This window comes from Myxocyprinus asiaticus, chromosome 20, assembly GCF_019703515.2.
Source record: "Myxocyprinus asiaticus isolate MX2 ecotype Aquarium Trade chromosome 20, UBuf_Myxa_2, whole genome shotgun sequence".
Classification (NCBI taxonomy): Eukaryota; Metazoa; Chordata; class Actinopteri; order Cypriniformes; family Catostomidae; genus Myxocyprinus; species Myxocyprinus asiaticus.
In genome coordinates, this window is record NC_059363.1 from 7381629 (window position 1) to 7525807 (window position 144179).

The following is a 144179-nucleotide window of genomic DNA, read 5'->3' on the forward strand; positions in this document are numbered from 1 at the left end:
GGGCCCTTCACAGCTCCTGTAACTGCAGGGCTCACGAGAGCTTGATATGATTCAGCCTGATCCGAGAAATGATGGCAAGGCTGCCGTTTGGAAAATCCGTTTGCCATCTCTCAGAAAAGGAAGAGGGCCTCGGCAAAGCAAATAGAATTACATCTATGCAAATATAATATCTAGAGGGGATTCTTTAGTGAGAGTTTAGGAAATGTAATTTGCATCTTAAGAGAGCGTGAGAAAACCAGACAGGTGCTTTTTCGAATCGTTAATCATAGGCGAAGAAAACTAAGAGGCACAAGGAGTCTTCCTGATTTCTTACTGTAAAATACAATCTATTTACTATCTGTGAATGAGAAATATTTTAAAAAGCATGAAATAGTTTCAGGCAGCAACATATTTCCTCAAAAAGATGGAAGTCTGCAGTGCAATATGGCGACACAAAATATTTTAAAACAGTTTAAAAAAAGCTTATGGAGTCCATGCCATCTTAAGCGCATGCTGTCATTCAAGCAAAAGGTGGACATATCAAATATAAAAGAAATTCATATTCATTTTTCAATTTAATTTACACTCAAAGTGTTAGGCTGATGATATCATTTTAATAAAAAATTATATTAAATTAGATAAAAATGCAAAATAGCAGCATTTTCACTTTCGGCCTCAGACCTTTGGACCCCAATGTACCAAAACAAGAATCACGAGCACAGTTTTCCAAAAAATGCTTTTTTTTTATTGTACTGTTGCAAGAAAAAGAAGCTAAATAAACAGCAAAAAAGATCAATTGACCTGAATATTGAGGACATATGGTAGTAATTCACAAATGTTTTTGTCACAGGATACGGACTCGTGCAGATATTCTCAATCCCGCTCAGTGAGGGCCACAAGATGGGCGTCAATTTCAGACTCTGACAAAATTCTGAAAAAAATATTTTCAGTTTCAAACAACACGCTCATGGCGAAATCGTCAGGATTCATACGACTTTTCTAAATTTGGCTAATTCGTATGATATCGTGCGACTGCACTTGTTTGAATTCGTACGACTTTCACTACAGCCACTGACGTCGCTGCACATCGTTTCCAGCTAATACGCGACAATTACATGCTTCTGTCACACAAAACAGCTTCCTATCATGTTCACACACTCTACTGATTGGTTAAGTTTAGATAAGGGGTGTGGGTAAGGGCATAATAAGTATGTCCATAATGCCTCGTGCGCGGAACTCACGCTTACTTCCTCATTAGACATCCGGGAATTTGCACGTGATGAAGTCGTACGAGTTTATGCGAACAACATCGTGTGAGACCATACGAAATAGCCAACTCGTAAATTATGTACGAATTTCATGAGATCTGGTTGGTTTCAAAAGGTGTATTTAAAGGAATGTTCCATGTTCAATACAAGTCCTGCTCAGTCGACAGCATCTGTGGCATAATGTTGATTATCCGAAAAAATTATTTAGAAATACTGGTTTATAAAAAATAAAAAAAAAAAAAACATAAAAGCGGTTAGTAAGGAACATACAAAGGAAGTGAATCGGGTCAATCTATAAACGTTAACGTTTCAACAGTATAGCCACATTATACGTTAACATGGTTTTAGTGCGATTTAATTGCTTACTAACCTAATCTGTGTAAAGTTAAATCCTATGAAACCTTTGCTGTCATGACGACGTAATGCTGGTAAACCCTGTAATCTGGTAAATGCTGTAACACCAGTAAATATCTCATGTTAACATTTATAATTAGGGCTGGTTAATTAAAAAAATTAACGCAATTAATGAAGTATCCGTTTTTGTTTTTACTTCCTGAAGCTTCACGTGTGTGTTCAGGTGTGCCGAGTTGTTCCTGTCAGGCTACTCAGCCTTACAGGTTCCAAATAGGGTGGGGTGGGGTTAAGACATCAGCTGCCTACCAGGAACAAACACAGGCACTTTTGTACAATGGCCGAAACTTCAATGTTTTTCCCCACTTTCTGTGGCTAACACTGGCATATATATATTTTCAGGAGGTACTCGCTTGACCAACTGCACATCCTTGCACAGAAACTGATTGTGTGAAGCAGTGCATGCTTATTCATTACGAGCGACGCAAGTCCCGGACATAATAAACACGGGAGCGCATTTACCGTACGGAGAATGAAGTTTCTTCATCCGCAAGCGGGTGAGTGATGCGGGCAAGCTGCTGCATCGTGTGAAAATGCTCACTGACTTTCACCTGAACCCATTTCAAAAGCTGAAATGCCCAAGAGAGACCCAGCGTTTGTGTGAAAGAGAAGGAAGGACCTGTCCGTTCAGCAAGCTTCAGCCAGGTATACTTGTAGATACTGAACGGCAGTCAGGGGAAATAATAGTTTTAAGATTTTAAATTTTGGCAAATTAAACTTCAGCTTTCAATATGTTTTATATCTGTGTGTATAGTGTCTAATAATGCAATGGCTATGTACACTTAAGTTTCCCTTACCAATTAAATTTGATATGAATTGAATCTGCCCATTTGATCCTATTCTTAAAAAAAGTCCACTGGAAAACGGCAGAAGATTTTTGCCCAAATTGTAATTACAGCATGTCCACTGATTTTATGCCATGTATACATATACTTGTATAAAAGATGAATACCTGTAAAAGTGTGTCAAATTAACTTTATCTGCCAAAAAAAAAAAAAAAAGTAACATTTTAACGTGTACATACAGGTATTTAAACAATTACAATAAATGATGACTGATCAATTTCTTGCAAGTTTTCTGAGACAAAATATAAAGTAAATATACATATTTTTTTTTTTAATGTTTGTTGTAATGTGTCATGTACCATCATTTAATTGCAATTAATCGAGATTAATTACAGAAAAATGTGCGATTAATTAGTTTTTTGTTTTTACGATTCACAGCCCAATTTATAATGTTTACGTCCTGTAATTATACTTCTGAAAAATAATATTTTACATTTATGGACTAGCCCCATTCACTTCCATTGTAAGTACCTTACTGTAACACAGTTTTGCCCTTTAAAATAAATAAATAAATAAAATAAACAGATACAAGTCATGATTATATTGTGTGGTAAATCAACATTATGCCAAAAACTTGTACTGAACCTGGAAAATTCCTTTAATAACACAGGCCAACAAAATGTTAAATAACCATGTGGTTTGTACTGTCTAAAATCACTAAATGGTAATACCTAGTGGGGACTTTACTCAATTTGTAGAGTATGGTTTGGTGGTATGCAAATGCTATATCCTGTTCTATTTGCAGTGCATACACCCACCTGAATCTGGGATCTTCTGTAGTAACAACACCAATCTCCAACTCTGAAGGTTTAAAGTCGATGGCTAAAACCGTAGACAAGCAACTAATTGCAGTCTATGAGGGTACAAAATTCAGAAGTTAAATTTAACAGTAAGAGAAGCATTGAAAAGTTAAGGGCATTAATTTCACCTGTCAAGATGAAGTCCATCGTACCTCTACAGTTTGGTCAAAGGTCCAATCCAATTTCTTCTTCACCTTTTTCTCCAGGAAGCTTGTGGCTTCTGTTTGCTTCACTCCAGCAGCAGTGGCCTTGAAACCACAGTAGTAGCCGGCAGGGTCGCATTTGTAGACCTGCGGGCCAAGCTCTTCATCCAAGCCAACCACAATCATAGCTGACACAGAATATTATAATAAAGAATATTGACAAGCACACCTTTATCCCAATGCATTTAAATTAGGCCATTCATAAAAGAGTAACATTCCTTATAATGAAATTTTTCTGCAATTTTAACACAATGCTGGAATGGCACTACTACCATACTGCACCTTTTAGTGTGCAGTATGACTACTGTGCATAGTATGGCAAGTTTCTGTATACATTGGTGTCGATAGTTGCTTTTTTTGAACAATCGTTTATCTGCAAAAATCAATGCCGATAGTTGCAGACAGACAACAATCTACAAATTAATTTGAAAAACTGTTGGCCGATTAATCCGATTTCTGCCTTTTCAACCACCTTAGTTATCGGTCGACCTCTACATTGACTCCCCAAATGACCAACTACATCTCCCAAAATGTGCAGTATACAACCCCAGCACACTGCGTAGGATACTATACACCACAATGCAATGCACTCGACTTGACCTACTGTACCAATTCTGAGAGTTATGAATGAACTGGAAGTGACTTCAAGCAATTTTCACAGCTAATTAATTATCAATAATTTGACTGAACTACCAAAACAGAACATGTTTACACTAGGGATGGGACGATATATTGAATTTCGATATATCACGAACAAAAAAAAATGGCAAGCCATATAGAGGCAAAACGCGGTATTTCGAAATTTGAAACATTGTTTTCTGTACATGTGATCATAAATTAAATGACCTGTCAAAACGCTTGATTTTACCCCTACTGCGCTTTTTTCTACACTGTTTACAGAGTTCACACAAGGTCCTTGATGTGCTTAAAGTGCCTGAATTTAGCTCTTAATAATGTAGTTACTGGAATACCTGGAAAAATCGCCTTGTTTTGTTGAAAAGTGCTTGAGATTAAAACGGACCATTTCTTCCGTGTAATGTGTGTCAATCAAAGATGAGATCCAGCACTCCACTTTCAAGAAATAATATTAATTAGCAGAAAGTAGACTTTTTATATTTTTAAAAGGTTAAACTTTGATTATAATAATCAAGACAAACAAATGATTAAAAATAAATAAATATACACTTTCACATACTTTTTCAGGAGAGGTTCTGTTCAGTTCTATTGCTTGTTCTGCCCCTGATCAGCCTAAATGTAGTCCACTATTTTTGAAGGCTTATTTGTTGGTGAACTTTTCTTAAAGTGAAAAGTATATGATAAACTTTTATTATTTAAACTTTGAGCATTTCTATTCTAAACTTAGAGCTTTATTTTGATGAGAAATTATAATGTGCATTTTGCGCAAACATTAAAAAATAAACAAAATTTTCTGCCATGCTTTGTCATTTAAGTGTTATCATATCGAATCGAGAAAATATCGAATCGTAAACCTCATATCGTATATAGAACCGTATCGTGAGATAACCATATCATTCCATCCCTAGTTTACACAGATTGGATTTATATATATATATATATATATTTTTTTTTTTACCATATTTATTTCCGCAAAAATTATGCAAAACTATGTATATAACCAAAACCACCTTCATTCACTCTATGATGAAACTAAACGAACGCCTTTTGCCATTTTGTATTCATGCAATGTAGTAAGGTCATGCGACAGTGATGTGTAATGAAGTGTAAAAAGTTTATTATTGCACATAGCAAACTGTTTTACGTCATTTTTTTTATTGCATGCAGTGTACAGTAGGTGTAGTATGCAGTACATTAGTGTTCCATTCAGAACATACACTGCATCACCTTAATTGGTCCATATGTAAACCGTATACTTACAGCAGCCCAGTGGCCTCATCTCTGCATTCTGTGTATACACTTGCGAGATATCAGCAATGCGCTTACATAGCATGTCCACTGGGATCTCATAGCCGTATTTATACTTCCAGTTTGCTGCTTCATACCGTGCCCTCTGCACCTGCGACCTGCTGTCAGCTTCAGAGAGAAACATAATACATCACATAAGGTGTAAACTAATACTTAGTTTTACATTTCACCGAACAAAAGAGCTAACACTGGAAATTTAAACCTCAACTTAAAGTGGACAAAAGCTGTGTGCGGAGTCGAGGTTACCTGTCATCCCAGACATCACGCAGCCAATATTTTCTGTTATTCTGAATAAATGAGTGACAGTGGATGCATCAAGCAGCTTATCCTGGAGAGGAAAGAAAAACAAGTGATTAAAAGAGAACATTTTATTTATGTTTTATACCATAAATGATAAAATAACAAAATACATTAATACTGACAGCATTTGAAATAGTCAAATTTATACTTCATACACCTGCCATTAAAGTCACTGATATGGACATTCCAACTTTTGCATAGCAGTATGTTACATGGAGATATAATTACGCTAAACTTTCTTTCTTAAATTAAGTGTAAACTCAGCCACTGCAAAAAGTGATATTATACTATATAGTACAGGTAAAACAGACTTACTGGAACTTTTCTTTGAGTAATAACAACTGCACAGTCTTTCCCACGAACAGCTACTGATGTAAGACCTCCTTGATTAATGGCTTTGAATGCATATTCTGTAGAAAAAGAAAAAAACGCATCATCATTTATCATAATTTGATCAGAAACCAATCAATATCTCTCCTCCCATTTTGACAACATGAATTGCCAAAAAGAGAAATGCTTGAAACGTAGTATTATATATTTAAAAAGAATGCAGTACCTAAATGCATAACATTGATTATGTACAAAAACATATGTGTGCATATATAACATATAAACATACATTCGTTTAAATTCTAAAGATTGATTGGCTCTGTTGTTTGCATGTAAACGGACGGAACCTAGATTTTCCGATGATAATCTAAAACCAGTCACGTGTGCATATAAACTAATTCATGAATCCCTGTATGCACAGACACAATTCTAAACATGAAACAGAAACTGAGTTCATGCATTTATTTGTAAACACTGAACTAAGCTGAATCGATCACATAAGTGCTTGTAAACCTCGACGATACACTAATATTACAAAGTGAATACATTTTAATGTAGGGTATTCCATTCTCGAGTCATTTATGGGTGTTTTATTTAAATTAATTGATGTGTTTACCCTAAATATAGGTGCATCAAACAAACTACAGAATGATCCTGCTGCAAAATGACAAGAGCAATTTTTTCGAATACTTAAAGAAACACTTTCATCGATACCCACCGACTTGATAGAGCCTCCCCTCTGGAGAAAAGATTGTGATGTGTCGATCAAACCCCGCACTCGAGCCTCGGGACATACTGTGGCAGATATAATGTTTAATACAGAAGTTTGTAAACAGATCTAAACACGCTGTTGTTTTACGCCGGAAATGATAGATTCATATCCGGGTGAGGTGACGCCTCGTGCAAGCCATGTTTTTTCACAGCAACAACGAAATTTTATTTTAAGTGTAGAGGCTAAAAGTTATATTAATATTCTTTAAAGCGTGCAGTTTGCCCTGCTGAAACGCCAGCTAAAACCTTAGTCTTAGCTGATTGGCTGGTCTTAGTTGGTTTATTTTATTTTGAGTATCAGTTGTTTTCAGATATCAGAGCTAATGGCACTTGGTACAAAATAGGGCCTGAAACATATTTATTACAAGTTAAGCTCAGTTGACTGCATCTGTGGCATAATATTGATAACCACAAAATACATTTTGATTTGCACCTTTCTTAAGACAAAAGAAAGAAAAAATAGGTGTTACAGTGAGGCACTTACAATGGAAGTCAATGGCGCCAATCTGTAAACATTAAAATACTCACTGTTTCAGCAGTATAGCCGCAAGATGCAAACAATATGCAAAACAAAGAATGAATGTAAGCTATCTTATCAAATTAAAAGCTTCATATTTCTGCCTTTAAACCCTCCAAAAAAAAATGGCTCCATTCACTTCCATTGTAAGTGCATCACTGTAACCTCTATTTTTTTTTTTTTAAAGAAAAGGAGGGACGATATGAAATACATTTTTGTGGCAATCAACATTATGCCACAAACACTGTCGATTGAGCTTAACTTGTATTGAACCTGGAATATTCCTGTAACATACTGTAGTTAGTCGCCATAACTTAATTGAAATAAATGTTGTAAGGCCACAGTTAACGGGTAAAATCATGGATGGCTCCTCACTACCATTGTTAAATTAATGTTATTGGGTCGTACTTGGGATTTGGTAATATTTCAACTTGGAATTATAATTTTTTTATTACTACATTTGATTAAATGTCTGAATACTCCACAACACTAGGCACATTTTGAACCTACAACAAATCATATTTTCCACTTCAGGCATCAAAGTCCTTTTATTATTTTAAGTTTGTTTCTGATTTGGACACTTTTTGTGCTCAACTCTTTCACAGATATACTGGAAGTGGTTTGAAAATGATTCTACACAATACTGGTTATAAAATAAACATCTAGCTTCTCCTCATGTGTCCAATTTAATGACTACAAATATATCTTTAATGACAGTTTTCTCATATTTGTGATGAAGCAACAAATACGCAAGTGTGTCTGTGGTCTCATTATTTTTGTTTTAAAACATTTTTTAAATTCCAATTTTAACTAAAACCCCAACTTTTTTGTGCAGCCCTTATCATGACAGGCTGTGCTCAGCAAACAATACATTGGTGTTTAATTGTATTCCCATTTTAAATATCCAATATTTTAACTCTCATCTCAACCCCGACACAGCTCTCCCACTACAAGGCTACTTGCTCCCATTTATTTTTAACACCATGTTTCATTCAAGTAAATATATAAAATTTGTAATAAATGTAGGCTAAAGACATTTCGAAACTACAACGGCCATGGTACATTAAAAAAATGAAGATTTCCTCAATTCCCTATTAGATTATTTAGTATGTATCCACTAAAATACCATAGGTACTAAAGTGTTACTATAGCACACCTATGGTGCATTTTCATAAGGGAGTGTATATCTAATCCCAGATACAGAACTAGTTACGAGTCAATCTCCCATTTGTTATGCAAAGTTGTTTAGAACTTAATGAAACTTTGCACTGGAGTGTTTTAGGTCAAGTGAAGAATGGAAGACCAGCTGTTTTGTTGTTGTTGTTTACTCCAGTGAATATTTCTCAGGGTGGGGTTACTTTTGAAAGTCAGTTGCTGTATAGACAAAAGGCAACAAAGAAAACGAAAATGTGCTTTACCATTTAACCACGCAGAGATACCTGAGGCTGAATAATTTGCAAACAATGCGACAATTTGTCCTACAATGACTGTTGTGACAAATACCCTCGCCCTGAGAACACAGTTCAACCTTTCCGTTAAAGTAAACCTTCATAAAATAGTTGACCTTTGCCTTGATGTATCCCAGTGTTGTTATTGTATGTTAATTAGAAACCAACATAGATAATCACTGCTTCTAAAAACATACATTTATGCAATTGGACTTCAGACTCGAAACCTTATACAGTAGTTACTGAGATATAGCCCTTGTGACCCTGAGATAAAGCACTCAGAAAAATATTTTGATGTAATTATACAATATAAGCAATAAACATTACAATTTGTGTTTTGCAAACATACTTGCTCTGAACTGACATAGAAGTAAGGGGAAAAAACAGAATTGGAAATTTCATGGAGTCCAGTTGTTTATATTACAGTCAGCACTCTTATAGGTAACTCAAGCCTTAATATTGAGTTAGACAGAGCCAATTCTAGGGCACTTCATATGTGGCTCTATCTCTTCCGTTCTCATCGTATGGAATGTGCCAGGAGCTGCCAGTGCTCTGTACGATGGTGTCGTAATTTGCAGTCCTCTGAAAAACACATAGTAAAGCCAACAGTTATTAAAGTCAGAATATAGTCTAATTTAAGTTTCTCATAAAAGCATTCATGATTAAGATTTACACCAGTCAAAAGCTCAGGACACGCTAGGTTTCTCATGATCTTAAAAACCTTAAGATTAGTTTTATAGATAATATAAACTGTGATTGCGTATACATTTCTTTACAAAACTAGAATTTTATCTGCCCAGCATACATCCCTACCTGAAATTGTATTATTTTCCCCTGGTGTGTAGTGACTGATTACCAACTGATGACCACGTTGCCACTTATAGAAGAGGCGTCTGGTGGCGCTGTCTGGGAAGCAGGCCTTGTGATCTCTCATCAGATCACGACTAAGAAAGTTACAGTGATTACCAGAGTACAAAGCAGCATACAGTAGAAATGGGTCATCCTCAGATCTGTGGCAGTCATCCAAGAAAAAAACAACAACACACTATTAAATTCCTTTTATGCCCAGTGAATGAAATCATTATCTATTATTTTGACTTGTGGTTGACTGATCTGGTTTTTTTATTGTAGATGTCGATACCGATATCTTGTGAGCTGGATGGCTGATAGCCAATATAAATGCTAATAACGATAATACAATTTAACAATAGCAAATCAAATGTGCACAAAATTTCTAAAGTTAAAACAAACACGTTTTATTAAATATATACTCAAAATCAATAAAAAATCTATTGGTAGATTCTGGAACTGACACAAGAGAAAGTTAAACTTCAGTTGATCATCCAAGTAAACACGGTTATCAGCCAATGTGATAATCGTGAAGTTGCCAAATATCAGCCGATTAATCGGCCTGGCCAATATATCGGTCTATCACTTATATTGAAAGACGCAGAGAAGGGAACTGATCGGTCCATGCATCAGTAAAACATGTGACATTAGCCTTATTTCAAAATGAGTGAGCTGCCTTGTGGCCTACTACCTATATGGTTGCCACCTGTCCCGTAAAATAAAGGATCGTCCCATATTTAAAGATGAAATGATGCGTCCCGTGTCAAAATCAATACGGGACGTGATTTGTCCCTATTAAGCTGGTCAGATGGCGTCACGGTAAAATCATTCCAGATCGTCAATTTAACATTTATACAAGTTAGAAATTTTGCCTACGGTGGGCTTAAACATTGAGCTAAAACGTGCTAATACTGTGGAGGGTGTGGAAAGGGACCGTCTGACAACTTTACAGAGAGTGTCCCTTATTTTACAACTTCAAAAGTGGCAACCCTATGCCTATATAGACAGCTGCCTTCTAATGCAGCATCCTAAATGTAATGGAAATGACCAATTTGGAACAACCTACGTGCCATAATAGCGCTCGTCAGGAGAAGCACACAGGAGACTCAACTTAAATGAATTTTAATAGAGCTTGACATTAGCATGTCACTAAGCTAATGACGCAATACTGTATAAAGCATTAATATACAGTACATAGCACACTTAAAGATTGGGAAAAATAGTCTTTTTTAGTCATTTTTAATATATTGAACTATTTTTATTTATACTTTTCATTACTGAATGATTTATATTTATTACTGAATTGAATTTCTCTCGCTTCATCCATCTTCTTGGATCAATTTTTTTCACAGAGCTTGTTGCAATGAATTTTAAGATTGCCTTTTCCATGAACGATAAGTGTGATGCAGACTTGCAAATTATCCAAAGAAAGGTATCTTGGGCCATTTCCACACTAATTTCTCTTACATTTGCCAACTCAGTTTTGTTTTCTTCGTTTTCCACATTATGTGGTAATGGAGAGTGTTTCCGAAACCGGTGGAGGAAAACGCTGTTATAGTGTGTATGAGAGGCATAAACGTAGTGAAATTAATGCATTTTCCAAAGAAAATGTTTTAGTTTGGATGTAGTCTTAGAAGGCAAGTTAATCATGCTACATTTTTTAACAACCTTTACGTTGTGAGCGTGTATGTCTTTACAGATACAGTTTACCCAAATTCTGTCATAATTTACTCACCCTTGTGCTGTTTCGAACCTGTATGACTTTGTTTCTTTCGTGGAACACAAAAGGAAAGGTTAGGAAGAATGTTAGCCTACATCGCATTTCACTTCCATTGTATGGAACAAAAAGAGCAGCATCAGCAATATTCAAAGTTTTTCCTCTCGTGTTCCACAGAAGAATGAAAATCAGAGTAAATGATGAAAGAATTTTATTTTTTGCGATAGTGGTGAACTAACCTTTTAAATGACACCTTCATACATTTTGGAAAAGAGTGCGTGTGTATGTGCTGGGGTTATACTAACATGTTTTCAGTGAAGAACCAGTGGGCTTTTTGCTTGATCATGTTCATGTTTTGTCTATCCCAGTTCCGGGAAGGTCGTAGCATGTGCTTCCTGCCAAGAACCAGGATGTTCAGCCCCTGCTGATCCAGCTCGGAGACAACTGCCAGCAACTGCGGAGATAATTCACACTCTCAGTGACCTCTTATCATTTCCACTCTAAAGATGTTAGAGATAAAGAGGTCATTCATAAAAATGAGAGACATTCAGTTCATTCATAATTTATTCTCTGAACTGAACTTGTGTCTCTCTTTACTTTTTTGCAGGAATTTCCCTTGGCATTACAGATGAATTTGAGACCTCGATCAGCTGTAGGGAAATTATTTTTGCTCACATTGTTTTAACCTACTTTTGTGTCACCCACTCATGCACTTACCATGAGGGGGGAGTTTCCTGATTACACAGGAAGTTGTTTTTCCTGTACCATGCTTACACAAAGTGCACAGGCAGGAAAGCATTTGCTAAAATTTGTTAAAGGTTAAAACCGTGTGCTTAAAATATCCAAGTAAATATTCAGTTGTAACCATGCAATGACTATTCATGAGATAGACCTAATTATTTCTAATATTAAAGCATGTAACCTTTTTTCAGGAGCTACAAAAAACCTTCCTGGTCTGTGCAGAAGTGACTAAGTAGGGGTCCAAGTGCCAAAAGTGTATTTGTACTGATTATCTTCTTTCTCTTTTAGTTTTTTGGTGCTAAAAGCATATGGGCAGCAAAAACCGTAAGTCCTAGAGACACCTAATTTTTTAGGAAGGTCCAAACCCTTGGAATTGTTGGTCCGATCCGCTCAAAATTGTGTTCAATTTTGTATCATCTACAGACTCTCGTGACAAAAACCTATCAGAAGAATTTTGATTTGTCAAATCATTCAGAAGATATGCATTGAAAAGTGAATTTAGGCCAACAGCAATATTTTTTAACTGTTATTATTTTTTATTTTTATTTTTTAAATGTTGTGCAAATTGGATAAATGTCTAGGAGTTTGTAAAATATATATATATATTTATCTTTTCAAAAAACTCAAAATGAAGGTCAGAAATTAAATAAAAGAGATGCGTCTGCAAACACCATACCTACAAAGTAACTAAAGTACTTAGTAAATAAATTAATTTGCTCCTGACAGATCTGTTCTTTCAAATTTGGCAATTCTGGTTATTCTCTCCTCTTTTTCAAACCGCTTGGACCCCGATAAACGCCGCTTGCAACTATATTTTAAATGCAATTTTTACATGGAATTCTTTTTTTTAATTTTTTTTTTTTATGATTATCCCATGTGAAATCCACCTTGCAAGGGAAAAACATTGCAGTTCAAATTAAATGTGACAGTGTGTAAACAATTTAACAATTATAGCAATTAATTCTATTTATTATATGAATAACTCTTGGGAATACTTGATTCATATAGGTCAATTGTGGCATTCTGCAGTCAAATGTTTTGTATAATGACTGCTAAACCGAATAATTGTCTCCTTTCCTAGGCATCGAGTTCCAAACATACCTAATTTCAAGTCTCTGGTATCGCACCATGGTTCTTCTCATACAATAAAATAACTGCAAATCAAATCAATATATTATGTCAATTTATTTCTTTATTTATTTGCTGAATTGTGGTATGATTAGCGGAATAATATACATAATTCCTCACTTGACCTAAGTATACTGTACATCTAACTTAAGTGTAGATTACCGTAATGTCAAACCTACAGTTTGAATATGCAAAGTCAGTCCCAGTGAATTCCAGTCTATCTTCTATCCCTCATTTAGTTATTTCAGACATGAGGAAGTGCTGACAGGGTAAATCGTAGGTATCATTTTCTGCTTATTCATGATAAGGAAGTGGACAGTGAGCCACAGATGTGCTATTTTACTCTGGAAAGCACCGTAAAGAGTAGTGTCCTTTTTCACAATCAAATTTCAACCCCTCCTGGAAGCAACCTTTACCTAAGCAGTTCTAGATAAAAGATGTACCTTCCCCTTCAACCTGTTGGTCTTGCAAATTTAGACTATTTTTCATTTTCCTGAGTATCTTGCACACATTCCAGGCATTGGGTCTATAAACAAAACGTATACTGTACTTTGGCCAAAAGTGAATTTAAAGGGGTAGTTCACCAAACATTTAACATCTCTTTTTATGTTGCACTTATGCGGGTGGAGCAAATGATAATAGAATTTTCACATTTGGATGAACTAATCCTTTAAGTCTTAATTTTCACAACCTGCAGCCCGTGCTCAGACAGATAAGAGCCTCATCGTGTGCAGAGAGAAGAGGTTAAGGCTAGCATGTCATTGAATGTGCCAGATAGAGAGTGGGGTAAATGTTACCACCAAAAATAAACTTGACCACAAAAGGCACATGTCTGACTTAAAATACTAGGGTTAGTCATAAATAAATGAGTGTAAAATCCCCTGCCCCTGTTCATTCGCTGTGGGTGCATCTGTGTTAATAATCTGTGACAGCGTGACGTTTGTCTGCTGGAGGTAAAATAGTACAGACAGAAGCAATGGATGAGTGGGCAGAGAAACAAAGGGATTTGGGTAAAACAATTTACACTTGTTACATCACAATGCATAGCTTAATGTCAAGTAAACTGTTGTTTGCTGTTGCTTTCATCTGTTAATGTAACTAAAATGATCATCTATGGCATTTATTATTGATATGCCTGTTGATTTTTGGACAAAGGGATTTGCAGGGTGAGTTGGGCGGGTGTAGATAGCCAACTTATCTAGATACTTTTGCTCTGTTCCAAAAGCTAGTGAGCTGCCTGTGGAGGCTGCATTTAAAAAGGATAGTTCACCCAAAAATAAAAAATTCTGTCCTTCTTTACTCAACTTCATGATGGACCTTCAGATATGTATAATTTTCTTTCTTCTGTTGAACAAAAAGGGAGATGTTAGGCAGAGTGTTAGCCTCAGTCATCATTTACTTTCATTGTCTGGAAACAAGATGCAATGAAAGTGAATGGTGACTAAGGCTAATGTTCTGCCTAACATCTAACAAACATCTCCTTTTGTGTTCAACAGAAGAAAGAAAGTTATGCAGGTGTGGAACACCCAGAATTTTCATTTCTGGGTGAATTACTTAATATTTCCCCCCAGTTTTCAGATTAGGGGTCAATCAGTATGAGTTTTCACAGACTGATTGTTACAATTTCATAATTTAAAATGGATTATTTTACCCAATATATGTGTGTGTGATGTATGCTTCTTTAATATCGCATTGTTAGATTATTGTCATGCTAACGTTAAACACAATTGCAAGTCGAGTCTCCTGTGCTGAGCATTATTTGTGTGGTGTGAGGAGTAGCTTCCTCTGCAGAGCTTTCCATATCGGTCACTTATGAGATTACATGATGGTTAGTATGCTGTCTTATAAGGCAGCTGCCTATGTAGGCAGTTGGCAGTGAGGCAACATCCTAGGTTTCGGCACAGAGCTTTAATCAAAAATACCACTTTATTTGTTGCCAAAAATCCCTTAGATAATGAATCAAATTAAGCATAGCCAAATGCAAGCAAGGTAGACAGATACCACTATGTAGGAGGGCAAATGTGTAACACATGGGTATCAAACTTTCTGTGTAATATTAACATGGACATTAAACTTTCCCCATTTTCATATGAGTAAGTGTGGGTTTTATGGGTTTGGGGGTCTTCACTAGCTGGTTGGAAACTATGAGAGTTTGGGGCTGTTCCCTCAACTTGTTCATCTGCATTGAAACCAATTACAACCATGCTCAACATCCCCCTTGATGATACCCATAGCACCAGCAACAGTCCTCGCTTGACAACTTTCCACCCTGCTGGTTTTCTGATGTATTTGATTTACTACTGAATCTTTACTGTCTGGTTTAACATTTTATCACAAAGGTAAACAAAACTATTTTGGGGCATCTATAGTTTTTTTTTTCCACCTTTCAACTCATTTTACTATGTAGCTATGTGGAGGTTTAAATCAGAGTAGTTTGCCTGTTAACTGATTGAAAAGGTCACCTCAAACCCACAGACAAACCAGTACTTGCCTTGGAATGTCCAACCTGTTGAATACTACCCATCACTCACCGTTTCAGAGTGGGCGACTTTGGGTGTAGTGTTAGCACACAAGTTGATGACAATATCAAAGGGAGGCCTCTGCTTCACAAAACTCTTAAAGCTTTCAAGCTCTATCACAGAACACAAACATTTGGTTATTCTTGGAAACATGACAATAAAAACGAAGATATCTTATTATAGTAATTTTTTTTTTTTTGTAATCAACATTACAACACAAATGCTGTTGATTGAGCTTAACTTACATTGAATCTGGAAAATTCCTTTAAGACATAAAGCTTTGCAAAAATGTACAGAACACCACTATATTATATAACCTCTGCAAATACTTTTTAGCTCAAAAACACTGCAAAGAAGCAATTGAAAATGCAAAATCATGCACTCTGGTAAGCATCCATAAGTTGGATGCTAAATGTTAGTAAATGTACAATGAGAGTCCTCCATGCAACATATTTACAGAACATTACAAAAGACAGCAGCAAAGGATGTAAGTTAATCTATCTTTGCAGAGATTGTTGAAATACTTTTGGGGGTGATTGGAGATTTGGTATTTTTCAAGATCAAAAATCAGCAAGCAGATTGCACCTTCAATGCATCTTCAACAAGAGAAAGGGATAGTTGCCTGGGTGGATGGGGTCTCAAGTGATCTTCTTTGCATATTTCCTCACATTGGTGTTATGTAGAACATTGCACAAGAGAAAACCAACTAGTGTTACACAAAAATAAATGCATGTTCCTGTTTAGTTGACATCTCCTTTGTGTCTACTCTATTATGGAATAGATTGCAATGATCTCAACAATTGACTTGCGGAGCCTGGGTAGCTCAACATGTAAAGACGCTGACAACCACACCTGGAGTTGCACATTTTAATCCAGAGCGTGCTGAGTGACTCCAGTCAGGCTTCCTAAGCAACCAATTGGCCTGGTTGCTAGGGTGGGTAGAGTCACACTGGGTTAACCTACTCATGGTCGCTATAATGTGGTTCTCGCTCTCAGTGGAGCGCATAGTGAGTTGTGCTGCGGAGAATAGCGTGAAGTCTCCACACGTGCTAGGTCTCCGCGGTAACGCACTGAACAAGCCACGTGATAAGATGCGCAAACTGACGGTCTCAGACGTGGAGGCAACTGAGATTTGTCCTCCGCCACCCAGATTGAGGCGAGTCACTACGCCACCCCGAAGACTTAGAGCACATTGGGAATTGGGCATTCTAAATTGGGGAGAAAAAATAATAATAAATAAATAAATAAATAAAATGGATTTGCAGGGCCAACTGGATGAAGGAACTGCAGAGGAACATTCACTATTGGTCCTTCTAATTATGTTGTTGCATATTCCCAGCTAAAAGTTAAATAAAGGGAATAGATAGTGATAGTAGTGATTCAGTCACACTCCAACTACCACCAGCAGGAAACAGAAGAAAGAGTATGTCTGGATGTGTAGATCAATTGGACATTCAAGTTTGTTTCTGGTAAACTATGGCCAGGAAGTTGACATTTGGACTCCTCCTTGTTAGATGTCATCTGCAACTTGTATCAGATTGAGTGAGGGACTGAGATATGTGCAGGCGTTGATGTACAGGAAGTACAAGGAAACATGCCACCCTTAGATACTGGTGTGCTATATGTATGAGATAGCTTTAATCAAATGTCACCTTGTTATGTTGCATACTGTTAGGACATCAGGTTTGTGTAATACTGAAGACTTTTGCTCAATATACACGGCCAAAACAAAGTTGCCATTTTAGGCAGTGTTATGATCTGGGGTTGCTTCAGTTGGTCAGGTCTAGGCTCAGCGGACTACCTGAATGTACTGAATGACCAGGTTATTCCATCAATGAATATGCACGGGCATATTCCAGGATGGCAATGCCAAGATTTATAGGGCTCAAATTGTGAAAGAGTGGTTCAGGGAGCATGAGGAATCCTTTTTACACATGAATTGGCCACCACAGAGTCCTGACCTTAACCCCATTGAAAGTCTTTGGGATGTGCTGGAGAAGACTTTACAGAGTGGTTCAACTCTCCCGCCATCAATACAAGATCTCGGCAAAATTAATGCAAATCTGGACGGAAATAAATGCTGTGATGTTGCATAAGTTTGTCGAAACAATGGCATGATAAATGTGCGCTGTAATCAAAGCTAAAGTCGGTCCAACGAAACATTAGAGTATGCATTTTTTTGGGTGGTGGAGGGGACAGGCAGTGTACTGTATATGAACCTGATTTGTCTTAGGGCAGGCAATGCATGCTTAACTCTTCAAGGAATATTCAAGCAATTGTCACAGGTGGTAAATAGACCTTTTTCTGCTATTAGGTTTTATCAATAAATAGAGCTTGAGAATGCCTGGCTCACGTTCATAACCGTGATCAGGTTTTGTTTAGCTAAATAACACAAAAGTATGAGGGCCCCTTGCAATGCAGATCCGAAAAAACCTGCATTGCAGGTCCTTTGTTGTTGTTTTAAAAAAAGCCTAGAATATCTCCAGAATTGTCCTAGGCAGAACAACTTGTAAACATCTGAGGGAATTTCCAGCTGGATCTGAACCAAGCCACTCCCTCACCTGTCTGTCTTCAGGGCTTTAATTAGATAGACACAAAGCGCCAAAGGTTGTTTTACTAAACTGGCTGACTATTGAGGAGTGATAAACAAGGCCGTGTACATTGTGTCTAGAATGCTTTGCTTTGAGGGAACTGCAAACATGACAAGCACTTCCTCAATGTTATCACACTGAAATCATGTTAACATGTATAATATTTAAGTCTTGTGGCTATACTTTTGAAACAGTGTGTATTTTAGTGTTTTTGGACTGGTCTTTTTTTAATGCTTTTAGGGCTATGCTTATTAAAACCACAAGTATTCATGGACTGTCAGGTGGCTGGAGCCCAGCGCTTTCAGTTCTGCCTGCAGCTTGAGAATATTTCTTTCTAAAAAAATTTAATTCCCTACCCTCCGAAGCACCTATATGCAAAAACCCAAGATTCTTAGCCTGTTATATTGTATAAAAGCATGAAAAAAGGATTGTGTTTTATTGCAGCTACTTTGCATGTTAGAAATCCTGTTCATTTAAAAGTACAAGTCTATGCAAGCGGGCGAGAGAGAGCAAGATTGGGGGAGGGTCAAAAGCCAGGGCCAGTGAGAAGGGGGGAAGGGAGGCTGAATATTTGCGGAATTTCTCTTTCTCATTGGTTTTGGTGGGGGTTAGCGGATGGTGAATAGACGTAGGGTTAGTGCTCCCAGCATGAGACGAAATTAATAAACACAAGCTGCTTCATGATACCTGGCTTTTACAATGTGCATTGAACATGTGCATGGTGTAGTCAGTGAATGTATTTTTACTGTGTTTTTGTTAAGTTGCCTCCACTTATGGCCATGGAGAAGTTAAGCTGAATGTGAACACTGGGGATTCCCCAATGGTTTCAAAGGGTCACGTGCATGTGGTACCATTTGGTTGTGCAGAACTTTGTGTACCTACAATGGATGTGCCGGGGGAATATGCATTTTCAAAACAAGTTTAATCCAGACCTGATAGTGATCGCTATGTTCTTTTTCCTTCTCAGTCCATTCACAACGGCCCATTTAGGAGACAATCGGCACAACCTTGTCTAGCCAAATGGTTCTTAATGCACAAATGTACGCCTCAATGCAAACGTTTATTTGATTTAAAACTAAAACAAATAAAAGGATTTTTTTTTTTAAAATGCTCCAAAGTACCCACTCTGTTTTGTTCAAAGCATGCATGACATTCCGATTAAATGAAAGGCAGCCAAACATAAATAGGTGGAGAACAAAAAGATTAATAGCACAGGAGTTTGTGGAAACCACATGGTGCCCCATGGCACAAATTAATGAAAAGTAATCTGCATGTCCTGTACTTTTGCATATTACAAGCTTAATCATATAGAAACAGGAAAAACAGGCTTCCCTCAGCTTACGCTCAACCTGTAAAGTTGGGTATCTGACTGTAAGGAAACCAAAAGGGACTTTTTATCAATAACTAATGCAAATGGTTGAAATTCTAATTTGCATGTTTCACTTGGATTTGTGAATCAATGTGTTAAAATAGACATCTTGCATAAATAAAGAACATATTGAGCACGGTAAAGTCCCCCTTACCATCTAAAGTGTAAAAAGCGTAACAGGTTGTTGACGTAATTTTTTTTTTGTTTTAATCAAAATCAAGATTTGAGGCCATTTTTATTATTATTAATGTACAAGTGTTCATTTTAGTTGCTGTACACAGATGAGGTCGACTGATAGTGGATTTTGCTGATACCGATACCTAAGGTGGTGGAAAAGGCTGATAACTGATTAACTGATAACTACTATGACGGGCACAGACATAGACGCTAATTACGCTACGAGAGTCCAATTGAATAAAATCGCAGATGCAGTGTAATGTGCAACCAAAATACCAATAATAACGTAAAAATAATGGTAAAAAATGACTTGGCTTCATTATAATGCTCTATATGTAAGTATTTACCAAATACAAAGCTGTTTATAGCCTATATATTCATCAAATGAAGGGCTTTGTATATTTCAACAGAAGCGGTTTAATGAGGATTAAAGTTTTTATTTTCCACATGAATTTATTTATGTCCATACAATGTATGTGCTGACTGGACACTTTTCCATATAGTCGCAGTTTTCTTTGCATGCCCTCGTTTTTTCAATTTAGAACACATGATTATCTAATAAAAATACAAATATATGCATTCAAGTGAGGATAAAAATGTGGATGAATATTGTCAATGATGACAAATTTAAATACAGCAAATTCCCAAATTGAGTGGTTGATTTTTTTTATTTTTTTATTTTTTTTTTTATCAACTTTCAGCTATTTCTCCCCACTTAAATAGTCCTATCACGTCAAAGGAGAGCTTCTAAGGTACAAATATTTAAATCAGTCTTTAAATTAATATGAGGTACAAAAAATGCATGTGGGTTCCAAAAGCTTTTTATAATTATTATGCATACAGCTTTAATGATCTCATATTAAGAGACAACATGGAATATTTGTATTTAAGAATGAAAAATTCACACTGCAGTAAATGAACTAGTAAAGATAAAAAGGTGTTTAAAAATTGTGAAAAACAGGATATATAAATATAAATTTTAACCTAAAATCTTGATTTAAAAAAAGTCCATGAACATGTCCATGTCAACCACCCATGAATAATTATACAAGAAAGCAAAAAATTTTGTTTAAAATAGTTTTAGATTCAGTATAGCACTGTATTGTTTTGCATTACATGTCAACTACCCAAAAGCAAAATAAAAATTATTTTCTTTCCTTCAAAAGCAAAATGATTATAAATAAAGCCAGCGATTTTTAAACTAGTCTGCACAGCTTTGGGGGTGTTTTAACTGTCCTGCATTGGTTTCACTTCATAAAGAGTCCATGCAGACAAGCAGACAGACAGACAGGCAGGGACTTTCCAGGGTCACTCATGTGAGCGGCTTTTGAGGACTGCAGTGTGAAAGCCCATTGTGTTGCATTTTATGACTGCAAAAAGCACATATGTGCTCAAGCAATGCCCATGTCTCAGCGTCATACGCAAGACCAAATTAGATATTGTTTATAGCTTTATTTTTCCAAGATGTATAAAAATGCCCCTTTATGAGACAGTACTTGGGAAATTAACCTGTTTCCTATGCGTGAGAACTGTTTGCAAGGAAACATGACAGTTCTCTCTGGGAAATGGAATTTCAGTGGAGTCGCTTGCCTTGTGACCTGGTGTCTTCAGCTGGAATGCATTCATGGGCTTTCAAAAACCAGGAGACCCGCAGACACATGAAGGAACATGTGCATCATTGCTAAATGTGGAACTAGACAGGATCACATGCTTTTGACATCTATAGACCCCACAGACTGAAAAAAGCACCCCCCTCTGGACAACAACATCATCTAATTCAGGGGGCCAACTCCATTTAAAATGCAGCTCAAAACTGCATAGAACATCTAATTCAGGATGGCTACACAACTTGTATATCACGTAGTTGCAGCCTGTTGCTAGTTTGGTCCTGCACAAGAAAAGATGTCGCTTTAGTTACTGAGTCATGATATAATGTCTATATGGAAACTGTCAAAAGCATTCAACATGTAGTAGTTTGGGGTCAGTGTTATTACTGTCATGTTTCAAGAGAAGTCAAACATTTCTCTACTCCATGTTTTATATTTTTACCTGAATTAATTTCTTCATGTTTATTTCAGAGTAACTGAAATACTCAAAATATAAGAATAATGTACAATAAATTATGTATGATAAACCTGTTTATTCAGTTTCTTGGCAATGTGAGTGTAGGGTGTGTAGGATAATACTGCCATCTAGTGAAGTCAACACGAAATTCCATTGTAATTATTGAACCTACAGTAAAGGTGCATTAAAGGGGCACTCAGTGACCAAAACATTTAAGCTCAAAAAACACATAAAGACAGCATAAAAGTAATTATTCTTCTAAAAATATTTGGTTTTGTTCAGCAGATGAAAGAAAGTCGTACACATCTCGGATGGAATGAGGGTGAGTAAATTATGAGAGAATTTTAATTTTTGGATGAACTGTTTAAGTGGTTTAAAACCTTAGTGATATCTATCTATCTATCTATCTATCTATCTTATAAATGAGCTAAAATTAGTTTATATATTGGTTTAAATTAGGTTAGGTTAATAAACCCTTTGTTTAAACAAAAGGTAAAAGACAAACTTCAAGAGTAGTCTTGTTGAAGATGTAACTGCCCTCTGTCGCATCTTTCATCACTTTGTCCTTCAGCTCAGCAAACTCTTCCTTAGTCAGCTGAATGGATTGCAAGACTGCTTTGCAATTCCTGCACTCTCCACTGAAACACACATTATATACCCTCCAATAATTATCAACAATACATACTAAATATTATAAAAACTAATAAAAACAAATAAAACCAAGAAGGTAGACAGATACATGGGGGCTACAGATGTAAACTTCTCTCTCCATTTCTGATCTGGTAAGCTATGCAGATGCAAACAAAAAACAGTTATCTTAAAAATCTGCAAGAGTAGGCTGAAAGAAAAAACAAAATCTATAAAACTGCCTATGTAAAAAAAATTACCTCTCAAGCCATGCTTTAATTTTAACGTTTTAGTTTTAAAATCGTTTGTCTTGTCCACGCTGAGTGATTCCACTCTGAAACAGGCATTGCCAGGTGTCTTGATGAGGAGTGAGACCCAGTTCTAGGAGCTTGCCATACAGCATCCAGCTCTTCTCAACGTCACAGTGAAGAGCCGCTCTGGCAATGGCATCGCCATAGTTCCTCAGAGATGGCAGGACGGCCTTTATCATGCCCTCCAACACAGCGAGTGCCTCCCTCCAGCGTTCTGTTTGACTGAAACCTTTAATAAACAGTGATGATGCTTCAGTGTCGTGGGTCTTAAAGCAAGTTCCCACGATCTCATATGTGTCAAATACCTCAGAGTGGTGCCCACCCATCACACACAGCGTGAGGTACCTCAAGAGGAGCTCGTAGTAAAGAGTGCCTTTTTCCTAAGCCACATATGCCAAGAGAGATTTGGTGATGTTGGAGGTAGCTTCTTTTAATTTTGTCCATTCTGATGTGGTCAGTGGATGATCAGGGAGTGCAACCTTTGAAAATCCTCTTGCCTTTGCAGTATTATTATTTGACAGTTCTTCTGTATCTGTCACAGCACGCTTTTTCAAATATTCAGCAGTTCTTTTGGCCGTGCCAGCTGTGAATACTGAATTTCGAAATGCAGGCCTCACTCTTGGAGTGACGCTTTTTTCTTTGCCAGCTCTGCTGTATGATTGTGCTTGTTTGTCGCCCTTTGAGCACTAAAATTGCATGTGTGGCTTTAGGGTAATTCTGACAGCATGCAGAATGTTATATTTTGATATTGAGAGCAGGTCTGAGGTATATGGAGCTGCCAAACCATGTGCATAAATGCTTCATACAAGTCCTTGACTTTGACGTAACAAGAGATCCCATTGCCTTGTTTGATTTTACTCACCGGTTGAAAAACAGAAACACTTGACTTTCTCACATACAAACAAATGCACATCATAAATAATTTACAAGTGACTTGACCTGACTCAAGAAGTCACTGCTCTCAATGAAGTCATTAACTCAATGAAGAAAACTTTATCAACATCCATACAAAAACACAACCCACCAGTTCAATAGTACACTTAGTAAGGGAGATACTTCACTTTGAGGATTCCAAAACAACTCATCTCCTTGAGAAATGTCATTCTGCACTTAAATCAGACAGATAAATCAGACAGATAAAGCCAGCATGTGTTTGTTTAAATAAATAGTTTTTTAATTCAGTCATCGGAAATTTAAATGACAACACATTGGACAGAGTTGCTGAGAAGACGAGAAGACTGCGAAAAAGGGTACCGTTATAACATGCTAACTAGCTAATCAATGACTATAGATTTTTTTGTAAAATTTAACTCTAGATTATCGATGAAATCGATTGAAAATACCATGAAAATGTATCATGGTATTACAATAATAACACTAACTGTAGTAAACTCTACTTTGGCAAGTATTAATCATTAGTAATATGTAATAGTTCATATTGAGTAATCTTAGGGGTTTTGGAACTTAGTACATTTTAATAGCTACATGTGCGGTAGTTGCATGGTAACGATGAGCCATCCATTGTTTTACCTGTGTTTGCTATGGACTTACTACAAAAACCACATGGTTCAGGTCCGAAATGAACTTTTCCTTCGATGACGCATTTCCACCTTATTGTTTATTTTTTTATATTATAAATTTTTTAAATATTGAGTGTAAATTTATAACATTATGCTTTGTGTTATATTACCATGGAATTAGTTTTTAAAAAACAAATTACCACAGCTGCGAGGGGGTTTCTATTACAGCTGCTGAGAGAGTGACAGTAAATTTGGCATCTTCTCCCATTTTACTGTCTTAATCCATCGCTCTCAATTTTTTTTCCTCTTCTGGAAAGTCATTAAAACGTAATAGTACATTTTTTTCTTTTGCTCTTGGAGCAAATAGGTAAGTGAAAATAAAATTTGCAGTGATCTCCCATTCACTCTCATTCACTGCTGTCAAAGTTCCCTTAGGACTCAGTACACTTGACATTGCGTTTGCTAACGCATTTGGGGGAGTGTCCTTCCACATGACGTAGATGAAACCTCTCTACAATAACGCCAATATTCTAATATTGGTTATGGTGTTTGAACCCCAAGCTTTTAGCTATAAAAGCAGGCAGAATTTTCTACCTTCAAGACAACGATTCATCTCTTGTCTAGAAGCCTTCTATTGCTTCGCTGTCAACTACACGAGTCAGCGAGCGGGATCTTCAAAGCAACGAGAAGACTCTCTGCTCCCCTGCAGTGTTCCGGCGAACATCACTCTGCCTTGCCACTTGACGCTTCGCTGGTGAACGGGCCACTTCAGCATCCTGATTCCCTGCAGCGCTTCGGCAGGAGTTGTGTATCCTTATAAGCAATTTTATATTGTTATATTGTGTAATATATATATATACATATATACTACCGGTCAAAAGTTTTGAAACACTTATTCATTCTTTATTATAATTTTTTTTCACATTTTAGAATAATAGTAAAGTCATCAAAACTATGGAATAACATAAATGGAACTATGGGAATTATGTTGTGACTAAACAAAATCCAAAATAAATCAAAACTGTGTTATATTTTAGCATCTTCAAAGTAGTCACTCCTTGCCTAGAATTTGCAGACATGAACTCTTGACATTTTCTCAACCAACTTCTTGAGGTATCACCCTGGGATGCATTTAAACAGTACTGAAGGAGTTCCCATCTATGTTGGGCACTTATTGGCTGCTTTTCTTTATTATTTGGTCCAAGTCATCAATTTCAAAAACATTTTTTTTTTTTTTTACATTTTAGTTTTATAATGAAATAAATTAATATGGTGGCACAATTATATTTTTGTCTACAAAACTAATTTCAAACATTTAAGCATACGCCTTCAGATCAAAAGATTTTTAAGATAACGAGAAACATTTCAGTCAAGTGTTTCAAAAGTTTTGACCGGTAGTGTATATATAAAAAGAGTCGCTTATGTGTTCGCGTTTTTTAAAGATGTCCTTCTGTAAGTGTTCCTTGTGCGAGAGGCACATCCCACCGTCAGATCAGCATGAGAGCTGCATTCACTGTCTGGGCTGTGCCCACGCAGAGTCAGCTCTCATGGAGACAGACTGCCCTCACTGTGAGGGTATGAGTCTCAAGACGCTTCGTTTACGAATCGCCCTCGTTCTGAGGGACGATTCAGCCTCCTGCGCCCTCCCACCCCCCTCTTCTGTGACACCCAAGGGATCACACAAGGAGGCACAGTGGGGCCGCGAGGTTGAGCAGGATGAATTTGAGGTGGTCCTCGTGTCAGGAGCCCCTCAATCTCCTCGTCTCGTTTGGCGGTTCTGACGCTGTGGATGATGACGATGTCATGTCTCTTGCTGCATCAGGCAAGTGTTCAGTGTATGATGCTACCGCCCCTTCCCCCAGCGAGGGTGAGAAGCGTGTATGCGCCACTGACAAGGAGATCCTTCACGTCCTTTCAAGGGCGGTCGAAGAGCTCGATATCGAGTGGTCTCCTTCAGAGGAACCTACACAATCTCGCCTTGATGAATGGTTCCTGCAGTTCGGACGCCGTTAAGTGACCGCGTCCCATAGATCTGCGGCGTTCTTCCCTGAAGTTCATAATGAACTGTCAAAATCCTGGCGCGCGCCCTATTCAGCTCGCCCGCGCAGCAATTACATCCTCTCTAATATGGATCACGGGGAAGAAAACAGTTATGCCCAACTATCCCCCCTGAAACAGGCGGTAGCTGCACATCTTTGCCTGGCGAATTGCAGGGCATGGAACTCACGTCCCGTTCATCTTTCTAAGCCATGTCGACTAACATCTGCACTGGCTGGAAGAGCTTACTCAGTGGCGGTCCAAACTGGTTCAACCTCCAGGCGATGATGGTGTTCCAAATTTTCCAAGCTAAACTCCTCGAAACAAATGGACGAGCAATGCTATGTTCCAAAGACGTTCAAAGAGCTCCTGCTGTGGGGGGGCGCCAAAGAGGAGGCCGCTGCAAAGCACCAATAAAAAGGCAATAGGGATCTCACCTAGGGTGCCAGAATGGTCTGAAACAACCCTGGCACAGGCCATTGGCAAGTCAGTGAGCCAGTGTTTTGTTGTACTCGAGATCGGTCTTGGTCTTGAGACGGTCTCAGTCTCGTCTCGGAATCGACCACATTTTTACTCGGTCTTGTCTCAGGGGGCTTTCACACTGGGCATGTTTGCTGCGGTCCGATTCCATGTGCGATTTTTCCCGGTGCCCCCCGCAGCGTTGGTCTGGTTTCACACTCACTTGATTCTGTCGAACCCCGGTCCATTTGCGTTCATCTTACATCATCACAAACATGCATGGTGAACAAAACGCGACTCATCATACTTTTGTTTTTTTGTTATTTTGGTGCCATTATACACAGCAGAGTGAACGACAACTGCGTATATATGCGCTTCATGGCATAACTCATCAGATGTCCAGGGTAAGGCGGCTTGCTGCTGCTCGCAAACTGCATTTTTTGAAGAGACAGCTGATTGCAAGGAATTCATTTGCATCTTTGTTTACACTGCACGCTTACTCACGCTCGTGTCCAAGATAAAGTTATCGCCGCTGTCATCTCCTAAACTAATGATGTTGTCATCGGCTAAAACGCATGCGCAGGTTAATTTACTTCCTGAACGAGTGCGCACCCGAGTCCGAGTTGCTTTCACATTCACGCGAATCGTGCAACAGTTCCATTGCAACCAAACTCAGACCACCTCCTACAGGTAGTCTCGGGTTCAGTAACGTGGTGCGCTCCCCGGTCCGCATGACAGCTTTCACATTACCAATTTTTCATGCAAACCGTGCTCTGTTTCGAACTAAACTGCCAGTGTGAAAGCACCCTCAGTCCCAGACAAGGAGGACTCGGGATTTTATTTCAAAAGACCACAGCTGCGGGGATATCACTAAATTGCCTGTGCATTGTCTGATTTATTTCTGTGATTGGATGTAAACTTCCTGCTTCAAATGCAAGCAATAACTTGACTCATTTCTAATTTGAATTTTTTGTTCCTGTTAATGGCTGTCACCCCTCCCTGACCCCCTTCACACGCACTCAAAAGAAAGTGAATGCGGGAGACAGGAGAAGAGACTGTGGCTGTCTGAGGGATGTCAGACAAATCTTCTGTAATAAAATTTGGCTACCTAAACCAGTATTTCCCAACCACTGTACCCACTAGTGTGCTGTGAAAGATTGTCAGGTGTGCCATGGAAAATTATAAAATTCCTCAAAATAAATACATAAAGAATTTTCTAGGAATTTTAGTGAAGGCACAGAGACGGTAGAAGAGTTTTAAAGTTGCCAATTCAGTATATTTTCCATTGCAAAGTATTTTATGCAACCAGTTTTAATATTTTGTCCATCATAACATTAATGTTCTAACAAATTCTAGTCCGCTGTCAAACGCAATTCCTCACATGCCCACAAAATGATGCTTCATCATCACACTTGTAGTAAAAACATTCAGTCAGTGAACCGAATGAATGAATAGAATACAACAGGTGTATTGTTTTTTTTATTATTTTTTTGTCTCTCTATCAACAACGCGATTTTGACCCGGTGAGACTTATAGTCAGGTGCGACTTTATTTCCGGAAAATACAATAAATAAATAAAAATAATAATAATAATAAATAAAAATAATTTGCAGTGCCGTTGCAAGAATTAATTTGCAAGAACAAATCTACAAATTGGAAATATGCCAAGTCTATTACACATGATTTGATTTTTATGGTCATTTTGTACTTTAACAAGGACTTTGTTTAAACATAAAAAATATACAGTTTGTCATCCTTTCAAAACTTTCATTTATTTATACTTCAATACTTTAATTTTCCATCTGAATAATTAGATTGAGAATATATTACCTGCTGCTCTCCATAAAATTAAATCAACCTCAACTAATATTTTATGCCATAATATGTATAATTAGGCCCAGATTAGAATAAAGTACTACATCAGTAGTTACGAATAAAAAAAATTTTTTTTTAACCGTAATTATGGAGGCGAATTTTCCTCTAACATTTTGAAATAGTACTTGCAGTGATTAGTAAGTCATGGCCTTCTGGAAATATTTGAGAGATTTAAAGGCATATTTAATTACTTTCTACTGCTGTTTACTCTGTTACTGACTTTTTGAAGTCATAGAACGCCCAAAAGTTATTTTAAACACCCAGTTTAAAGAAATAGTTCACCCAAAAATGAAAATACTCTCATCATTTACTCACCCTCATGCAATCCCAGATATGTATGACTTTCTTTCTTCTGTGGAACACAATCCAAGATTTTTAGAAGAATGTGAATGCAACATCGCAACACAGAAGAATATTTCAGCTCTGCAGGTCCATACAATGCAAGTCAACTGGGTCCAAAACTTTGAAGCTCAAAAAAGCACATAAAGGCAGCATAAAAGTAGTCCATACAACACCAGTAAATCCATGTCTTCAGAAGCAATATGATAAGTGTGGACGAGAAACAGATAAATATTTATGTCCTTTTTTTACTATGCATTCTCCTCCCAGTCCAGTAGGTGGCGATATGCACAAAGAATGTGAATAGCATAAAAACAAAAGAAAAATAACTCTTAGGAGAGACGAGCGCTTAGGAGGGCTCTTTGAAAGTGTTGGTTTATAGTTTAAAAAGAACTTAAATATTGATCTTTTTCTCACCCAAACCCCATATATCGCTTCAGAAGACATGGATTAAACCACTGTAGTCATATGGATTACTTTTATGATGCGTTTATGTGCTTTTTGTGCTTCAAAGTTGGACCATGTTGACTTGGATTGTATGGACCTTCAGAGCTGAGATATTCTTCTAAAAATCTTCTTTTGTGTTCAGAAAAAAGAAAGTCATACACATCCGTTATGGCATTAGGGTGAGTAAATCCCTTTAAAAACTATCCCTTTAACTAGATAATGCATTCATAGTCAGTCACAGTAAGATTAATGTAGATGTAATAGGTTTGCACAGTGTGATGCATTATAATTTGTGTTAAAATCACTCCTCTGTATTGATCAAATGAAAGGACAGAACACATTAAGAAGGCAGAGGAAACAGGACTGTTTACCAAGTTTTACAGTGAATGGAGAGGGGGTGAAAATGAAGATGACTCATTTAAACACATTCCACACTTCTACTACAGGGTGAGTTGTTCACGGTCCTATTAATGAGAGGATGTTCTTGTCAGATAAAAAATGATGCATTCACATCCATTTATCATAAACTGCCTTAATATTTTGGGGGGTGGATATTCTGGACACCTATTAGGCATTGCCTTGAGGGATATTCATTTAGTCACCATTCACTGAAATTGGCACAAGATGTTCACCACTTCTTCATCTATGTCAAGCATGTTTATATCAGTTTTGCCTGCTTCATCGTAACTCCACAATATATCACGGCAGCTTCCAGCAGAAGATGAAGTTCTGCAGCAGAAACTGAGAGAAGAATTGAGGGCAGTGTTTCTCCAGAGAAAGAGCCGAGAACTGGACAATGAGGAGTTACAAGCAAGAAAGTGTTTTATTGAATCTTTGATATTATACACAAAGCATTGTGTATAAAATCATTAATATTCATTTTTATTTGTTAAATGTTTTATTTGTAATTTGTTTTTCTTTTCTACAGAACCTTTGGTTTCTTCTCGATAAACATCAAGTGCCGCCCATGACCGGTGAGGAGGCCATGATCAGTTATGAGAGTTTCCTGAAGGTTGAAGAGAAAGCAGGTACAAAATGCAAGTGAGTGCATCATAGGAAAATGCAGAGCAAATAATTTCTGTTATATTGTACATTTATTTAGGGAACAATCAGTTTGACTTGAAACCATGAGCAGATGGGCTGACAAATGTATTATAAGCATATAATTTGTAGGTGGTAAGCCTTGGCACTTATGACGTGAGATCTTTCTTTCTCAATTGTTACGCCCTTCAGGCTTTTTTTCCACTACCAGAGTCTACGCCAAACTGCTTCATAATGATCCATATGGGCAGATATCAATTATGCAGTTCTTCAACTATGTCATGAGAAAAGGTAGTAATAAATTCTGTGAATAGTGCTGTCACTGCATTCTCCTTTTAATCAGTTAATTATGTATTAATGTATTTTTTTTATTGAAGTAGATCACTGGTCAGACCAGGATTGGTTTGAGCCTCTATGATGTAGCAGGACAAGGTTATCTCAGAGAGTCTGTAACAGCATTCTATTTCAAGGGATACAGTAGGAATCATTAATATCTTAAAAGTAAAGCTTGATAGTGTAAAGTGCATTGTGTAATTTCTGAGCCCTTGGCAGCACTAAGTGGAATTGCAAAAAATACTGATTGATTCCAATTCCAAAAAAGGTTTGAGAAACTCCTCCTCGTTAAATGTGTTTAAAAAATTACACACGGCACCTTTAAAGGGATAGTTCACCCAAAAATGAAAATTCTCTCATTATTTACTCACCCTCATTCACCTGAATGGTGACCAAAGCTCCAAAAAGCACATAAAGGCAGCATTAAAGTAATCCATGATACTCCAGTGGTTTAATCCATGTTTTCTGAAGTGACCTAATCGATTTTGGGTGAGAACAGACCAAAATATTACTCCTTTTTCACTGTACACTGCCATTGCAGTTTCTTGGCACAATCATGATTTTTAAGCTCGATTTCACTTGATCACTGCTGATCTTGACTGCTGTCAAGGTTTATTTTGAAAAAGGAGTTACAAACTGGATTACTTCAGAAGACATGGATTAAATGGATTTTATGATGGCTTTATGTGCTTTTTGGAGCTTCAAAGTTTTGGCCACCATTCACTTGCAGAGCTGAAATATTCTTCTAAAAATCTTCATTGTGTTTTGCAGAAGAAAGAAAGTCATTCACATCTGGGATGGCATGAGGGTGAGTAAATGAAATTTTTGGGTGAACTTTTCATTTAAAGGGGAAAAAAACTGTTTTTAGTCCAGTTAAAAATACAATGTCTGTGTAACAGGGTTTAAAATGGGCAAGGAGGAGGCGGGAACTGGCTGAACAGTCAAAATAACATTTATATGAAAACTTAAAAAGACACAAAACAAAAACACACACGACAGCTGTGTGTGGCTTTCTCCCTCCCGAACTGCCGCATCCGGCTCCACCTTATCCGGAATATTCTTTTAAAAGGGATAGATGATGTCAGAAAATGTGGACAAAATAAGTATCTTAAAAATAATTGCAAGTTTATTTGTATATTCACCTAGTGAAACTAAGAGCAATCTAATCAGTTTATTTGTGATCTTAGACCATTCAGGAACAGATGAAAATACATGGGCAGGAACCAGTTTCATTCCAGGTACAAGACCTCTTCTTTTTAATAGCAATAGATATTCTGTAATTGCAAAAAAAAAAAAAAAAAAAAAAAAAAAAAAATGGAAAATTCAGTGACATTTATCATTAATTAATCATAATATGGTGATCAAACTGTATCATAATTCATGTGTATCTACAGGATGAAATCTCTAACATGGTGAAACCCAAGGATCCCTACAAGATCACACTACAGGACCTGGTTAACAGCGGTCAGGGCGATACAGGTACTTATGAGAACAGAGAGGTTCTGGTGGCTAATGACACTGACAGCAATGCAGCTGATTCGGATGACACATGACATTACTTCCTATAACAAAGTAATTGTACTACTCTTGGAAGAGAAAAAAACAAAAACAAAAACAACAAAATAAAACATTCCAGAGGAATAAACACAATTAAGTTGTATTTTGAAGTGTTTATTAAGTAATATGTTACAAAACAAGCTGTATTATTTCACGTACATTTATATAGAAAAGTAGATGTATTTTTTCACCTACAAAAAAAAAACAAAACAAAAAAACATTGTACACAAATAAATAAACATACGCAAAATGAAATGCATTTCCATTCGTGTGAGAGCAGACAAACTTTAACTCAAATTTTTGCCATAGGTAGAGCACATATTCACATACACACCAAAAATATTGTTCAAAATAAAAAGGACATTTGGTTGAAAAATAAAAATATCTGTTCTCTCAGATGAAATGTTGTAAGATCTAAAAATACAATGCATGATTTAAGTGCATTTTCTTATCTGACCACTGACATTTCTTTCAAATACTCAGTGTAATCAGTAACTTAGTAAATGACTAATGTTATAATTAATATCTACTATTTGACAGTACCTTAGAGATTGGAGATCCATGCAGTTGTTATAGTGTTTAGTAGGCTTTTTAGGTGTTTATAATTAGAAAAAATGTACAATGAATTGTTGTAATGGGGATATTTTTTATAAGCTACTGGTACTTTCTACTTACATACTGAAAGGTTTAACGTAGGGCTTTATAAATGATTAAAATAGTTTTGCATTCAAAGCAGAACTATTGTCAGCTATGCATACACAACATGTACCTTCATGTTCAAATTTAGCATCATATATGATAAACTTCCCAAAAAATTAAATCAAGCAAACCTTGTACTTATGTTTACAGTAAATAGGGTTACATAGTCCAATTTTGAATTTCAATCGATTGAACAGCATTTTAGGAGGGAATGGGGGCAGGCACTTTATTAGCATCAGGTGTTGTATGGGATTCCTGTTCAAGTTCAAAGGTCACATTCACAAAGGAAGCAGTTGCCTCTGGCTGCTCAATCTTTGGCTGCTGGCCCTCCTGATTGTGCTGCTCGTCAAAATGCCGCTCCGCCTCCTCAGAGAGCCGGTTCTCTTCTTCTTCCTCTTCCTCCTGTGAATTACACATTCACAGGTGAATCTTGGCCTCATGGAGTGTACATTTTGGGTGAATCTCATGAACAAATGTCCAGGTCCCCAAAATTAAAAGGGAAAAAACAACCAAGAACATATATTTTGTATCAAGAAAACAAATCTTCCTGTTGTTAGCAATGTGACATTATTTTCAAGTCAATTAAAGGAATAGTTCACCCAAAAACTGAAGTTCTCTCATCGTTTACACACCCTGTTGCCATCCCAGACCTTCTTTCATCTGCTGAACTCAAATTAAGATTTTTAGAAGAATATCTCTGCTCTTTTGGTCCATACAATGAACGTGAATCGGTGTTAAAATTTTGAAGCTCCAAAAATCACATACCGTAAGTCAGCATAAAAGTAACCCATAAGACTCCAGTGGTTAAATCAATGTCTTCAGAAGCGACATGATATGTATGGGTGAGAAACAGATCACTTTTACATTCTTCTTCTTGTGTTTTTGGTTATTCAAATTCTTCATGCATACCGCCCTCTACTGGGCAAAGAGAAGAATGCCAAGCAAAAAACGACTTAAATATTGATCTGTTTCTCACCCACACCTATAATATCACTTCTGAAAATATGGATTAATACACTGGAGTCATATGGATTACTTTTGTGAAGCCTTTTTGTGCTTTTTGGAGCTTCAAAATTCTGGCACCCATTCACTTATGGAGCTACAGAGAGATATTCTTCTAAAAAAAATAAAAAAACAAAATCACAATTTGTGTTCTGTAGAGGAATGAAATTCATACACCTCTGGGATGGCATGAGAGTTAGTAAGTGATGAGAGAATTTTGCTTCTTGGGTGAACTATACCTTTAAGAACATATTTTTCCCCAAAACAAATGATTCCAAAAGTTTATTTTTTATTTTTTTTTATTCTCAGTGGTATATATACACACACACATATTATATCATAATACATCATATCATATATACATCACTTATATAAGTCAGAAGTTTACATACACATAGCCAAATACATTTAAACTCAGTTTTTCACAAATCCTGACATTTAATCGTAGAAAATATTCCCTGTCCTAGGTCAGTTAGGATCACTATTTTAAGAATGTGAAATGTCAGAATAATAGTAGAGAGAATTATTTATTTCAGCTTTTATTTCTTTCATCACATTCCCAGTGGGTCAGAAGTTTACATACACTTTGTTAGTATTTGGTAGCATTGCCTTTAAATTGTTTAACTTGGGTCAAACATTTTGGGTAGCCTTCCACAAGCTTCTCACAATCAGTTGCAGGAATGCTGGCCCATTCCTCCAGACAGAACTGGTGTAAACGAGTCAGGTTTGTAAGCCTCCTTGCTTGCACACGCTTTTTCAGTTCTGCCCACAGATTTTCTATCAGACTGAGGTCAGGGCTTTGTGATGGCCACTCCAGTACCTTGACTTTGTTGTCCTTAAGCCATTTTGCCACAGCTTTGGAGGTATGCTTGGGGTCATTGTCCATTTGGAAGACCCTTTTGTGACCGAGTTATAACTTCCTAACTGATGTCTTGAGATGTTGCTTCAATATATCCGCATAATTTTCCTTCCTCATGATGCCATCTATTTTGTGAAGTGCACCAGTCCCTCCTGCAGCAAAGCACCCCCACAACATGATGCTGCCACCCCCATGCTTCACGGTTGGGATGGTGTCCTTCGGCTTGCAAGACTCACCCTTTTTCCTCCAAACATAATGATAGTCATTATGGCCAAACAGTTCAATTTTTGTTTCATCAGACCAGAGGACATATCTCCAAAAAGTAAGATCTTTGTCCCCATGTGCACTTGCAAACTGTAGTATGGCTTTTTTATAGCGGTTTTGGAGCAGTGGCTTCTTCCTTGCCGAGCAGCTTTTCAGGTTACATTGATATAGGACTCGTTTTACTGTGGATATAGATACTTGTCTACCTGTTTCCTCCAGCATCTTCACATGGTCCTTTGCTGCTTGATTGATTTGCACTTTTCGCACCAAACTAGGTTCATCTCTAGGAGACAGAATGCATCTCCTTCCTGAGCGGTATGATAGCTGCATGGTCCCATGGTGTTTATACTTACATACTATTGTTTGAACAGATGAACGTGGTACCTTGAGGCATTCTGAAATTGCTCCCAAGGATGAACCAGACTTGTGGAGGTCCACCATTTCTTTTTCTGAGGTCTTGGCTGATTTCTTTTGATTTTCCCATGATGTCAAGCAAAGAGGCACTGAGTTTAAGGTAGGCCTTAAAATACATCCACAGGTACACCTCCAGTTGACTCCAATTAGCCTATCAGAAGCTAACTGTCTAATTGTCTAAAGGCTTGACATCATTTTCTGGAATTTTCCAAGCTGCTTAAAGGCACAGTTAACTTAGTGTATGTAAACTTCTGACCCACTGGAATTGTGATATAGTCAATTAAAAGTGAAACAATCTCTCTGTAAACAATTGTTGGAAAAATTACTTGTGTCATGCACAAAGTAGATGTCCTAAATGACTTGCCAAAACTATAGTTTGCTATTATGAAATCTGTGGAGTGGTTAAAAATAGTTTTAATGACTTCAACCTAAGTGTATGTAAACTTCTGACTTTAACTGTATATACTTATAAAAATATACATATATAATGTATTAATTATTATTATTCTCTTACTTCTTTGGGTTGAAATATGATCCGGTTGATGAATGATAATGTGAACTTATCATACATCTACCGGATCATATTTCTTGAGATTCACCTTAGTAGATACTAAAAGTGTAGATGGTGCTGATACCTCATATGAGTCGGTTAGTAAATGCCTGCAAAATAATAATACACTAGTGCACATACCTCCTTCTTCATCCTGTAGTACTCATCAATTGCATACTGATATTTTGGTGTTGTGATTCCAAGCAGTGAGGCCATTCTTTCACCAAGATAGTCACAAACTGAAATAATCGAAACAAAGAAATCTATTTGCACAGCACTGTCTATGAAAACGTATTTTCTGGAATAATTAATATGCGATTGCATTGTACTAATTATCATAGACTGGAGAGAGTTTCCTTACCTGAGATGGTAGAGGTAGCCATTCTCCACATTTGGAACCAGAAGTATGGACCCCAGGTCAACTTTGCCTAAAATCAGAGATGCATACTCACTATAAGCTGAATATGTCCAGATAAAAACTCAAAGTATATGTAAATGAACTGATTTGATGCTACCCACCGGATCTACTGTACTTAAAGTGTTCTTTTTCTCTGGTTCTTCCTCCTCCTCCTCATCTGTACTGAACTCCTCCATGGTTTCACCACTCGCGAAGTAGATTGTTCTGCGAGGAATCTTTGGCTGCTTTTTCCCCAGATCTCCAAGTTCCACACTTTCAAACTCTTTTACGACAGTAGAGTTCTAAACCAACAGTGACAATAACACGTTTAGCCAAGATCAATAAACACTGTTGCTATGCCACTACATAACTTTACTCCATAGTGTCATTTGTATCATGATGAATGACCATTTTATTAGTAAATGTACGTACATCTAATGTAGATAAGCATAATATAAATTGCATGATTTTAATAAAAGTAACGGGCACATTAGTCATTAAACACACACACACACACACACACACACACACACACACACACACACACACACACACACACACACACACATTATACAATACATCATCAACAAACGAATTAGTTTCCTCGGTAGACAAAGATGAAACGAACAAGGAAGTACAATCATCTCTACTGTCGTCTACGGTCCAAACCACGAGTGTTTTGCCATGGCAACCCAATTTATATCTTTAAAAAAAGTACTATACCTTCTCTGTGTCCATAGTTTGCCCTAGAGACACGTTGACGTTTGTCAGATACAGTGACAGTTCAGCCATGTCTTCTTCAAACCTCTCCCCGTTTCCTTCTTCAAGCTCACTCAAGCATTTCCTCCTCGCGGCGCCAAACAGGACGTGACGTCAAATGTAATCAAATTTTATGTAGAGGTCCATTATTTCATTAGAAAACTTATTCCAACACTCAAACCAGGTTTATACACTGTAAAATATGCAAAAGACGTTCTCAGAAATACAAATGATCATATAAACAAATGTATGTCTTTTTTATTATTCTTATAGACTTCTGTATTTGTTCAATAATTCTGAAATAGATTTAAAAGGCGGTTTAATGTCAGTTAAGTCTGTAAAGAATAAACATTTCCCATTTTATTTTTATCTAAAAAGTACCAGGGTATTACCATATTTTTATTTTTTTATTTTTTTATTTTTTTGACATGTGCAATGGCAATATTGTGGTTTATGAAAATGTCCCAAAGTAGTATCATGGTATTCTTGAAGTACTTTTGAGTAACATACTCTCCATCCAGTTTTTATGATGCTGTATTAGTTAGGAGACTACATGGACTAATTGTACTTTAAAAACTTCACTTCTCACACTCCAGGAATATTTAAATTAATTAAATCCATGTCTTCTGAAGCAATCTAATCATTTTTGGGTGATAACAGACCAAAATATAAATCCCTTTTCACTATAAATCTTGAAATCTGCGGTCTCCTTTGCGATAATGATTTCAAGCTTAATTACACTTCCTAGTGCCATCTAGTGCTCTGTGCATGAGTCAAGCACTAGGAAGTATAATCAAGCTTGAAATCATGTTTGTACCTAGAGACTGCGATTAGAGGTCTGTGGGGGACTATTTTTGTATCCTGCTCCCGCAAGTTTCTATCCCGCACCCATACGCTCCCGCTGAATTTTATTCCATGTTCACCCGCTCTCTGCCCTTGGGTTTTTTTTCAAACCGCACCCATTCCCACAACCCCTCATTTGTGTTCCGCATAGGAAAAAATAGACAACAAGTGTATGTCACCGGTCCTACTTGACCCACCCCAAGCGAGATTTGAACCGGCAATCCCCGGAATAGGAGTCGGACGCGCTAGCAAGAAATCTAGAAAAGCCTTGGTCGCTAGTGCGTCTGTTAAGGCTAGGAGATTGAGGTTTATACACTGCACAGCTGTCACATACCAGCTGGCTACCATTACACTCACCTCCCTAAACCTCACTCCCATCAGGGTCACGGCACCAGTGTCACTGGTCCTACTCGATCCACCCCGAGCGGGATTCGAACTGGCGATCCCTGGCATGGGAGTCGGCTAGAAAAGCCACGGCCAAGAAATGGGACAGGTATTTGTTTTTCTGGAAGGCTCTCAGTGAGGACCATGTGGAGAGAGACAAAATTGTTGTAGTAATTGTGGATTCTTTTCTTTGTGGAATTCTTTCTTTTCAATTTGTTTGTTGATTTTTATATTTTGTGATTTTCTCAAATATTTTTTATTTGGTTGTCGGTTTATATGTGTGCATTGTGTAATTTAGGCTTTGACCACAGGGATGTTTGTTGAGGGACAGGGCGCGGTTAGCGAGGGGGAAATAATGGGGTTTAAAGTTGATTCTGTATAATATATATATATATATATATATATATATATGAATGTTTTATGTTTTTGTTATTGCTATTATCAGATGATGTGTGACATCATGCCAGTTTGACTTGCCTGAGGGTGAATTCTTAACACTAAATTGACAATTTTTCAGTCTTAGAATAACATCCTTGAATGACGCAGTGTGTCCACGCTTTGCTCTGCCATTCGTATAATAGGCCAGTTAACTACCTGAATAGCGTACTCTGTTGGATAATCTGATGCACGGGCTGTGGGCACATTTTTATGTCGTATTTTTATTTATTTTTTGTATCAAAAATAAATTAGTTGTAAAATAATATAATAATTATCATTGTTTGCATTCATTAACTAATAAAATAATAAAAGATATACACACTGCATTTTTCAGGCTATTCTCTGACCGCCCGCTCCCACCCACAACTCATGGAAGTACTGTCTGCTCCCACCTTCAACTTGGAAATTTAATCCAGTGCCGCAAGAAATCTAATCGGGTCCCGCTGGTCCTGCGGGTGTTCCGTGGGAATGCAGACCTCTAACTGCAATGGCAAGATGTACAGTGAAAAAGCAGTTATATTTGTGTCTGTTCTCACCCAAAACCACTTAGATTGCTTCAGAAGACATGGATTAAACCTCTGGAGTCATATGGATTACTTTTATGATGCCTTTATGTGCTTTCTGGAGCTTAAAATATTGGTCACCATTCTCTTGCATTGTATGGACACACAGAGCTGAGATATTCTCCTTAAAACCTTCATTTGTGTTCTGTAGGAGAAAGAAAATCATACGCATCTGGGATGGGATGAGGGTGAGTAAATGATGAGAGAATTTTCATTTTTGGGTGAACTATCCTTTTAATCTCATGATTAGTCTTTAGAAAGCAGAATGAATATGACTTGCAGGACTGATCATGTCAAATTTGGTAAATGTTATCTTTTTTTTTTTTTTTTTTACAATTCTCTGAAAATTTACGCAGGCCCCCTAGAACCCCCTTTCAGCCCCCATGGGGTCCCTGAACCTCAGTTTGAAAAACCCTGATTTAAACCTTTAAAAATCTTAATGTTAAAGTTAAAAGTTCCCCATGTTATGTGTATTTGTCCCATGCTGATATCTTCTGTTTTTGTGTATATCTCATACTAAATTGTTTCAAAAATTCTAACAAAATCTAACATAAAACAAAGGCAATCTGAGTAAACACAAAATACTGTTTTTAAATGATAATGTTATTTATTGAAGCAAAAAAGTTATCCAATGCCTCTGTGAAAAAAGTATTTGCACCCCTTAGTTACTAAATGCCCAAATCTATGAAACTTCATTCATAATGGGGTTCAGCTGGACTTCAAATCAACACCTAAATAGAACTTTTTCAGAAGCATGAAGTTGGCTAAAATGTCTGACCTAGTAGCACAATATGCCAAGGTCGAAAGAAATTCCAGAAATTATGAGGAAAAAGGTGATTGAAATACATCATTCTGGGAAGGGTTACAAAGCTATTTCAAAGGCTCTGGGACTCCAAAGAACTACAATGAAAGCCATTATCTCCAAATGGAGAAAATTTGGCACAGTAGTGAACCTTCCCAGAAGTGGTCGACCTTCCAAAATTCCTCCAAGAGCACAGCTAGGACTCATCCAGGAAGTCACGAAAAAGCCAAGGACAACATCCAAGGAACTGCAGGCCACTCTCGCATCAGAAAAGGTCACTGTTCATGACTCCACTATCAGAAATACACTGGCCAGAAATGGCATCCATGGAAGAGTGGTCGAGACGAAAACCACTGCTAACCCAGAAGAACATTAAGGCTCGTCTGAATTTTGCCAAAACACACCTTGAAGATCTTCAAACATTTTGGGAGAATGTTCTGTGGACTGATAAGTCGAAAGTGGAACTGTTTGGAAGACAGTGGTCCCGTTACATCTGGCGTAAATCAAACATAGAATTCCACAAAAAGAACATCATACCTACGGTCAAGCATGGTGGTGGTAGTGTGATGATGGAGATGCTTTGCTGCTTCAGGGCAACTTGCAATAATTGAGGGAAACATGTATTCTTCTCTCTACCTGAAAATCCTAGAGGAGTACGTCCGGTCATCAGTCCGTGAGTTGAAGCTCAAGCGCAACTAGATTATGCAGCAATGACAATGATCCAAAGCATAGGAGTATGTCCACCTCTGAATGGCTCAAAAGAACCTAAATTAAAGTTTTGGATTGGCCTAGTCAAAGTCCTGACTTTAACCTGTTTGAGAAACTGTGGCAGGACCTTAAACAGGCAGTTCATGCTCTGAAACCCTCCAATGTGGCTGAACTAAAGCAGTTCTGCAAAGAAGAGTGGGACAAAATCCACTACAGCGTTGTGAAAGACTGATCTCCAGTTATCGGAAGCATTTGGTTGCAGTTGTTGCTGCGAAGGTGGCACAACCAGCTATTAAGTTTAAGGGGGCAGTTAGTTTTTCACATGGGTGATATGGTGTTGGATAACTTTTTTGCTTCAATAAAAAAAAAAAAAAATAAAGAAAAATTATATATATATATATATATTTTTTTTATTTTTATTTTTTTTTTTGAAAACTGTATTTTGTGTTTACTCAGGTTACCTTTGTTTTATGTTATATCTCGTCTGAAGATGTGGTGGTAGTGTGATGATGGAGATGCTTTGCTGCTTCAGGGCAACTTGCAATAATTGAGGGAAACATGTATTCTTCTCTCTACCTGAAAATCCTAGAGGAGTACGTCCGGTCATCAGTCCGTGAGTTGAAGCTCAAAAAATTAGAATATGGTGACATGCCAATCAGCTAATCAACCCAAAACACCTGCAAAGGTTTCCTGAGCCTTCAAAATGGTCTCTCAGTTTGGTTCACTAGGCTACACAATCATGGGGAAGACTGCTGATCTGACAGTTGTCCAGAAGACAATCATTGACACCCTTCACAAGGAGGGTAAGCCACAAACATTCATTGCCAAAGAAGCTGGCTGTTCACAGAGTGCTGTATTCAAGCATGTTAACAGAAAGTTGAGTGGAAGGAAAAAGTGTGGAAGAAAAAGATGCACAACCAACCAAGAGAACCGCAGCCTTATGATTGTCAAGCAAAATCGATTCAAGAATTTGGGTGAACTTCACAAGGAATGGACTGAGGCTGGGGTCAAGGCATCAAGAGCCACCACACACAGACATGTCAAGGAATTTGGCTACAGTTGTTGTATTCCTCTTGTTAAGCCACTCCTGAACCACAGACAACGTCAGAGGCGTCTTACCTGGGCTAAGGAGAAGAAGAACTGGACTGTTGCCCAGTGGTCCAAAGTCCTCTTTTCAGATGAGAGCAAGTTTTGTATTTCATTTGGAAACCAAGGTCCTAGAGTCTGGAGGAAGGGTGGAGAAGCTCATAGCCCAAGTTGCTTGAAGTCCAGTGTTACGTTTCCACAGTCTGTGATGATTTGGGGTGCAATGTAATCTGCTGGTGTCGGTCCATTGTGTTTTTTGAAAACCAAAGTCACTGCACCCGTTTACCAAGAAATTTTGGAGCACTTCATGCTTCCTTCTGCTGACCAGCTTTTTAAACATGCTGATTTCATTTTCCAGCAGGATTTGGCACCTGCCCACACTGCCAAAAGCACCAAAAGTTGGTTAAATGACCATGGTGTTGGTGTGCTTGACTGGCCAGCAAACTCACCAGACCTGAACCCCATAGAGAATCTATGGGGTATTGTCAAGAGGAAAATGAGAAACAAGAGACCAAAAAATGCAGATGAGCTGAAGGCCACTGTCTAAGAAACCTGGGCTTCCATACCACCTCAGCAGTGCCACAAACTGATCACCTCCATGCCACGCTGAATTGAGGCAGTAATTAAAGCAAAAGGAGCCCCTACCAAGTATTGAGTACATATACAGTAAATTAACATACTTTCCAGAAGGCCAACAATTCACTAAAAATGTTTTTTTATTGGTCTTATGATGTATTCTAATTTTTTGAGATAGTGAATTGGTGGGTTTTTGTTAAACGTGAGCCAAAATCATCACAATTAAAAGAACCAAAGATTTAAACTACTTCAGTCTGTGTGCACTGAATTTATTTAATACACGAGTTTCACAATTTGAGTTGAATTACTGAAATAAATTAACTTTTCCATGACATTCTAATTTATTGAGATGCACCTGTATATACCAGGCGGTGTGTGAAAAAAGCTCGGAGGATCATCAGAGACTCCAGCCACCCGAGCCATGGGCTGTTCTCACTGCTACCATCAGGCAGGCGGTATCGCAGCATCAGGACCCGCACCAGCCGACTCCATGATAGCTTCTTCCCCCAAACAATCAGACTTCTGAACTCTTGATCTCCCACGATCAAAATACATCAGCACTGCACTTTATTACTCTTACTCTTATATCTCACACCGGACTGTCATAAATTATATTATTATTATTATATTATATTCTCTCTTAACAACTTACAATCAACCGACAGCCTGAATGTCAATACAATACAATACAACCTACTGTACATTCTATATATACTACTATATATACTTTTATTTTTATTTTTATTGAATAATGTGTATTTATATTGTGTGTATTGTATACTGTACAGTGTATGTTATTATTTGTATACTGTTGTGTGTAATTATGTGTATATTAGACTTTAAATTGTGCTGTGTTAATTTGATGTTATTGTAGATTGTTATATGTCTCATCACTGTCACGACTGCTATGTTGTTCGGAACTGCACCCAAGAATTTCACACACCATTGCATTTGTGTATATGGCTGTGAGACAATAAAAGTGATTTGATTTGGAAATTTAGTATGAAAAATACACAAAAATAGAAGAAATCTGGAAGGGGGCAAATACTTTTTTACAGCATTGTAAATATGTTAATCTTACGGCATAATTACAGTTGACATCACTGCTTTTCTTTACCCAATAATTACACACCAATCTTTTTATTTACACATTCATTACCTAAGATAATAAACACATTATTGATAATAATATATAATCATTTAAGACAATGAAAATTAGTCAGGTTTTGTCTGCACATGTGAGACTCATTTTGCTTAATGTGATTAATCCTTGACAAAATTATAATTTCACACAGTTTAATAATAATAATAATAATAATAAAAGATGCCTTTGGTGTGTAATTATTTTTGAAATTACAAAGAAATGACAGATTTATGTAGGCCTTATTATGTTTTATATCATGCTTTTTTCTGTATTCATTGTATTTTTTACACAGTACACATTTTATGTGTTTTAAAAAATGTTTTAATACATTTATCCGATTTAATTGAAGTACCATGAGTCCCAAAAAAGTTACTGCGCCCTCTTTCGAGTATTCGATATATGGCAAAAATTAAGGCATTTTCGGACGAAACCATTATCACCACCTAATGACTGAATATGAAATACACAAAATACAGAGTTAAATTAACATAATGAGACATTTTTCAATTCTCGTAATATGTAACTTAAAAATAATTTCTTCAAATATAATTTCAGCTCCCACGTACACATTATAAAATGGAAATGCTTCCTGTCCCCTCCCCCCATTATGAAATGACAGTGGACGGATCCAGTAGTATTGAAGCGAAGCTCATTCTCCCGTATTTGTTTGTTTTCGCCCTCAGCATCAAGGGAACGGAGAAGGGCCTGATACATACGGGGAAGGAGAGGCACAGTTACGTTGTATAACGGTTGCGTTTTTAACCTTAACTGAATTTTTCTAGCCTCCTGCCATGGCTCTGTGCAGCAGCGTCGGAGCCTTGGCGTTACCCAGCGAGCTTATAGTTCATATATTCTCCTTCCTATCGGACCGCGATAAGCTGCGGGCCTCGGCAGTGTGCTCGCGCTGGAGGGAGTGTCTCTTTTACCCCGCGTTGTGGACGGAACTCAAGCTGCGCGTCGGCGGCGGAACCAACGGCGGCGGCTCTGGCTCGGAACAAACCCCGCGGTTAGAGTTCCTCATGCGCAAGTTCGGCTCCTTCGTGCGGGAGCTGCAGCTGGAGTTCGCCCCGGTCGAGGGCTGTTTAAGCCCGCTGCAGAACGGAATGGAGACCGTCGAGAGCGACCCGCAGTTCGCGGAGCGCTGGAAAGATGCGATGGGCACTTACTTGGATCAGGTGTCGTGTGTGTTAAGCTGTCTGCGTAATAACAGGTAAATGGAGCTCAGAATGGGCGACTGCTTGCTTTGTTTTATTGCACGAGCGCTGCCCAGCGCGAGAGCTCATAAACAAACCCTGCGCATTACGTAACGTTCTCTTGTCTTCCATGTGTGTGTGAATACTTGAAGCATCGCATGACTGCCTGCTTTGTGCATAACCAAACTGTGATCACCTGCAAGCCGTACTGCATTGTTGACATTCTATTTAACATAATTTCTAAAATCTTTTAAAGATAATTGACAAATAAGGTTGTCCGAGATTATACAAATGAGAAAATCTAGTTTAAAACACGTGACTGATTCGTAGAAGTGTAACGCATGTTTGAAAAACAACTGTAAGGTTTTCTGTAACTAAATGTATTTAACAACCATCAAGTAAAAGGTATTAAAATATTTTCCTTGTACCTTTAAAACACGTGCCTTTACACAACTTAATCGTTCATTTAAAAAAAGCTTTCATAAATATTTTTAGGGTTCATATTAAAATATTTTTTACAAATACAATGAAGTTTTGAATCACGAATATTAAGACGTCTTGTTTTATATACTCCATTTGACCTTAGAAAATGTAACTTTGTCAATGTCAAAATATCTGATATTTCAAAACAAAAAAATTGATCTCGCACATTTTATGGTTTTATTTTTTTTTTCTTTGTCACATGACAACCGAATGGCTGCATGCATGTTGGTTACCCCACCTGACTTTGATTTAGTGGACAAAAGTTTTGAAAATATTTACAATATTTGAAAATATTATTTAACTGCTTTTAATTTTTAGAAATAATTCTTAAAATATAATATAATTATTTCAAACTACGTATGCCAACATATCTTTTTTTCAAAAACTTAAGCTTTTATTGACTTTTTGCTGTCTCTAGATTTGCACCACTTAAAATTAAACTCCAAGAAAAACTATAATAATAATAATAATAAAATATATATATATTAGATGGCTTTGAACTAAGAAATTGAAAACATGCTCCTCATAGTCGAGGTGTATTCAAGTAATTTTAGTGAATTGCATTAAATAACTGAATGGAACCAATGAAAAAGGGTAACATCATTGATCCTTAAACAAGTTTTTATTTTATTTATTTTTTTTATGTTTAATGCTTCTATGAGATGTTATTGATAGATGTTATTGCCTAGTCTCTTAAGTCAGGATTCTGTTTGTGTGCAAAAGCATAAGCTAGAAGGGCTCATAGCTTTTAGCACTTGCTGATTATATTTGGCATTTACACAATAGGCTTTAGTGTGAAATTGTAAAGAACAGGAAAAAGAGTTGAATGTTTCCTGTGTAGGTGTTTCCTGAAAATTCTCAGCACCAGTGCTTTTTTGTGCTGTTCAGGATTGGTATTGCCATGCACAACCCCTATGGTTGCACTGTTCAGTTTCACTTTATGTTTGACATTTCTCCCTGTGTGGTCATTTTAATGAGATTTATTTGACATTTGTGCTGCTTATTATCATATGCAAAATGTACAGGTATGATGTGAATGCTGTGATGTATTACATAATGCCATAAATAATTTTTAAATCTATTAACTTCACACAAAGTGCAGTAAACCAAAAAAATGAAACGTGTATATATATTACACACACACACAACCACCATTCGCCACTAAGTGGCGGTGATGTCACCACGACGCTTGTGCCAGGCTATGTGCACCTTGAGGCCACGTGAAGTGTCGAAAGCCCGCTGGTAGGAGGGCACGGGGCAGACCCAGATGCCACGGGTTGACTGACTGAGACGACTTACTGATGGACCACCTGTGCCTCCTACTGTGCCAACTTGCTGTGCTTTAGCCACCCGACGCTCTGCTCGTTGTTGGAGCGTCGCTCCTCTGCCCTCCGTTGTTGTTGGAGGGCGAATGCCTCCAACTGCCCAGTAGCGTCCTTCACGAGCCTCCGCCACAGAGGCCGATCTTGACACTGCTGGTACCAGTCAGCGGCAAGTCCACTCAACTCCAGATCCTCCTGTACCACATCATTCCATCTCCTCTCTAACCCGTGCTGAGCCCGTTTAGCCCCCTCAATTTGGCCTAACAAAAGCTGTTTAGGCATGCGGTGACTGGCATGCGGGCTACATGGCCCAGCTAACGCAGCCTTGCCTGCCGGAGGAGCTCACCGATGGGACTTTGTCCAGATCTTTCAAGGATTTGTGAGCTCCTCACACAATCCAGCCTGGTTAAACCCAGGATGGATCGTAGGCAGGTCAGCCTAAATGTTTCTAACAGGCGAAGGTGTTCCATTAACGGGGTCCATGTTTCGCAAGTGTAGAGAAGGGAGGGAACGACCGTGGCTGAGAAGACTTGAAGCTTAATGCGGAGCGACAGACCAGGTAGCTTCCTCACAGCGTTACGCAACCGATGAAAAGATAATGCCGCTCGACTGATTCGGAGTGAGACCTCCGCTGCTAAACCAGAGCCGGTCATGAGAACACTGCCCAGGTATGGGAAACTCTCCACTCTCTCCACAACTGCTCTATCACCAATTCGGAGTTGGGGGGGTGGAGTGTCCGATGGTACAAAATACCCAGGCTGGTGCTTAGTTTTTGGTGGGGCTGATGGTAAGGACCCACCTCTTAGTGGCAAGCTCCAGGTTCAGCAGCAGCACCCCCAACTCCTCCCCTGAGTGAGCAGCAATTACCAGATCATCGGCATACATAACATGGTTGAGCAATAGGGAGCCATCCATTGACCGCACCCAGGCATTGATCAGCCTCTCATTGTATCTGTACCAGATGGAAATTCCTCCGGTACAGCTATTGAAGGCTTCACGAACTGTGTGGTCAAAATAGATGTTAAATAATGTGGGAGCAAGAGGACATCCCTGTCGCACCCCAAGGTCTACAGGGAATGGCTCTGACACACACACACTACTGGTCAAAACTTTTGAAACACTTGACTGAAATGTTAAAAATCTTTTGATCTGAAGGCATATGCTTAAATGTTTGAAATGAGTTTTGTAGACAAAAATATAATTGTGCCACCATATTAATTTCATTATAAAACTAAAATGTAATTAAAAAAAAAAAGTTTTTGAAATTGATGACTTGGACCAAATAATAAAGAAAAGCAGCCACTAAGTGCCCAACATAGATGGGAACTCCTTCAATAATGTTTAAAAAGCATCCCAGGGTGATACCTCAAGAAGTTGGTTGAGAAAACGATAAGAGTACATGTCTGCAAATTCTAGGCAAAGGGTGACTACTTTGAAGATGCTAAAATATACACAATTTTGATTTATTTTGGATTTTGTTTAGTCACAACATAATTCCCATAGTTCCATTTGTTATTCCACAGTTTTGATGAGTTTACTATTATTCTAAAACGTGTGAAAAAAGAAAAGTGTTTCAAAACTTTTGACCGTATGTATGTACGTATGTAATTATACAGGGTTGGGGAGTAACATAATACATGTAACAGGATTATGTATTTAAAATACAAACTATAAGTAACTGTATTCCACTATAGTTACAATTTAAATCATTGGTAATTAGAATACAGTTACATTCTAGAAGTATTTTGATTACTGAAGAGATTACTTTGCATTTTATTGTCATTTGTTTCATTTAATATTTAGTCCTTTCAGATGGAAAACATTTATACATATAAATGATACGATCCAAAGTGCATTTGAACAGCGGTGAAACACTTTCTTATGATGTGTTACATTCATACGAGCAGACAGAGAATTTTGAAGTACGTTTGGAGCAGAAGAAATAGAAAAACCTTGTAAATTGTCAGCTTTACGCTAAGCTAAAATGCTATTTCTAGCCATTTTACATGCACGTGTTACCAGGCACGATCATATTTTTTTATCAAGAAAATTCACGTTGGATCATAATTTCTTTTTCCTAGTAAGACCTTTGATATTAGGGCAAAAATCGTATTCTTGATAATTTTTTTTTATTGTTTTCCTGTAAAAATATAACAAAATCCTTAAAACAAGATCAATTAGATTTGATCTTGTTTTAGAAACAACACTGCATAAGATATTTAGGTTTTTCAGAGAATGTATTTTTAATGTGTGTATTTTGTCTTACTGTACTGGCAGAGTTTTTATAATCAAAACAAGTGGAAAAAAATCTACCAATGTTGAAGAAGTAATCCAAAGTATTTAGAATACGTTACTGACCTTGAGTAATCTAACGAAATACATTACAAATTACATTTTACAGCATGTATTCTGTAATCTGTAGTGGAATAAATTTCAAAAGTAACCCTCCCAACCCTGTATATATACACACACACAGTTGTGCTCAAAAGTTTGCATACCCTGGCAGAAATTGTGAAATTTTGACTGATCATGCAAAAAAACAGTGCTCCTTGAAACAACCACACCGTCTTTTTCTAGAGCAGCCTGTATTTCTCCTGAGGTTACCTGTGGGTTTTTCTTTGCATCCTGAACAATTCTTCTGGCAGTTGTGGCTGAAATCTTTCTTGGTCTGCCTGACCTTGGCTTGGTATCAACAGATCCCTGAATTTTCCACTTCTTAATAAGTGATTGAACAGTACTGACTGGCATTTTCAAGGCTTTGGATATCTTTTTATAACCTTTTCCATATTTATAAAGTTCCATTACCTTGTTACGCAGGTCTTTTGACATTTCTTTTCTGCTCCCCATGGCTCAGTATCTAGCCTGCTCAGTGCATCCACGTGAGAGCTAACAAACTCATTGACTATGTATACACAGACACTAGTTGCAATTTTAAAAGCCACAGGTGTGGGAAATTAACCTTTAATTGCCATTTAAACCTGTGTGTGTCACATAGTGTGTCCTGTAACAAGGCCAAACATTCAAGGGTATGTAAACTTTTGATCAGGGCCATTTTGGTGATTTCTGTTACCATTATGATTTAAAAAGGAGCCAAACAACTATGTGATAATAAATGGCTTCATATGATCACTATCCTTAAATAAAAGACAGTTTTTTTTTTTTTTTTTATTTTTATTTTTATTTTTTTGCATGATCAGTCATTTTTTCAAAATCAATGCCAGAATTTCACTAATATATATGTCTGTATGTATATGTGGGTAAAAATACCGATTTTTGATGCATCACGGTCTTCATTTGAACATCTCAATATCTATTGATCTTTTGCTCTTATGCACAACCCTCCACTACAATTAGAGGAAATCACTCGCATTTGCAACCAAATATTGTGCTGTGCGACTAAAATGGATATATTTGGAAACTGGCTGGTAAATGTTCATATTTCACTCACCAGTAATTGTGTAGTATAGTGGTGGAGTATTTAGCAGTGAAAAGTTGTTTCATGTAATGTGTGTCCAAAGACGAGATCCACGACGTGACCCATTTGTCATTGAATAATGTCTCTTTTAAAACCCTTTCTGTTCTTTACAGCCAGTTGTTGATCAAAAATAAAAGAAACAATTCTAATCATGCACAGATGAGTTAAAGCTGTTCGAGTCTCTCTCCTTTGTGCTCATTTACAGATGCTCTTTACAGAAATGTCGGTTTTGTTAAAGAGACAGTACTGGGGGCCTGGGTAGCTCAGTGGTAAAATACGCTGGCTACCACCCCTGGAGTTCGCTAGTTGGAATCCCGGGGAGTGCTGAGTGACTCCAGCCAGGCTTCCTAAGCAACCAAATTGGCCTGGTTGCTAGGGAGGGTAGAGTCACATGGGGTAACCTCCTCGTGGTCGCTATAATGTGGTTCGTTCTCGGTGGGGCGCGTGGTGAGTTGAGCGTGGATGCCGCGGTGGATGGCGTGAAGCCTCCACACGCGCTATGTCTCCGTGACAATGCGCTCAACAAGCCATGTGATAAGATGTGTGGGTTGGCGGTCTCAGACGCGGAGGCAACTGGGATTCGTCCTCCGCCACCCGGATTGAGGCGAATCGGTACGCGACCATGAGGACTTAAAAGCACATTGGGAATTGGGCATACCAAATTAGGGAGAAAAGGGGAAAAAGCCACAAAAAAAAAAAGGAAAAAAGACAGTACTGATTTTCAGACGTGTTCAACAAATCAATGTAAAAACTTGGAAATAGTAAATTATGCAATTAAACAATAAACGTAACAAAAAATAATTATGAAATATATTATTTGTTGATTGAATACATTGTTTAATTAAAAGCATTAGTTGTGAGAGAATTCCTCTTAAATGTAAGCAAAAGGGACTGAAATATACCCATATGAAGTGATATCAAATCGAATCAAAATTTGAAGTGATATCTTAATCAAATCGAATTGAGAGCTTGTGAATCGGAATAGAATCTGGAAATCTGTATCAATACCCAGCCCTAATATATATTCACCGATCAGCCACAACATTAAAACCACCTGCCTAATATCATGTAGATCCCCCTCATGTCGCCAAAACAGCACTGACCCGTCGAGACATGGACTCCACAAGACCTCTGAAGGCATTGTGTGGTATCTGGCACCAAGACGTTAGCAGCAGATCCTTAAAGTCCTGTAAGTTGCGAGGGGTTGCCTCCATGGATCGGACTTATTGGTCCAGCACATCCCATAGATGCTCAATCGGATTGAGATCTGGGGAATATGGAGGTGAAGTCAACACCTTGAACTCTTTGTCATGTTCCTCAAACCATTCCTGAACAATTTTTGCAGTGTGGCAGGGCGCATTATCCTGCTGAAAGAGGACACTGCCATCAGGGAATACTGTTGCTGTGAAGGGATGTACATGGTCTGCAACAATCTTTAGGTAGGTGGTACATGTCAAAGTAACATCCACATAAATGCCAGGATCCAAGGTTTCCCAGAGCATCACACTGCCTCCGCCGGCCTGCCTGCCTTCTTCCCATGGTGCATACTGCTGCCATCTCTTCCCCAGGTAAACGACGCACACACCCAGTCGTCCATATGATCTAAAAGAAAGTGATTCATCAGACCAGGCCATTTTCCATTGCTCCATGGACTAGTTCTTGGGTGCCCATGACCCTGTCGCTGGTTCACCAGTTGTCCTTCCTTGGACCACTTTTGGCAGGTATGAACCACTGCAAACCGGGAACACCCCACAAGACCTGCCATTTTGGAGATGCTCTGACCCAGTCGTCTAGCCATCATAATTTGGCCCTTGTCAAAGTCGCTCAGATCCTTACGCTTGCCCATTTTTCCTGCTTTCAACACATGAAATTCAAGAACTCACTGTTCACTTGCTGCCTAATATATCCCACCCCTTGACAGGTGCCATCGTAATGAGATAATCAATGTGATTCACTTCACCTGTCAGTGGTTTTAATGTTGTGGCTGATCAGTGTATATACATGTATACAGTGTGTGTGTGTGTGTGTGTGTGTGTGTGTGACACACACACACAGTTGAAGTCAGAAGTTTACTTACACCTTAGCCAAATACATTTAAACTCAGTTTTTCACAAGTCCTGACATTTAATTGTAGAAAACATTGCCTGTCTTAGGTTCGGATCACTACTTTTATTTTAAGAATCCTGATATTTCACATAATTGTAGAGAGAATGATTTATTTCAGCTTTTACTTCTTTCATCACATCCCCAGTGGTTAAGAAGTTTACATGCACTTTGTTAGTATTTGGTAGCATTGCCTTCAAATTGTTTAACTTGGGTCAAACCTTTTGGGTAGCCTTCCACAAGCTTCTCACAATAAGTTGCAGGAATGCTGGCCCATTCCTCCAGACACAACTGGTGTAACCGAGTCAGGTTTGTAGGCCTCCTTGTTCGCACGCGCTTTTTCAGTTCTGCCCACAAATTTTCTATCAGATTGAGGCTTTGTGATGGCCACTCCAATACCTTGACTTTGTTGACCTTAAGCCATTTTGCCACAACTTTGGAGGTATGCTTGGGGTCATTGTCCATTTGTAAGACCCATTTGTGACAGAGCTTTAACTTCATGGCTGATGTCTTGAGATGTTGCTTCAATATATCCACATAATTTTCCTTCCTCATGATGCCATCTATTTTGTGAAGTGCACCAGTCCCTTCTTCTGCAAAGCACCCCCACAACATGATGCTGCTACCCCCCATACTTCACAGTTGGGATGGTGATCTTTGGCTTGCAAGCCTCACCCTTTTCCTGCAAACATAATGATGGTCATTATAGCCAAACAGTTGCATTTGTTTCATCAGACCAGAGTAAATTTCTCCAGAAATTAAGATCTTTGTCCCCATGTGCACTTGCAAACTGTAGTCTTTGGAGCAGTGGGTCCTTCCTTGCAGAGCAGCCTTTCAGGTTATGTCGATATAGGACTCGTTTTACTGTGGATATAGATGCATGTCTACCAGTTGCCTCCAGCATCTTCACAAGGTCCTTTGCTATTGTTCTGGGATTGATTTGCACTTTTCGCACCAAACTACATTCATCTCTAGGAGACAGAATGTGTCTCCTTCCTGAGCGGTATGATGGCTGCGTGGTCCCATGGTGTTTATACTTGCATACTATTGTTTTTACAGATGAATATGGTACCTTCAGGCATTTGGAAATTGCTCCCAAGGATGAACCAGACTTGTGGAGGTCCAAAATATTTTTTTCTGAGGTCTTGGCTGATTTCTTTTGATTTTTCCCATGATGCCAAGCAAAGAGGCACTGAGTTTGAAGGTAGGCCTTAAAATACATCCACAGGTACACCTCCAATTCAGTACACCTCCTATCAGAAGCTAATTGTCTAAAGGCTTGACATCATTTTCTGGATTTTTCCAAGCTGCTTAAAGGCACAGTTAACTTGGTGTATGGAAACTTTTACCAATTGGAATTGTGATAGTTTCACTTTTTTAATTGACTATATCTGTCTGTAAACAATTGTTGGAAAAATTACTTGTGTCATGCACAAAGTAGATGTCCTAAACGACTTGCCAAAACTATAGTTTGCTAATATTAAATCTGTGGAGTGGTTAAAGAGTTTTAATGACTTCAGCCTAAGTGTATGTAAACTTCTGACTTCAACTGTATATATACTGTATATAATATGTATATAAATTGTACATTTGAAAGAGTTGCAGTTCATGGTTTCACTTATTTCTTTGTCCAGAAACCTCCAGAAGTTCAGTCTTTATGGTGACACGTGCATTCTCCAGGATGATGGCATTTTGGACAGCTCTTACCTCAACCAGGTCGACCAAGGGGGCAAGAAAATAAAAGAGTAAGTTTTATAGCTACCTTTGACTTATTACAAAGGAGTAAATGATAATTGGCTTATTCAGCTAAGACCATGTAACATGCTTGTCCTTTTCCAGGACTCTGGCATTGCAAAAATTCAGACCTTTGTGTTAGTTCAACTTTGGTGTAAAGGGAACTCGTTCAGTCTATGTTCATGTTTAAAATGAAATGCTTGCATGCTGCACACTATGCTATACATTGTATATTGCTTACTATTGTTTTTTTTTATATAAAAATCATATGCAGTAATAAACATTTCAGACTTCAATATGATACATTATTGTCACATGACGTCACTATGTTGCTTGTTTAATTCAGCAATTGATTGAAATGTTTGTACAATGTCCTAACATTTCGCAGCATAATTAAATGAGTCAAGAAATAGATGTTGAATATTATTATTGATTCAGATTGAGTTACTGTCAACATACTTTAATTCAACATAGTGTACTCTGGATTTATGCTGCACACTTTGGCCAAAGTAGATATCTGGGTATTCCATGCGTACAGAAAATTCACGTTTTGTAGAAGTAGTATGTGTATCTGTGAAACAAGATTCCGTCATTAAGGACTGACCAAGTTGCTCCCCTTGCCCACAGTGAAGGATTTTGTTTCAAACTCCAGATTTGACCATGTTTGTCAAAGTGAATTACCTTATTCATGTCAGCAAACTCTGGAAAATATTAAATATGACCAGATTAATGCAAAGACAATGTTTCGTAATAATCCTAACATTTGAACCTCTCCATCATCTGTTTTACAGGATCCAGCAGCTCTTTGAAGAGATCCTGTCCAACAGCAGGCAGATGACATGGCTGTCGTCTGCATTCATGCTCGGCGTGGTGACCCCCTGCTCCCTGGCCTCTCTCTCCAACCACAGCACCAGCTCCCTCGAGCACCTGAGTCTGTTAGATAACCAACAGTCCAGCCTGATCTCCACCGTTGAGCTAGAAAGACTAGTCAGCCTGCAGTCTTTATCTCTTGACTTCTGTGACTTCACCTCTGAAATGTGCCGTCTCCTCGCCAGCGGTGACCGAGTGCCCCTCCATCGCCTCTCCCTCTTGCTCAGCGGCGCTGCTTTGGATGCCAAGCCTTTGGATGGTACAGCGGTCGAGGACGATTGGAAAGCCCTTATCCGTCACAGCACAAATCTACGTGTGTACATCATGGGTATGGATGTGTGCAGCCAGGACCTTCTACGCATTCTGAAGCCCAGCTTGCCCCTGGAACGGATTCACTTAGACAGCTACAGCACGCTGGTGACGGACGGTGTCGTGGAGCTCATCTCGCAGCAGTACCAGAAAACCCTCACCCACTTCATCTTGATGAGAGATGACGCAGGATTCCCGGACCTCAGTGTCAACCGCAATGAGGACCCACTGGTTCTGCTCGCCTGGCGCTGTGTGCACCTTGCTATCTTGATCATCCATGGTAATTGGATATTTTTATTCCCTCAATCTTACAAGTTTAGCTATTTTAACATGACCGTTCACCAAAAAATTAAATGTCATTTACTCACCCTTATTTCGTTCCAAAACGGTGTTTTGTTTTTTTTGTTTTGTTCGTCTGTGGAACAAAAAATGAGATTTTTTTTTATGAAGGTTTTTTTCAATAACCGTTCATAGTGACTACATCTGATAACGAAGGTTGTGGAAAAGGCCGATAACCGATTAATCGGTTGATTAAAACATTTCTTTGACTTTGACTTTTGAGTCTACAAGAGTCTTAAATGAATAAAATCCCAAAAGCAGTTTACTGTGCCAACCAAAATCCTAATAGTAACCAGACATTTTTTAAAGATTTGGTGCATAGTGCAGGACTTTTAACTATAAACAAGCACAAAATACACTAGTGCTGTCAAATTAAAATTTTAAATTCAACCATTCGTCGAATTTAAGAAAAAAAAAAAAAGCACATTCAAAAGCTAAAACTGTGCATTTGAATTTTGGATGTGTGCCAAGCAATGACGATGACTTCAGATTGATCTCATTCTTGTGCTAAAAAAGGCTAGACACAGCACAGCAAATACAGTTTAACAAAACAGGTGTCTCAAGATGCTTTTTAAAAGTTTTTTTTTAACTAGACAGCATCTAAAAACAGCGCTCCTGCACTAGACGCTGAATAAACAAAAACAAAGAGAAACAAAGATGTTCTTCTAGCGCATGTTTACATAGAAAAACAAATGGATGGTTGCAAAAGCATTCAGTTTGAACAGCCCCTTACAGTAGGTGGATGTCTTTGGCCATTGCATCTTGCTCTCTTATCAGCGTTTTTCAGATTAAGCAATGCGTTTTTTTAAACACTTTGTCTGGAAAGGAGTTCAACTTGGAAATGTGTGTCTCGAGATCCTCACGGTCTGTTCCATTCTGTTGTGCGCCATCTGAGTTCAGCCAAATAGCACTGCTATCTGGGAATATTGCTACCCTACATACAACTGTAATGAATAAAAAAAATAAAAAAAGTGGTATATCGCTGTTATTATGAAGTTTGCTGTGCAAGTGCAACACCATGTGAACTGTCTATTGAAGCGTTTTCTCCCCTCGTTTTACTTTTGACTTAACTGTTGAGAAAATTGGCCGACTAAAACGTATTTATCTATTTTATGTACATTAGTTTGAAATGGAATGCTCCTTTTTTTTTTTTAAACAGCCAGGAATGTTCTTTATTATAATATAATGGTGCTGAATGGTTTGTGTATTTAATTCGCCCTCTTGTGGACTAAGGAAACATCAATTTAAAAATCAACTGACTTTAAAATTTGAATTTAATTGGAATTTTGAAAATATTTAAGGTAAAATCTGAGTTTAGTTTCTCTGCCCAATTGACAGCCCTAAAATACACTGGGGACTCTTATTTTAAATGACAGACTTGGCTCCGTTACAATGTTCAATATGTAAGTGTTTAACAAATTAAACTTTTAATAGCCTATATAATCACCAGATAAAATGTTTTGTAGCTATATTTCACCAGATGAGGTTAATTGATGAGGAATAAAAAGCAACTATCAGCACAGATTAAATAAAACCGATATATCCTCTACCTCTTTAATCTTCCTCTCCGTCAAAGCTCTGAAATGGACTACGTTAGTCGTACGGACTACAAAAATGGCACATCAACACCTTTGACATCAAACTTCGATCCTCTTTTGAATTCTTTTGATTCTTTGATTCTCAAATGTCTCCAGAAAAAACATCATAGCCACCATATTTGTTTTGTCAGCGAATAACAATTTAAATATTGGTCTGTTCCATATTATGTATATGGACTTCTTTTATGGTGTCCTTTTTGGAGCTTAATAGATGTGGTCTCAGTGAGTTGTCATTTATATTGGAAGACCTGCATAAAGATCCTTCAAAAATTCTCCTTTAGTGTTCCATGGAAAAACTAACAGCATTTAGGTTCGAAGAACATGAAGGTGAGTACATAATGATGCAATTATAATTTCTTTGGGTAAACAATTCCTTTGCTCTGTAGGCTACACAGTGTGGTCCCACAACCTTGTGGCCATCTCTCGCTTGCGTGGGTCAAACCTCAGAGTCCTAGAGGTGTCTGAAGAGAGCATCGACTTTGACCCAGACCAGTCAGTGTACATCGAGGGCGACCCCGTCCACAATCTAGTGAAGGAGGTGTCCCTGGGCCTGGGTCGCGTCTGGCATCCCTCCCTGGACAACAGCATGGTCCTGAACGAGCCCACTCAGCACTTCCACCGTGAGATGCAGAGCTTCAGTGCGGGCATGTAGGGCGCTTCCGGGCTCCTGTTACCGAATGCCCTACTCTCTAACCCTGTGCTTTGTGATCTTTCACTTAAATGGGCCCTTCTCATTTTACATATTGTTTTTGTTTCATTGCTTTTTTTTTTTTTTTCTTGTAGTGTGAATTAATCCTTTATATGTGCTGTGTTTAATCAGTATTAGCTCTATATTTATATCTATATCTATATATCCTGCTTATTACTAGGAAATTATAGTTGGGTATTGGTTTAGTAGCTAAATGAGTGAATGGTAGAGAAGGGGATTTTATACAGCTAGCTGAAAAGTTGTACAGTTAGTTGTCGATTCTCTTGCTTTGTCTGTTTGTTGGTTTCCCCTAGAAAGTGTGGAGTTACCTCAAACTATCAGCTGATCCTTCTCGGCTTTCGCAACGACAAAATCCCACATTCTCATTCACCTTTAAGGGAGACTAGTCTTCTGGCCAAGGGATAGGGCTGATCCACTGTAGTTATGACCCTTTCTATTTGTTCATCAATGTGTAATTGTTGTTTGGAAGTGAGGTTTGGTCGAAACAACATGTTCGGGACGTAGATCCCTCTGGTTTTTCTCAACCTGGAATTAGATGCACCTCTGCTGGTGAAATCAATCGTAGAGGTTTTCATTCTGGTGTTCAACGCCTGCATGCTGACCGCCCATCAGCACAATATCTGGGCCCAGCCATAGGTGTATGTTTTCTTTGTTTTTTTTATTTTATTTTTTTAAGAAGTCCTTCCCGTCTGTCTCAGTTAGGCAAAAATTATATGACAAGGAAGATAAAGAGATGGTTATGATATTTTGGATGAGAGTGAAAACAATCAGATGTTCCGTCAAGTAATTGTTCTTCTCGAGTCACAGTTGCCTTGAAACTCTCCTCTTTTTCATAATTGATGTTTTTAGTCTTGGATTCCATCTGTTCAGTGTTAATATTGCTCATTCAGTGCATAATTCCCAACAGAAGTGGGTAATCTTCAGTGGATCACAGCTGAGGGCGAAAAACTCTGAATGGACTGAATCCAGGCCACAGTATTCCATCTGTAAAACATTAGAATGGAGGGAGGCAGACGATTGCTTGTTCCATATCTCAGGATTCCTGCACTTGCGGTACTTTTCCAGTTAAAAGCTTTTGTTAAAGCTATTTGTTCAGAGGGTCGGCACGCTAGATGGGCAAGATGTTGTAGATTTCTGGAGACATGAGAGCTCTTCCAAAATAATGCGCTTTAGAAGTTGCTGTTTTTTTTTGTTTTTTTTATCGCGTCCGATTTCCCTAGGTTACTCTTTAAGAATTGTGATTCTCGGTGTGTTGTGCTTTAAAGTATTGTCTATATATTTGCGCTTTTTAAAAATCACAGTTGAGGGAAGTTGTGGTTGCTTGCATAGTCGTATTAAGTGAATGTCAAACTAAAGCCTTTTTTGAAAGTGGCAGTGTTTTTGCTTTGCAGAATTCCCCTCTTTCAAAACATATCTTTTTTTTTCGTGCTTGAAAAATGAAGCAAAATGTCGAAGAGCAGAATACTTTTAAACCATTACGTTGCCTCACAAACTTAACTCTGTCAGGCCTAAGAACTTCCTGTTTTGTTGGTGGTATAGACTACTTGTTATCAAAGCCAAACCAGGTTCTAAATAGAAGCCATCACTCAGTCTTGGAGGATCTGCGCTCATGACAAACGTAGAGCCAAAGCGAGCCATTGCAGCGTAAAATCGATCTCTAAAGGCAAGCGCATTGGGGGACAACCTAGCAATTAGCTTATGATCTTGTCAGGATTTGTTATCCGTGGTCCAAAAATGGTTTTTAGCAGTTAACCAACAAGACAAATAAAACTCTTGACACGTGAAGGCCTGCACATAGGGTTTCTCTGTAGATAAATGCTATTCTACACTTTACAAATGCGAAGCAGAGATCCAGCTTGACTAAACATTTGATAGGTTTACAACCTACTTTGGTATCTATGTCAGCATTAGTGAAAATTAGTGATTTATTTTTCAATATTATTTGTGGAATTAAAATCGTTTGAAGAAAACAGACTTAAAAGAATGCTGTTCAGATGCATTGGCATAGGTACCTGAGATGCTGTAATGGACTTAATGCTCTTATATGTGTTGCAGTAGTGGGATTCTGTAATTTGTTCTTATTTGAAAGTCCCATTTCTACTTAGTACAGCACCAAAATCATTGTTTGTTGTATATTGATTTTGCTGAATGGTGGATAACGACTGGAATCGGCAGAGAACGACAGTGTTGGTCAGTCTTTACAACATGTTACAAACTGCTAAAGCATTCATACCGTGCCTGAAACCCAGAATAGCTTTCATTTCAAACCCTTGTTATTTGTATGTCCCCGGTTGATCGAGTTGATGTCTAGCGCAGCATATGACAAGCGATACAAAGACACAGCATATTTAAACTGTCAGTGTTTTACTGTTGTTTTCATTTGTCTTTCTATGTGTGTAGTGTAAACGCAAAAAGTGCATCCATCAGAGAATGGGGTGTGTTATATACAAAGCGTACCACTTCCTCAACAGTGAACAGGAAACAGCCTTTCTCAGGGTTTAATGTTAGATGCGTAGAGGATAAAGGAGTTCCAATAGCTCAGGCCTTTCACCGAGAAAGTTTCCATTATAGAAAAATCTGCTCCGCAAAGTCACTGGATTTCACTTCTGTCAGCGCGTCTGCGCCAGCTGCCAAAGATCACGGTGATAAAACTCCTTTTTTCTTTCTTTTTTTTTTTTTTTCTTTTTTAAGTGCCCGCATGCTGGCAGCGGGCAGGGCCAATGGCTGATCGGCCGAGATGTACTACTACTATTGTATTACGACAACTACTATTAGATAAACGTACTAACGGAGAGGAGGTTGTACTTGGGTGGTGGTCCACAGCTGTGCTGTGGCTTTTGGTCAACATACTGTATGTTAGATCTCTCTCTTACAATGCACCTGTTTCACTGTGAAGAGTGAATGTAATTTAATCTATTGAAAAATCAAGGTTGGTTCTATCAGACCTATAAGCTGCTATGAGATGTGTTTGGAACATTCCACTGGGGAGTTAAAAACAAACTAAAATGGCCAAATGTCTGCATGAAATGATTTATTTTTTTACTCTTTTATTCTTTGTTTTCGGTTCAGGCGGGGTCGGGATCCTAGATCAAGTGTACGACTGGTCATACGATGAGCCATTTAAGAGCATGTGTACCTCGTGGAGGTTTTTTATTCTCGAACGATTAGACCATTCATTGGATCCCAGGGTTTTTCATTGTTTTTACTTTCAGAAAAGTTATATGCATTTCACAATCTCTCGTAGTAAGGAGAATGCTCAACAGAGGGCTGCTATAAACCCCATCGGAGAGAGTCGATGTTACAGTTGCCTGTACAAGATTTTCCGCTAGTTACCTTACTGATAAATGACCTCATCCTAGCCTTCAAAGGGGTAAAATGGGAGTTCAGGGTTGATTTCTCACCTTGGATGACTTGTATGGTCAAACCAACAGTCTGATTTTCCACTTTCCACTGTAGGTCAGATATCAAGCTCAACACGGGCCTCTCTTTCACTCTCTGGCTGGCTTGCGTTTCAACAAAGTCAAAAACTATGCAAATGGAATGCATACGATCCAGAGGCTCTTAAGTTGTTTTTTTTTTCTCTTTTTTTTTTTTCTGTCACTCAAATGGAGATAACCTGACTTGCAATGATACTTGGCCTTATTATTGTTATTATTGTTTTAAGATCTTGATTCTTCGGAAGCCAACTCCGTTTCATGGGCGACCGTGGGTTACAGACATGGTCTCTGTGAGACTGGCCAGCAGGCCCCAGTTATAAGTGGTACGAATGTTGTGCATTTGTTTAAAATCAGGACAGTTTGCAATAAAGAAGTGGCCATCATAGGGCACGAGCAGTGCGAAGACCACGCTACCTTATAAACTTAACGGGAAGTTAAATGAGAACACGCATATGTGTATATACATCAACGTATATACTTTTATGCAACACGTGTCCGGGTTCTATTTATGAACATGATAAAAGTTTATAAGCATTGATGTTTTGCAAAAATGGTTTTACCATCATAAATGTTTAATATTTGGGCAGGTGTGTACTGTCTACTTTTTTGTCTTTGGTGAGCACATAGCATTGGATTTTATATGTACATCTGCAAACAGTAAGTACTCTGGCACAGGTGTGAACATGCCAGGTGGGAAGATTTTAATGAGAAGTAATCTTGAGGTTCCACGATTTAGAAGGAAAACCTTTGAAAACTTAACTGACAGATATTGGGTAAACCAGCCGAATGTTGATTTGAAGAACGAATGCATTTTCTTTTAATCGGAAAATAAAAGCATAAAAAAATTATTCTTGCCTCTGTGATTTCATACAATTGCATCAGTTCTTCATTCTTTTGTGGTGGGAAAATGTATCAAGTGACCTATTGCACACTGATACATTTTACAATTGTTAATCTACAGTTTTTCTAATTAAAAGTATTTTAAGTGATGGTCAAAACACGTTTCTGATCTTATTGTGTATCATTCTTCTGTGCATGTTATTCCAAAGGGGGAAAAAAAAATTGTAGATTAAGTTACAGTGGATATAAAAAGTCTACACACCCCTGTTAAAACAGGTTTTTGTGATTGTAAAAATGAAACGAAGATAAATCATATCAGACTTTTTGCACCTTTAATGTAAAAATTACAACCTATTCAATGCCACTGAAAACCAAAGTGACACATTTCAGAGAAAAAAAAAAAAGAAAAACAATAGAATAACTTAACTGCATAAGTGTGCGCACCTTTTTATAATTGGGTATGTGGCTGTGTTCAGAATCAACCAATCATCAAGCTCATGTAAAATAGTACACACCTGTCTTCACCTAAAGTGACTCTGATTAACTCCAAATAAATCTCAGCTGTTCTTGTAAGATTTTTCTGACATCTTGGTTGCATGCTATTACAAGAGCCATGGGCCACAAAGAGCTTACAAAGCATCAATGGGATCTCATTGTTGAAAGGTATCACTCAGGTGAGGGCTACAAAATGTTGTCCAAGGCATTAGATCTACCATGGACACAGTGAAGACAGTCATCAACAAGTGGAGAAAGTATGGCACAACAATGACATTATCAAGAACAAATAATTTGATAAGAGAAAGAGAAAACTGGTCAGGGAGGCTGTCAAGAGGCCTACAGCAACATTAAAGGAGCTGCAGCTCTTTCTGGTAAGTACTGGTTAACACTCTCCCATATTCTTCATCTGTCTGGGCTATGTGGCAGGGTGGCAAGACGCAAGCCTTTTCTGACGAAAAAAACATCCAAGCCTGCAAACACCTATATCCAGTCTCCCAAAACCATGTGGAAAATGTGTTATGGTCTGATGAGACCAAGATAGAAATTTTTTTTTGGCCCAAAATTGTAAAAGGTATGTTTGGCGCAAACACAGCACATCGGCAAAAGAACACCATACCCACGGTGAAGCATGGTGGTGGCAGCATCATGCTTTGGGGCTGCTTCAGCTGTGACTGGGACTTTAGTGACGGTGGAGGGATCATGAATAGCTCCAAATACCAGTCAATTTTGGCACAGAACCTTCTGGCGTCTGTTAGAAAGCTGAAAATGAAGAGACCTTTTAGCATGACAATGATCCAAAGCACACATCCAAATCGACAAAAGAATGGCTTCAGCAAAAAAAGATTAATGTTTTGGAATGGCCCAGCCAGAGCCCAGACCTGAATTCTATAGGAAATGTGGGGGGACCTGAAGAGGGCTGTACACAGGAGATGCCCTCGCAATTTGACAGATCTGGAACGTTTTTGCAAAGAAGAGTGGGAAAATATTCCCAAGTCAAGATATGTCAAGATGTGCCAAGCTAATAGACTCCTATCCAAACAGACTGAGTGCTTTAATAAAATCAAAGGGTGCTTCAACTAAGTATTAGTTCAGGGATGTGCACACTTATGCAGTTAGGTTATTCCAAGTTTTTTATTTTTATTCTCCGAAATGTGTCACTTTGGTTTTCAGTGGCATTGCATAGGTTGTCATTTTTACATTTAAAGGTGCAAAAAGTCTGATAGGATTTCTTTAATTTTTTACATCACAAAAACCTGCTGTTTTAACAGGGGTGTGTAGACTTTTTATATTCACTGTATAATATTTTATCAAAATGTATTACCTTGCTTTGTCTCTGGAAAAGCATTCCTTTTTGGGTGATATCACCAAGGGCTATTGGTTAACCAACAGCCAATTTTATTTGTATAGCACCTTTCACAAACCACGTTTCAAAGCAATTTTACGGAAAATATGCCTTAATCTTTTAAAGCCAAATAACTTGCATATATACACACTATTTTACAAATTTGTAAAAAATGTGTGTGTCTTATAAGATACATATTTAAATATTGCAATATTAATCAATACTTGATAGCCAAATCGCTATTTAGACATGGTTTTAGGCTTGGCATCTTGGCAATGGTTAACTCAGTAATTTAAAGCAACTTTATGCACTGCCATAGTAGTTGCGTTGACTTTGAAGTCTTGGCTTCATTTGTGCAAAGAAATTCAAGAAACCAATACAGTTTTTTTTTTTTTTTTTCACTGACATCTTTTAATGTACATAACTTTTCTTTCATCAGACCACTTATTCTTAAGGCTTAAGTTGTGTGAGGAAACTATAAATACCATAAACTACATGGACGGTTCTCTGGACTGATTTGTATGGATTTGACATGTTATTAGCAACCAATGCCTCTTGAAGCTTGATTTTCTAAGTTTCCTGTTTGAACAGTTTCCTATTCTTAATATATACTTGTTACAATGTCTATATGTACAGTTTGACAAATATGTGGACCACTGAACTACCTTCAATTTTAAAAAAGCATAACATTACAAACCTGAGCACCTATAATCCTGTTCAAAGGCAGTCCGGTTGACTTTTTACAATTTAACTACAGATTCACACTCTAGGTTGCACACTCTTACACTGTACCTGAAATACACTGATCAGTTTCATAAATTCCATCGTAATAATATAACTAGTGGCATGTGCTGTATCCATTGCCATGCTTTGCACTTAAAAATACATTGGAAACATAAGAGATAACCATATGGCTACCGCAATTATATATAAAAGGAAACACCCCCTGAGCACAACAACAGGAAGTCGCAAACAGTATGCAGGAGAGGAAGATCAGATGACATCATGTGGGGAGGGCGACTGGTCAGGGGGCTGCTCACTTCCTGGTGGGGAGGGTCTGGGAGGCGGTGCAGGAGGGAAGCTGTCAGATGGAGGTCTCGGTGGAAGATAGCCCATATGTTGAGGGAATGGCAGAGGAACCCTGGGAAACATTCCTGGGGGAAGTGGCCCTCGCACTAAAGAAAAACGGTATTAAAGATTATCAACATGTACTAGGACAGTGTCGCACTGTCTTTAGTTAGAGAAAATCATGTAAATACTTTAGAAACCCTCTTGGGATCATTTTAAAGGGTTAGTTCACCTGATAATTCTGTGATTATTTACTCACCCTCATGTCGTTCCAAACCAGAGACTTTTTTTCATACAGAAAGCAAATGGAAATGTTTTAATTAAAAACGTTGGCCCTACTTTTCAATACAATAGCCAGGGTTGGGGAGTAACGGAATACATGTAACAGGAATACGTATTTAAAATACAAAATATAAGTAACTGTATTCCACTACAGTTACAATTTAAATCATTGGTATTTAGAATACAGTTACATTCAAAAAGTATTTTGATTACTCAAGAGATTACTTTACATTTTATTGTCATTTGTTTAATTTAATATTTAGTCCTTTCAGATGGAAAACATTTATACATATAAATGATGTGATCCAAAGTGCATTTGAACAGCGGTGAAACACTTTCTTATGATGTGTTACATTCATACGAGCAGACAGAGAAGTAAGTTTGAAGTAAGTTTGGAGCACAAGAAATAGAAATAAACCTTGTCTAAATTGTCAGCTTTACGCTAAGATAAAATGCTATTTCTAGCCATTTTACATGCATGATCATATTTTTTTTTTTATCAAGAAAATTCACGTTGGATCATAATTTCTTTTTTTCTAGTAAGACCTTTGATATTAGGGCAAAAATCGTATTCTTGATAATTTTTGTATTGTTTTCCTGTAAAAAAATATCTAAAAATCCTTAAAACAAGATCAATTTGATTGATCTTGTTTTAGAAACAACACTGCATAAGATATTTAGGTTTTTCAGAGAATGTATTTTTAACATGTATTTTGTCTTACTGTACTGGCAGAGTTTTTATAGTCATAACAAGTGAAAAAAATCTACCAGTGCTGAAGAAGTAATCCAAAGTATTTAGAATACGTTACTGACCTTGAGTAATCTAACGGAATATGTTACAAATTACATTTTACAGCATTTATTCTGTAATCTGTAGTGGAATACATTTCAAAAGTAACCCTCCCAACCCTGACAACAGCAGATGATAAAGATTAATTTTGAAGCTTAAAAAGGTCCAAAAAAGAACAAAATGTAGTTCATGCGATCTGTGGGATTTCAGAAGTTGGAACAGTGAAGTTAATTTTTTTGTTCACAGTGTTACAGTTTTTACCGCTAAACAACAAGTTCTTGCATAAATGTGTGTCACTGTAAACAAGCTTCTCTCATAGCCCTCCTGAAAGTGCAATGGATGACATTTTTACAGAAACATTTACTTAGATTTTGGGTTGTTTCTCATCAACACCTATCATATACCTTCAGAAAACTTGGAATATGACGCACAATTCACATGGGCTACTTTTATGATACTGCTGGAACCATTTTTTTAGGCTTTAAAGTGAGTTACTATTAACCTTCAGTGTATTAAATTGACAGACTGTGAAATTTATTGAAACATCTTTTGTGTTCCGCATAAGAATGTCATATAGTTTTAGAACAACATGAAGGGGAGTAAATTATGACCAAATTTTCATTTTGGGTGAACTATTCCTTTAAGTGGAAAGACAATTAATAGGGGTGTAAATATTTGCTCTTGACAATGATTTGATTATGATTCTTGACTAAATGATATGATGCATCATGACATGAAATCTGGCCACAATGTGGTTTGATTTGTGACCAGTGTTTTATAACACATATAACTTGGCAGCACAATTCACAATATGGAATACTGACAAAAACAATAAACGATTATTTTTTGGGGGGATAAGAAATGAACATGTATTACACGGGAACATGTAATAGAATAGAACGTGGGTTTCAATAATAATAATTAAAAAAAAACTTAAATACAGTATGACCAGATATTTACTTCATTGTCAGATTAATGATTAATAATTCAAAACAAATGGCATCACTGTTTAGTCCTGATTTAAGTCATTCTTGAATTATTTCAATGTTTGCCAAAAAAAAAAAAAAAAAAAACACAAATCCTTTTAAACAGTGACAATAAAAACATTATTATACATATGAGTGTAAAGGTTCAGAGTGAACTCACTGCCTATGGCGGGACCACCAGGTCCACGGGGTGGAAAGAACTCCGGAGGACCATATGGGCCCCTATGTGGGAAATAAGGGTCCCTAGGGTCCATTGGTGGGGGCATTCCCATTAGAGGGGGGCCTGGAGGAGGCCCCATTCTTGCATCTGGATCAGGGGGCATTCTCATGTCACCAGACATAGTGTGGGGACCCTGTGAGGTGACACATTTTAGTTACAGGCATGTATGAAATCTACATTTGGGTCATTCTACAAAACTGTACCATTTGTGTCTCTCATACGTATACATATGGGTAAAAAAAAACAAACAAAAAAAAAAACAACGTTAACAATGACTATGCCTTCATATACACTTAGTGACCACTTTATTAGGTACACCTGGACACCTTATCTATTCAGACAATCGTTGGCTGCAGTGCATAAAATCATGCAGATACGGGTCAGGAGCTTCAGTTAATGTTCATATCAACTATCAGAATGGGGTAAAAATTTAATCTCAGTGAAAAATCATGCCACAGTCAAAATAACTGAGATTTTATTCCCCATTCTGATGGTTGATGTGAATATTAACTGAACCTCCAGACTGCATGATTTTATTCATTGTACTGCTGCCAACAATTGGCTGAATAGATAATCGCAAGCGGTCACTGAGTGTATAATAAATCTAATCATTAACACTTTATCTTAAGGTTTAGGTTTTATCATGTTTGCCAGATCTTAATGTTAGCCCTGTTACTATGATTTCATATAGTAAAGGATTCCCACCCTTTTTGACCAACAAATTTTGATAACTTTTCCATGACTTTTTCAGGCGTTTGTGATGATTACTGTATAAAACATTTTAAAAATGATTGACAATTTGCTAATTAATTATTTAGAATTCGACTAATAAAATTTTAACTAATATATATATATATATATAAAAGACTCATTTATGATTCACTCACAAATCAAACATTACACAAAAGCAATATCTAGCTCATTAAATATATAAAAAACATTTTTATACCCTTTTCTCCCAATTTGGAATGCCCAATTCCCACTACTTAATAGGTCCTTGTGGTGGTGCGGTTACTCCTCAATCCGGGTGGCGGAGGACAAGTCTCAGTTGCCTCCACTTCTGAGACAGTCAATCCACGCATCTTATCATGTGGTTCGTTGTGCATGTCACAGCGGAGACTCCGCATGCGGAGGCTCATGCTACTCTCCGCGATTACAACGCACCCCATTGAGAGCGAGAACCACCAATCACGACCACGAGGAGGTTACCCCATGTGACTACCCTCCCTAGCAACCGAGCCAATTTGGTTGCTTAGGAGACCTGGCTGACTCATTAAATATTTAATAGCAGAGCACAACTAGAAAAACTTATTTCACTATAGAAATTTCCATGACTTTTAAGATTTTATGAATTTCCATGATTTTTCCAGGCCTGGAAAAAACTATTTTAAAATCCCCTTTTATTTCCAGGTTTTCCATGACCGTGGGAACCCTGACAGTAAACAACTGGTGAATATTTGAAGAAATGTTAGCATTAAATTCTCCAAGAAGCATCTTGTAGTTTCACGGCCTTATCAAATTAAATTGTGAAATTGTTACACTTTAAGGCATCAATATATCCAACAAGTATTAAAATTGTCAATGCAATTTCTTAACACGTAAAACATTTTTTTATCTGACAGAATGTTTCAAATCTTAAAAGAGAGATTCTTTTTTTTTTTTTTTTTTTTTTTTTTACTTTATCAGACTAGAAAAGGAACCCCCATTCCATATGACTCTCATTGTGATTAGTCCACACATTTTTCTCATCAAAGGTTTACTCACTTCTCTGTTATCATTTTCACTGACAGCTGAGCTGTTTCTCAGAAATGATGACTCTGGTGGAAAAAAAAACAGAACAAAATAACTGAACAATATACTGTAAATACTCCAAGGATCTCAGAGCCAAACTCACACTATTAAATTTTAATCTAAAGTTTGCTGAAAAGAAAGTTCATTCATGCCTTGTTAATTCTATAATCCGAGCTACATAAAAACAAGCAGGGGGTTTCTGCCAATAGTTTCTCCAATTTATCATGAGAGATTTTTTCTTAGTCTTTCAATATTAGTTACTAAGTTACTCGTGCCATTAGGCTTGTATAACAGAGTCATATGGGCTATTTATAATTCCACATGTACCACTGCTGAGATCAAATCACCTTTAAGGCACCTGAGGAGCAGCCAAACATATTATAGATGGGAGCATTACTGTCACATGGAATAACTCACCTGATTTGTCACCAAAATATGGTTCAGGACGAAGTGGTGGCCTAGGGGGCAAAGGCCCCATGGGGTATGGCCCTGGAGGGGGCCTCCTATACGGCAAACCTGGATCTGTGAGCGGGTGCCCTTCCATAAGCATACAAACAGCTGGTTACACAGTCTCAAAACACATTTTATGTAGGATCACACTACAAAAAAATGGTACAAACATTTTTTATTTAATCATTTAAATGTGAAGAGTGTGGGCCTGGGTAGCTCAGCGAATATTGATGCTGACTACCACCCCTGGAGTCACGAGTTCGAATCCAGGGCATGCTGAGTGACTCCAGCCAGGTCTCCTAAGCAACCAAACTGGCCCGGTTGCTAGGGAGGGTAGAGTCACATGGGGTAACCTCCTCGTGGTCGTGATTAGTGGTTCTCGCTCTCAGTGGGGTGCGTGGTAAGTTGTGCATGGATCGCGGAGAGTAGCATGAGCCTCCATGTGCTGAGTCTCCGCGGTGTCATGCACAACGAGCCACGTGACAAGATGCACGGATTGACTGTCTCAGAAGCGGAGGCAACTGAGACTTGTCCTTCGCCACCCGGATTAAGGTGAGTAACCACGCCACCACAAGGACCCACTAAGTCGTTTTTTAAATGTGATGTAATTTCAAAACGAAATTGCAAAAATAATGTTCTTTTATTTTTCTACTTTTTTCTATAATGTTTTCAAACAGATAGCCCCATCCCAACTTGAGCTAATGTTACTGTGACGGGCTGTCCGGGACACTCAAACTGGGCCTAATTCACTAATAATTGTGGATTTTTCTTACTTACACAAACAAGAAAAATGTCATTAAATATTTCCGGCTGATTCAAAACTGGTGCGTACGCACATTAATTTGTTCTAACCCTCATTCTAATGTTTATGAATCAGGTTAATTCTAAATGGAGCACATAACAAGGTTATACATTTATATATAGTGTGTATAATTTCATTAATCTCGTGTTTATTCCATGTTTATAAGGACACCAGGAGTATGTGATTTTTGTGCACGTGTGGTTTCAGTTGTTCCTAATTTATTTCGTAATTTAGAATACATTTTAATCCGGAAATTACTGATGAATCATAGTTTATTTGTGAAAACGTACATATGCAGATTTTTTATGCACAAATTTGTGCATACGCACAGTTAGTGAACGAGGCCCAATGCTTTGACAGCACCACAGAGAGATTTCAAGGGAATCAGCCTATAAATGGTTTAATTACAGCCATCTCTGCATATTAAGCAGGGATAAGAGAAAATGTTTCAGCACTATACAAGCACTCTAAATAAACACAGAGGATGTAATGGGAATGATGCACTGGAATGGGCATGATGTTGATATTGTGGTTGACTGAAAAATACAGTGATATCCCATGCTTTTCGCACCCCCAGATTGAATTAACTACGCACTGCACTGAACGTTTAGCTGACAGCCGCTGAACTGACAGTGTTCGGCCCTGCAGTGAGGAGCCGTAGAGTGCAATGGAACAAAGCCTGACACAGCTGCCAAACACGCAGAAATGCCTAGAACAATGATGGCCTAGTTCTGTGACTCTTCAATGATCTGTCTGACTGAGTCAGCGCTTTTCATACACCTCTGAATAAGTTTCAGCTGTGGTAACATCTAAATATCTATGAGTCTCTAATTATCCAGTCGGCTAAATTATACAATACAAATCCAATGCGTTGGTATGCATGAATTAATAATCAAACATAGTCCAGCCCCACTAGCTAAGGTTGAATACTACTACAGAATTGTAGGATATGGTCCCTTTAAATTCAGTAGTGTTGTTTTCCTGAACAAGTTAGTTAAGGTTTCTTGCACCAAAAAAAAAAAAAAAAGTAATATTTCCTCTCTCTGACTCTAGAATTAAACATGCTGTTTTTGATGCTCTACCTTTAAAGGGATAGTTAGAAATTTAAATTCTAACATCATTTACTCACCTTCATGCTATTCCAAACCTGTATGACTTACTTTGTTGAACACAAAAGGGAATGCGAGGCAAAATGTTAGTCTCAGTCACCATTCACTTTCATTATATCTTTTTTTCCACACAACAAAAGTGAATGGTGACTGAGGCTATCATTCTGACTAACTTCTTTTGTGTTCCATAGAAAACAAAGTCATATGGGTTTTAAACAACATGATGGTGAGTTAAAGGGATAGTTCACCAAAAATTAAAATTCTCTCACAATTTACTCACCCTCATGCCATCCCAGATGTGTATTACTTTTTTTCTTCTGCAGAACAAACTATGGTTTTTAGACGAACATTTCAGCTCTGCAGGCCATACAATGCAAGTGAATGGGTGCCAAAATTGTGACGCTCCAAAAAGCACAAAGGCAGCATAAAAGTAATCCATACGACTCCAGTGTTTTAACCCACATTTTTGCTTGAAATTCTTATCCCTGCCCAGTAGGGGGTGAAATACATAAAGAATGTGAATCAACAAAAACACAAGAAGAAGAATGTGAAAGTTAAAGGGGAGATTGACTGAGCAGGGAGGAAAATTTTAAGTAAAAAAGGACTTAAATATTGATCTGTTTGTCACCCACGCCTATTATATCACTTCTGAAGACATTGATTTAACCACCGGAGTCTATTGGAATACTTTTATGCTGACTTCAGTGATTTTTGGAGCTTCAAAATTTTGGCACCCATTCCCTTGCATTGTACCAAAAGAGCTGAGAAATTCTTCTAAGAATCTTCATTTGAGTTCAGCAGATGAACGAAAGTGATACAAATCTGGGATGGCATGAGGGTGAGTAAATGATGAGAGAATTTTCATTTTTGGGTGAACTATTCCTTTAATGATGATACATTTTGATTTTTGGGTGTAACTATGATTTTAAGAGCCTTTAAGAAGTAATATGTAAACTGCAGAAGAGCAGCATAGCAGTTACAACATCACTGTACCTGGAGGGCCAGGAGGGCCCCTGCGATCCCTGTCCCAGGAGGGAGACAGTGAGCCACTATCAGAGTGAGGGCCACTCCGCTCAAAGTCTGGCCCACCACTAAGGGGCTCTACCATGCCTCGGGATGCTGATTAAATGACAGTGAGAGTGAAGGAGGATGAATGGGGGAAATAGAGAGGGCAAATTAAAATATTTGAGGAAAAGCAGACAACCAATAAAATATTAACAAATGAATGAAACAAACAGATCTATCTATATGCAACATCATCAACTATATGCCATGAGAACTGAACAGTGGTCAAAAATGACATGTGATACACAAACAGACAATCCTGCTAAAATGACATTATATATTGTCCACAACAAAACTAAGATGCTAAACAAAAGCTCACATCTATAGTGCTACCATACAATACAGAGATTAACGTCATACAATTCATGTAGCAAAAAGACTATGCCAAGCATGTTTATGGCTGAATTCACCAAGCTGTAAGGAAGGGGTGTTTATGCATCACCTCTGCCACCAGGGCCCATGACAAACTGTGGTGAAATTCGAGGGGGGCCGTCCATTAGTGTTGGTGGAGACAGGAAGGCCCGTGTTTCTGAGGATGGTCGGCCCAGAGGAGATGGCCCATATGGAGACCTCTCACCTGAGGGAGAAACAGATTTCTCAAGGTAAAAACACTGCATCCCAAATTTACCAGTGAGAAAGTGTTTTCTTATGAAGATAATCAAAAAAGGGAAGTTTAGATTTTCTGACCTCTAAAGAGAGGCCTGCTCTCTCGTGCATACGGATCCTTTTCAAGCATCTCCAACCGAAACTGTGCATCAGTCAGCCTGCAAATGTAAATACAGTCATACTGAGAGATGCATCCAAAAACTACTCTACAAAGTCAAAGACTTTAATCCCATACATTAAAGTAAATACTAAACCAAAGTAAGCTCCTAATAATCCCACCTCTGACGGATATTAGCATTTTCTCTCTTCACATCGGCTAGATCTCGATCCGCTGCCCTTGCAGCCAGCTAAAACACATCATTTGCCGTTAAAAATATTCCAACAGCTGGAAGCTACTGGCAATGGAACTTCAAGGAATATTTTGGGGGTTTTTTTAACCTCATGTCTGAACCACATGTGTGGCAGGTTGGTCAATTACCAAAGTTGTGTATAAACAAACAGGAAACACATTTACAATAAATTACACTTATAATGAAAGCTTTAATTGTTTTTATGATAAAACTTACCCAGTTATCATGGGCCTTTTTCTCATGTGAAGTAATCTGGTAGTGGGTGGTAAAAACAGGAAATTATACCATATAATGTTAATACAAAGATAAGCATATACTTTGCAAAGAGTTTACAACAAATGTGAAGAGTCTCAAATGTCTCACCTGATTCTTGTAAGCATGTGAAGTCCTCTCTAGTTCCTCCTCCAGGTCTTTGGCTCTTAGTCTATATAAACACAGAGAACAAGCCTAATGTAAACGTCCCGTTTTGGTTAACATACACAATGCATCACATTTCCTGGCCCTCTTAAAGGAACAGTTCACCCAAAAATAAAAATGTTCTCATCATTTACTCACCCTCATGCCATCCCAGATGTGTATGACTTTCTTTCTTCAGCAGAACACAAACGAAGACTTTTAAAAGACTTTCTCCTCTGTTTGTCCATACAATACAAGTGAATTGTGAACAAAACTTTGAAGCTCTAAAAACTTTATAAAGGCGGCATCAAATTAATCCTTACAACTCCAAAGGTTTAATCCATATGTTCTAAAATGATCCAATCGATTTTGGGTGAGAACAGACCATAATATAACTCCTTTTTTTTTTTTTACTGTACATCATATCATTGCAGTCTCTTTGCCGATCATGATTTCAAGCTTGATTACACTTCCTAGTGCTTGATGCATGCGCAGAGCACCAGATGGCGCAAGGATGCATAATCGAGCTTGAAATCATGATCTGCGAAGAGTCGGCTGCTGTCAAGATTTATGGTGAAAAAGGAGTTATATTTTAGTCTGTTCTCACCCAAAAATGATTGAATCACTTCAGAAGACATGGATTAAGTCACTGGAGTTGTATGGATTCGTTTTATGCTACCTTAAGGCGCTTTTTGGAGCTTCAAAGTTTTGGTACACATTCACATGCATTGTATGGAGCTACAGAGCTGAAATATCCTTCTAAAAATCTTTGTGTTCTGCAGAGGAAAGAAAGTCATGCACATCTGGGATGGCATGAGGGTGAGTAAATTATGAGATATTCCAGCTACTGAGTGTCTGTCAGCTACTGTTATTTGTAGCTTTTACCCATTTTAATAAAAAAATAGGTATCATTTAATTTAAACAATGCTTCATTTACTAAACGCTTTAAAAAACCTGTACAATTCTTCTACAGTGGGTCTCTGATTAAAAGGCCTTTCCTTTGATTTTACTACATACTGAAACATCCACTTATAGAATCTACTCAGTTGTGTCAAGCTGCTCTAACCCGGGGGTTGCGTTATCCGACAATTCTCCGTCATATGCCGATAATTTCAAATGCTTTCCATCATTTTGACAGATCAAAAAAGAAACAAGAAAACCACTTAAACCTAGCAGATCAGTTTTTGTCATGCCCGTTTATTGCTTGGTATTAAGATGCTTTCTGGGCGATCCGATCACAAGTGAACAGGTGCCATCGCCATTTACAGACACGTCACCATTTACACCTGATTACATGACTGCATGCATCAATCATTACAGTAAGTCAATGTGTTTCTGCATGATAATAAAATGCAAAAAGTAGAACAACAATTAGAAAGTGCTGAAAAAAAACGGCTTCCCATTTCTGCCAATTACACCTGCTTTAATCTTAGTGCAAACATCACATTTAGAGCGGAATTCTCCGTTATTTTAATGGAGAACCTGTTTTAACTGAGCTGAAGTGCTTGATATCAGGCACAGTGAAGTTCCATGATGTCTGTTCATGAGTGTTTGCGCTTTTCAAATTTTCCGACTAGGCAGTTATTTTTTTCCATCCACACATAACCGGCAAAGTTTAAAAACCATGTTTTATTGCAGCGGTTGATTGGCAGGTAGAGTTTTAACCCTGGAATTCCTGATTCAAAATACTCACGTTTGAGTCATAAATCTATTGTACAGTATATGATATGCAATGTATATGTCATCATAATGGATGCTACACCCCTGAATGTAGCCTCAGTATTTATGAAATGAAAAGAAATATGATGGATAAAAAAAAAAATACCATGACAGAAATTTTTCAACTCAGCCCGTCAGTGTCGGATAAAGATTTTTCTAGAGTAACCTCTGCTCTCACCTGTAAGTGTTGAGCTCCTCAGCAGCGAGACTAATCTTCTTTCCTGCCTTATTGAGTTTCTCCTCTTTCTGCAAGCGTTCCTTCTCCTCCACTGTCAACATTCTGAGTCCAAACAATAAGTGCAATTATCAATATCAACCCAGTTCAATCAGTACATCAGTTTCAAATAAAAAGCTGCAAAGATGATGAGTCAGTGGAAGGGAAGAAAGCGCTGTGGTTCAAACCTGTGCAGTTTAAGTTCATTTTCCTGGTACATCTCAGTCATGATCTGCAGTTTCTGCTGGAGTTTCTGGCTTTCACTGGATAATTTGGCACTCTCTGACTCAAACATCTCCTTCTGCTCCTCAAACTGTTTGATCCCCTCTGAAAGCACAGAGTCATTTAGATCTAAAGAAACTCCTCCAGTTGTTTTTAAAGATGTTTTGTAGCAAATCAACTTATAGCAAAGTAACAACTATCCAAATGTTCCCAGTAATGTCATTTTTCAAAATTTAGTGGTCTGCCTACTTATGCAGCGTCTTAAAGCATCATAGAAGCGTCTTCAGGCATCATAGATGCACGCTCCTTAAATTATGGCTTTTCCAAAAAGTTATTTCAAGGCAGCATCGTATGTATACCTACATGCTTAAGTCAGACTCTATTAGAATCAACTGTGCAGAGTGCTTTTTGTGTGGCTTGTGTAGTTGATGCCTGTGTACTGTAAAGTGTTCCAAATCAGTCAGTTATGAGGTACTATCTCTGTTTGGATGCTGCCATTGAAGGCATTAGACATTAAATGTAATGAAAGCATTTCTTCTACAGTTTAAGGGGGCCAAGCTGTTTACCTTGAAGATCTTCTTTGGCTTTTATTTCATCAGTGAGTTTGGCCAACACTCTGTTCTTGTCCTCCTCCATGGACTTCAAGTCTGCACTCATCTGTGACATCAAGAAAAGGAGAATTCACTTGCATGACCCCAGAATCTATAGTGCAACAGTCTGTTATTCAATACATAAAGTCTGTGATATAAAAGGTAACTGTAGAAATACCCTGGCCGCTTCAATAAGTTTCTGAACTTTCTGCTTCTGATGGAAATCTGCAAGCACAAAATATAATTTTATGCGATGATGTCAAGACCTATAAAAAACAAAACATACATTTAACAAAGACAAACAACAATATTCAGAAAGTTCTACCTGAACTGTCTCCATTCTCAGGTCCAGCTATATTATTACTGCTATCAATGCTCTTCTCGTCCTCAGAATCCCAGTCTCTCATCTTCAAAAGGCACTCTGTCAGAGACTGATACAGAAAGAGAGAAAGAAAAAGAAAACAGACTTTCACAAATGCAGTGTAGGCACACTGGTCACTGATGGACTAGGCCGATTAACTGGACTATGTTTAGAACTTTTATATTATCAGCATTGGCCAATAGCTGTGAATGATTGTTAGCTCCCCCTTGCGTCAGTTCCAAAATCTACAGATACCCTTGTCATTGGACCATAAACATGTATATTTTTATTTTATTTTTTTTACATTTGATTTGTTATCATTATCCAGTGTGTTATGTCAGCCATTGATCACCCTGTTCTGTAGATATTGGCATCAGCCATTGAAAAACTATTTTGGTTCACTATTATTAGACTGGCGCAGATGTTTTTTTACCTTGATGCGTTCATCTTTATTAGCACAGTCCTCCAGCATGCCAGCATGAGATCTTTCAAACATCTTCATCTCCTCCTCTAACTCACCGAGACGCTCCCCCCAGCCCTCGGCCTCTTGCACCAGCTGTAGGAGTGAAGACCACATATGCAGTCATGATAAATGTACATTTAAGAAATATTCCTTTAAAAAAATCCTGTTTTACAATGGTTAAGGAGTGTTGTTAGTGTTGCATTTTAAAATGGCAAAATCAAGGTATTATAATAGAGTGGTACATTAATCAATAACAACAACAGTATTTTAATAAACACAAATTCTCTGACTCAGTCTCACATTCAGCCCTTCTTTCCTCTCCAAACTACATACAAACACTCACTTTCTCTTGCATTCACAGTGACCTCACCTGTTCTTTACTCTCAAGCAGCATTCCATGCTCTTCTTTGGCCGCCTGCAGGTTCTTCTGCAGTCTCTCTGTGTTTATCTCATGGATTTTCAGTGTTGTGTTGTCCTACACACCATAGACATACAGGTAACAGTATAGCATTCCAAATGATATAAATATTGTATTTTTGACAATGGGTGAGGGTGTATAAGTTCCTCAGAGAAGGAGAAAATCCATGCAATCTGCTTGCAAATAATTCATACCTGTTCTAATTGTGACTTTCTTTCTTTAGCTTCTTCTTCCAAATTTCTTAAGATCTGCTCTAGCTCAGCAAGCTGAAAAACACAGATTTATACTGTGTTAATTTAGACAGCTTTATCTCAATTAAACAACCAGCTCAAGTGATCAGCCAATCAAATACAAAAATCAGTCTGTAAAGGGTGACTATTTCCAATATGGGTGTATCAAGCAGGTCAGATATACAGTATCTGTGGGTCTGTGCACATATCACAACATTACCTGATCCTCTTGCTGTTTTCTTGCTTCGTTTTGTTGGGACAGCTCCTCTTGCAACCTCTCAATTTCCTTTTTCATCTGGGCATTTGATTGTTCAAGTTTTTGTGATGCCACCTACAGAAAGTATACAGTAATTGAATAGGGGTCAGGTTGGAAGGCAAGTGTCTAGGGAGACAGTGTTTTTCAACATTAGGACAGAGATACTGCCTGTATTTGACAGGTGATTGATAGCTGAGATTGAGATAAAGTTGGGTCTCAAATATATATATATAAATTTTGGGTTTTTCTTTGTATTCCGAACAATTTTTCTGGCAGTTGTGGCTGAAATCTTTCTTGGTCTACCTGACCTTGGCTTGGTATCAAGAGATCCCCGAATTTTCCACTTCTTAATAAGTGATTGAACAGTACTGACTGGCATTTTCAAGGCTTTGGATATCTTTTTATATCCTTTTCCATCTTTATAAAGTTCCATTACCTTGTTACGCAGGTCTTTTGACAGTTCTTTTCTGCTCCCCATGGCTCAGTATCTAGCCTGCTCAGTGCATCCACGTGAGAGCTAACAAACTCACTGACTATTTATACACAGACACTAACTGCAATTTTAAAAGCCACAGGTGTGGGAAATTAACCTTTAATTGCCATTTAAACCTCTGTGTGTCGCCTTGTGTGTCTGTAACAAGGCCAAACATTCAAGGGTATGTAAACTTTTGATCAGGGCCATTTGGGTGATTTCTGTTATCATTATGATTTAAAAAGGAGCCAAACAACTATGCGATGATAAGTGGCTTCATATGATCACTATCCTTAAATAAAAAAGTTTTTTGCATGATCAGTCATATTTTCAAAATCAATGCCAAAATTTCACAATTTCTGCCAGGGTATGCAAACTTTTGAGCACAACTGTGTATATATATATATATATATATATATATATGAAACACATTCTTAATTATATATTAATGCTACTAATGCTAATGAGTATTCACTGACATCTATTCAGGAGCAACTGGACATGCTTTTCCTGACTTAAAGACATTGCTAAATGTCTTTAATAAATGAATGCAGCCGATTCATCTTTAATAAATGGAAAACAATTCCAAATGGTCCTGAGTAATACCTTCCATATTCACTGTCAATAATATGGCAGATATTATTGAGAAAACTTACATTTGCAAGATTATACAATGGCCATTTTTACCTCTAAACTGTCCTTTTCTGCGGCTTGAGCAGACATGCCTCTGTTCTGCAGTGTGGATTCCAGTTTCTCATACTGTTGAGACAAATAGACAACATTGTTTAGATACACTGATTTGGGAGAGTGCATTAATATATAAGCCTTATGTTAACCATTGAGCTCTCTCTCACCTTCTGTCTGACCTCACTGAATGTCTCCAGCACTTTGCACTTTTCATCAAGCAGCTCTGCCACTTTCTGTGCCATTTGCTTTTCTTTACCTACAAATAAACCAGAAAACAGTTAGGATCAGTTAACAGCAGAACAGACAATATACTATTAAATGTATTAGGAAAACACACTTACTTGCATATAGTCTGCTTTTGATCTGTGAAACAAAACAGAACAACCTGATGAGTACTTGCAGAAGTTCATTATTTAGAGACATGGCAATATGCATGAAATTGTGCATGCCTTTTCATAATTCTTAAGCAGAAATGTATAACTTACAGACTGAATGAACCTGCAGCTGAATAGAAGCAGAGTGAATAAACCTAAAGAAACAGTGAAAACCACAGCTTCCCATGGTAGACCATAAAGGTCCGGGCCAGGGCGGATGTCATCAGGAAGTGATGACACAACCTAAGACAAAGAAATACATGTCAAAATAAGGTTTCTCTCAAAAAAAGGAAGCATAATTTATCCAAACATGGTAAAAATTAGAAGTCAACTCAGCATCACAAGCTGTCATGCTGTCAGTCTTTGAAGCTCTTAGATTGAAATTCAAGATGCTTTACTGGTATGGGTTGACAAGTGGATAAGCAGCATATTTACGATCCCATAAAACCACTTCACCATGGTGAAATACAAGCTCGTCTATAAAGAAAATACAGACACTAGTATTCCATTAGGCTCTGAAAAGTACTATAACTCTAAAGCAAAACATAAACAGCAATAACTGACCACAACAAATGCCACTGTAAGTTCAGCCTCTCAATGCACTGTTGCAACGATGCTAACCAGCCATAAACTGGTACCTTCAGCTAGTTAAATGTGCCCTAAAAGTCATTATAGAGCTATAGAGTTATGGATCTAATGCTGCACATAGTTACAGGCACTGTAAGCACACAAATCTATGTGACAAAATGAGCAACATGTACCTGATGCATCAATGCTAACCAGCCATATGCTGGTAAATAAAGCCAGTAAACGGTGCCCAAAGCCATTACACTTGCAATTAACCACAAATAAATAATTAGTTAAAGTAAATTAAGTATACAATGATGACTGACATAAAAGAAAAATATTACACCTGCTGATAGCTGGCTGGCTGGCTGACACACACACACACACACACACACACACACACACACACACACACACACACACAGTTTCATCGTACATACACATACACACAGTGCCACATACATCTCTGATTTTCTCCACGGCGAGTGTGTAGTAAATCTTCGCCGCTACTCTCATGTCAGTCGCTTCCGTGACGACCGATTCGGCCTTGAATTCGTCTGCCATGGTTTTACTCAAATCGAGCGGTTTGAAGCAAAGTTATTCAGTAATGTATAGTAATTTAGCAATTGTTATGCCATGGTGCCGGATGCTGCCTCAACTCTCCTTTCTAGTACGCACTGCGCTGTGTGGAAGCGCGCACTCTTGTGTTTTAGGGGGGATTTGTGAGTCATCTAATCTTGTGTCGCAAAAAATAAAACTAAACACCAGTGAACTTTATTATTTATTGTTTTTTAATTAAAATTAAATATGTATTTGTCTCGTATCAAAAGTAAAATATTATTTTTTCTGTGATAACTGTCAAAATACACAAAACAACACCCCTACTCGGGCTTTGGTTTCATCCAAACGTCACCAATTGCAGAACGCCACAATGGCCCAGTCGACTTTTAAAGTGACAGTCGCAGAGGGGAATTAGTAATTGAGTGTAAATAGAAAATTGTTTTCGAACAGGTTATGAAACCTACACATACAGTGTAAAATGTGGGTATGTATGTGTTGCATTAGTGGGTGTGTCAGTTAAAAATGGCTTTATAAACTTTGATCCAGTGACCGGGTGAGCAGCTCAAGTCTGATTAGATTTCATGAATAATTTAAAAATGAACTGTCTGCATTCATATCCATGACTTTATTATATAGATGTAGTTGGTTATTAAGTCCCAGAGACAATAAAACGTTTAAATACTATCAACATGGCATGGGTGCAATATACGATACTGTCTGTGACATGTAAAGAAAAGAGGGGACAGTTTGAACGTAGTTGTCTTAAAGGAACAGGCCACATTTACTTCATATGAAGACTCACCTTGTCAATTATAGATGTAAGTTCATTAATTGTGACTTCACCAACAATAGCTGCCAGCTGATAAAATTGCCCTTCATCTGTTAAAAAGAACAAAACTCATGCTAAGTGTTTTCCTTAAAGTTGTGATTGATACTCAGTAAACACAGAACGCTCCCCTAACGTTAGCGTATGATTCCCATTTGGTTATTTTTGTGGGAACCAATTTGTAACATTTCTTTTCATTTTATCTTAAAAATGTTTTCCTTGTGTGTCTCTTTCTTCTGCGCTAGCTTCTATACTGTACTACTCCAGCTTCTGAGAACTTGGCAGTGCAATACTGCAGATACTCTTGACTTTTGTATGGCAAAATGCTTCTTGTGTTCCTCATAAAATAGATCAAATGGATAAAAGCGTCTGCTAAATTACTAAATGTAAATCATTTGCGCAGCTTCATTCATTCTAATAGGGGCGATCTAGTCACATTTAGAGCCCGTATACTCTGACTTAACTAGTTAGCTAAACTCTACCTATCAAATGTACTATTAGTAGGCAAAAATGTCGTTCACCTACTGCTAGAGATAAGATGTGTGCTACAGTTGTTATAACTGCACATATCCAGCCATCTCGCTTCACTGAGAAATCTAAACACTTTCATTTCCGTTAGTTCAAGGCATCCATAGCGCATCCAGCCACCGAACAACATGTTTCAAATTTTAATAATAACTTTTACATTTTAATAATGACATTCTATCACAAACGTTAGTAATGTTAATCGTGTTAAAGTCACTATGAAGTTGTTTTGAATGAGTTTGACAACTAGCAGGAAATGTTCAAGGGACAAAGACGTCACTTCCTTTAACCGGCAAACAGTCCTTGAAATGGTCTATACAGAACATTAGCTAATGGATGCTTTTAGGTTTTATTTTATAACCAAAATCTAACATTCCTGGAACATTCTGGGATTGAAAATTTTTTATCTGCCTCAGTAGTCAATTCATTCAGTGGTGTGAAATCCCACCTCATTCACACACTTTTTCATTAGTTCAGGTATTAGTTTGCTTAAAAGTGATAACCTGCTATTGTTACCTTAAGGAACTTTTTTGATCTGATTTAAGCTTTTAAAATTTGTTTTGTTGATGTAATCTAATGTATTCAAGTTGATTCAGTGATTGTTAAATTATATTTTGACTTGAATAAACAAGTTAATTTAGATGTTACCACATGAAGCAATTTCTAAGGTTAACATTTTTGGTAACACTTTAATGACATGCCTTTTTAATTATTTTAATATGTTCCACTTCAATATTAGTGAAGTTGTTTTCACAAAAACAGTAATATATTTGTAAAACATGAAAATTTTCCACCCTCATTCTGACCCTCTGCCAGAAAACACTCTGTTTAGGTGCTGCTTCTCTTTTAAGACTTGACAGTAAATGACCACTGTTATGACTGGCTCTTTGCTCTTGAGTGACCTGCTCTCTCCTTTCCATCTCACTGCTCACCACTACTGGGCGGGGCTACATTTGAAAAAATCTCTTAAAAAAAGGTTCTTTATCGGCATCGAGGGTTCCATGAAAATCCTTTAACATTCATGGAAACTTCCCATTGCGCAAAAGTTTCTTTGTAGTGGAAAAGGGTTCTTTAGACTTCCTCAAAAGGTTCCTCAAAATGGTTCTTTAAAGAACCAGTCACTGAAAGTTTCTTTGTGGAACCACAAATGGTTCTTCTATGGCATCGATGCGAAACACCCTTTTTGGTTCCTCCTGGCACCTTTATTTTTAAGAGTGTACAATTATGAATGTAATAATGTGTTGTTGTGGAGGCAGTCAGATGCAAATGTCTACCACACTGTGACATCACAATGTGGAAGAAGTGCTTTTTTTTTTTTTTTTTTTTTGGCAGTGAGGAGGAAGTTTTGAGTTCTGAATCTTACAGTATGTTTTTTATAGTACAGTACCTCTTATATGTTAAAAAATCAACGAAAATTTGATTCCTTATGTCAGGATCCCTTTAAGGTTCCACTCAGTTAACAACATTAGTTAACATGAATTAACAGTGAACTATACTATTACAGCTTGTATTAATCTTGGTTAATGTTCATTTAACATTATTTTATTTTCATACTAATAAATTTTTTTGAATCAAATGTTAACATTTTTATATGTTATATATACATATGTTATATAAACTATATTTATGTTAACATTTGTTAATGCACTATGAATTAACAATAAACAATTGTACTGATATGAACTAACATAATCAAAGATTAATAGATGCTGTAAAATATATATTGTTTATTGTTAGTCCATGATACCAAATGCATTAACTAATATTAACAAATGGAACCTTATTGTAAAATGTTCCCACATTTTATTTTCAGTGTAGATCTTCAGTGAATAATTACTTAAATTTCAGTTCTTCACAAAGCTATCATAAAGATTTAGAAGGCTTGAAATATAAAGTACACAAATCAAAGTAACCACTTTTATGATACTGTTATGGGGCCAGAATATTCTTCAGAAATACATATTTTGTGTTCCATGTAAGAAGGAAAGTCAAACAATGACTTTGGGATGACATGAGTAATTCCTGAGAATGATGACAGAATAATAATAATTATTATTATTATTATTTATTTATTTACTTATTTTTTTGTGTGAACTGTTCCTTTAAAGGAAATAACTTAATGTACAAGAAAAGTGATAGCTTTACCTTTCTGTGAATCTTCAGTTTCAACATGCTCCCTAGAGAGCATGACATGGTTTTGGGAAGTAGCTTTCCAATCCTCATGCTTTTTTATTTCCCGATCAACAGTCTGAACATCCTCCATTTCTAGATCCACCTTAATTGTTTTTTCCAACTGATCCTTCTCCTCAGAGTCCAACTCATTTTTGGGATTGTTCAAGTAATTCACATTAGATCTGTTGTCTGTAATTTGATTGTCTTCATCATCTTGTGAGGTTGAAAATTCATCTTGGCTGATCCCTGTGAGGAGAAAGATGGAACAATATAGAATATGACAACTTTGGATTACTCATGAAGTACATAACTATAATTTAAAGAATAACATCACAAAACCTGGATTTCATTTCCCAATCATTCATATTTGCAAAGGTTGTTTAAAGGGATAGTTCAACCAAAAATTTAAATTCTGTCATTATGTCTCATATTGTGTTCCATAGAATAAAGAAAATCATACAAGTTTGGAACAGCATGAAGGTGAATGAACAACAACATAATTTTCTATTTTGCTCTAGCTCATTAAGATACCCATGCAATATCCACCAAAATTACAGAATTTATTATCTGTCATGCGCTGACATTTTCCATAAATCTTTTTTATTTATTTTTTATATCAGTACCTTGGCTTTCATCTACACTGACTTCTTCTATCACTGGAGTATATATCTCTCTTAGAGCAGATAAAAGGGTAAACAATTTTTGTAGTGCTGGATATTCATTAGTAGTAAAGTCATATCCTGGTGTAGCTCTCATCTTCATTTGGAATATCAACATCTGTTCAAAGTCAACAAGTTCAGCAAGATCATCATCAACATCTTGACCTGCAACAGTGTTTGGAGAGTTCCCGATTTTGGAATCCAGCCATGATAGCTTGTGCTCTCCAAATAAATCTAACAGATCTTTAATATTCTGTTCAGTCAGTTGACGACATAGGTTAATATATTCTTTAGAGGATTCTTGTGCTGTTGTAATCTCTGTAGAAGCAAAAAAAGTCTCTTTATCTTGAATGTGAGAACGTCCAGGCAATTCCTCATCACCCTGATCCTCTGTCATATCAACATCATCACTTTGTTCCTGTGTGGCACCTGCAACACTTTCCTCAAAAATCCCAGTTTCTTCACCAGTATATTCTTTTTGTTCATCTCTCTGATTTTCACTGAGTATATTGTCATCCTGAACTGTGTTATTCTCTGTGAATAAATCAGTAGTTAATTTTGTTTCTGTGGAAGTGGTAAAGTCATCAGGGTCCCCTGTATTAACAATATAGGGAACATTATCTTTGTTTGCATCGTTGTGTGAGTTGAGATCATCACCACCATCTTTTGCATCGCCAGACCCATAATAATGATCAGCTTGGGTGATGTTTAGTGATGGGCCTTTTGTATTTGTTTCTTGTGACAAAGATTCATACTGGATTTGTGTATCATCATGCTTCAGCTGATTTGTTTCAACATCATCCTCTGTAGACACAGAAAATGTCCCTGATTCTTCTAGCTTTCTCTGAACCATGACACCATCTGGATGTTCATCTCCTGAATTTTTTTGAATCTCCATTGTTGACTTAATATCTTTACCAATACTAACACCTGGATTACCTATTTCAAATAATCCATCATGTTGTCCACTGGTGTTTTCAGTCTCTTCTTCCTCTGAATTTAACTCACGTTGAAGGTCTGAATGCATCTTTCCTTCACTAGTTACCATTCCAAGATTTACACCTTCATCAAGATTTATATTTTTGTCTGATTTATTTTGTTCATTGCTTATTGCTTCAAGTGTTTCTTCATTCTTCGTGATCTCTTCAGATGCTTCATCTGATTGTGTCTCATTTAAGTCCATAACTATCTCATCAAGAATACTTAAACTATCATCCTTTGTCTCTGAGACTGTGTTCTCTCCAGCTAAATTTGTTTCATCATTATGCTCTGATAATGTCTCTGCTGTTGGTTTAGAAGACATTGTTGTCACATCTGGATCTTCATGTTTTCCACTTTGACTAAATGTGACAATCTCAGAATCAGTTTCTAAATCTGCAATAGCTGATATTTGTTTTTCATGATCATCTAATTCAGTTTCCATCTGAAGGCTGGACTCTGGTTGTCCGGATGTACGAGTATCAGCTGGGTCAGAACTTTTGCTGATGGAATCTAATGAAATGCTATCATAACAATTTTTTCGCTGCATAATAGAGCAATTTTCTTGATCGGAAAGACTTTGCTTCAACACGTCATCAACATTTTCAGCATTTGAATCAGTCAAGTCACTTTTTCTTTCAATGATGTCTTGAATTAAATCATCTGCAGACTTGATTTCAGGGATTTCTAAGTCTGTGCTGTCTTGTATTTCATCTTTTTGTGTGTTAGGCCCTTGAGGATAGTTATCTATTTCTCTAATACCATCAAATGTTTTTTTAGTTTCACTGTTATCAGTGTTTATTGGGACTGAATCCTGGCCATCAACATCAGACATTTCTTCTTTTTTTATATCCTGCTGCTCATTAAATTCCTCCTTACTTGAATCTACTTTCTTTGGTATCATTTCTTCCTCACTTTCCACGTTTCTCTTGAGATCTTCCTCTATTTCTTTCACTAAAACATCAGCATTGATTTCACTTTGGATAACTTCAATTGAATTATCTGTCGACTTATCTTCAGGGATTTCGGAATCTGTGATGTCTTGTGTATAATTATTTTGGGCGTTAGATTCTTGAAAAGGGTCATCTGTTTCTCTAATACCATCAAATGCAGCATCATCTTTCAAAGTCTTTGTGTCATCAGACAGTGATTGGGTTTCACTAATCTCGTCAACTTCTATTGGAACTGAGTCCTGCTCATCAACATCAGATATTTCTGATTGCTCATTCTGTTGATCATCTAAGTCCTCCTTACCTGAATCTCCTTTCTTTTCTGTATTTTTCTCATCACTTTCCATATCTTCCTTTACTTTGTCTGACTGAAATGGAAAATTAAGTTTATCAAGCTCTGATGTGAGGCCACTGGCTGAAAATATTGACTGTGAACTTGATTCTGACTCTTTGTTTGCAGAGTTGTCTCTGTTTGGAGAAGATCCAGGGCTTTCTTCTTTGGACAGACTTTCTTTGCCATCATCTGACTTATCATTTCTAGATTGGTCTGAAGTTCCAATGTAGACACCATACCAACCTGTCTGTCCACTTTCCTCATTTTTTTCATCTTCTGATCTTATGTCCTCCAAGGTATGGTCTGCATTTTGCACACTGTGATCTAGGTTGTTTTCATGTCTTTGCACATCTTCAACCAAATCCAAAGACTGATCATGTTTATTAATGCTCTGGTCTTCCATTTCAGCATCTTCATCTGCACTATCAGCTTCAGTTTGACTTGCAACTGGAGTATTGTCTTTACCAAAGCCCAAGACATTGATACCCAAACTCAGCCAGGAGCTAGACTGCTGAGAATCTTTGGCTGGTTTCTCAATGCTATCCTGAGAACCAGCCTCTGAATTCTTGTGGCCAATTCCAAAAGCATTGGTCAGTTCACCCCTGATCCAGCCAAGTGTTCCGGAGTTCGTCTTTTCCTCAATGGGTACCTCCCCAATATCCATTACTATTTTTCTGCTTCTGAAGGATTCTTGGTCACTTTTCTCATCCTGTGTTTCATCATCGTTGCTTTGTTCATTCCTGCCAAACCATCCACTAACAGCAGTGCCTATCCAGGATGACCCACCTTTTTCTGTTGTCTTTGGGGCATTTTGATCAGAAACATCTTCAACAGAAGTCTTGCCAGGGTTAGTGTCTCTTGTATCAGTAAGTTTATCACCGGCTGCACTGATATCTGCTTCTTGGGTTTCTTGAGTGAGATCATCATCTGCCGCATCATCAAATTCAGTGTTACTCTCCATCACTAAACCATTTTCGTCAAAGCAGAAGAAGTCATATTCCTGAGAAGAGAGTTTACAGTTGTTAATATATTTTGAAAATTGTTTTTCTTTATTAGTTTGGCATTTTTGATCTTAGTATTTATTTTGCACTCATTCTGTTAGACCATTCAAGTGACTTTGAATGTTTGGGGTCAACATTAACCATACCATATTATTTAAGCCACATAATTCTGTATATGTACATTACCTGGGTGGGTACCTGGATTTCCCTTTTCTCATCAACAAAAAGTTGATCAACTTTGACTGCATTTTTGGGGAATAATCCAAACAGTTTGTTTATCTACAAAAGGTAAAATATTACTATAATGAGACATATAAAGAAAAAAATAGCAATTCAAATACAAGTACTGCTCAATTATCTTTCTTTATTTGCAGTAAACATTTATGAGCATAAAGAACATTAAACCCATACATACATATTCTAAATTGAGCACATTTTTACAAGAAGGATATAAAACCTATAAGAATACTCACACTTCCTGCCCAAAGGTCACTTCTTTTTCCTGTGAGTTTGTAGTAAACAGTTATCATATCCCCTTTTTTGAAGTTCAGAAACAGGCAGTCTTGAGTACTATGGTCTCTTTGTGCCTCTACACGACTCATCATACCTTAGATAAGAATGTATGTCAATAACTCAGCATAAATCATTGATAAAGTTATTTTTTTTTTTTAAGCCATGACTTTTAATCTGCAACCCCCAAGGACTCACAATTTGTCAAAAAACATAAGTGCATTAATCATAAGAACATTCTATTCTCAGTGATCAGAATAGACAGTTTCTACATTTCATTACAAAACACAATCTCAGATATGAGAACCGATATACCTGCAGAATATACAACATAATTTGAGTATAAAAGATTATCTTACTTGCACATTCAGGGTCTCCACATACTTTGTAGTCTGACATTAAACCCAAAGTCTGGTGTAAAAAACTGAGTATAACGTAAAACAAAAGGAATGCATGCACAGCTGCCATGTTTGGATTTATCCAATAGTTCCATTCATTTCAGTAGATCCATTACTTTATGTTTATTTCCAAATCCAATAATTGGTGGTAAAGACCAGCTAAATCCAAGCTGAAGGTTATTCCTTCTGTCTTGTCAGAGAATGGAGATCGCAGTCTGACAGGCAGAGATTAGAGGTTACTGTCAGTAAATCATTAACATACCACACACCACATCAGAAGAACATGTTAGCTTTAAACATTAGACCAAAACCACATCTAAACTAATAAGGTGTTGGACTACATGAAGCATTTTTATGGCATTATTAGCAATATTTTACTTGAAATATTACAGTGATTAGTGTTTGTGCAAAAGGCACAATAAATATTCCTTATCTTCATTTAAATGTAGCCTATTATATAATGCATTAAGCCTGTTATATTAAAGAGTGATCCTCCCAGTATTACAAGAAAAACTGAATAGAACAAATAAGAGTAGCCTAATGGTGCACATGGGTAACATGTCAACACAACTCAGGCTGCTCTCTGGTAACGTATAGAGAAGATTACTGACAGGAATGACACACAGAGCAAAGTTCCACACAGTCTGAAGTTCTTTCAGGATTAATAGCAAATTGCCATTTTCGAAATATCAGTTTATAGATAAGGTGGACACTAAACAGTGATTTTCAGGGTATGCAGTCATTGTAAGGGCCTCAAGATCTTTTAAGAACAAATAGTGAAAGCACAATAGTATTACTGCATGTGATGAATAAATGTACTGTTTTTTGTTTTTCAAAAGAAATTTTTATTTATTGACATCTTAACAAACACACAATTATGAAATGGCATTGGAATACTTCCTATGTATTTCCAGCTAATTAATAATAATAATAATAATAATAATAATAAAAGTCCACTACATGCATAAATGACAATTAGTGGGACCCACTAGGGGGCCTCAGCACACTTCCAAAGGGGCCTCAAGATGACTTAAAATTAATTTAAAATAAGAAATATTAAAATAGTCCAACTTAATTAAAATGCTAAAAATATTTTAAGATGTATGCCCACAAATTATAAACAGACTCTTTCTGAAATTTCTAGAGTAAAAAAATTATCCATGATTAATTATTCTAATCAGACACATCTAGTTTCGTGTGAGGGGGGCCTTCAATATTGTCAAAAAAAAGGTTGAGAAACACTGTCCTAGATCACAGTCATCCTTTGTAAAAAATAAAATAAAATAAAACAAAATTATTGCTTCATTTGACAGACTACATGGAAGACATTTAAAACAAACAAACAAACAAACAAAAAAAACAACAGATTACATAGAAAACAATTTTATATCACACGTGACGTGATTACACCCCGGCGACTATCCCACATATTACAATCAACATAATAAGTAATAATAAATAAGTACAAAAAGCTAAAACCACATAACACATTATCAGACATACTCAAGTGCGTATGGACACACACGTTGGCCGCCAGAAACAAAAGACTGACTGACTGCCGTTACTCTCAAAACACAAATCTAATCCTGAACAACAGATGTCACTAGACACCAGCCCCCCCCACCCCTTTTTTTGTCAGAGGGAACGAAGAAAAAAATCGCAATGTAACCGTCGCGTCTGTTAGTCGTCATTAGGGCTGTTCGATTCCAGAAATTTGGGAATCGACTCTGATTCTGATTCCTGGTTTTGGAATAGTTAGAATCGATTCTGAGAGTCGATTCCAGACCCATTTAATCGATTCTTTCACCCGAACACGGGAGGCAAAGTTAAATCTCATAATAAACAGCTCACTGCAAAGCGTTCTTTGCACTGTTTATAATAGCATGAATGACATTTACTCTTAATAGGTCCATTCTAAAATTAAATCATGGCCTGTATGCACATACCAAAGCGCGATGCTTCAATCCCATGTGATAAATTTGAGGGAAGTATGAGTTGATGCACCTGTATTTCCAAGAACTACAGAAAATAATTTGAAAAAGACCATTGAAAATGTCTGTTACCACTCACGAGTTCTTGTTTAGAAAGAGGTTTATATTAGAATGTACAGTAATTGTCCACTACCTTTTGTACACTGAATAAAATGTCCAAACAATAAATTTCAGTTGTATTAAAAAATCCATTGTTGTACTGGTTTATACTAATATATATATATATATATACACACACACACACACACACACACACACACACACACACACACACACATTTTAACGTGTATTTAACATTTTTGTTTTTGAATTATCAGTTATTATTTTATATAATTTTAATGTAAAAAAGTGTAAAATGTAGGCTAAAAAAATAAATATATGCAAAAGGTTAGTAGTAGTTCAGTGGTCGAGGAAATAAACACAGTCTGAAACTATCAACCGGTTTCCCCGGAAGGAATCGACTCCAGCTTTGGAGTCGATTCCAACGTTTCGAATCGATTCTCGATTCCCAACGCCTTTGGAATCAATTCTCAAATCTTCATCATTTCCAGTGTTTTCAAAATGGAGAGGTTGATAAGAACTGTGATGTTTAGCTCACGATAAATGTCGATTTGTTTTGATCTCGCGCAGAGAAAATAAAGCAAAGACATGAAGTCAGACGTGGAGGAGTTGATGCCCAGACTTTTGCCTGTGGAAACATGCGACACTTAGGAACGAAGTCCAAACGAACGCCCAAGAAATCCTTAAGAATATCTCAGACAGGTCCAGTAAGTCAGTCTTGATCAGTTTATTTTATGTTTTCAAAAATTTTAATTACATTTTGAACCTTTATAGTTATTCTGATTTCAACTGGTTTTTACAGCTTTTTTTGAGCTAGACTTGTATGAGCGGTGCGCTATTAATAAAGGTTATTGTTTTATTTTTATTAATAGTGCCTTATGAATTTTTACAGTGGCCATATTATGTCTTTCTGCAGGAAAGAGGCGTCTCTTTGCCCATATGTTGTTGTTGCACAAATTGATCCAAAGAAACGGAAGACAAAGCAATCTGTGAACGTTTCTGTGAGTGGGATAGTTAGACAGTGTCTACACAATTACAACACATACATATGTGTAATTGTGTAAGTGATCTAATCATTTAATTGTTTTGTTTGCACAGCTCTCAGGTTGTTTGGCTGCACCTCAGGATTTATCACCCAGCTTGAAATGGAAGCAGCAACAAGTCATCATATTTTCAGAAGTCAGACAGGTATTAGATTTTAGCTGCTTTGGTAACTTTTATTAGTAGAGTACAACTGGGCTAAAGGCTTCCCGGGGTAAAAGGCTCCGTTGATTTTATTTTCTCCCAAAACACTAAATTGCAACAAAAACTACCACAGGACTTTCCTAAACACCTGCTTGTCACGATCCACTAGAAAAATTTCCTGTTCCATGGGATGTTTATGTGTGTCAAAGGTTGATTTTGAGGCAATTTGATCACATTTTTATTATTTTTTAAAATGTTGCAAATGTATGTAGCTAATGAAAATCCCTGAAATTAACATTTTTCTTTTGAGACAAAATACTTCTTTATCGTTTTCAGTTTTGTTGAAGGTCATTATTTTTTTTTTTTTCAATAACTGTCCAATAAGTGAAAGGATAGTATTAGGGTTAAAATGCCCCCCTGTTGCAGGGGCTAAAGGCCCAAAGTGAGGTGAATAGATTTGTTATGAATAATGTTCAAAGTGGGCTCACATTGACTCATCCAATCATAATAGAGATTAGTTTGTTAATAGAATACTTGAGATATAATAAAATGCCAGATATGTTTGAAATTAACAGGAAATGGTTGACTTTTCCTGAAATAGTTATTTTGAGAAAGCATCATCTTAATTTGTAATTCAAAAAGCATCTTGCTGTCTTAAAAGTGTTTGCATGAGTTGACAAATTGTGCCCTATAACTATTGCCCCGGCATCTACACAATATCACTTTAAACCCCCTATAGGAGCCTTTTACCCCAATTGTGGGCTTTTTTTTTTTTTTTTTACTGAATTTTAATCGAAACAACCTTCCGTTATTATTTATTTTCACACAAATGATGTTGCTCCATCAAATTTTAATACAAATAAATCCTTTTTTTTTTTTTTTTTACCTTGATACATTTTGTGACCAGAAAAAAGCTACATTTCCTTAAGGGGTGCCTTTAGCCCCGTTGTACCCTACTTTAATAGTTGAATTGAGCATCTAAGATGTAAAATTCAGTGTTTTCAGTTGAATTAGTTAGTAGTGTTTGTTTTGAAATTAAGCACACAGTTCCTGTTTCAGGGTGTTAACAAGCATCATCAGCATTGGAAAGCTCAAGTTTTAGATGATAACGTTGTCACGGTAATAATATTTAAATCTGGACAAGACTTTAATGTGACTAAAGCAGAACAAACATTTAAAGAAAAGCCGTTTTGTCTTTTTATTTGTTTTATTTATTTATTTTTTAGCCAAAACTTGAGGATGAGGATGGTTGGAAGAGGTTCTGCCTGGGTGAAAATGTTTGTCTTGATATCCAGCTGAAAGAAGAAGACAAAGTTAACCCAGGTCTTGATTATGTCAAGGTATTAAATCCCTTTAGCAATAATAAAACATCTTCCTCTTGAATATGTTTATTATAAAGCTCACTTATGGTTTGAACATAATGCCACGGTTTTATAATCTTAATCTCTAACATCAGACTGGATTCCCACATTTTGTCAGCAAATTAAACCAGGTAACTGCTTGTTAATTAACAGCAACTTTGATTACTGCTCCATTCACTTCTGTTCTGTTTAATTGTAATTCTATTGTATTCTTTGCAGTCAGCAGTCTCAGCTGTGCTTGAGTATTTAATCAATTGGTTTTAGGAGAGAGACTTTGTACCACAGTTGGTAAGTTAAATTGCCCCAGTGTCTCATGTGTTCCTCTTTATTATGTGTTAGCTTGACTTTGTAACGTATAGACTTTTGAGATTAATTGTACAGTCTGGTGTTAAAGTCACTCCAAATGTAGAATGCAAAATTGTATTTTTTTTTTTTTTTATTACATTGCATATTAAGGTGCAGTCTTCTATATAATCAAAAGATTTTATTTAAATGAATTTTTGTCAGCCTAACTGTACATTAAACACTCCTTAACATTTATCATCACAGGGCAGATGGCTATTTGCATTACTAGCGTGCCTTGAGAAACCGCTGCTTCCGGAAGCACATTCCCTTATCAGACAGCTGGCAAGATGAAGCTCTGCAGTGCGCGCCAACCTGGTAAACACTCTTTTTTTGGATGTTATTGGTTTGCTCTGAATACAAGCTGACTAAGGCATCAGTTTATTTTCTACCATTGCTTGCATTGCAGTTGCACAAGCGAAGGCTTGTTGTTGACAGCCTAAAATAGGTGGTCTAAAATAGACTGAATGTTTTTTGTTCTTGCTTGCAGGAAAGCAAAGATAATAATTGGTTGTTAGCTCTTAACTTGAAGATTTGTATTGTTGCCAGGTAACTGACTTTGCACTGCTATAGCCAGATTTAGTATCTCCTGAAATATGCGCAGGTGTTGTTATGAAGTATAATCACGCTTCTCTCTCTTACAGGTATTTTGAGCAGAATGATTTGGCTGACAAAGACTGAAAGAGTCTTGGAGTCTAATGGAGGGACGTTTGTGAAGAAAAGTCATGTGAATACGAGGAACAGTGAACAATGTTCAGAAGATTTTGTTTGGAGAGATTTATACAGTGTCTTGCCCAGTTTTCTGAGCATCATATACAGTACACCTGTTACAACTGCAATTAGTGTCATTTGAGGAACTGATATTTTCAAATAAAACTTATGATTTCTCTCATAAAAAAGGCCTATTTTGCTTTAGGATTTCATAGTCATTAATTATATTTTGTTGTGCCTGCCATTTAAGTAACAATATGTTAGATTTATAAAAAACTTGAAAGTCGTGAATTTTAAGTATTGAAAATATTTATCTTGCAAAAACTTACCATGTTAATTTTTCTCGCAAAAATGGCTTCTATATGTATTGAAATCATAAACTTGTGATCTCCTCTAAACAGTGTAAAAAGCAATGCAGAAATTTTCTGTCTTTTAATTTCTTTGTTTCTTTGATGATGGTGGTTTGTTTAAGATGGTTGGCTTAAAACAAGTTATCATGGTTGTAGTGTAGAAACATTGTTGTAACTACGGTATTTTTGTTTAAAAATACGGTTACCATCAAAAAACCGATCAAGAAACATTTGCATGGAAGTCAATCGCATGACACAGCTGCCATTACAAGAAACCTGTCAATCACTGCTAGTGGGCAGGGTTTCAGAGCCTGGACCCGCCCCCGTAGTTGGTGTCATGCGCTTTACTGCTTTCATTTAACCGAGCGCGCGCATGAAACGACGCGAGGCAGGAAGACGAAGAGCAAAATGGCGGTGGCCGTGCGAAGTTTGCAGGACCAGCTGGAAAAAGCCAAGGAAAGTTTAAAGAGCGTGGACGAAAATATTAAAAAACTAACCGGTAGAGATCCGAGTGAATTAAGGTATGTATCAAGTAAGGCTTTTTAATTGTTTTGGCCCCCAATGTGGGAAAATTTTTTATCCAGGGCCTGTTAGCAAGCCAATATTGCGGCTAGCATACAGGCTACAGAATCACATGTGTACCATATCGGCGGTTAAACGGAGTTGTATTACATTTTCTATTGTTAAAATGTCTATTTATATTTTTGTAGTCATACATTACAGTATTTTGACCTGTCTTAAATCATCCATGCGCTCACAATTTAGCTTGCAGGGAAGCTAGCAGCAGGTTTCTATTTGAAACCTCAATGACACGCCTCATGAAAACCATTTACAACTGCAAAAGCCTGCATATTGCTGAATAACGGCAGGGTTATTTCAGATCTGCTTTAAGATAGAATTCAATTTAAGAACTGAATTCTCGTCCAAAAAGAATCATTAGAAGCTGCAGTAGCTTATTTGTAAATTAAATTGTAAGGTTGTATATGGGTGCTGAAGGGACTTCCTGTTTTTTTTTTTTGAATGGGAAGTGAGGTAATGCTTTGAATGTCCAGTGGTTTTCTATACAATTTAGAAGTTTTACTTCAGGACCCGTATTTTGCATAGTTTGTCAAGACATTTATAATATTAAAGTCTATAAAAAAATGTCATTGTACCAAAGATCCACGCAAAGCATGTGCAGCTATGTTTCATGGGTTGCAACCCAATATTTAATGTAGTCTGGTTTCTTTTACCTTGTAGGGATGGGCGATACCACTTATTTTCTTTTCGATCCGATACCAAGTACTTTTAGGCCGATATCGATACCTCTATTAAATTAATTTTTACACAGAAAATTATTAGGCAGCTTTGTTTACTCTTTAAAAATTAGTGAGTATAAGCCACATATAAAACCTCACAACTAACCATAGATGATATTATATGGATACTATTAATAAAACTAAGTTAAAATGGATACTACAGTAATGCTGTAGTAAAACCGTGGTTAATTGTATCAAAACCTTGGTTACTACCAAACTGCGTTTTGCATTGACGGCTGGAGTGTGAGTGTGCTCTCAGAGCGGTCCACATTAGAGGTCCGCTGGGTTTTTGTGTTCGGGTTTGCAATTTATGAAAAAAATATAAAGTCCTTCCGAACTTGATTCGCCCACGCGCTCTCACTCACATAAGCGCGAACGGATGTGTTGGGGGCCGTTCACACGGAACGTGTTTTTGCGTGCATCTGCTCTGTTTTTCCATTGTTTTCCTTTGTAAACACGCACTGGACAGTGTCTCACGCAGGACCGGCACATTTGACACTGTGTCAAATTAATAACTTATGGTCTCAAAATCGCATCTCGAGACACCTGCGTTCTGTTAAGCAAATTTCAGCGCTTGATAAACGCCAGTATAACCCCCCCCCCGCTCTAGTGTGCTGATGGGCTGCCATGCCTTTTATGTTTACTGTTACAATACTGCTATGAATGTTGCCTACGATGCTTGCATAAAATTCAGCCTTTTGCAACATGTTGAACAGTACACTGCAGCCTCCAGGTGAAAGTAAATTAAATAAGACAGAAATATTACTATTACCTACAACAAATCTTCAAAGTTATAAAAATAATACCTGTATCATATTATAATGACAGACTCGACATCAATAAATAATTGTTGGATTATCAGGGTTTTTCCTGGCTCAAAATGAGGCAGAGGTGGTACCATCCTGATCACGTGCACACATACACTTGTACTATGCCTTCCACTTACAAGCAACATATTTTAGGTATTCTATAATTAGATGATTGAAGAAAGTGACAATTATCAACTTATAGCATATTTAATTAAAAAAGCTAACCTGTTCAACATTAAATACAAAATAACAGCTAATGTGTTCATTTATAGTTAACAAACAGCAAACTTGATTAACCTCTTAAACCGATAATAAGATCATCTCTGATCTCAGGTATGTGGGTGTGTATGGTGGGAAGGGACGATGTGTAGAGACCAATTGGCCACTGTTTTAAAGCTTGGATTGGACTGATCGCTTAGATTGACAGGTCTTGATTTACCATGTGCACAACTGAAACAGTGCTGGATCTTATTACTTGTTACTTATTCTGTGTAATTATGTTTCTGGTTTATTGTGGCATTTACAAATGTAAGTAGTTCTTGGGTTCAGTAAAACCCTCAGATCACCTGTTTGGAGAGTATTTTTGGACTTTTGATAAAAAAGGCTTTTTTTTTTTTACATTGGTTCCAAATGCCATAACTTGCTTTGAAATAACAATACAAAATTTTGCCCAGATACAGTTGACATGATTGTAGTCATCATGTCAAGCATGAATAATTAACAAAATGAATGAATAAACTGCATCACTTTCTCAGCAGTGTTGTAACATAAGAGCCTCCAAACATGAGATGTACATGTTTGCATTTGAGAAAATCAAGATTATGCGTGGTTAGTAATTTAAGTCATTGAAATAAGGCCATGAAACACATAATAACAGATTTTGTAGGCTCCAGTTTTCACTCACAATATTAACTTTTGTTTAGGCCCATAAATATACAAAAATAAGTAATAAAATTTGTAACTTTATCCAAAGAATTCGCAAAAATTAAATTTAATAAGCTGTATCGGATCACGCACTTCTTCTAAGGTAAATTCACAGCGTGTCTTCTTCCAAAAACGATAATGAGCTCAACCGGGAAAGACTGTACCTCTCATTGGTTTCATACGGATTATACAATCAGAGAATTTTTAAAAAATATATAAATTGGTTAATTTAAAACTAAAGTATGAGATGTCTATAGAAAGCTTGAATTGTCTACTTTAATTTCTTTATTTTACAAAACCTCAACATTTTGCTGTTATTGTGAGTGTACACAAGTAAACCCTTTATAGTTTTGATTGATGTCTTACTCTTATCAGTATGACCAAAAATGGAGTATTTCTTTCTGCTGTTATCAGGGAAAAAGTCAGGTGATCACGTTGGCGCCTCCGGTGACCACAGAGGATTGACTGTTATGTTATCAATATAAAAAAACAACTCAAACAGAAACAATTCAAATATTGAATTTTGGGGGCATTTCTGACCCTGCACAATGCTATTTTGAGCCAACGCCCGATTAGCTTGCTTGTTAAGCTTAACGGAGGGCTTTTTCCTAAGTTCTGCTGGCTCAATGGAGATTTCTTTTTTTTTTATAGTGGTTTAATTTCACAGCAGTGGCAAACAATGTCGAAGTTTAGGACAAACATTATCCTTACCTGGCTGTCACAAATGAAGGCTGGTCAGGTAGACTTCGATGTTGTGTGGAGGCTGTGACAAAGAATGTCAAAGAGGGGGAGGAGCTGTGGTCGCGCAGAATTACAACTTAAATGCAGATGTCGGGCACACGTTTAATTGAGAATTGATGCCAAGGGCCAAATTTAAATAAAAACTAAAATATAAATTAAAAAAATAAGAAATTACTTGCAAAAAGGGACCTTATCTAGTGAAAGAGGGCGGGTGCTTAAACACCACTTGGGGTCTATCTGTGCAGGTGACTGCCTGCCTGAGTTTCGTCGACAGTCGGAGACGGCTGCCTCATAATTCTCTATGCAGGAAAAACCCTGGTTATAATAATAAAATGACAACTGAATTCCAAAATGTTAGTGAGTGTAGTAGTAGGTTTTGCACACCCTGTTCATTAAAAAAAAAAAGTGTTTGTAAAAATGTGTTGTAGAAAAACTTAAAACATATATTATCTTTAACTAGATTTTTATTTCATTAAACTTTTTGAATGTACATGGCTACAATGGCTGATGGGATGAATTTAAAAAGTATAATATAAAAGCAATTTTATATATTTTGTTTTAAGAAATGTTCTAAATTGGGGACCCGGGCTGTTTGGTTGCTTGGGGCTACAGAAATCGTAAACATGGCGTGAGAGCTGCGTTTTGTGTTGACGGATTGAGTGGGAGAGCTGCGTTTTGCGTTGAAGTTTCTCGGCTTGTATAGTTAATGCGTATGTGCATTATAGAGTTGATTGACAGGTGATTGGCTTTTTTAACTGTAAAGCGGAACTTTCTTTCTACATCCATTGGGCGCTCAGAGCTGCTTGGTTGAGCATTCCAGTTTCTCCCATTCATTTTAATTGAAGTGGCCCATCTCTGCTAAATCGTTGACAACAAACATTTTTAGGGACAATGACCCAAATTAGGAAAAAAAAACTTTACTATAGGCAGCTTTAAATATTTTGTTCATTAGTGTTTAAGATTATGAACTCATGTTGATGTATGTTTTAATATTAAAATGTAATGTGTATAATATACTTTTTTTGAGTGCAGAGTCTGTTTAGTATTGTAGGTAGCACTGTTTTTTGCAGTGAATGCCCTGATTGACACTTGATTGTAAAGTTACAATAATGCAATGCATTATCAGTAGCATACATTACAATAGTTATATTTGTCCTCCTGTAAAGTTAGGGATATTTTGCTAAAAGCAGTGTTAACAGCATTGAATAAATTAATATGTAAAAATATTTAGGGTTTGTATAACACATTTATGGAGTGTCAAGCTTTGTTTACACACATTATGATAATGTAAAATAAGACCTTATTAGATCTCTTATTTGATTGGATTAAAAGAAATGATGCTACATGTCAATGCTGCTTATTTAGGTCTCTCTCTCCCTCTCTCTCTCTCGCACACAATTCAATTCAATTTAGATCAAATTACTTTATTGGCATCATTGTGTTTACATACAATATTACCAAAGCATTAATACACAAAACAATTACTGACAAGATCATTAAATATGATAATAAAATGGGACAGAATAACTGTAAACAAAGATTAAAATAAGGTGCCAAGCAATTAATAAAATGAAAGTCTTTTCCCACAGTCAGAAACAGACCACAATTGTAATTCTGATGTAGTCTATCTTTTGTAATTTAATAGATACACACACTGACACAGACACCGTGGACACAAAGCATTCTTGCTGGATGGTAGGGTTTTATTGTAAATAAGCTAGGCTTTACTGTCTTCCCGATAGTTTATTACCGTACTCTGCAGCAGCCTAGGTTTAAATACCGGTGTTCTAAAAATCCAAAGCCTGCGTAGAGTTTGCAGAGTAAACAAGTTAAACACAAACTTGCACTTTTTCCAGAAGAGCAGGTTTATTGATACTTTTAAAGAATATCTTATAGATCCACACCGCAAAGTTATGATGGAGGAACGCGCGCACACACACACACACACAGTGCTCCCAGAACTGTGTGACATGCTGTCATTTCCAGTCATGAAACGAGATAATGTTTTGTTTGCGTGTCCTAAACCGTAAGTATTTTATTAAGAGTCACACAGTCACTGCAATTTCCCCAGAAGTGACTATTTTGTTATTTTGAACGCTAGGGATGGAAACATTATCCGTACATTGTTTTTGCAATATTCTGATTTTTTGCATAAATTAAATTTGCAACTTGGATGGAAACATAGCTGTGACGCTGACGGATTGAGAGTGAGGTGCAGGTAATGGTGATGGATCACGAGGAAGACACTTAAACAGTGACTGAGCCAGTGAGAGCTGTCTGCAGCAATGGCAGGTTGAGTGAGAGCCGCCGTTGGTTGTGGCAGGTCAAGTGAGAGCTGCCTGCGGCAGTGGTTTGATTTGACCCCCTCTCCACTGCAGCTATATTTTTAGTTTTTTAGTTTCATTTTTATTCACATTTTGCATCATTTCCCCCCTCCTCCTTTTGTCTGCGACTCCAATGTGTTGTGATCCGCATAGTTGAGAACCACTAACCTTGACCAGTATGAATGCAATTTAAGAATCTTGTGGTAACAGTGGAGCAAAAAGCTGTACAGACATGGCTAGAGCCAACTTTGTAGCTCTTTTATTTAAAGGTCAGATTAATGAGTGCCCATTTTATTTATTTTTTTTATATTTTGCCATTGCCAGACCGGGTCAAAACAGGAGACTCACCATCCCTGGCCCAGGTGGAGGTAGAGGGCGTGGAATCAACTTGCTGAGGTAAGAATCTTTTCGTTTACTGGCATATTCTTGTAATAAATGCAGTTATATCTTGAGATTGTTGGTTGCTCATGTCTGTCTACCCTTGTCAGGCGTGGACTCTCAGACAGTGGTGGAGGACCCCCAGCCAAACAGAGGGACATTGAAGGGGCACTCTTGAGGTGAGGTATCTCTCCTCAGTTAGCCAATTTCTGGTTATTTTATGAAATGGCTGGTCACCACTGTTTTTAGAGCATATTTACAATTATTTATTTTTGTCAAACTAGGCTGGCAGGGGTTCAGCGAGCCAGGAGAGATTCACGCCATGATAGCGACGCTGAGGATGATGACGATGTCAAAAAAGTATGCAGACTACACAATTTTCATGTTTACTCTGGATTTTTATTTTCAAATAAGCCTTTGTGCTCTATTTTCTGCCTGCAGCCAGCGTTGCAGTCATCTGTGGTTGCTACCTCCAAAGAACGTACGCGCCGAGATCTTATTCAAGATCAGACCATGGATGAGCGAGGAAAGCAAAGGTACCATTTCTGCTTTAGACTACGTCTGCACATTTTCAAGCTTAGATCATTTTTTTCCATTGCAAGTTTACTTTGATGACTTTAATCCAATCCCCTCCACTTTTAGAAATCGGCGCATGTTTGGCCTGTTGATGGGAACCTTGCAGAAGTTTAAACAGGAGTCTACGGTGTCTACGGAGAAGGTAGACTTGAATTATCAGGCTTCCTTTAGGTCAGCATGGTTTTGTTTTGTATGGAGCCTCTTAGAGGACAGGGTGGGATTTTTTTTATTTCTGGAAAGTTTTGCGTTCCCTCGCAATAAATTCTATGGTTTTATTACAGTAACCATATTTTAACCATGATATTCTTAGTGAAACTATAATACAGGAAAATAAAAACAATACTAATCATACTTTTGTGGTTATTATTTAGTACTAGTTTAACCATGGTTAATCTGTAGTAAAACCATGGTTACTATATGGATACAGTATAATCTATTAAATGTTGTTTCCACCAAAAAAACATGGTTATTTTTCAGTTACTATTACTATAGTAAAACCATGGTTTCTACCATGTAAACACGGTTAGCCAACTACAGTCATGGTTACTACAATATTACTATTGTAATAAAACCATGAATTCTGCTAAAAACTATGGTTACTACAGTCTACAACAGTGTTTCCCCTAGGATTTGTTTTTTAGAAGTGATACTGTCGTGCGCACGTCAACGAGCCCGCAATGCCTGACCCGTATTTACTCGTGCCAGTGATGGAATAGCTTATATTAACCTTAGAACCACTATAGATGGGTTATTCATGTTCGCCTTGTCATGTGTGTATTTGAGTGAGAGCTTTTGACACGTGAAGGGCTCTGAAAGCCCAGATAGCTGTAGTAATAACTATGTGTAGCCAAATACTGAAATGGCTCAATGCAGAAAATTACTTGCTCAATTTTATTAAACATAAAAACAAATAGATCATATAAACCTATTTAACAGAACATACACTTAACTATCAACACTCCTGAATCACTACACCAGTGGTTCTCAACCGGTTTTGATTCGGGACATAGACTTTACATTCGACTTCAAGTTGTGACCCAACACAGTAAAAAACTTAACCTAGGCAATATATGATGTAGCCAGGACTGGCATTTTCTTTTGTTACATAGTTTTGTTCATGGTTTTCAATTATAAGGGCATGTATCAAGTGCCATTATTTTTGTTGTTGATGTTAACACTAACAGGACATACAGGAACTTTTCTCTTCCCCCCTCTAAAAAGTTGATAAGCATTTTTATTTATGAGCTGATTATATTTATTATCCAGTTTAATTCCTAATACCAAACATTAGAGCTGGTTATTGGTACAGATTTCCCAATACAGAAGCTTTCGATTTAATATAGATTCCAAAGGGTTATATTTCTGCTGTAATGTTCATTTTGCTTACATATGCAAGAAATTATCTACCAGCTTATGCTGTTAATTATACAGGGGAACTTCTAACTGGGTACATTATGAAAATATTGATTTTACATATTTTTAGATTATCATAATTTTGATCACATTTTAGCTTTCTAAAAATGAACAAATACGTGAATTTCATCAGTAAATATGTTATATAGAGCCCGACCAACATGGGATTTGAGACCGATACCGATTTTAGAGAGGGAAAATTCACCGATTACCGATATGGTGGCCGATATATTAAATTTGAGCTGGAATGAAAACAGACCTTTTCTATATGCGATTTTGCACTGATATGACTATGCAGAGGTACTCGGAAGGCTGATTTCTTAAATATTTTTTATCAAAGAATATTTGACATTATTATTATATTGTCAACAAATTCTAGAAATGAACACTGAGAAAATAAGAATACAATAAATAGCTAAATAAACATCAGTATTGCTGTTTAGTATCAGTCAAATGCTGACCATTAAAATAAAGAATAAATAAAAATACAATAAATAGCTAAATAAACATCAGTATTGCTGTTTAGTATCAGTCAAATGCTGACCATATTAACACTGCAGAGACGAGAGGAAAAACAGCAGCAGCGGTGTTGCACCGTATTCTGCTATACAAGTTCAGGGGAAACTTTCAATGGTGGAAAACCAGACTTTTAAATATTACATTTTATAAATGACACGACTGGAGTTGTTCGGTTGAAGGGGGTACCAAACTGTGAATCCTGAACAAAACAGCTTGGTGAATACATGTTTACTCATTAGCTTCCACTCAGCTGACAACAATAGCCTAGTTTCCATCCACTTTTCGTGCTATTTTGTTATCGACAAAGTGAAAATGTTTTTTTTTTTTTTTTTACACATTCGAAATTTGGCCTTTTATCGATTAAAAATGGTGTGCGAGATGACGTCATGCCTAAACCAAAACGTATGCGACAGTGTTTTTTTTTTTAATCGCAAAAGAAATCTGCCCTTAAGTCGTTTCCATGCAGAAATGTGTGTATCGCTAATTTGCCTCCCAGATGTCCCTAATTTTTTCCTCCGAAGTTTTGGTAAAATGGGGAGAGTATTGAGACAACTCATTGAAATTAACCAGCTAACTGTCATTTTAATTTCATAAATAAATGCAATCAGAAGATGAGGAATTGTAATCAAAAGGGAGCAGTTGCCCTTCTGATAGGACTGTAATATTGGTCCTGATGTAGCGCCTATCGCAGGTTGCCACCAGTTCCGACCCGAAAGCGAATTGTCATGGCCCTGTTCAAGCTGGCAACCTGCTCCAAGAAATGGGGGAAATTTTCGGTCTTTGTATAAGGACCATCCATCGACGTGTATATGCTATGTGCACAGCTATTAAAGAAAATTTGATGTGGTGTAATATCAGGGTTTACATATGATACATTCCTGATATTCAATAGGCTATTTTGAACAATCGTCTAATCTAAAGCATTGCCGTCACAATTGCATTATGTCCTGTATATTTGTCCCACAACTTTTAACGACCAACTGAACTTGATTATCATCCAAAATAAATTTTAGTGTCATAATGCAATTTACATTTTCTGAAGAAGCTCAGCAAATGCGATCCGAGGTAAAGAGGGTAAGATTTAAAATATTTAAGAGTTTTAAAAGCTGGTTTTCTGAAAGTGCATTGGACATAGTTCTGATAGTTTATAGTCTTGAAGTGTAGAAAATGTAATTCAGCCAACTTTATTCATCTACAGAACAGGGTACGGCTAATTTAAGTTTGTGTAAAGAAAAGGCATATATAGGTCTAAAAATAAAACATTTCGTTTGGTAATTTATTTATTTTTTTTAATTTAATGCATTTTTTGTTTGGTAATTTAACTTAATAGAGGGAATTTTGCCAGCATTTTTTCAAAAGCAAGCTAAACAATAATTTAATATAATTGGGCTATATGTTAGTGTTCCAAAAAAGCACACTGATGTTTTTCTCCTAGTATAGTGCATTTATTTTTAATTTAAAACATCTTTGTGCACAGAAATGATGTTTTATTTTTTTTTGTATTGTGGGCTAATTCCGTGACTGCCATCTATTATTTTGAATGGTGTGTAAAAGCAACTTTAATAAATAAACGGATGTCTACCGCGATTAAATTAATCGCAAACAGTGGCCATTCATTTGTTCTCCGTGCACTTGTCAATGTGCATGTCTTGATACGAGATATTTGTGTTAGCACTCCTGGAAGTGTCATGTTTGCAGTGATCGGATCTTTATGCCATTCAGATCAATCCATAATCACGTACAATAAATTGGCTTTTATGGATGTATACCTTGTCGTCATGATTAACACAGGCTAACGATTGGGGTAAATTTTGTCATGTGACACTACATTTTTGCGTTAATGCCAATTTTCTCGACAAAGTGTTTCCAAACCAGTTTTTGTGACATTTGATGTATCGACATAGTTTATGTGCTAGAGTTAAACGGAAAAATATTATGTCGACACTTGTGAAATGTTAGCGATTAATTTGCGTTTCCATCAGCTTTATTTTGATGCGCTAGAACTTTTTCGCAAAAAATCCTTGGATGGAAATGTAGCTACGTGATTAACTAGTTAGCTATAAGCTCGTTGTCACGGAGAGTAAAAGAGAGACGTTGTTTATTTTACTTTCCAGCATTGTGTCTCCCCAACTAGGTAACAACATAGCATGAAATCAACACTCATCAGACACAATCCATGACCGCACCGTTGTCTGCTGAGCTGCAAAACAATGCTCTGATGTTTACCTTTCAATCTGCTACATTACTTACTGCACTGACAAACTATAGCTGGCTAACAGCAAACAGACATGAGTGACATGGTTGTCAGGGACAAGGTTAACTTTATATTAGTTATATTAAAAAGTGAAAATGATGGGGTCATCGTTTAAGTTTCCAGTATGTATTTCACATATTTCAACTAGTTAACTTACTGAGACACTGCTTAACTCCGCTCTGTCTGCAGAGCCACGGTCAGCTCCGAGTCAGCTCTGTAAACAGTGGAGTCGGAGCACACTCGGCTGGACAAACTACGCTATGACACCAATTCTAAAGCATTGTTTTCTGCATTATATGTTCTGAAAAAAAGTTTTCATATCAGCGCATATCTGTAGAATATACACAATACCGATATATCGGTGAAAGGCTAATATCGGCCGATATATCGGTCGGGCACTAATATTATATTGCATATTTTTATTACATGTTTATTGTTTACATGCATCATTTGTACTATTAACAAGTATTTATATTGATTTGTTGAACACGTGATAAAACTGGTGCAGTCTCTACGAAAACCGTCTGTTCTGTAAAGAATATCTGTAAATAAGCACATTTTAACGTGAGAGAACTCGAATGGCTTTATCACTTCCGTGTCGTGCTTGATTCAAATCAATGTTGTCTTTTTTTTTTTTTTTTTTTTTTTTTGCAGTCAACAGCTGACTGTGAAGAACAGAAAGGGTATTAAAGAAATTATTCAGTGACATGGATTGTGTGGCTCTCATCTTTGGACACACAGAACAAGTCAAAGCAAACTTTTACTCTCAACACACAGTGAAAGGATCTTGGTGCTAAAAATAACTTGGCCACTATACTGCACAATCACTGGTGATTGAAATCTGAACATTTACCAGCCAGTGGCTAATCATAGACTTTTTAGTTGCATGCAAGTGATTTCCTCTTTGTAGTAGAGTGTCGCATATAGAGTAAAAGAACAATCTTGGGATTTAAGAATCAATATCATTCAAATGGAGGTTGTGATGCATCTGAAAATCTATATTTTTACCCAGTCCTATCAGAAATCAATCAAACAAAACATATATTATACAGGAGGAAAACTTTGTCCATAAGTTGTCCATAAGTCTTGGATGTCCAGACTTTAAAGCCCTTTATGAAATTGCCCTTAATATTGCAGTGGCATATTAGCACAGGTAGGACCATAGAAGGTTCCTTGTTGCTGTGGTTGGGTCATTGTAGCTGGTCTTTCTAAAATAATATTTATGGAGAAAAAAAAAAAAGACCTAAACACATTTAGAAACTTCAACTTCCACAGTTGTAATAAAAATAATAGATCTAATAGATTCCACCTAATAGTTTCTTATTAAATAATATATAACATTTGTAAAAAATATCACCGGTACTGTTACTACTGTAAAATAATAAAAGTTTTGTAAGGATGATGCGTCATTTGAAAAACCATTTCTTTTGGCTCATAGCACAGTGTTGCTCTTTTCCTCAATGCTGTTTAGCATGTCTGGGCTGTCTACTGTTCCCGTTTTCACCTGGTTTTAGACGCGTTTTTGGTGATCGGATCACATGTGGTCAGCACTAAATACAGGTCTAAACAAGGTCTAAAATGTTTTGTGATCAGATCACAAAAACCACAACGTATGTGGTAAAAAAAAAAAAAACCTGAACACCTCACATTTGATGTGTAAAATGCTAAATCTGTCCTGTGTGCTGCCCGGCGCAGCAGCGCGTCACCCCTCACCTGTCAACCAACCGCTGCACTAAAACAAGAGTTTAAACTTCGTTGTTTACGAGCGGATTAAAAGGAAATAACTCTGATCGGAAAATTAAAAAAAAAAAACGGATATATACACAGGCTTGAGAACTTCGCAGATCTTCAGTGTGTCTGATATCGGCATGTAGGGGCACTTAAGTGAAGCACGAACATCTGCAACTCAGGTTTTAAACAACTAATCCTCTAAAATAATGGACAGTTCTGCTCAGTGTTGCTTTTCAGCTGCATCGGAGAAATAGCGTGCTGTTTTTTTTTGCAATTTGTCTTTTCTGACTTTGTTGCGGTTTATTATCATGCAGGAACACACTGACATGGTGATTGTATGTCATCATGAAACAGAGTCCCTCCAGATCGCAGAAGACGCATTTAAGCGACCAGGTGTAAACAGCGATGTCTCACCTGACCATGTGATCGGGTCACCTAAGACGCATCTTAATACCAGGTGGAAACAGGGTCTCTGAGAGGTTTAACTTCCTCCATATCTCTTTAAACTATAAAATTCTCACAAAAATACAAATGGGTCGCGTCGGTTTTGTGGACTGCACCACAATATCGAGGGAAGCCCGCACATCCAGTGCAGAAGCATATTTGGCACGTATGAAGTACTGAACTTGAGATTTATTATAAAATTTGCCTCGGCGGCCCAAAATTTCACTTGGGTGGCTGCTTTATGAACCATGTGAAATTTCAGCCACTGCTGGATAACCGTGCTACAATATTACTATAGTAAAACCATGTTTCTGCCAAAAAAAAAAAAATGGAACTGTCATGGTCACTACTGTGGTAAATCCATGGTTTCCGCCAGAAAACATGGTTACTACATGGTAACTATATTACTATAGTAAAAACATGATTTATTGTGAGTGGACGCAAAACGTATAAAGCATTGGTTATCGGGGCAGGGGCCCAGTAGGGGGGCTCAGCAAACTTCCAGGAGGGCCTCAACTTGACTTCAAATGATTTAAAATAAGTTATATTAAAGGTGCAGTATGTAAATATTATATTGTTATAAATGACACCTGTGGCCATTGAGTGAACTGCAGCCAGCTACCTGTTGCTCGTGCACACACTCCATAGGAACGTGAGTGAACGAGCATCGGCCTAAACAATGACGTAACATACAAACAGACTGAATGTAATTCACTGGCATCATGCTGACAGATGAGGTTGCATAATTAAAATTACACAGTTGTGATTGTTTTACTACAAACTTTGAGACTAAACTAAAACTAAAAAAACTAAAAAAAAAAAAAAACTTGAGACTAAAAAAAACATACTACTGAACTATGCCAGACAGTTTACTCTTGCCCTATTGTATGTTTTGTATGTCGTACTACGATCAAGAAACCAGCGTATTTGCTTAAATTTATCCTGTATACCTGACTTTTAGTATTAAGAGAAGATCGTCGAAATTATTTTAAAGTTACGAAGCAAGGTAGCTTGCAATTCGTCAATGTTAGCAGGCAAGATCAAGTTAGCTAAAATTACACAGATCAATCCTTATGGCACTATATTTAATATGCTTTGCAGTTATGTAAGCTTACCTGTCCAATAAGAAGAACGCCAATTCAGGGTTGGTTTTGATCTCCAAAACCGAACGAAGGTCCCTCCAGGAATCAAATACCCTGCCGATGTTCACTCTTTTCGCATGATCACGTTCCCGCTTAGCCAGACGGGATTTAGTAGATAAATGTTTTTTTTTGTTTTGCCTTTCTGAGTTTGTGTAGGAGTCGGTGTTGTGCTGGGAGCGGGACGTTTGCTGGATTCCATCTCTAAGATAACGTTACCTAGTGTTGCAGTTTGTTGTCGCTGTTGAATAGCGGAAGAGAAGCACTGAGGCAAGGCTCTCGGGAGCGTGCATAAATGTCACATCCTTTGGATTTTCCCGGCAAAACCGACCCGCTCCCTTCACATGAAAATCAGTCTACAGGCTTTAATAGGCAACCTAGGAAGTCCGGGAAGGGCTTATTTTTTAAGTTGCGTTACAAGTCGTTCACACATTGGCAAAAAAAAGACTGAATAATACATGAAAATTATGTACTGCACCTTTATGATATCTTAATTTAAATGCTGAAATTAGTTGAAATCATGATGGAAGACTACAACATATAATGTGACTTTCTAAAATGTCTAGAATCACAATTTTATTGTATTTTAGAAGTATTTTAATTTGACATGCCTAGATTCTGAGGCAGACAATGGGGCCTCAGCATCAAAAACTTTGAGAACCACTGCTCTAAAGGGCTCTGTGGTATTGCTTTAAATGCTGTGTCCTATTTATTTTTTTTCTTTTGTGAGGCTTTGTTCTGATATAGTCGTAAACAAAGAATACTATTCTTGGACATGTCCTTTAAAGCTGAATTCTTCCAACCCACTTTGTTTGTGTTCTGTTCAAATCAACAAAGTCAGCGAATTGCTCACAGTAAAGTTAAACCACATCTGAAACCAAGTGTCACTTTTAATTTCAACCTTGCTGTTATTTTTTTTCCCCCAAGTTAAAAAGACGCCAAGAAATTGAGCAGAAATTGGAAGTGCAGGCAGAACAGGAGCGTAAAAAAGTTGAAAGTGAAAGGAGAGAGCTTTTTGAAGAAAGACGTGCCAAACAAACGGAGCTACGACTTTTGGAGCACAAAGTGGAGCTCGCTCAACTGGTATGTCTTGTATCTCCAGGGAGGCAACAGTTCTTTCTTATATACTTGAATTCACTGTATTTAGATTGACTGTTATACTTGGTGTGATTTGTTTTACACATTCACTGTGTTTTTATGTGTTTCAGCAAGAGGAGTGGAATGCACATAATACTAAGCTCATCAAGTTCATTCGCACAAAGACCAAGCCCCCTATCTTTTACCTGCCCGGTCGAATGTGCGCAGCCACTCAAAAGCTCCTGGAAGATTCTCAGAAAAAATTAAATGGTAGATATTTCTGGTTCTTCATTAGTTTTCACATCAGGTGATTCTCACAAATGTACTGGTCATATTTAACCCCAGATTGATAAAATAAATGTATTAAGATTTTTGCACAGAGACATTATTTTCAGGACACTTAAGCACATTTTTACCTCCCAATTCTCATTAGTGCAACGGGTCTGTGTGCTTTTTGAATAAGTATCATAATGACCATGTTTATTCACTTTTTATTAATTGAAATATTTGGGGGCTGCAATGTGTGTAACATGGAAATAATGTTGCAATGTAACACATTTTTTAATGGCCCTAAATTTAGGCTTCATTATAAAGGATATATATATTTATTTTTGAGTAAAATAGAACCAGGACTTTTATTTTATGGTTTTACTGTTTTCGTGAGAATCACTCACATTATTTAGTCATTGTGGAATTATTTACTTATCTACTGTTTTTTTATTTTCACAGGCATGTTTGATGAGAGACGCAAAGCCTTTGCAGAGCAACTCAACAAAATGGAGGCTCGGCCAAGGCGTCAGGCCCAACGTACAGGTGACAAGGAAATGGAGGATAGCCGTCGGGCTGAAGAGATGAAGAAAGAAGATCAAGAGGAGGGTAAGGCTGGAGTAGGGCTGACAGGTAATAGACATGATGTGGAGATGGAGGATGACGAGGAAGATTTAGTTGAGGAGGAAGGTGAGGAAAGCTCGGAGATTAGGGAGAGGGAGGGAGATCAAGAGCAAGAGCAGGTGGAGGAGAAAGATAAACGAGAGGAGAGTAAGAGGAAGGCAGAGGAGGATGAGGATGAAAATGTGGGAGCAGTTGAGGTTAAGGAAGATGAGGAGGAACAGATGGAGGTCACAGAAGTTCAGAGGGAGGAAGAGGAACAGGGTAAGTTGCAGGTTGAGAGTCCAGAGGCCACAGTTGAAGAGGTAGGTAGTGAGAAAAGGGAGGAAGAACAGGAGACAGAGAAGGAGTCTCAGGAGGACATCATAACAGACACTCAGCAGACCCTGGAAAGACACATGGAAACTGAGGTTGCAGAGTGTAAAGAACCAGAACTGGAAGCCCCAGCACTTGGAGAGGAAAATGTCACTAAAGAGGATGACCATGCTCCAGAGTCCCAACCATCACAGCCTGAACCTGATCCAGAAGTCCCATCTCAAGAGCAGAGCCAAGAACCAACAGTGCAGCCACAAGAAGCCAAAGTGGACACAAAGGAGGCTGCTGAGGAGGTAGTTGACTCTCGCGGTCGAACCAAAGTCAGAGCCAAGAGAAGCAAGAGTCGAAGTAGCAGTAGCTCCTCTTCCAGTTCCTCAAGTTCCTCCTCAAGTGGATCTAGCTCCTCCTCCAGTGGCTCCAGCAGCCAGAGCAGTTCCTCTGGCTCCTCATCGTCATCTTCCAGTTCACGCTCACGCACCCGAGGCAGAGATAGAGACGCCCGAGACCGCAAACGCCACAGGAGACTATCTGACCGGGAAAGTAAGAAAAGTGGAAGCGAGAGGGGGCACAAGTCCTCCAAAGGCAGTGGACGTGAGAGCAAAGGCTCCAAAGACAAAAGCTCCAAACCTGACAGGATGCGGACGAGTTCGGAAGGAAGCAGGTCAGGGAGAAGGTCCTCGAGGAATGACCGGGATCGCAAGTCCGATAGAAAGGATCGCCGTTGAAAAACAAGAATGCTGTCAATCTTGTGTAGTTTTCTCTTCAGAGGCCATGTTTGTCAGAATTGTGTGGTTACCATAGGTTTTGAGGAGTTTTTCTTGAGTGGGTTTTATTTTTATAGTCTTCATCTTCCAGTCTTTATTCCCTAGTTTTCCCTAGTTTTTTCTGGCAACTGGTTATTTGGACTACAGTGTATCATGGAATTTTTTTTTTTACATTTTATAAACTGTTTTATGAAACTCCACTATAAATATATTGGTTTCATGTTATAAGACATCAACACTATTCCAATGGAGATATAGAACTGTTCCTGAAATGTGATTCTCATGTTGATCATTAAACTTTGACTGTGATGTTGAATGTTCGGACTGTTCCTGTCATATAGTAATTTAGTCACAGACATTTTCAGTTATGTGATGCCATACTAATGTGACTAACATTCTGTAAATTTCAAGCATCTCTTTGGACCGTACCTTACAGTGGTGTTCTTTTTTTGGTGCAGCTAAATTGTCTGCTTTTTTTGTATAAATGACTCATTAACATGAGAAAAAAACCCCTATTAAAACAAATCAACATTTTTCAGTTTTTACTTGTTGTGATTTACACATTTTTAATATACATGTTTGAAACATTACTAAGGCATGCTGTTACAACACTTTGAATAAATGTGCTCTGGGATATGATTAACTGACAAAATAGATGAAAGTTCAACATGATATTTTCAACTCCATTTTAAGCTTCCAAGAACTTTACTATGAGGCATTAGTAAAAGATGGTAAAAAAATCTTAATTTATAAGTTCACAATTGCTTATTAATTAAAGTATACAACTCTAAATGTTAAAATGTGTATGTTGAAATTAACATTAACCAAGATTAATAAGCTACTGTGAAAGCGTTGCTCATTGTTAGTTCAGGTTAACTAATGTAGTTAAAACCTTAAGTGTTCACCCATAAATGTAGTTTTGCACTTGCAGCATTTTGGAGTACAAAATTGGGTGCTCATGAGGCAGGGTGTCACTTCTTAAATTGCATGACCACAATGCAGGGGTAAGGAAATTTTATAAGGAATATGTTCCATTCTCCACCTCATGGTGGCAACAGTGCTTTGTGAACACCATGAGGAAATAACTGTAGTAGTTTTACTATTAGATGGCAGTGCTTTTGCTTTCAATTGAATGGGCATCTTCATTCCACAGATGCAATGAATGTACACTTAATGTCAAAGATGCAATGCATAAAGTTTAGGGTTTACCCTAATCTCAAAACTTTTTTTAAACAAATATTTTTAAGTGATATGTATATAAAATATGTATACACATGGAAATGCACTTATATAGACCTTCCCACTGGCCAAAGCTAGATAATTACCTTTAAAACTTATATTTCTTTCTTGTGAGGTGCCAGAATTTACATTGGCAACATCTGACAATTGCTCAACATGCATGAATAGGCACAGTTACTTTAAATACAGTGAGATAAATGTACATTAAAATATCTCAGTAAGCAGTGCTTCCTAGTCCTGTTACTGAAAGCCCCCAAATACTTCACATTTGTCACAAATCTAACACCTGATTCAACTCATTTGTAGATTAGTGGAGTGCTTGAGGGGGGGGGGCCTCCTGGAACAGGGTTGGAAAACTGCAATCCATTTATACAATAAAAAAAGGATGAAATAATAAAATAAGGGGAAAAGGGGAGGGAGCAATACTTAAAGTATGTAAAGTGTGTGAATATGAATGAGATACTCCATAATATGAAAGTTCTGTTGCTCAACACACTTCTTTTTCCAGTTTCATTGGAGGTTTTGACACTTCCTATGTTTTCTGTGGTTTAATATGATGCAGTCTGGCGTGTCATGTATCTACCTTTTCCAAATCTTAAACTATGTGATGGGTGGTCATTACACCTTAGTGCCTAGAGTGGATCTCTTCCATGCGTAATCCTCTGTGCCCCCTGCGGTCCTTCTCTCTCTGTGGAAAGTGAGCAATCAGCTGTTTTGAGCCTCATTAGTGGCGTCCATCTCTGATGAGCAGGATGATAAAGCCTTTCTATTGATCCGTCTCTGGTGGAAAAGTGCTGGGTAAACAGGACAGAGTTATGGCTCATAGGGACCAGCTCGGGCATGTTCACAGAGTTGATTGTAGGAGAGGGGGGAAAAGTTTTTCTTGCTGTCGCTACCTAATGTTATCCTATAAATGTCTTTTGTAATGTTGACAGTGGCTACTGGCATGTTAAAAGAGACACCCAAGACCACTCATGTTTGTGCTTTACAGTCTTATCTATAGGACACCAGAACCAAAAGCTATTGCATGTCTGGAATCTTATTCATGATCAGGATTCATACTAACTTACACACTTAGAAGTAGAATCTAATTAAGGCCAAACATTTTTTACAGCCTGATGCCATCCAGATGTGCTTTAAACGGGTTTTCAAATTGGGGTCCGGTCGCAAGGGGGTGCTTGGGGGTGGGGACTCTGGAAAATTTCTGAAAAAAACTTCTCTTCAGGTTTATTCGGTAGCATTAAACTAATAATTGGTAGAAAAAAAAACTGTGAACTTAAGATACTATACTTCGTAACAATACAACTTAAATATTTTTATGATTTTTTTTTGTTTGTAGTACAGTGAAAATATAAAAGCCAGTTATTGAATTTTGCAAACAACATTTTGTCTTTCTAATATATTATAATATTTATAATATTATAAATGTTGAGCCTTTTTTAAATATATAAAATATAATGCTTATAAGGACCACCTGTACATCTACTTTATCATGCGATTATTTAATCAGCCAATCGTGAGGCAGCAGTGCATAAAATCATGTAGATACGGGTGAGCAGCTTCAGTTACTCTTCACATCAACCATCAGAATGGGGAAAAAAATTGAACTCAGTGATTTTGACTATGGCATGATTGTTGGTGCCAGACGGGCTGGTTTAAGTATTTCTGTAACTGCTGATCTCCTGAAATTTTCACACACAACAGTTTCTAGACTTTACTCAGAATATTGCCAAAAACAAAAAAACATCCAGTAAGCGGCAGTTCTGCAGACATAAATGCCTTGTTGATGAGAGAGGTCAACGGAGAATGGCCAGACTGGTTCAAGCTGACAGAAATGCTACGGTAACTCAGATAACCACTCTGTACAATTGTAGTGTGCAGAATAGCATCTCAGAATGCACAACACATCAAACCTTGAGGCGGATGGGCTACAACAGCAGAAGACCACGTCTGGCACTTTATTAGGACCATAGTGTTCCTAATAATCTCCTCAGTGAGTGTATATAATGGTTAGTTACCTCTTTAATGTAAGACTGTGAGCTGCTGTGTGAGTAATACTAGTTTTCACTCACTAAAAATTGCCTAAATAATGGAATTAAAGTAGAATAGCACTCTTAGGACATGAATGATTTTGTTCCACACTTTGTCACCAGGTGGTCGTGCAGTGTTAGCGCTCTGTCAGTGGTCAGTGTTTTTTCTCAGCAGTGTTGTGCGAACAGTTTGATTTTTAGATCAATAGCAAGATTCCTTCCCTCACGATTCAAAGGCAGAATGATTGAGCAAAACTCAATGAAACCAGGGTCTTTTTATAAGCCGATGTGTGTGTGTGTGTCCCTTATGAATGGCTTAACTGACTGTTCACTGATACTAGTGTGTGTCATTTAGGCTAGTTAAACATTTTGTTCTTTCAAAGCTGAGTTCCAAGGCTCACAGGGGATTGGAACAGACTCAAGAGTGCGTCTGTCCGTGACTGTTGTTGTAATGGCTGAATTAAACTGACCTGATTGTTGTTAACTTTGCTTTTTTGAGCGCAGTCAACCGATGAGTTTTAACTAGACTTCTGCTGTTGCATTGATCAGCACTACTTTACTTTTCACTCAGGTCAACCTTTCAGCAGCAAGTGTTGTTTGAGTGCAGAAAGACAGTGTGGAAATAATCATTGCATTCTGGTTAGACCTGTTCTATTAATTCTCAAATACAACATTTTCACAACATTTTCTTAAAAAAAATACAACCAGAATGGCTAGTTAAGCCCTAATTTTAGGCCTAGTCAAAGGCTAATTTTAACAAGAATTTTAAAGTGCTTTTCCCACCATCAGACCGAACAATTCACAGCACAGTGAGGAATGGTTCTAGTAACATTTCCACTTGAGCACAGTCCAGTCTGGTCCGATTAACTAACTGTACTCATTTAGTACTCACACCTTTAGTGACATAGCAACTCACTATTGGTCACTTGCCCAGTCAGACCATTCTAATCCTCATTATGCAGCACCAAAATGGAGAAAGCAATCGTAACCTTGCCAACAAGCCCAGATTGGTTCGGCCCGATGGTGTAGAAGCAGCAGTTGTCCATTGGTTGGATTTTTCTTGCTTTCAAAGCTGATGGATGATTCTGAGTGTCATTTGGACCTTACCAAAATAACTAACAATAAAGTGCACAAATCATGTTAATGAAGCTTTAGGAAAAGTAAATATGTTCATTTAATCATGTTGCCATCTAACCAATGCTAAGATGGAATGCTTAGACTAGAGCAGGTTATTTGGATTGCAAGTGATTTTTTTTCTAGATCTGTATGAGATCTAAAGTTGATTTTACTAAATGCGTTTACATGCATACCAATATGCTGAGAACTACCAAAAATCTAATTCGAAAATATGACAATGCAAGAAAACAACTATTATATAAGACTTGAAATCATCAGGATATTCTCTGCTTTTGATGTCAAAATGTGAACAGTCACACTTGCGCACATTGGATAAGCCTGTAACAATGCTGGTAATGTGTTTATATATAAAACACAATATCGGTGTAATGAGCAAAAATTTACCTGTGTCGATTGGTTTATGCTTAAACCATTTATGACCTTAACCAGATAAAGGAAAGCTGTTTAAGGTGTTAACATGAGCACACGTAAGCTTACAAAGCATAATCGGTGTAAAATCATGCATGTAAACGCGCTCACTGTGGCAATAGTTTGAGTATTAAATGTGGCTCTGTGACTGTTATTTTCCAATGAGATGAGTTTCAATCTTTCATTTTGATGTAGTCCCAGTATGGAAAGCCCCAAAGCACAGAGCAGAAATGTACACCACGTTTGCGCCACCACCGAGCTTTGTAGTTTCTGATCTCTACCTCCTAGACTAAAATCCTAGACGGGCATTTTACCTCTAAAAAAACCAACAGTTTTTCACCAGATATTAGACCCCAAATGGAACAATAAATGCAGTTCTCTGTTTCCTCCTTATTTTCAGTAGTTTCCCTTTTGATGCCCACTCTCCATTTCTTTTAGACTTTTGTCTGGCTTGGTTTGTTTTCTGCACTACTAGCTGGTCGAGATCCTTGAACCGGATTGGAATGCAACACACAGATTTAGACGTCATCTAAAGTGCCATGGCAACAGCAAGTCTTGCAAATGTGCAGTTAGACTAACAACCGAACAAGTATGCAAAATTTCGGAAATGGCAAAATACTCCAGTGTCATTTCAGATCATCTCATCATCTGCATTTCATTAACGTGACCTTACTTTGAAGACTGCTAGGCAAATGATCTGAGAATTTATCTACGATATTAAAAGAATGTAACCTCTGAATGTGACAAAAGGCTTTTACCTTGAAACCTGTGTCATCTTTTCAAAGAATTAATATAGTGCATCTCTTTTGAAATGCTATCAGCTTGAGCAGTAAATGAAATGCAGCTTTAACTCTTTATTCTATCTGTCAAACAAGACGATTTACAGTGCTTCCACATTTAGCAGGGCATTCAAGCAGAGTAGATCATAATAATATGCAAGTGCTTTATTTATTTATATATGCAAATCCTCAAGAACTGCGTACATCCACATAATGTCTACAGATGCCAACACTGAAGAATACAAAATTCCTTGAGAATAATATCAGCAAATGCCCATCCACAACCGAATGGCACATTTAGACAAATATCTCAATCTCTTTTTTTGTTCTGACCATTTGAAGTTTGTCTGTAACTCCAGTCCTCTCTTATACCCATCCTAAATGCGGCTACACACAGGGCATGCTACAGCCAAGCCTGCAGAGCCAAGGACAAACTCATGCTTCTATTGTCCTTCAGACAAATGCTACTACAAAGCCCTGGCCTCCTCTCCATGCTGGCCTAAGGCTTAAGACTCTGGGTTTCACTCCAAAGCCACTGGCTCAAGTACCCACAGCAGGCAGCTGGGTCTCCAAAACCATGTGCTCTGACACACCCTGATCTTGCGCCAACTGCCCTCCTTAGTTTCTCAAGCAACAAAAGAGACAAACCCATCATTTGCTCTGAAGTACAGTAATCTGTGTGAAGAGCCAGAGCAATTGTATTGCAGATGTTCACTCCTGGAGGAGATTCCAAGTGGACTGATTCTCTTTCTTTGTTGAATCATTGGTGCACTCAAATGGAGATGCTTGCAGTGAACTAAAAATAGACCTGCAGTGGCTGTTTTACTTGTCTGGATTGCCAGACTTTAGTGCGTCACCCTTGAGGTGTGACTTTTAAGGGATTTAATAATAGGGACGGCTGGTTTCAGTGTGAATTAATGTAATTCCTGTCACTTAATGTGACAGGGTTTCACCGCAAATTTAATCAGGCTGCTGCCAATCTTATGCTCAACACGGCATGCTTTCTTGCAGTTTTGTCACTATGAAAGATACTTTCATGTTGTATACATAGTGGAAAGCGTTATATGTATGCAATTCCTGTGCAAGCATCCTAAAAATTAATCAACAGGAATAACACATATGGAAGACGAACACAGAAATACTCAGGAGTTGTGAACCCTTACAGAAATTTACATTGGGAACCAATGTTTCCACCAAAATTCCATCACAGTTATTGTTACGACTGTAAAACCATAATAAAATTAATGTGGGATCTCCTTCAAAAAGTTTCCAGAATCTCTCTTTTTGTTTAATTTATTTTTTTGACGACAACAGAAAAAAGTGGTATCCTGCAATTTCTACTTCAAGATCTACAGTATTTCTTCTTGATCTAACCCATAAAAATTACTTTTATTGGTCCTATTAAATATATTTTTTTTTTTACTTGAATGAAACCTGTTAATTTAGATGTTACCACATTTTTTAGGTTACCTGACAAAACATTTTGTTTTTACAGTGTACCAAGTTAAGGAGATAGTTCACCAAAAAATTAACATTCTCTCATCATTTCTTCACCCTCATGCCATCCCAGATGTGTATGACTTTCTTCTGCTAAACAAAGATTTTTAAAAGGATATTTCAGCTCTGTGTCTATACAATGCAAGTGAACGGTGACCAGAACGTTGAATCAGTGGTTAAATCCATGTCTTCAGAAGCTATATGACAGGTGTGGGTATGAAACAGATCAATATTTAAGTACGTTTTTATTATAGATCTCCACTTTCACTTTCACACTCTTTTGTTTTTGGTGACTTGCATTCTTCATGTATATCGCAACCTACTGGGCATGGAGGGAAATTTATAGTAAAAAAGTACTTAAATATTGATCTGTTTCTCACCCACACCTATCATATTGCTTCAGAAGACATAGATTAAACCACTGGAGTCTTCTGGATTACTTTTATGCTGTCTTTATGCCATTTATAGAGCTTCAAAGTTTTGGCCACCATTCACTTCTGCAGAAGAAAGAAAATCATACATATCTGGGATGGCATGAGGGTGAGTAAATGATGAGAGAATTTTCATTTTTGGGAGAACTACAATGAAACACTTTAAAAGTGTTTTATTTTAGCAACAATAACTGTAGAAAGTTTGATACTTTGACAGAAATTATGGTTACCATGGTGAAGTTTTGTAAGTGAAAGTTATCTTTTATATTAAGCTAATGTTCATCTTTTTCTAAATAACACCTTTGTCATGAGTCATATGCATAAATTTACACTAGAACAGGCTGATTGAAATTAACTTTCAGAGAAATTGCAATTCTAGAGTCTAACTGATTAAATCATGTATTTGTAAAATCATGTGGAGCTGAAATTTTTTATATGAACAATATGAAAAAATTTAATATTTTTTAACCTTAAGACAAGCACTGTGAAGATCATATCAGATTACAATTATTAAATGTTATGTAGCCACTGTTTTGTCATGTCTTGTAATGTTCATAATTAGGTAGATTTATTTAGGCTTTTCTACAATATAACTTTCCAGGATGACAGCTAATTACATTATGACAAACTCCCAGATCACAGTTGTTTCTTTCAACCTCCAACATTACCAGCTTTTCAGATCAGATAAGATGTGGCACAGACTGCAGTCCCTGTTTTCCACGGTGCTACAGGTTTCACGTACGGACGCTAATTTGATGGTTTCTATTTTTAAATGCCTCAGAGTCTCAGGTTCCAGTCAGCGAACTTCTATCAAAGAGATAATGGCAGTTGCTATGGAAACCCATTCTCCGCTCAGGTTATAAATCACAGACACATGTATACACATTCACACGCAGATCTTTATGGAGTGCAGTTCACAAAAGCAGTATCTCCATGCCTATCCCAATAGACCTGCATTTTGGGTAGCGACTATGAAACACCTTCCTCTGTCATCATCAGCCCTGTAGCCATGCACAGGAAAACATTCTGAACCACTCCATTTATGAGAGTCAGATATTATTATCAGATAAATTATGCAGCTTATGAGACAATTTTGTGGTCCTGCATGGAGTTTGGAAAATTAGAAAAATAGTTGATAATGCCATGGTTTTTACTTGCTGCAAAATCATTTTCAAGTATTCCAGTGTTCCTTTTAAAATTATTATGTATTCCAGAAAAAAACAAAATATATCTAAATATGTATATATAGTATAAATCAACAAATTTCACCAGATCAACTAAATTGTGAGATTTGTCCTTCAAAAAGGTGAAAAAAAATTGCCAATGTAATAAGAAAAATAAACTTGTCCATTTTCTGATTAACAATTTTTTATTGATTCACATTGTAATATTGGGTACTTGGAGAGGGAGGAGACGCAGGAGTAGATACTTTATATCTTTTAATACGATCAGTAGGCCTGGGGGGGGGGGGGGGTGGGTGGTTGCTTCAGGGCTGGGAATGGATCCAGGGGCCTAGGGAGCGGCTTTTTCGGAGTCAGAGGGTTTGAGGTTCCCCTTGACCATGGTTTCGCAGGGGCGAAGGTTGAGCCGGTGACTTGGGAGGAGCCATCTGACCAGGAGGAGGAGGAGGAGGAAGTGTCCTGAGTGGAGCCAGTGGAGGAGGACGGACAAGGGTACTGGATGGAACTAGGGTGTCCATGATGTTGGGCAGAGCCAGCAGAGGAGGAGTACACTGGGTGGGCATGGAATCAAGGTCAATAAGCTCCATGAAAGCAGGCTCTGGGACAGATGGGGCTACAGGTACTGGCTTGTTAACCATGGGCACTGGCTCGTTAACCGTGGCAGGCGTGGGCACTGGCTCATTAAACGTGGCAGGTGTCGAGGGAGGAGCCATGGGAGGCTTCGAGGGAGGATCCGTGGAAGGCTTCGGGGCGTCCACTGTGGGAGGAGACTCAAAGTCCTCATCCTCCACACCCACAGTGAAAGGTGAGCCGCAAAGTTGCAAAGCCACCTCCATGAACTCGAGGAACATCCAGTGAGGATCCGCCGGAGGCATTAGATCCTTTAGTGCACTATTAAGACCAGTCCTTAAGAAAACCACCAGAGAGTGGTCATTAAAGTGCACTAAATTCGCCAGTTGTAAAAACTTACGGACGTGATCCTCAACCGGATGGTCCCCTTGCTCGAGGAGGAGGAGCCTGATGCCAGCGGGTATCTCCATATTGTTCAGGTCAGTCCTTCTGTAACATTGGGTACTTGGAGAGGAAGGGAGGAGACACAGGAGTAGATACTTTATATTTTTTAATAATAGACGCAGGAGTGGAACAAATGCTGGAGTGGAACAAACTATAAAGCTAAACATGATAGCATAACACAACGTAACACTTCAACCTTATAATGAAACACTTTAAGGACTGACAATGGAAGAGCAAAACAGGAGGGTATTTATACAAACAAGGGCAGATGATGGAATGGAGGACAGGTGAGGATGATAGGGAACAGATGGAAGTGATGAGGGCAGTGAATTTTGGGAAATGTAGTCAGGGGGACAACTTCAAAATAAGAGTCCTTTAAAACATGAGGGAGACAGACTGTGACACACATATTGAACACAGAAAAACAAAACATATGTACACAGAATAAACAATTAACCCCCACTATCACCTCTCCCAATCCCCAACCCCACCCTTGCCCCCAACAACACCCCAGTGGTTGTACATTATTATAGACACACACACAAAATAAATAAATAAAATAAAATAAAAAATAATAATAATCACACATCCAGCAACATCAGATATCTGCCCCATTTCTCCACAAACAAGTTTCCCCAGCCTTCTAAATTACCCTTCTTCAAAGGCCGCCACCCTCCCCATCTCCGAGCCCCACTCCTGAAATGAGGGTGCTCCAGCTGACCTCCATCCCCTTAAATGCATCATGACACTGGTCAGGACCCAACTCTTTATGTGTCTATTCTCAATGTCGATGACTGACCCATCACCCAAAATACAGAGTCTGGGGCAAAATGAAACCCGAGTGCCAAATACGTCACACACAAAACTCTGAACCTTCAACCAAAACTCTTGGATCTTAACACAACCCCCAAAAGACATGGGTTATGTCTCCATCCTCTGATTGGCATCGCCAGCAGGTGGGTGTGCCTTTAAGACCAAGCATATACAATCTAGAGGGGGTCCAATAGAATCGATGTAAAATCTTGAATTGCATAAGGCGCACCCTTGCGTATTGAAGCTGAAGTTGAAGTCGAAGCTCCATCCCCCAGACTCTGAATTAGCAGGGAGTAATACACTGATGCCTCATGACCTTTTCCAAAAGCAGTAATCACCACTCCCAGAGTATCTGCCACTGTAGGGGGGTGTATGCTATCCCCAAAAATAGTACAGAACAGGTGGCGCAGCTGTAAATATCTAAAGAACTGAGATCTGGGAATCCCAAAATGTTGAATAAAATTTTCAAAGGATCTCAAAACTCCGTTCTCATATAGGTCACAGAGTGTAGTAACCCCCCTCACAATCCACTCTGACCAGCAGAAAGGGGACTTAAATACATAATTTGGGGTTCAGCCATAAGCTTGAGGCAAAATTTAAATAAATGTACAAATTAAACATTCAGGACACTTTTGTCCATACCGAATCCAAATGCGAGATAACGGGGTGCAATTTAACTTCTCCGGTTAGTTTGATAGAAAGGCTTGCAATGGCGAAATAGGGGCAAGAACTTCCTGTTCAATACAAAGCCAGGGAGGGGCTCTCTCAGGTGGGCCTATCCAAGGGACCAATGAGCCAAATGTCTGAGACCGAATGCATAATAATTAAACAAAATCTTTTTTTTTAAGGTAGGCCTAGCCCACCTTTGTCAATCGGCCTATGCAGCTTACTGAAATGTAATCTGGGACATTTCCCATTCCAAATGAAGGACTTCACTATGCTATCAAATTGCTTGAAATATTAGAGGGGGACATCTATAGGGAGAGACTGTAGCAGGTAGTTGAATTTTGGAATACAATAAATTTTAATAACATTAACTTTCCCAATCAGCAATAAATGTAATGAAGCCCACCAGCCCACATCACTCGAAAACCTTTTTATTAAAGGGTCAAAATTAACTCTAACTAAATCACACAAATTTGCTGGGAATAAAATACCCAAATGCTTAATGCCCTGTTTGGGCCACTGAAAGGTGCCCGGATGAAAAGCCGTTATCGGGCAGTATGCTGTCAGAGCCAAAGCTTCGGATTTAGACCATTTAACTCTGTATCCCGAGAACGTAGAAAAGGAATTCCTAATTCTGTAGAGGTAAGGCATAGATCTAGAAGGGTCGGAGATGAAAAATAAAATATAATCTGCGTAAAGCAGAAGCTTATGCGCCACACCTCCCGCCATCACCCCTTGGAAAATCATCTTCCTTTCTTATCGCGGCTGCTAATGGATCCAGGGCAAGACAGAACAATAATGGGGAAAGAGGGCAACCCTGCCGGGTGCCCCTATCCAGAGTAAATCTATCCAGAGAATAATCTGAAATTAATCCATTTGTTTGTACTGCCACTACTGGGTGTCTATAAAGTAACTTAATCCATCCAATAAACATACTCCCAAACTCGTACATTTCCAAAATCTTAAAAAGATAATCCCATTCTACCATATTAAATGCCTTTTTGGCGTCAAGTGAGATGGCAGCGACCGGAGTCTGATCATTCGCCACTATCCACATGATATTGATGAAACACATAATGTTATCAGAAGAGCATTATCCCTGAATAAACCCCAACTGATCTGTATGTATAAGAGATGTCATAACTTAATCGATCTTTGTCCTTTTTAAAAATCAGACTGATCCGGGCTTGCGTCATGCCAAAGATGCGTTTCTTGAAGAAACACTATATCATATTTCTTTCATTGAAGAAATAACCTTCCTTCTTTTTATGGGGTGCCCCAACCCATTCACATTCCACGTGGACAGAGACAATCCACTCATATTAACATTTGATATTTTGACATATTAGAAAAAAATAGATTGTGTGTCAAAAACAAAATTATAAAGACCACATTCCAACATTAGTGCAAAATCAAACCCTTAACTTCCCCCAGAACTAAACAAACAAACAAAAAAGAAAAACGTGCACATTAACCCCGCGCATGACAGCGCCAACCGGCGTCCATCCCTCAAACAGTCCATGTATGCCTACGAGAACCCCCGTGACAAATTTGCCATCGGATTGCTCAAGTCCGGTGTTTCTATAAAAATTTTGTAAGACAGAATTTCATAACAGTAGAAAATCTATAAAACAAACTCCAGCCAGTAGGCAGAATAAACACAAAGAACATGTAGATTCATCCACATAACTGTCCTGAATGTGTGTTCCTCCACAAAACAAGCTTCAGCCGCTAGTGGAACCAGCACACACACACAAAAAAATAAAAGCCGTTCAGTTTCCTCAGGCAGTCAAACAAATGTTCAGTGAGCCGGCTGTTACGTGAGTGCAGCAGATGACCTAATCACTCCAATGTCCTGCAAAAAATACTCCACAAAACAAACTCCAGCCAATAGGAGGCATAAGCACAAAGAACTTGCAGATTCATCAACAACACTGTCCCGAAGGAGTGTTACTACGCAAAACAAACTCTAGCCGCTAGGCGGAACCAGCACAAAAAGAAACTAAAAAGGCGCCCAGTTTCCTCGGACAACCAAGTGAATATTCAGTGAGTCAGGCCCACTGGGCTGCAATGCGAGCACCACACACTGACTTACTCATTCCATTGACTTTATGAAGGACAATGCTTGTTGGGGACATGTAAATATTTTGCAGCCATCCTTAGCATCTATTCTCAACCTGGCCGGAAACATCAGTGCAAAAGTGACCCTCCGTCGATGCAAGAGTTTCTTGAAGGAGTGTTACTACACAAAACAAACTCCAGGCGCCCAGTTCATTGGACGGTCAAGTGAATTTTCAGTGAGTCAGGCCCACTCGGCTGCAACATGAGAATCACACAATTACTTATTCCATTGACTTTATGAAGGACAATGCTTGTTGGGGACAAGTAAATACTTTGCGGCCATCCTTAGCATCTATTCTCAATTTGGCTGGGAACATCAGTGCAAAAGCGACCTTCCATTGATGTAAGAGTTTCTTGCATTCCTTGAATTGATCACGTTTCTCTCTTGTCGAATTCGCAAAATCTGGGAACAAGAAAATGTTGCGGTTCTTCCAAGAAAGACTTCCTTTACTCCTCGCCTCGCATAACACAAGATCTTTATCGGATAATCTCAGAAACTTGGCCAGAATTGATCGGGGCCTGTCTCTCTCAGCAGATCGCCGAGCCAGAACCCTGTGAGCTTGCTCGAATTCTAGCTTATGGCCTGTTATGTCGAGCAGACTCAGAAAGAGCCCATCCAGAAATTCCACCATATTCTGACCCTCTGCTCGCTCAGGAATTCCAACAATTCAGGAGTTGTTTCGCCGGTTACAATTCTCAAGGTCTTCCTACTTTTCCCAAACACGTTCCAAGTCCGCCTTGGTCGCTAGCAGAGTAGCAGCTAATTCCCTCTCCGATGAGTCCAGACAATTGATCCGTTTCTCAACATCTGACACTCTTGTAACCAGCTCAGTGAATTTCGTCTCCATGGCAGTGATCGATCAACATATTACAGCAAGATCCTCCAAGTCAGCAATGACCTTCATCAGCATTGGTGTCATGTTCAACAGCTGATGCTGAATCTCTTTCAACTCACTGGCCAAATTGAGTCCTGAGCTTCCGGCCTGTTGCTCAGGGGCTTCAGCTTGAGCATGGAAGTGTCTTTTAATGTCTCCAGAGCTCGAGGATTTTGAATTCTTTGACATATTGTCTTCATAGAACAGTTATGGAACAAGGTGCATCAAATCTCACCAGTTTATGACACAAAAAGTATTAAAACTAGCAATGTGCGCAGAGCTCACCGTTCACACGTCCGACCCTCGCATGGCACCACGCGACTCTCTCCTTGTTGTCCATTTAAGTTTCTTTTTCTTACCCCACTGGATAATAGTTTTTTTTGTTTTTCTTGTTTTAAGTGTGTTTCTGTACCAAATTTCTGCATTAACATCAACAAGCAAAATGTAAAAAATAAATATTGTTTTTAAATAACTGTCTGGAAAACTCCGTCCCGACCCAAACTTGTGCCACTGGTTGAGTCAATCAGTGTGTTTACATGCAAACCAATACTCTGATATCAACCAAAAATCAATTTATTCAAAAAATCTGGGGTTATAACTCAACCACATCCTCATCCTTCCATAAAGAGGTTGTCTCACAGTGTGGCCTATTTGCTCAGAAGTTAATGTAGTTCTCTTTCACTAATACATTGTATACAGTAGTGTGTTTAACCGCTTAGACTGCTGTCACTCTTCATGCTTGTGTGCTTAAGTGTTAAGAACAACATTAGGGTTAGTAAATCATGACAGAATTTTCATTTTGGGGTGACTATGCATTTGAGATACTATACTTTCTTAAATCCCAGTGTAATATTCAGAGACAAACAATATTAAGGCATTCCTCCGAAAAGTGTAAACACTTTGGCGGTATCAAAAATGGACCGATCAACCTGGCCAAACAACATTAGCTCAACATATGGGGTGAGTTTGGGGCAGGGCTATCTGTTTTTTTGACCAATGGAAACCAATTGAAAACCTGGTTGCATTATTGCATTTCTGTTTGGTGACACTAGTGGCACAACAATTACATACTTTAGCTTTAAATGGGACATAAAATTTTTTAAAATTGTAGATCAAACATGCAATGCACGTCCAGCAGAATTAAGCTCATATTGGACAAAAAAAAAATCACTGTTTTCACATTTAGAGGACTTTATGCAATGTGACCATAGTGCACAAAACAGATGGCAACAGATTTCTTGTGTTAAACACAGATTTGCTAAATGAGTTTAAACTGATTGTCGGGTTGAGTCAGTATCTAGTGTGGCTCGTTTGGTAATGTCTCATTGTAGGGATGCATGTTTCTGCCTCTCTGCCAGGGTTTCTAGAGAGCGCAACAGTCTAAAGAAATCACATTAATTTTCCAATGGGGAAATTATTTGTAATGATAACTTATATAAACCGTTAAAGACAGACCTATACTTGAAGCTCTGAGTAATATGCAAAAAAAAATTAAAGAAATTAAAAAGAAGAAAAAAGAAATTAAAATGCAGCAACCACATTTCCATGACACTGTGAATGAAGCTTTCGAGTCAATCTCCATAAACTCTCAAACTACTTATATACAGTATTTGTGCTTATCTGAATATTTTGCAATAAACTTAAAACATATAGTTTCTGTATGGAATAATTGACAACGACCCGTTGAATTATTGAAAAATAATGCACACCTGAGGTGGTAATGCGGCCACAATGTGAAGCGGAGACATTTTTCAGATTTTTTATTTCAAGATATTTTCAGGTTTTCGTCCCGGTAAACCATTCGACGTGCCTCTATTCGAATACTCAAATCACTATTCGGTTACATAACATGCAATAGAGGTCTTCAACCCGACCCAAACTCAACGAGTTCCAACAGTTCCGATTTGAGTAATTTTTTTAAGTGTAGGTCAAGTTAACGGGGGCCTGGGTAGCTCAGCGAGTATTGACACTGACTACCACCCCTGGAGTCGCGAGTTTGAATCCAGGGTGTGATGAGTTACTCCAGCCAGATCTCCTAAGCAACCAAATTGGCCCAGTTGCTAGGGAGGGTAGAGTCACATGGGGTAACTTCCTCGTGGTCGCGATCAGTGGTTCTCGCTCTCAATGGGGCGCGTGGTAACTTGTGTGTGGATCGCGGAGAGTAGCATGAGCCTTCACATGCGGAGTCTCCGCAGTGTCATGCACAACGAGCCACGTGATAAGATGCACAGATTGACGGTCTCAGAAGCGGAGGCAACTGAGACTTGTCCTCCGCCACCCGGATTGAGTTGAGTAACAGCGCCACCATGAGGACCTACTAAGTCGTGGGAATTGGGCATTCCGAAGTGGGAGAAAACAAATGTATTGGTCCTTTATTGGGCTGTTCAAACATGCTTTTGTGTGTGTCTGTGCTGTTTTTCTATCGATTGCTAACACGTGCTGGACAAGCGTCTTTGACTGTTGTGCTGAATCTCACTGTTTTTTCCTTCAGTGTCTCGTACAGGATCATCACATTTTTAGACACCAAGTAAAGTTAAAAAGAACTTAATTTCTTAATCTCAAAACAGTATTGTGTTTGATTCGTTGTGCTGCATTCTGAAGAAGTTGCAGAAAGGACTGATGTGACTTTTATACCATTAAACATTATTCCAGGTTGTTTTTCAAATTCACCAAAGTTTCAGCTCTTGATAAACTGTAAGATGGTGTTTTTCCTCTTTTGCTTTGGTGTACGTATTAATGTTTGCCTACAATAATTAGACAAGTTCAACGCCATTTTATTTGAAACCATTTAAAAAATAAAAGCACTCTGAAGAGGCTATTTGACCACAGCAATGTAACTCCACGCACATGACAATACTTGGGTTCGCTGCCTAATGGAAATGTGAACAATTTGATTATTTTTGTTTGACTTTAATGTGAGATTTCATCATTAAAATATCTATGTATTGTGCTATTTAGGCTCACTGCTCACTGTGCACTTTATTTGCTGCTATTTTGAATAGTATTTGAGGAAATTCCATTGCAATAAACGCTCTTTATTCCTGCGTCCCAATGAAAAAATGATTAAAGAGGCCCTATTATGCTTTTTGGGGTTTTACCTTTCCTTTAGTGTGTAATATAGCTGTTTGTGCATGTAAAAGGTCTGCAAAGTTACAAAGTCCATGCCAAAGGGAGTTACTCTCTCCCACAGAAAACACTGCTTCTGAACTGCCTGAAACACCTGGTTTGCAGTCCAGCCATTACTTCTGTGATTTAACTATGTCACTGTGTAACACATTTGCATAATGCCCACCTAAGGGCTACTTCGGTTGTGGTAAGGGGCGTTACATTTCCGACACATGCTATAAGTGGTTGACCAATCACAACAGACTGGGCCAGCTGACCAATCAGAACAAACTGGGCTTTTCAGAAGGGGGGCTTTAAAGAGACAGGAGCTAAAACAGAGCATTTCAGACAGAGGGTGAAAAGAGGTGCTGCATAAATTTACAGTACGAGAAAAATAATGTGTTTTTTGAACATTAAAGCATGTAAACCTATTTTATTAGACCCCCAAAATAAAATTATGAACCTGTAAATGAGCACAATATGGGCTCTTTAACCGTTCGTGGAACCTAGCGGTTAACTGTATGTTAAAAACAGTAATTGTGCACATCTCTAGTGTGTATGCGTGTTTGTGTGTGTGAGAGAGAGAGAGAGAGAGAGATCGATCGGGCGTGTACCTGCGTCTGTTGGCTCTCGTCAGCTGTACTCGTTAGTAACATTGCCAAGCTGTTCGTTTAACTACACTTCTACGCTTTTCAGTTGCAATATTATTGTATTGATTAAGTCACGTGGGCGCATTGACATCAAGGTTCTGTGTCTTGCTCGTGAGTGTCTATGTGTGTGGGTATGTATGTGTGAGTGAGAGCGAGTGAGAAAGACTGCGAGGGTACTTTCACAGATATTTAAATAAATGTAGGATATTATTGAAATTCTCATACGATTAACTTATCCAATTTCTTTATTTTATTTGGTTATTTTGCTGTGATATCCTGTACGGCTCTTTGAAATAACTGATGTAATTTGGCGAAGTGATACGGAACCGTTATGCGGTCAAGACCTGGAACTACTTCATAGCTGTACGTTTACAGGAAAATAATTGCACACTTTAGAACATCTGTCAACCAATCAGAATCAAGCATTCAACAATTCTGTGGTATAAATATAATATAATCAACTGTAAGTCAATTGTCTATATTTTTCCATTGTTTTTTACTTGATTGTCATTCGCAATTCTTACCTTCATCACCTCAGAGCTGGTTGGATTTGGTCATGGCTTAGAACTCTTTTATGAAGAATTTATGAAATCCCAATGGAAAAAATTAATGGGAAAAAGCAGATCAGAACACTCCTGGACTCCTGATGTAAATCTTTAGAATAAGAGTTTTTGGCAGAGGGATGGACAAAAGCTATCTCTTATTTCACTACTTATGAAGAAACTGCAGTTTTAAACCAAATAATTGTTTGCATGCTCCTGCATTCTCATAGGAAGCATGTTTTGGAAATGGAAAATCTTTTGCCTGCATTGTGTATTTTTATTCTGCACCAACTAGGGATCTCTCACCTTCTCCCCCTCTCTCTCTCTCTCTATTGCACTGTCCATCTCTAAAAAATAAAATCTTAGCAAACATTGATTTTCAGCATAGGAAGAAACTCAGAGGCATGTGTGCGTGCTTGTGTGTGATCAATTTTAATCAAATGTGCCTTTCAAAATTAATTGTCTCCTTTCTAAGTAATGTTTCATTATTTAGTAAACTAAAAAAAATTACTCATTAAGGGGATAAAACTAATTGTGCACCTGGTGGCTGGTTCTCTGACAGTTTTAAGGGTGTAAAAAGTGTACATCTTTGTAAAAAAAAAAAAAAGAAAAAAAAAGAAGTGTAAAACAAGGAACACCAATCTTTGTCTCTCGCTCTTTCTGGAGTAAAAGGTCAGCGCATGTTCATGCACTGGCAGCATGAGAATGGAATAATGTAAAGTGAGACCTGCCTTGCTCTAAATAATGAGGTGTAAAACTACTGCCTGTGTCAGTACTGAAAGATAATTTGTGCAGGGAACTTAACTACTTGTCATTTGTCACTACTTGTGACTAATCACTTGTCATATTTTCTTAGTGTTTACCTTGTCAGATGTCACATTGCCCCCAGTTCACCCTATTCACCTGTCACATGTCAAGTAACAACATAATGATGGCACTGAAATAATACTTTAACATCTTTATTGATTGTTTTACTTGGGTCCTGAAGTGTACATTCTGGATGTGTTGTATCAACATAAAGAAATATTGTATAAGGTATGTGGATGGAGCAACTAATGAATTTAATTAATTAATTAGAGTTCATAATCTACACTGGCAAAGAGTGGCGGGATTGTGTGGTTTCACCTACTCAGTGTACGTAATATCAATTGTATGTAAAGTATGGTCTAGCACACACATTTTTTTTAATAGATACTAATTCATACAATATCAACATATATGGACAGATTATGTAAAAAAGAATGTTTATGAACCCTTTGAGGTGCATAAAATATGAAATTCCAAAAATTCATATGTTGATTATATTGTAGTTCTAATAAATGACATAAATTTAAATGTTTTAATGCAGCCATAAAACAAGTGCAAATGAATTTACTTTTATTAGTCCCATCTGGATTTCTTTTATACATACATTTGCTGTAAAAATGTCTTTCTTGGACAACAATTCTCCATCATTTAATGAAAAGCAAGAGTCCTGTTACCTGCATAGGTAACCATAGCAAAATTCTGGCAATTTCAGTTTCCACCAGTCTTCAGAGAATTTATAAAAATGTGCATGCTTTTCATGTTGTACATGCATCGTGGTTTGTTTTAAATGCTATCAATAAATTGAAATGGTAAGTTTTAGTGTCTATCCAAACATCCAAAAATATACCTATCCAAACATAAAAAAATATACATATACATTTTTATACAAATAAATTGTGAAATTGTAAGATAAGGGACGAGATAAAAACGGCTTTTAGACCTAATAAACAATATTTCAAATTGCTACAATACAGGCATCACATTTTCAGCTAGCCTCCTACCCAACACTTTATTTTTTAGAAAGAAAACATCTGTGAATGAATTTTGGTTACTCATTCCATATTTATTTTATACATGTAATCCAAATAACCTGCAATTCCCTTTACTCGTCTCTTTCCAAACCCCAATGTCTTTTTGTTTTTTTACCATTGTACACAAAATTTATTTTCCTATTAAAATAATAAAATTATGGGGTTTGGGTGAGTGGATACACTTTATGTTTAGGTTTAGGTTTGGGTTTGTTTTGGGTTAGTTGTTTCATTAAAGGTGCAGTGTGTAAGATTCAGAAACCCTTGTTATTAATGACATCTGTGACCGTTAAGTGAACCGCAGCCAGCTACCTGTTGCACGAGCCCGTGCACACACTTCATAGGGATGCGAGCGAGCATAGACCAAAACAATGACGTAACATACAAAGAGACAACGTGATTCACCGGCATCATGCTGACCGATGAGGTAGCATAATTAAAATTACACAGTTATGATTGTTTTACTACAAACTTTGAGACTCTATATTATATTTGACTCTCCAGTGCTGGAACAGGGCTAAAACAAAGTGTGGATATACACTACTGTTCAAAAGTTTTGAAACACTTATTCATTCTTTATTATAATTTTTTTTTTTTTTTGGTCACATTTTAGAATAATAGTAAAGTCATCAAAACTATGGAATAACATAAATGGAACTATGGGAATTATGTTGTGACTAAACAAAATCCAAAATAAATCAAAACTGTTATATTTTAGCATCTTCAAAGTAGTCACCCTTTGCCTAGAATTTGCAGACATGTACTCTTCAACCAACTTCTTGAGGTATCACCCTGGGATGCTTTTGAAACAGCATTGAAGGAGTTCCCATCTATGTTGGGCACTTATTGGCTGCTTTTCTTTATTATTTGGTCCAAGTCATCAATTTCAAAAACTTTTTTTTTAATTTTATTTAATTGTAGTTATATAATGAAATAAATTAATATGGTGGCACAATTATATTTTTGTCTACAAAACTCATTTCAAACGTTTAAGCATATGCCTTCAGATCAAAAGATTTTTAAGATCATGAGAAATATTTCAGTCAGGTGTTTCAAAAGTTTTGACCAGTAGTGTAGGTCTGAATATGCAAGACTGTAATTTGAAGTAATCACTTTTCTTTGCTTGATACATTGACTGCATTTATACGATAGCCTATGTTGGCGTTAGCTAACTAGCCAGCTTTATCAATAGCTGTTAGCTAAATTTGGTGGATGATGACAGTAGCTGTCATATCAATATGTTGACACAATTCAGTATTGATGTGATTCCATCACAACTGTCATTTTGATATATCGATGCACTATTGTTTTATAATAATAGAATGTATATATTTTCTGTATAACCAAGTTATGTTACACTAATGAATGGGTCTTTTTGCATTATCTTGAACATTGTCTAGCATTCATTTCATGTGTTATTGTAGTTTAGCTAAAATTACACAGATCAATCCTTATGGCAGTATATTTCACATGCTTTGCAGTTATGTAAGCTTACCTGTCCAATAAGAAGAACGCCAATTCAGGGTCAGTTTTGATCCCCAAAACCGAACGAAGATCCCTCTAGGAATCAAATGCCATCTTGTACTATTATTATGGCTTGTCATGGGTCCAGGTTGAAGGATCTTGTGGCAACCCAAATAAATTAGAAACAAGTCTTTGTATAAGCTATACAGTGCTCCATACCTAGCAACCAAGAATCCCCTACTTTGATTCACGTGCACCAGTGGGAATTTAACCTGAGGGGAACCATGTACCTCTTTTTTCTTTTTCTTGTGAATATCCTTTCTGCCTTGAAGGAAAAACTGATGATTTAACAACATGCCACTTATTTTGAAGCCATATGCTAAATTAGATGCCAGTCTTGAGTTAAGAGGCTATATAAACCTTATCTATCTATCTGTGGACTGTGATTAAGTCACACTAGAATGAGGAACTACACATTAAATGAAGCTTTAACAATCATGTATGGAGTCTGAAGACTGGTTTGTGTTCTTTATACTCAACAGCAGTCCAACAAGAGCAAATTTAATGGTGGATTGAAACCGTGTTATTTTTCTTGAGGCAGCAGGGTATTGATTGACCCCATTTCTGTTGCTCTATTAATCTTTGTGGCCAGAGGTCATGTGATGTGCACTAACAAATCCAGGCACAAGTCTCCTCTCCAAGACAGGACCCAGTGGCTTCAAATAAGACTCTTAAAGCACTTGAACCAGTGCTCTACTCCTTAGTTCTCCAACCCTAGCTTTTATAAAGAAAAAAAAAAAAAAACATAAAAAAAAACAAACAAACACAATTCCTCAATTAGATTTCAAAGAGCATTTCTTTATAAATGAACATTATTTTTTTTGCATACACTGTGATAGTGTGTTGAAGTACAACATAAAAACAAGCACAGTTGATCTGCTGGTCTCCTTGTTTCATCCCAGCCTAAAATTACGTCAGTGATCGTCAGGAAAGCACATTTAGCTGACATCTCATCAGCACACACGTTATGTTATGTAGGCTACTGTGTTTATGCAAAGTATGATTTAATTTTAAATAAAAAAAATATGTCCAAAGGTCTGAAATATTCCACGATCCACAACGTGAATTTTAATGAACTCAAATATGTAAACGTATTATACACTGGTGGCCAAAAGTTTGGAATTATGTACAGATTGTGCTCTTATGGAAAGAAATTGGTACTTTTATTCACCAAAGTGGCAACTGATCACAATGTATAGTCAGGACATTAATAACATGAAAAATTAATATTGCAATTTGAAACAAAATGTCAGAACTTCTTAAACTACTTCAAAGAGTTCTCATAAAAAATCCTCCACATGCAGCAATGACAGCTTTGCAGATCCTTGGAATTCTAGCTGTCAGTTTGTCCAGATACTCAGGTGACATTTCACCCCACGCTTCCTTTAGTACTTGCCATTGATGTGGCTGTCTTGTCGGGCACTTCTCACACACCTTACAGTCTAGCTGATCACACAAAAGCTCAATGGGGTTAAGATCCATAACACTCTTTTCCAATTATCTGTTGTCCAATGTCTGTGTTTCTTTGCCCACTCTAACCTTTTCTTTTTGTTTTTCTGTTTCAAAAGTGGCTTTTTATTTGCAATTCTTCCCATAAGTCCTGCACCCCTGAGTCTTCTCTTTACTGTTGTACATGAAACTGCTGTTGAGCAGGTAGAATGAAGCTGTCAGATGAGGACATGTGAGGCGTCTATTTCTCAAACTAGAGACTCTGATGTACTTATCCTCTTGTTTAGTTGTACATCTGGCCTTCCACATCTCTTTCTGTCCTTGTTAGAGCCAGTTGTCCTTTGTCTTTGAAGACTGTAGTGTACACCTTTGTATAAAATCTTCAGTTTTTTGGCAATTTCAAGCATTGTATAGCCTTCATTCCTCAAAACAATGATTGACTGATGAGTTTCTAGAGAAAGCTGTTTCTTTTTTGCCATTTCTGACCTAATATTGACCTTAAGACATGCCAGTCTATTGCATACTGTGGCAACTCAAAAACAAACACAAAGACAATGTTAAGCTTCATTTAATGAACCAAATAGCTTTCAGCTGTGTTTGAAATAATGGCAAGTGATCTTCTAGTACCAAATTAGCAATTTAGCATGATTACTCAAGGATAAGGTTTTGGAGTGATGGCTGCTGGGAATGGGGCCTGTCTAGATTTGATAAAAAAAAAAAAAAAAATTCAAATAGTGACGGTGCTGTTTTTTACATCAGTAATGTCCTGACTATACTTTGTAATCAGCTGAATGCCACTTTGGTGAATTAAAGTACCAATTTCCTTCCGAAACAGCTAAATCTGTAGATTATTCCAAACTTTTGGCCGCCAGTGTATATCTGATTTACAAGTTATTACTAACAGTAATTCATTAACAGTAATTAAACAATTGATAAATTCATACTAAACATTGTCTAAATGTACTAAAATACACTGAACTAAGAATATTTTAAGAGGACAAAGACAATACTTGCATTTCTTAAGTGTAATAATTTAAATTATATTTAAACAGTAGGCTACATGCACATATTATTTGGAGTCCTCCTTGTGCGTTTTGTGGTATTAACGATTAATCGATTAATTGATCATTAATTTCCACGACGATTGATTTTGAAAATGTCTGAAAATTGACATCCCTAATGTGAATGGGGACGGTGTTTTTGTTAAGCTCCATAATAACTAGAAAATGAAAAGGCAAATGGGTTTGGAACAACATGAGGGTGAATAAATTATTACAGAATTTTCATTTTTGAACTATTTCTTTAACTATCACAGGTTGTACTCTGAAACACAGAGCATTTATCTGCATTTGGACACATTAAAACATCCTCAACGCAAACAGCTTGGTTTTGTGAGTAGGAGTTAGACAGATCGGAAAACCACAGATGAACTCACAGATAAATTCCACTCAGACTCTCCTTGCAAACAAATAAACATTGCCAGGAGTTTATCGGAACAGTCATAACAAAGCCAATCTTATTCGGGGCAGATCTAGGATATGGCATGGGAATCCACATGTTCAAACAAAAGTTTTCTGGCACCTGAGGGGAAACATGCTCCTATCTGCTCCCAGTTAAAGAGTTGTAGTCTATTCCATTATCTTTATCAGTTTCAGGCTGTAAAAGCACTTGGTGGCAGACATCTGCTAAATGTGCCAAGGCTGACTTTGTGGTTACAGTAAGATGGTTTAAAAATGAGCCATTTGTGGCAGATTGTGGCTGACAGACATGCTCACAAGTCCCTGAGGTCCAAGTCCAAGTCAAGTCTCAAGTCTTTGAGGTGGAGTCCAAATTAAGTCTCAAGTCTTTCAAGGCCAAGTCCAAGTCAAGTCTTATTATTTATTTATTTATTTATTGGCAATACTTCTTTATCTGCAGCTGGTTAGTTTAATAAACCCTGTATAAGGCTAATTCAATTGAAATTGAAATATTAAAACTGATTACTTTAAGGGATTGCCTTGTTTATTTATTTATGTCTAATAAAGTACATAAGGTTTTACTTTAATCATGGATTTTATTTTTATTCAGGAAACAATCAATAAGCTATAAAATTTTTTTTTTTTTTTTTTTTTTTTTTTTGCATTAAAAGAAGGAAAACTAGGTTTGTCCATAAATCTTTAGGGTTTTAAAGCCCTTTATTCTATTTTGCATTTGCCCTTATGAAAATGTACCATAGTTTTTATAGTTTAAACAGTGGTATTTATTTGTAACCAGACCATGGTAACCTCAGGTAAAATCAAGCATGGATCGTCACTACCATGGTAAAATGTAACATGATTTCTATAAAACAAACTTAGGTGTTTTTGTAAAGAAAAACCTAAACACATTTAAAACTATAAATAAAAGAAATAAAAAAATAAAAAACATTTATTAACTGCCATAGTTGTAACAAACATTAATGATATTCCCTCACTTCCCTGATGTAGCCTATTATGAATTTAATAGAGCTATAGTAGTAATATAATATTTATTATGAATATATTGCTGCCTAAAATACTACAGTCAGTACAGTTAGTGTTACTATAGTAAATTCATGATAAAGTTGGTGATGTGTGAAAAGTCTGCTAGAAGTGTGCATGACACTGTTTTTTCTCAGCGTCAGTGCTGTTTTGTTGGGCCGTTTAATGTTTGCTCACCGAGAGGTTTGCACCAGAATATTCTGTGCCGAATTCAAATGCTTCTCACTGGTCCTCGCAGCACTGTAATGTGAGCTGTGAGGTTGAGAGCTCGAGACCCGTCCGCGAGACGCCTAAGCGCAGCTGCTCTGTGCTCGGGCTGCTTTGTCCATTGTTCCGGGCAGCGAATAGCGCTGTTTCATTCCACTTTTGATGCGTATGCCATTTGATATCATAAACGGAGAAAGATATAGAGAGAGAGGGAGAGTTGACCAACTCTGTAGTCGCACTGGTGGGAAAAACAACCGCAAAATGATTTGTGGTTTTCCACAAGTCTACGATTTCGAGTCCAAGTCAAGTCTCAAGTCAATAGTTTACGAATCCGAGTCGAGTCGCAAGTTATTTTTTTTGCGACTTAAGTGTGACTCCAGTCCGAGTCGCAGACTCGAGTTTCCATCTCTGGTGGCTGATATTTAAGTCCACCTAGCCTGTGGTTTTCAAGTACTGCTTGAATGTTGTGGAAGCCTGTTTAATAGACCAGTGGACTGACATTTTCTCTGTAGTTCTCTGTGCCATTACAAAATAAAGAAAGCACAAGTTTAACAATTCATTTGTCAAAATAGGCTGCTTTGTCCAAAACCAACTTAACATACACTCTACTTAAAGACAACTATCAGTAAGCTATTTTTAAGTTGACATATCCCAAAAAGTGTAAACCCTGTCAGCAGGATCACACTGGAAGTCGGTATGTTATTTCCTATAGTTTTAGTAACCTACATTATGCTGACTCTCTGACAAGTGGCTAGAGGTCTTCATGGGTCCACCCTAACCTGAGGACCCGTATGGATTCGGAGCCACTTTTATACGTCAGCCGGATCGGTTCCCATTCTATTGCTGCGGATCCCAGGTCTGTTTATTAGAGCGGAGTTAAGGCACAAGATAGCAAATTAGCAATGCTAACGTTAACAGCCATGGCAATGAATGAGCAATCGTTATTATAGTTCAAAAGGGCAAACAGTCGAAGTTATCTTATGCGTGATACAAAAAAACTGCAAAGCTGATTCTAAACAGGTCGCGTTTGTCATCCGTCACCGTGGCAGCAAGTGGACATTTGAAGCTGAAAAAATGAGTGGATTAGCTATGCTGTTTCAATCAGCAAGGGAGGAATCACAGAAAACCTGGATGTATTTTACCAACTTTCTTGGCAAGGAGGATGGATTATATGCGTCATGGCCAGGCACAGGGGAGAACGCTACTAACTATTAGGTAAGACACAAAGTTTTGTTTTCACAACTTGTAAATTAACTTGTTAATAGCAATCAGCTGTGAAATTGTGTTGATTGGGTCTGTGTCTCCCGGCTGGGTCCAGGTCCCTGCTTTCAAATAATAGACAGGTCCGGTTCAGGTCCAGGATTCTCGGTTCTGCATGGGTATGGGTCCAAGCTTTCAAATAATAGACGGGTTCGGGTCCGGGTAGTACATCTTGGTACTGTACAGCATCACTCCACTGCTGTGGTCCAGACACCTGAATCATCTTTTAACATGCTGCAAGTGCGCTTGACTACACCAGACATCTGGATATTTGCCAGGTTATGACACTCTTCTCCATCATTTGATCATTATTTGATGAATTTCTACAGCCATGATCGATAGAATATGTACACAACCATCTCTTTTAAATAAAATTCAGTTTTACCGCCTGCTTTCCTCGGGCAGTGATAGCACAATATAAATTGCGGAGAACAAATAACACAGAGTTTCGTGAATGAAGCGTAGTCAATAATGAGCACAGTTTACATACAAAGAAGGCATGTTTGTGCGGAAAGGAATGACAATGATCACAGATTGCGCCTGCTTAAACTATATTGCAGGTGATTAATGAAAAAGTTTTTTTTCCCCTGAAATGTCACGTGCAACAGTGCCACAACTGTTTAGTGAATTCACCCCTTTGACTTCGTTGCAGCATTGAAACAATGCCCTGTTTGTTTGAGCATCCTTACCAGCCCAACACAGACCTACAATACTGGGAAAAAGCTAACCGTTAACATTACCATTCATCCCAATTGTATTTTAGAATAAAATTTCATTTAGAATTCAGAATACATGACTATTTTTAATTGCCTGTCAATGGAAAAAGATGATTTTTGCCCTCCGAATGGTGTAGTTATGGAATCTACCAGCAGGGACTAACTTGACCATGCAAATTGTCAGTGGAGAATACTTCTTGAAAGTCAAATAATTAAGTCATTAAGTCTCTGTTTTCAAGCCTTAAATTTCCTTAGATTTCTAACCCTGTTGTATGCCCACAACTGCCTTTATTTAGTTCAGGGGTGTTCCATTCAAATGCCGCATCACACTTTCTCTCTCGCACACATGCCACCCTCATTTCTTCCTTTGAAATGTCAAGTTTTGCATAAAGTTCAGAATAATGGGAAAATTACCACAGAGCTCTAAAATATCTCATTGCCTTATAATCTCTTTCAAATGTCTCCCCTGTAAATGTTTCTTTCTCTCACCAGACAGGTCACGTCAAAAATGAAGGATACATTTGTGAAATGTTTCAAATTTCCAAACAAGTGTTCTTTACTTTAAGGGGTGGTTTAGAGGTTAAAGCTCAAGGATGGTAACCAGAAGGTTGCTGGTTCAATTAAATTTAGTTATGAACAAAATCTGGTCTCTTGGTTTGGTTCAACTCAAATTCAGAGAAAATCGAGTGTGAAAGCTGTCGTATTAACATTAAAACCAACTGCTTTTTTTTACTAAGCTTCAACTTTGGTAAGTTACTGTGTATTGCCTTTGTAGGGCAGAGTTACTTTGGATAAAAGCATCTGCTAAATTACTGCTTGATAACATTTTATCCATTTGGACTTCATGACCATGTACTTCATAGATCATGACCTTTGCCATCTAAGAGCATTGATTTTCTTTGAATTTTAATTTTCCTGGGCTCACATTCTGAATGTGTTCACACTCTTTCTATCAGGAGATACAGAGGTCAGATCCAGAGTGATTTTAGGCCCTGTTCATCTGTTGTTTTTGTGTGTTTGTGTCTGTTGATGTTTCAACGAAGGAATCTTTGAAGTTAAAGGTGGTGAAGAAGTTCTCAATTTTCAAAGCGAGGAGGAATGACAGCCAATGGCTAGTCATTGATTTTTCTAAAGCTTGAAAACTGTGTAGGTCACCAGAAGTGCAAATATATTTTTCGTGAGCACAAGATCACAAAATTGCTTTAACACATTTTGGTCGATGTACACTGTTTTGTATGAAAATTGGGGATATGCCTGAAAATTACCTGAGAATTTGTGAGCAGAATGAAAATCTTTATTTACTTTTAAAGCAAAATAAGATGGCAATTTGAAAGTAAAATCGCAAATGAAATCATTTTACTATCACAATTATTTCCCCTAGAAAGCAATTAAATGATATGGAGAGTAAATGGAGACTTTTGCTTAAGTTGTCATGGTGTGTGAGGGTGAGGGAGAGACAAGACCCAAAAGCAGAGGAATACAATCAATTGGATTTATTAGTCAAACACACAAAACAGTTCCTTTTCAAACTCAAATCAAACAAGCCCAGGCGAACTTGATCCTCCCCCGAGACGTGGGTAGAGATCCAAGGAATCCTCCTCCACAACAACTGGGCACCGAACTGGCGAGGGCGGTGGCCAACAAGCACAGAAGGTGCTCCATTTCTGAAACTAACCGCAGCCAGCTCCAACTGCACAAAGAGCACAGTTAATCATAACAGTAACAGTTAAATCACCACAGTAACAGTTACACACACAACCTTCACGTTGACAAACACCACAGTGGCAAACACGAAAATGATCCGACATTGGACATGACACACGCGGGGTTAAAATAAGAGGAACAAACAAGGGGCAGGTGTCGCTCACAGCTGTAGGTTGTAATGATCAGCCTTCCCATGGAAACAATCAGAGTTCCCATGGTAATGCTGATTCAGCATGCCAGCGACACCTGAAACACATAAGGGCAAAACGTAAACACGCTTTGACAGAAACAGACAAGGGAAGGATGATACCACGGTCCTCATCAGGCGAACATGCAACCTGGCAAGGTGCCATGACCGTGACGTGGAATATTTTTTATCAAGTTAAATATAAATTAATCAAGTATAATCACTGTAAATATAGCCATTTTATTCTACAATTATTTCTGATGGTCAAGCATGTATTTTACTGTGTGGGTTTGTGTGTAGAGGTCTGTGAAAATGAGGCCCTCTTAAAAGGGAATGTGTGCTCACATATGGTACTCATATATAGTAAACTTGAGTCTCATGTTTTGACACTAGAGAAAATATAGGATAAGCCCTTAAAGAGGTTCCAGATGGTGAGGCCTCCTTCAAATAGTTTCCTGTTCCTTTGTAAAAAATAACAGACTGAAGACACAGAACAAAATGTATGGAGTGTATTGGTCACGCCGTGGTGGATTATGTGTATATAGGCATGTTTAAACACAGACAGTTCAGTTACTCTGCAGACTGACTCGGCTTTGTTTATCTCTGATAATAAAGTCTATCTTCTGACATCAAAACCTCAAGACTTCAAGTGATTTTGCACTGAGGTGGCAGATACCAGCATTGTCAGATTTTACTGCTGATTTGAAATATGTTCTTTGATCATAATCTTGTCCAACAGTTTTTGAGATTTCGTGTTCCCTTATTCAAGTACATAGGAGCCGCACTGGAAATAGTCTCCCGGGAGCATCTCAAAGATGGCTGACAGTGGACTAACTTGCTAGAAAGACTTTAACATTACTCACCCTCATGCCATCCCAGATGTGTATGACTTTCTTTCTTCTGCTGAACACAAACGAAGATTTTTAAAAGAATATCTCAGCTCTGTAAGTCCATACAATGCAAGTGAATGGTGACCAGAACTCAAAGCAAAATGAAAAAAAAATAAATAAATAAATAAATAAAAAATAAAAATGACAAAGCAAAGTGTAACACAGGCT

At 37.6% G+C, this 144179-nt stretch overlaps 5 protein-coding genes and 2 pseudogenes across 6 annotated transcripts; 4 read left to right on the forward strand and 3 right to left on the reverse strand.

Annotated features, from left to right (window-relative positions):
* Positions 1 to 694: 694 nt before the first annotated feature.
* On the reverse strand, positions 695 to 6966 carry LOC127410826 (proteasome subunit alpha type-6-like). Its single transcript, XM_051646024.1, has 7 exons — positions 6799 to 6966; positions 6066 to 6160; positions 5697 to 5778; positions 5403 to 5558; positions 3456 to 3634; positions 3262 to 3356; positions 695 to 910 (listed from the first exon to the last, which is right to left on the reverse strand). Exons 1-7 carry the CDS (start codon positions 6872 to 6874, stop codon positions 853 to 855), a joined length of 741 nt encoding a protein of 246 aa, XP_051501984.1. The 5' UTR covers positions 6875 to 6966; the 3' UTR covers positions 695 to 852.
* Positions 6967 to 26145: 19179 nt separating this feature from the next.
* On the forward strand, positions 26146 to 32899 carry LOC127410789 (serine/threonine-protein phosphatase 2A regulatory subunit B'' subunit gamma-like; annotated as a pseudogene).
* LOC127410827 (protein FAM177A1-like) lies at positions 32616 to 37576 on the reverse strand. The gene is made up of 5 exons (XM_051646025.1): positions 37426 to 37576; positions 36825 to 37004; positions 36667 to 36733; positions 36447 to 36544; positions 32616 to 33618 (listed from the first exon to the last, which is right to left on the reverse strand). Exons 1-5 carry the CDS (start codon positions 37492 to 37494, stop codon positions 33418 to 33420), a joined length of 615 nt encoding a protein of 204 aa, XP_051501985.1. The 5' UTR covers positions 37495 to 37576; the 3' UTR covers positions 32616 to 33417.
* A 6615-nt stretch (positions 37577 to 44191) lies between these two features.
* LOC127410824 (F-box only protein 33-like) lies at positions 44192 to 62425 on the forward strand. The gene is made up of 4 exons (XM_051646021.1): positions 44192 to 45215; positions 54216 to 54326; positions 55107 to 55774; positions 57818 to 62425. Exons 1-4 carry the CDS (start codon positions 44797 to 44799, stop codon positions 58081 to 58083), a joined length of 1464 nt encoding a protein of 487 aa, XP_051501981.1. The 5' UTR covers positions 44192 to 44796; the 3' UTR covers positions 58084 to 62425.
* A 2201-nt stretch (positions 62426 to 64626) lies between these two features.
* LOC127410822 (melanoma inhibitory activity protein 2-like) lies at positions 64627 to 89744 on the reverse strand. Of its 2 annotated transcripts, XM_051646020.1 has the most exons (29): positions 89621 to 89744; positions 89225 to 89358; positions 88938 to 89030; positions 88537 to 88750; positions 84803 to 85075; positions 82109 to 82185; positions 80290 to 80421; positions 80146 to 80167; positions 79972 to 80060; positions 79805 to 79876; positions 78610 to 78720; positions 78354 to 78425; positions 78112 to 78216; positions 77712 to 77834; positions 77243 to 77348; positions 77096 to 77142; positions 76894 to 76984; positions 76294 to 76432; positions 76070 to 76171; positions 74140 to 74200; positions 73993 to 74028; positions 73706 to 73773; positions 73508 to 73584; positions 73263 to 73397; positions 72749 to 72874; positions 69812 to 69931; positions 69368 to 69420; positions 67544 to 67736; positions 64634 to 65432 (listed from the first exon to the last, which is right to left on the reverse strand). In XM_051646020.1, the coding sequence occupies exons 1-29, from the start codon at positions 89727 to 89729 to the stop codon at positions 65251 to 65253; spliced, it is 3162 nt and encodes a 1053-aa protein (XP_051501980.1). In that variant the 5' UTR covers positions 89730 to 89744; the 3' UTR covers positions 64634 to 65250. The 2 variants fall into 2 exon arrangements, with proteins under 2 accessions (XP_051501979.1, XP_051501980.1); XM_051646019.1 differs by lacking the exons at positions 88537 to 88750; positions 88938 to 89030; positions 89225 to 89358; positions 89621 to 89744 and adding an exon at positions 85453 to 88441 and having other exon boundaries at positions 64627 to 65432.
* Positions 89745 to 92159: 2415 nt separating this feature from the next.
* Positions 92160 to 95513, forward strand: LOC127411060 (gem-associated protein 2-like; annotated as a pseudogene).
* A 499-nt stretch (positions 95514 to 96012) lies between these two features.
* On the forward strand, positions 96013 to 113787 carry LOC127411058 (pinin-like). Its single transcript, XM_051646407.1, has 9 exons — positions 96013 to 96180; positions 102080 to 102151; positions 102244 to 102312; positions 102418 to 102493; positions 102575 to 102669; positions 102776 to 102851; positions 111137 to 111292; positions 111418 to 111556; positions 112016 to 113787. Exons 1-9 carry the CDS (start codon positions 96068 to 96070, stop codon positions 113212 to 113214), a joined length of 1995 nt encoding a protein of 664 aa, XP_051502367.1. The 5' UTR covers positions 96013 to 96067; the 3' UTR covers positions 113215 to 113787.
* The last annotated feature ends 30392 nt before the right edge of the window (positions 113788 to 144179 follow it).

Bases quoted from the DNA above. Each gene is read 5' to 3' on its own strand.
- LOC127410822 (XM_051646019.1), bottom strand. From the start codon at position 88,414: ATGGATATTGGGGAGGTACCCATTGAGGAAAAGACGAACTCCGGAACA. The intron at 80,422-82,108 runs GTGAGTCTTCAT...TCTTTGTCTTAG, and splicing joins TTACATCTATAATTGACAAG to GTTGTGTCATCACTTCCTGA. The intron at 78,721-79,804 runs GTAAAAATGGCC...TACTTTCTGTAG, and splicing joins CAGAAAAGGACAGTTTAGAG to GTGGCATCACAAAAACTTGA.
- LOC127410827 (XM_051646025.1), bottom strand. From the start codon at position 37,494: ATGGCTGAACTGTCACTGTATCTGACAAACGTCAACGTGTCTCTAGGG. The intron at 37,005-37,425 runs GTATAGTACTTT...CTGTTGGTTTAG, and splicing joins AAACTATGGACACAGAGAAG to AACTCTACTGTCGTAAAAGA. The intron at 36,734-36,824 runs GTGGGTAGCATC...CTCTGATTTTAG, and splicing joins CTTTAAGTACAGTAGATCCG to GCAAAGTTGACCTGGGGTCC.
- LOC127410824 (XM_051646021.1), top strand. From the start codon at position 44,797: ATGGCTCTGTGCAGCAGCGTCGGAGCCTTGGCGTTACCCAGCGAGCTT. The intron at 45,216-54,215 runs GTAAATGGAGCT...TTCTTTGTCCAG, and splicing joins AGCTGTCTGCGTAATAACAG to AAACCTCCAGAAGTTCAGTC. The intron at 54,327-55,106 runs GTAAGTTTTATA...TCTGTTTTACAG, and splicing joins GGGGGCAAGAAAATAAAAGA to GATCCAGCAGCTCTTTGAAG.
- LOC127411058 (XM_051646407.1), top strand. From the start codon at position 96,068: ATGGCGGTGGCCGTGCGAAGTTTGCAGGACCAGCTGGAAAAAGCCAAG. The intron at 96,181-102,079 runs GTATGTATCAAG...TGCCATTGCCAG, and splicing joins AGAGATCCGAGTGAATTAAG to ACCGGGTCAAAACAGGAGAC. The intron at 111,557-112,015 runs GTAGATATTTCT...TTATTTTCACAG, and splicing joins TTCTCAGAAAAAATTAAATG to GCATGTTTGATGAGAGACGC.
- LOC127410826 (XM_051646024.1), bottom strand. From the start codon at position 6,874: ATGTCCCGAGGCTCGAGTGCGGGGTTTGATCGACACATCACAATCTTT. The intron at 6,161-6,798 runs GTGGGTATCGAT...CTTTTTCTACAG, and splicing joins GGGGAGGCTCTATCAAGTCG to AATATGCATTCAAAGCCATT. The intron at 3,635-5,402 runs GTAAGTATACGG...ATTCTGTGTCAG, and splicing joins GATGAGGCCACTGGGCTGCT to CTATGATTGTGGTTGGCTTG.